General features: G+C 45.2%; 1 protein-coding gene across 1 annotated transcript; it reads right to left on the bottom strand.

The window, feature by feature from the left end:
• Nucleotides 1-43,958: 43,958 nt before the first annotated feature.
• Nucleotides 43,959-125,888, bottom strand: PNPLA2 (patatin like phospholipase domain containing 2). The gene is made up of 9 exons (XM_069223111.1): nucleotides 125,062-125,888; nucleotides 75,915-76,147; nucleotides 75,206-75,271; nucleotides 60,338-60,547; nucleotides 58,640-58,700; nucleotides 55,852-56,031; nucleotides 54,865-54,997; nucleotides 52,427-52,549; nucleotides 43,959-49,062 (listed from the first exon to the last, which is right to left on the bottom strand). The coding sequence occupies exons 1-9, from the start codon at nucleotides 125,246-125,248 to the stop codon at nucleotides 48,762-48,764; spliced, it is 1,494 nt and encodes a 497-aa protein (XP_069079212.1). The 5' UTR covers nucleotides 125,249-125,888; the 3' UTR covers nucleotides 43,959-48,761.
• Nucleotides 125,889-144,179: the final 18,291 nt, after the last annotated feature.

The raw sequence follows: 144,179 nt of genomic DNA, 5'->3' as shown, positions 1-144,179 counted from the left end.
TGCTGTCCCACTGCGTTGACCCTGTCCACTATTCTTCGCCATAGCTCCATCTTCCTTGCAATTGAGGTGTGCTGCACCTGTGCTCCGAATAGCTGTGGCTCTACCCGGACGATTTCCTCCACCATGACCCTGAGCTCCTCCTCCCAGAACCTGGGGTGTCTTTGCCGTGCCATGGGGTGGTGTAGGTGATGTGTGGGGTGATAAGTGTGCTGATATGTAGCGGTGTGTTGTGTGAGGTGCGTGGAAGTTCTGTGGGTGATGGTGTTGTGTGCCTGTGGATGCTGTTGTTTTTGCTGGTGGTGTCTCTCACTGGCCTTCTTTCGGAATTTGTGGTCTTGGGGGTTTGTGGGTGATGTGGGTGTGTGTTTTATATTGTAATGGGTGTGTGGGAGTGGTTTGTGTATGTGTATCAGGTGTGTGTATTTCGAATTATCCAATGTGGTAGTGTTTTGTAAGAGTGTGTGTATTTTGAGTGCGGCGGTGTGTACCGCCAATGGAATACCGCGGTTGAAAGACCACCGCGTGGATTTGTGTGTTGTGATAGTGTGGGCGTATTTCTGTTGGCGTGACGGTGTCAGTTTTGTTTTCGCTAGTTTATCACTGACCAACTGACCGTTGGTGTGGCGGACTTTTGTGGGTGTCTGAATTTTGGCGGATTACGAAATGTGGGTCATAATAGCTGTGGCGGAATTCCGCGGCCGCGGCGGTGTGTTGGCGGTCTTCTGCACGGCGGTAAACGGCTTTTACTGCCAATGTTGTAATGACCGCCATAATGTGCTACTGGTGAACATTGAGCAACTAATATGCGCAGTGGTGAAACACAAAGTCATTGGTCAAACACAATTAATAGCATCACATTCCACCCTATGACCAATGAATTTTTGTTTCATACCTCTTATTTCAAACAAAAACAAAAACATCAACTCAAAAAACATTATAAGCAAATCAGATTTGAATGATAAAAGCAATCACTATAAAATGGAAGTGGATTAACATATTGAACCTTTCACATCAGATACATCTACACAGAAAAGACTGAAACTTATATACTCTGATTGGGATAATAACTGATTGAACAGTGTCTCTAAAATAGCAATTTGATGTAGCATGAGTTCTACTCATGTAAAGGTGCACGGTCCACCTGAAAGGTTTGCTGGCGAAAGTCAGAATTCCACACGAAAAAACACAGACAGTTAACTGATAAGGTTGCTTAGTTTCAGTGGAAGAATGTAATCAAACAAGTTGAACTTGAACTGAAGGCACCAGTTGTGCAAAATGGATCCATGGTGCTTGTACCTTACTCAATCAGGTTCAGGTTGGGGGTTCGGTCCCTTCCCGACCCCACATGCACACACCCGAAGGGAGACCACACAGCACACCCATGGTCAGTGGAGAAACATGGTAGGATCTGCAAAAGAAAAAAGTATGACTTTTCTTGCAAATAACATTTGTCATCTGAAATGTGCCCTTCCTCTTCCTTTCCCTGTTTTATAATCAGCAGGACGTTTTGGGGGCCCTTTGTTATGATTTCTGCAGGTTCTGGAGGGTCATCTGGGGCTTCAACCCAAACCTTAGCACTGAGGTTTTTATCTGCTGCACCACAGCTTCCCTTTCCTTGCACTGTCAGAAGGGCTGGGGCAGACTCCTTCTTTACCAAACCTACATTCACTGCATTTTTGACAATTTGGGCCATTCTGTCTCCAATTTGTATGAATGAATCAGATTATTTTCTAGTTATCAGCATAATTTTGATTTCTCCTTGGTAATCTGCAGCAATCACTCCCCCTAAAACCTGATCAATTTGCCATATCTGTACTGGTAACTTTCCTCTCCCCAACTGATCTTTGACTGTTTGTGGGACAGATTGCTCTTGTGCGTGCTGTGCAGTTTTTATCAAACCCAGGGGAATGTGAATCTCTCTAATCTCTGCCCACCTGTAAGTGGCTTTTTCTCCCAGCTGTCCACATTTCTGGTGTACCCACTTAGCCATCCCCACTAAGTCAGAATCCTGGGTGGACACTTCAGACTCTGAATTTTTCTCTTTAACATCTGCAAGGGAATTGAACCAGTTATGTACAAGCCATGTGGAAAACCAAACGGCTAAACCATTGACCCAAGGGTAGGTCGCTCCCCCTGCCGCTGCAGCTCCTCCAAGTTCCCGAGTTCCTGTGTTCCTGAGACCCACCTAACTGTAAGTACCCCCCTCCTCCCAGCCCCTCGCCCTGCCCCGCGCCACTCACCTTCTCTCCTGCTCCTGCTTCTTTTCCTCCTCTCTGTCTCTTCCTCCTCGCTCCCCCTCTGCAATCTTCTTCTGTGTTCTTCTGTTCTTCTCTTCTGTTCTTCTGTTCTTCCCTTCTGTTCTTCTCTGTTCTTCTCTGTTCTTCTCCTCTTCCGATCTTCTGTTCTTCTGTTCTTCTGTTCTTCTGTTCTTCTGTCTTCTGTTCTTCTGGTCTTCTGTCTTCTGCTCTTCCGTCTTCTGTTCTTCTGTCTTCTGTTCTTCTGTCTTCTGTTCTCCTGTCTTCGGCTCTTCTACCTCCTCCGTCTTCTTCCCCCGAGCCTGCCCTCCTGCTCCTTCCTCATCCCCCTCCCTCACTCGCCTCCCCCTCTCTCACCCCTAGCTAACCCGTTCGCTATCTACCTCCCTCACTCCTCCTATCTTCCTATCTCTCTAGCTCCCTATCTCACTATCTAACTCCCCCACTCTCCACCTCCTCCTACCTACCTATCTGTCTATCTATCTATTTCCCTATCTATCGACTTCTCTATCTATTTTCTCTATCTGTTTCTCTATCTCTCCCCCCCTCCCGCCACCCCCTCTACTACCTATCTCCCTATCCTCTCACTCTACCTCTCTCCCTCACCCACCTCTACAACCCCCCCTCCCCTATCTTCACAACCCTACTCCTATCTCTCTCCCTAATCTCCAAACCTCCTAACACTCACCCTCCTCCACCCTAAACCCCCTCCCCCAGCTCCTCTCACTCTACCTGTCCCCCCCCTCCCTCGCGCTTTCCCGCCGCGACCTCCTGCACGCCCCCGCCCCCCAGCTCCCATTCGCCCCCAGCTGACCCCTCCCCCCCCCTCCTACCTCTTATGGCGGCCGCTGCGCGACAGTGGTAGCGACCCTTGACCCAAGGGTAGGTCGCTCCCCCTGCCGCTGCAGCTCCTCCAAGTTCCCGAGTTCCTGTGTTCCTGAGACCCACCTAACTGTAAGTACCCCCCTCCTCCCAGCCCCTCGCCCTGCCCCGCGCCACTCACCTTCTCTCCTGCTCCTGCTTCTTTTCCTCCTCTCTGTCTCTTCCTCCTCGCTCCCCCTCTGCAATCTTCTTCTGTGTTCTTCTGTTCTTCTCTTCTGTTCTTCTGTTCTTCCCTTCTGTTCTTCTGTGTTCTTCCGGTCTTCTGTGTTCTTCTTCTCTGTTCTTCTCGGTGCTTCTGTGTTGTTCTTCTCTGTTCTTCTCTGTTCTTCTCTGTTCTTCTCCTCTTCCGATCTTCTGTTCTTCTGTTCTTCTGTTCTTCTGTTCTTCTGTCTTCTGTTCTTCTGGTCTTCTGTCTTCTGCTCTTCCGTCTTCTGTTCTTCTGTCTTCTGTTCTTCTGTCTTCTGTTCTCCTGTCTTCGGCTCTTCTACCTCCTCCGTCTTCTTCCCCCGAGCCTGCCCTCCTGCTCCTTCCTCATCCCCCTCCCTCACTCGCCTCCCCCTCTCTCACCCCTAGCTAACCCGTTCGCTATCTACCTCCCTCACTCCTCCTATCTTCCTATCTCTCTAGCTCCCTATCTCACTATCTAACTCCCCCACTCTCCACCTCCTCCTACCTACCTATCTGTCTATCTATCTATTTCCCTATCTATCGACTTCTCTATCTATTTTCTCTATCTATTTCTCTATCTCTCCCCCCCTCCCGCCACCCCCCTCTACTACCTATCTCTCTATCCTCTCACTCTACCTCTCTCCCTCACCCACCTCTACAACCCCCCCTCCCCTATCTTCACAACCCTACTCCTATCTCTCTCCCTAATCTCCAAACCTCCTAACACTCACCCTCTTCCACCCTAAACCCCCTCCCCCAGCTCCTCTCACTCTACCTGTCCCCCCCCTCCCTCGCGCTTTCCCGCCGCGACCTCCTGCACGCCCCCGCCCCCCAGCTCCCATTCGCCCCCAGCTGACCCCTCCCCCCCCCTCCTACCTCTTATGGCGGCCGCTGCGCGACTGCGCAGCGGGTGCGCGCAGCGGGCACGCCGCTGGCGCGCCAGAGGCGCGCCAGAGGCAAGCCCGTCTGCGCCCGTCTGCGCCTGGCCCGCGCCCAGCGCCACGACCCCTGGTCCCCAGCTCCCCCAAGCCCCGCTGATCCGCTACGACCCCACCACCCTCCACGCCCTCAACCCAGGGCGCTCCAAAACCTGCTTCCTAGCTCACCCCAAACGCACCCATGGACCCTTCGCCTGCAACTCCTGCAAACGCATCTTCCACCACGCAACTACCACGACCACAAGCCCACGCGCCATCAACCACCTCAAGTGCATCCTGATCAACGCTCGTTCCGTCCACAAGCACGCCGTTGAACTTTGGGACCTCCTGGACTCCACAGCCCCGGACGTCGCCTTCATCACGGAGACATGGATGAACGCCTCCTCTGCTCCAGACATCGCTACCGCCATCCCCGAAGGCTACAAGATCTCCAGAAAAGACCGCACCAACCAAGTAGGAGGAGGTGTCGCCATCATCTTCAAAGACTCCATCAGCGTCACCACCTCCACCGAAGACTCCCCCCTCGCCGCTGAACACCTGCATTTTCAGATTCGCACCGACCCAAGGACCACCCTCAGAGGATCCCTCGTCTACCGTCCTCCCGGACCTCGCGCCTCTTTCAGCGACGCCATCGCCGACTTCATCTCCCCGCACGCCCTCGCCTCACCGGACTACATCCTCCTAGGCGACCTCAACTTCCATCTGGAACAAAACAACGACCCCAACACCACCACCCTGCTCGACAACCTCGCCAACCTCGGCCTCAAACAACTGGTGAACACCGCCACCCACATCGCCGGACACACGCTCGACCCTATCTTCTCCGCCAGCAAACACATCTTCTTCAGCCACACCTCTGCCCTACACTGGACCGACCACAGCTGCGTCCACTTCACATTCCGACGCGAGACCTCCCACCTCCGCACTCAACCCACCCCTCGTCGACAGTGGAACAAGATCCCTGAAGAGCAACTCTTCTCCGCTCTCGCCGCCAACCAACCCACCCTCACCACCGACCCCAACGACGCAGCTCTCAACCTCACAAACTGGATCTCCAACTGCGCTGACAACCTTGCTCCCCTCAAACGCACGCATCGACAGACCAACACCAAAAAACCTCTCTGGTTCTCTGACACCCTCAAAGAATCAAAGAAAACTTGTCGTGCCCTTGAGAAGGCCTGGCGCAAGGACCACACCGCGGACAACATGACCGCCCTCAAGAACGCTACACGCGAACACCACCACCTGATCCGCACTGCCAAAAGGAACTTTTTCACCGACAGACTAGACAAAAACAGCCACAACAGCAGAGAACTCTTCAGCATCGTCAAAGAGTTCTCCAACCCCAGCGCCAGCGCCACCGCCGTCACGCCCTCACAGGATTTGTGCGAATCCCTCGCCACTTTCTTCCATCGCAAGATCAGCGACCTCCACGACAGCTTCGGACACCAGACCCAACCATACACCACTGAACCCGCTTCCCCGGACATCACCCTCAACAACTGGACCCACATCAACACGGAAGAAACCAAATCCATCATGAACTCTATCCACTCCGGCGCACCTTCGGACCCCTGCCCGCACTTCATCTTTAACAAAGCCGACGACATCATCGCCCCGCACCTCCAGACCGTCATCAACTCTTCTTTTTCTTCTGCTACCTTCCCCGAATGCTGGAAGCACGCTGAAGTCAACGCCCTACTAAAGAAACCTACGGCTGACCCAAGCGACCTGAAAAACTTCCGCCCCATCTCTCTTCTACCTTTCCCAGCCAAGGTAATAGAAAAGACCGTCAACAAACAGCTGACCACCTTCCTGGAAGACAACAACCTGCTCGACCCTTCACATACCGGATTCCGAACCAACCACAGCACGGAAACCGCCCTCATCTCAGTCACAGACGACATCAGAACCCTGATGGACAACGGTGAAACAGTCGCCCTCATTCTCCTCGACCTCTCGGCTGCCTTTGACACCGTCTGTCACCGCACCCTAATCACCCGACTACGCTCCACCGGGATCCAAGGCCAGGCCCTGGACTGGATCGCCTCCTTCCTCGCTAACCGCTCCCAAAGAGTTTACCTCCCTCCGTTTCGCTCAGAACCCACCAAGATCATCTGCGGCGTACCTCAAGGCTCATCGCTCAGCCCGACACTCTTCAATGTCTACATGAGCCCCCTCGCCGACATCGTACGCAAGCACGACATCATCATCACCTCCTACGCCGACGACACCCAACTTGTACTCTCCCTCACCAAGGACCCCGCCAGCGCCAAGACCAACCTACAAGAGGGTATGAAGGACGTCGCAGATTGGATGAGGCTCAGCCGCCTAAAGCTGAACTCTGAAAAAACGGAAGTCCTCATCCTCGGCAACACCCCGTCCGCCTGGGACGACTCCTGGTGGCCCACGGCCCTCGGCACCGCACCGACCCCCGCAGACCACGCCCGCAACCTCGGCTTCATCTTGGACCCTCTTCTCACCATGACCAAGCAAGTCAACGCCGTGTCCTCCGCCTGCTTCCTCACTCTCCGCATGCTCCGCAAGATCTTCCGCTGGATCCCCGCCGACACCAGAAAAACCGTGACCCACGCCCTTGTCACGAGTCGCCTGGACTACGGCAACACCCTCTACGCCGGGACCACCGCCAAACTCCAAAACCGCCTGCAACGCATCCAAAACGCCTCGGCCCGCCTCATCCTCGACGTACCCCGCAACAGCCACATCTCCGCACACCTGAGACACCTGCATTGGCTCCCAGTCAGCAAAAGGATCACCTTCCGTCTTCTCACCCACGCACACAAAGCCCTCCACAACAAGGGACCGGAATACCTCAACAGACGCCTCAGCTTCTACGTCCCCGCCCGCCCCCTCCGCTCCGCTGGCCTCGCACTTGCTGCCGTCCCTCGCACCCGCCGCTCCACGGCGGGTGGGAGATCTTTCTCCTTCCTGGCGGCCAAGACCTGGAACTCCCTCCCCACCAGCCTCAGGACCACCCAGGACCACTCCGCTTTCCGGAGACTCCTAAAGACTTGGCTGTTCGAGCAGCGATAACCCCCCCTTTCCCCCCTAGCGCCTTGAGACCCGCACGGGTGAGTAGCGCGCTTTATAAATGTTAATGATTTGATTTGATTTGATTTGATTGGCAGTGAACCAAGAATCAGTGTAAAAGTGACACATCTCAAGCAGCTCTTGTTTTAAAGTCTGACACACATTGTACAATGCTGTTCCTTCTCCTGTGCTAGAAAACTACTTTTCAGTCAATGAATCATTAGTCAAACAAACATGCTTTTTATCCTCAGGGGACACAAATTCAAATGGTGCACTCAATTTCACTGGTGACTCTTTTACCTGTGGTACTCCCTGCACCCTCTCCACATCCTGAAAAGGGGCTTGTGACACCTGTTCATGTAGGGCTGCAGTGACTCTAGCCCTGTCTTGCATGTACCAGATCCAGTGTATGATACTAGCTTCCTGTGCCTGTCCTAAACTGTGAGATTTAGGTGAATTCATCACCTACTGCATGCTTGACATTTCAGTTTCCATACTCCAAAGTTCCAGGGTCACTCTTTTCTTCCCCTGTTCCTGATTTACATGTAAATCAGTGTTTCCCTCTTGCACTGCGCAGAAACCTAAAGTCTGAATTATTTCATTTGCCATATTAAAAGCACGCAGCTGCTTATATTTTTTTCTAGTTACTTCATACCAAAGTGTTAAGATTTCACTCAGATGAGGGCTATACTGTTTCCAAAAATCAAACAAGCTAATGAAACTCGGTGTAGTGCAAACAGTAAGAAACTCTTACTTGTGTCAGTAACTGCACATTTTGCGAGGGTACCTCTGCCATGTAATTAATTTTTCTTTGCAGAATCGGTCTGTAAATAACATTCTGAGCTCTGTTCTCAGTGTTATCAGTTAAGGAATGCGGGGTGTTTTGTTCCATGCCCGGCTCACACGGAGGCTCAGACTGGCCCACAGCTGTCTTAAACCCCTCATTACTGGAATGGGAAAAGCCAGATTCTTTTAAAACAGCAGTTTTATAGATTTCAGCATTATCTTGCATTAATGTGTTCTGGCTAATTTGCTCACGTAAATTCTTATTTTCATGTTCTAACTGCCTACATCTCTCCTGCATTTTTCTGTAAGCAGATAAAAGTATCCGAACCCTTCTGTCAAGAACAAAAGCAACATAATTTCTTTCAAAAGGCACATTTTCTAAATATGCTTTATCACAGCAAGAAAACATGTTTCTCACAGCACCATCAGGCAGTTTAACTTCACATGCCTTTTCAAACATGGTCTGCCGTGCTTCTGTAATTCTCTAAACAACAAAAAACAATTACACTTTTAAATCGTGCACTTAGAAATCACCAATTTCCGACTCTGAAAACTGACGACTAAGCCAAAATGTTCTGCTTTCCCTCTTATCTCATAACCGAGCTTACAGAACCTCTCTGGAATGCACTTCTGAGTTTAAAGAAGACATTTATTGTTATTAATTCCCCCCCACACGAGGTTCCTGAGAGGCGAAATTAGTAGATTGGAAGCACATGTTCAAAAGTAGCTGCAGCAATGAAAGCAAAATATATCAAAGTACTTCTCAGTTGCAATGTACACAGCAAATATAGGTGATTATATTATAGCATAACTTCAAAGCACAGCATAAAAGTCAAAATTCATCACCGTAGGGCCTATAGCTCAGCTTAATCTTTCTGGGGTCTGCAAGTTGATGACTCCGGTCAACTGCGAGGAAGAGATTCTCTACCCAAACGGGAGACAGGCAACTGACGTCTAGTTCCTGTCTGAAGTCAAAGCAGATTCAATCTACCTCTCTGTAGCCCTGAGTCATCCTTAAAAGCAAACTCAGTGTGAGAGCCGAAGAACCTAGGAGAGAGGCCAATTCTCCTGAGCTCACTCGCTCTCAGACTGCATTGCGAGGTAAACACAAAATCTACGTGCTCTTATCAGCTAAGGTCAGGTGTGAAGAAAACAGCTTGGTCCATCTTGTGGAAAAACACAGCTTGGAAAAAACACAGCTCATCTGCCATGTCTCAAATGCAATGTCTAACCCCACGTTAAAGCCAATAAGCAGCTAACCTAAAATCAAATGTCATGTCAAAGCCAATAGGCAGCTAAACTGAATACAGAATGTAATGTCTAATGCCATGTCAAAGCCAATAGGCAGCTGAACTGAATACAAAATGTAATGGCTAATGCCATGTCAAAGCCAATAGGCGGCTGAGCTGAATACAAAATGTAATTGCTAATGCCATGTCAAAGCCAATAGGCGGCTAAACTGAATACAGAATGCAATGGCTAACTCCATGTTAAAGCCAATAGGCAGCTAAACTGAACAAAACATATAGGGGGTCATTCTGACCCCCGCCGGCGGCGGTAGCCGCCGGCCTGGCTGGGACCGCCAGAAGACCGTCCCGCGGTCAGAAGACCGCGGCGGTCATTCTGGGTTTCCCACCGGGCTGGCGGGCGACCGCCAAAAGGCCGCCCGCCAGCCCAGTGGGAAACACCCTTCCATGAGGATGCCGGCTCCGAATGGAGCCGGCGGAGTGGAAGGTGTGCGACGGGTGCAGTGGCACCCGTTGCGAATTTCAGTGTCTGCAAAGCAGACACTGAAATTCAAAGTGGGGCCCTCTTACGGGGGCCCCTGCAGTGCCCATGCCATTGGCATGGGCACTGCAGGGGCCTCCAGGGGCCCCACGACACCCCTCACCGCCATCCTGTTCCTGGTGGTCGGAACCGCCAGGAAAAGGATGGCGGTGAGGGGGTCGGAATCCCCCATGGCGGCGCAGCAAGCTGCGCCGCCATGGGGGATTCCCAGGGCAGCGGAAAACCGCTGCGGTCAGAATGCCCTGCGGGGCACCGCCAGCCTGTTGCCGTTGCTCCCGCCGACCCCGGCGAATGTGCTACTGGTGAACATTGAGCAACTAATATGCGCAGTGGTAAAACACAAAGTCATTGGTCAAACACAATTAATAGCATCACACAGGGCAACAGCAAAAATAGAGGGGAAGCAAGGGTTGTACAACATGTCACAGACATGAAGTATAATACATCACTTACATCCCCACAGGTACCCCAGCCAATCTCAGCGGCGAGAAGGTGCCACGACTAACCAGTCCCCCAACAGAAGATGCCCCCAGGGATGAAAGTAACTCTGGACTTCAGGATCTGGATGAAGTATATGGGCCCATCAGGGACCACTGGTCAGTTGGCCACCCCACAGAGCCTCCCCCATCAGTATCCAACCCCACAGCACTCACCCAACGTCCCCGCACCTCTGTCCCCAAGACACACCTCACACCCAAGACAATCGGGGACCTGGGGTCAGTTGCAGTGGGCACACCGTTCAGGGGACAAAGGCACAGGGGAACAGGGACACTGGGAGGACCACTGTGCGCCAGGGGGAGGACAGGCCCAGGGAACCGACTCTCCAGGAGGCACTCACCAATGTCATGGGGGCTTCCTACAATCCCAGGACAAGATGGGCCAGATCCTAACCAACATGAAGGAGAACGGGCGGCTGCAGGAGGTACACAATCAGGAGATCAGGGAGGATTTACAGGCCTTCAACACCACCAGGGTCTCCATATCAGGGGTGCTGGCAGATATGGCCAACATCATGAGGGAATGGCCCCTACCACTAGCCAGTTTACTGAGCAGCCCACCACTTCCGCGGCAGCTAGTGGGAAGGACGCCCTGCCACCGGACCCACAGGCCACCAGCACCCCTCCTCCTGCAGAAGGTGAACCACCCCACAAATGTTTCCTGTGACCCAGACAGAAGCCAGAGACACTTGCCAAGACTAAGACCACCGCCAGGAAATGAGACCTTCCTGAATGTCCCCCTTGTGTCCATCTTGTCACGTTGTCCACTTTGAACTGCCTTTGCTCCCCTTCCTATGGCCCCTTGGACACTGGGCCTGTGCTACAAACAGACTGGAACAATACACTGGCCTTTCCTATACCATCACCCCGTTCCATTGTACTTTTCCGTCAATTATTTGCACTACAATAAACACCCTTGAACACAACCTAAGTGAAAGTGTTTTATGTGATGAAAATGTGCATGTATGGAAACAGTTGCATCTTGTGCAAATGATCTTAACACTGGGATAGCATACATTTTAAGACCTGTATGTCTGTAGACATCACATCAGCACACTGTTGTCATATCACCAACATCTGCAAAATGAGAAGCCATAGGTGACAGTATGTAGAGATGCAAAGGGAGTTAATGCCATCCTGCTACAGCCACACAGAACACATCAATAATCGGAGGAATGGTCAGTTCCACTATCTCACCTGTGTGTCATTGGAATTATTGACGTATAACTGATGTTCTGTTGTCCACATCCTCTGCCTCCTCATCCTAACTGTCCTCAGTGTCCACTGCTGCCACAGGGGCATTTCCAGTCTCCTCCTCCTGCAGATAAGGCACATGTTGTCTGAGGGCCGGGTTGTACAACTTGCAGCATGCCACTACTATCTGCAGACCTTCTCGGATGAGTAGCACAGGGATCCACCGGTTAGATGGAGGCATCTGAACCTGCCCTTCAGGAGGCCAAAGGTCCTCTCAATAATTCTCCTAGTTCACCCAGGTGCATCATTATAATGATTCTCAGCCCCTGTCCTAGCCACGATAGGTTTGGGTAGCCAGAGTCATCTGCAAATTTTGAGGGACAAACATTAGCCTTACACAATGGTATGGGGTCAATACCAGAAGGAATACACTGACATACATTTGGAGGGGACTAAGCCTCATCAATTAGTCACACCCAGTGCCTCTGCAGTTGTGCTATCACATGTGGAATGCTGCTATTCCTCAGGACGAAGGTGTCATGCACCGACCCAGGATACTTGGCAGTGATGTGGGAGATGTACTGGTCCGCCAGGCACACACTTTTTCACATTCAGTGAGTGGAAACTCTTCTGATTCCTGAACACGTGTTCATTCTGGCAGGGGGGGGACAAACGCAACATGTGTACCATTAATTTCCCCAATAATGTTGGGTATATATCCCATTGCATAGAAGCCTGCCTTCACAGTGGCCATATCATCCAGTTGGGGGAAGGAGATGTACCTGCACATGTGTTTCCCCAGGGCAGACAAAACCCTTACCAGCACGATTGAGAACATTGGCTGTGACATTCCTGCTGCCAAGCCCACTGTCACTTGGAATGAACCAGATGCCAGGAAGTGAAGCACTGATAGAGCCTGCACTAGAGGGGGGATCGGATAACAGATATCAGATCAGGCTCCAATTGAGCACATAGCTCAGTGATCGTAGCCCTGTGGGTATTATATGCCTCTCCTCCAGTGTAGCCAAGTCCAGAAGGGGTCTTTACACAGGGGCTTGTCCTGTCTTCCGATTCCTCTGCAGTGGTAGGTATCTAAGGGACACAACAGTGAGTAGGCTGTCACAATTTAAACAATGGAACCACCACCTCAAGGTACGTAGAGCAGGTACGTGATGGGACATTGGGAATGGCAATGGATGTGCAAAAAATGGAAATGACGCAGTTCTCGATTTTCTGAATATTGTCCACCATCATTAAATGTCGTCCACCTGTCCTGTATGTAGGGACAGATCGAAGTGAGGTAAATCCGCCAGTGTAGTGCGTCATGGTGGAAGGATGGGCGCTTGAGGGCGTCACAGCAGCCACAAGGGGGTGAGTACAGTGTGCATTGCAACTATGATTGGTAGGTGGCATGGGAACCTGGTGGTGGATGTCAGTTAGTGGGTGCCCCTTAATGCCAACTCAGAGAACGCAGCGTGATTCAGCTCAAGGGTAATGGGTGTATTGCTAAATCTGGTAACATAGCTAGGTTGCATACCATGTCAGACAGGGCGTAGGGGGTCCCAGGAAGGGTGCAGTTGGCAGAGTTTAGCTCTCATCTTGCTGTGGTACCTAGCTAATGCAATGCCAGTGCGATGCATGGAACACAATCCTGGGACACAATCCTGATCCCTGTGTGTGACCGTAATGTGTATGCCATATGTGGTGTTGGTGCTGTAGTTGACCCAGTGCTCCCTTTATCTCTACCCCCCACCTTTTTTCTTCTGTTATCCTGTCCATGTATGCATTAGCATCATCTGGTGGAGGAGCAGGGGCACCGGCAACAGAGGGCGCTGCATCCCACAGGACCCAGGAGGCAGAATCCACCTGCAGCGAGGGGACCAGTGGGACAGAGGGCGAGGGGAGCACCACAGCGGAGACAGGAGGTAACAACATTGACTCTGATACCTCCTCCGATGGAAGCTCCCTGGTGGTGGCGGATACCTCTGGGACCACCCCAGCTACAGGTACAACCACCACCCCCGTATCAGCCCTGCCCTCCCAGTAGCCCCCCACCGAGTTGCCCATGCCCGCTCACCCAGGACGGTGGACATCTCCTTCGCCCCAGGCACCTCAGACCCTTCCCCAGTGAGCCCTGATGCCCTGAGTGAGGTGGCTACTGTCCTCCTGAGAACCATCTCTGTAGGGCAGTCAACCATTGTGAATGCCATCTAGGGGCTGGCATCCCAGATGCAGCAATGCAATGTATTCCTGGAGGGCATTCACGGTGGATTGGCGGCCCAACAGGGATCTTTCCAGGCTCTGGCCTCCTCTCTAATGGCAGCCATTGTCCCTGTTCCTATCATCCCCCCTCCAACTACCACTTCCCAGTTCCAATATCCTCAACCCCAAACCATCCCATACCCACATACAGACAAGCATGCACACAAACCATCACACAAGAGTGGCACAGACAAACACAGGCAGCACACTTCAGGCCACAAGCACTCACACAAACAACAGACAATTGTGCCCATGACAACATCCACTGCATCCACTGTCTCCCCCTCTTCCTCCCTTCCAGTCACATCCTCACTCACACCTGCATGCACTGCATCAACGGCCACCACCACCATCACCACAGCAAGCAGCACACACACCTCACTTGCAGACACCTCCACAACATCCATCCACGCGTCCCGTGTCCTTTCCCACCCTGTCCGCCCCCTACCTCCTAAGAGACACAAACGCATGCACACAGACACCCAACAGCCATCCACCTCACATCAGCACACTGCCCATGCACCTGAACCCAAGTACAGCAGACGTACACCTTGACAACCACTCCCTCAACCTCCACTCCCATCCCTTCTCCCTCATCGCACCCCACCATCCCTAAGAAGCTTTTTTCTTGCCCAACTTGACCTCTTCCCTTAAGAGTAGGGTCACAATGCCCCAGCCCAGCACCTCAGCCAAACAGTCCACGGGGACAGTGGAGGCACCTCCTAGTCGCGGAGGCAAGAGAAGGGAGCATCCCACTCCACCAGCCAGGAAAGGGAAGTATCCCACTCCACCACCCAGGAAAGGGAAGTATCCCACTCCACCACCCAGGAAAGGGAAGGATCCCACTCCACCAACCAGGAAAGGGAAGGATCCCACGCCACCACCCAGGAAAGTGAAGGATCCCACTCCACTAGCCAGGAAAGTGAAGGATCCTACTCCACCAACCAGGAAAGGGAAGGATCCCACGCCACCACCCAGGAAAGTGAAGGATCCCACTCCACCACTCCACAAACTAAGAGGGGCAGGAGGCCCCCCTAACAGCAGTGGTCAAGGTGCCCTCACCTCAGGCTGGGACACAGCAGCCCTCAGCTCAAGCTAGGATACAGCAGCCCTCACCACAGGCTGGGACACAGCAGCCCTCACCTCAGGCTGGGACACAGCAGCCCTCACCTCAGGCTGGGACACAGCAGCCCTCACCTCCAGCAGAGGGCAATTAGGCCACCCCCAGGGACTGTTGCACAAGGAGCCCCCTCCAGAATCAGAGGGAAAGTCCCCCACCTCATAGACTGTGACCTTGCACTCCCCAGCTAATTGTTATGGGCATGGAGCCCCCTCCAGAACCAGTGGGCAAGTCCCCCAACTCAGAGACTGTGACCTTGCACTCCCCATCCCCAGCTAATTGTTATGGGCATGGAGCCCCCTCCAGAACCAGTGGGCAAATCCCCCAATTCAGCTGAGGTGCTTCCCTCCCACCTTCCCCCTGAGGTGCCTCGCCATTCCCACCATGATACCCCGCACAGCGTAGTGCAGATTACGTCAGGGAAAGAGTTGGGGCTTGGACTGTGCCCCATGGCCATGTGAGCCTTTTGTACTTTGGACTGCTCATTGGCCCTTCCTGCACAGTGAGTCATGTGTATTTTGTCACAAGGACAATATGGTGGCTGTTTTTCATCCAATTGCACTTTCTGTTCTGAAATGCTGTAGTCCTTGCATTATTATGACGGGTGTCCTCTGACATTGTTTTTCCTCTGCAGCTGGTTGTGTGTATGGTGTGTGTGTGAATGGTGTGTGTTGTGTGTGTGTGTGTGTGTCACTCTCCTTTTCCTCCCTCCCTCCCTTGTGTGCTAGGCGGCTGTACTCATCGTCCTTGTCTTCGTCAGCGTTGGTGTTCCAGGTGGAGCATGACATAGAAGAGCATCGGGAAAACTTGCAGTTCTGGTTCCATGGTGGCCTTGTTCTTCTCTGTGTCTCCGAGGGTGGGTCTTTGGGCTTCTGTGTTCTGTTTCTGCCAGGCTTTTGATGGCGTTAGTACAGTCTCGGAAATCCTGGCGAGTACAGTGTCATAATATGGTGGGTGGTACCTTGTCTTCTGCCTGGCTGTTGATGGCTACCGCTGTGGTCAGCGATACTTACACCCTGGTGGTTGGCGTGGTACTTTGGCTGTCTATGGGAGTTATCACCGCCATGGTCATAATTTGGCGGTAATTGCCGTCAGCCTGTTGGCGGTGTTACCACCACTTTATCACTCACCGCCAATGTCATAATAACCACCTATATATTTAAGTGTTTATTTCAACAATCTCATCTTGTTGCTTAGTATATGAGTAATAATCACACAGAGTATAATCAACACAGAACTAATGCATGTCACTAATAGCGAGAATAATATAAACACTTCTAATATATTTGCACTGTTCCTGGCAGCCTAACACTCTAAAGACTACTTCTGCATGCTACACAGTGGAAACACGGAGTTGTTATTTCACCTCTACAGTTTCTTGAAATTCAATGCACTGCATAGCTGTTCACAGCAGAAAAGCTGTGGTTATCAGACTTCGGCCGGGAAACAGTGTTCCCTTTATGGAAAAGCACACATCAGCTTGGTTCATGTCTTCTTCTCTCAGTATTAGCTCTCAGCATAGGATTAGATGTTGCAGCAGTATGGCAGTCTGGCAGGACCTCTTGCAATAACCTGGGGTGAAGACCTATCTGGTTCGGTTATCACTTCATGTTTTTTTTTATAGGGCTGACTTTTAACTAAATTAGGGGACTTTCCACTTAGTCCAATACATGACTGGTACGAACCAGTATGATGAAAATATGCAATTTAGACTCAGGGGTGTGTATATTAACTAAATATCTACTTGTCCATGGGACAGGCTGTCATAAATCTACTTGGCCTGTAAAATATCCACTTGTCCCTTTGGTGCCAATTAGGGCGGCGACAAATTAAGGCAGCAATTTAATTACAGAAGACCTCTGATAATAGCCTCTCTTTTTATGGCAGGCCTCATACTATTGTACGGTTTGAATACTAGCAATTTCTTTCTTTTGCCACCTTTACAAATATCACATAGTGGGGCTGGAGGTAGAGGTGAGTAATAGGTTCCAGGGATGTAATGCCCTCTTCAGTCTGTGCAAACCTACTAACTTGCATGTTTTAGGAGTTTTCATCAGCTCTTCTCTCATCTTATCCCATACTGAAAAACGTTGAAAATGTACTCCTGACAAGGGCAGAATTAAAACTTCTTTTAGGTTTGGGGAAATAAGTGGTTGGAGGAAAATGAACTTGTAAACGCTCAACAGCTATTCACATGAGCAAATCCATGCATGCATATTTGCTTGTGCTAAGATGTAGTTCACAAATATTTTGTAGGAGTATGATTTCCTGGCCTATTTCTGTAAATTCTTGACGTTAACCAAGACCTTTTGTTTTTATTAAAATCTATCTATCTATGTATTGGCTGGCTTCACTGTGAGTGACAGCATTCTGCTCTTTCACAAGGAGCATATCTACACACAAAGTAGGTTTGTTCAGTGCCAGGGACTACTGAGCTGAGCAATGTGTCCTTTTTCAGACAAAAACTATTTTTCTTTTTACCCGTGTTTGTTATAATGGTGCAGGCCCAGCACCTCGCACAGTATTAAAGTTTTACAAAAACCATGTCAAAACAAGACACATTGACAAAACCAAAAGGCTGACCACCAATTTCAGCCGTACTGGCTTTGCCAATGCTTGTTTATTTTCATGTTTTTCATAATCTTGTTAAAAATCGTTAGACTGATTTTCCATTATGACTATTTTAGCATGCATCAACACATTTTACAAAACGTTGCTTCAAAGAAATGCTGCCTAAAATTTCACAGTAGTTTAGCATAATATTTTTTTCCTACTTGCATTTTTTGTGAACATTTGATTGTGAAAGCATAGAATACTTTCTTTCAAGCTTCCTCAAATATTTGCATGTGATCAGAGAGCATTTCTAGAGAATTTTACGTAGCTTCATAGTGTTAAACTTTGCAAACATGTGTACACATTTTTATAATGGAACCATTCTCAGTAGTGCAGTCCAAGCTTACAACATTTCTTTGAAGCGCTCACCCTACTAATAAAGGTCTTGCATTAATGAACCATAAATACAAGTTTGAACACTATTAACTTATTGTTGCAAATACTACCTTAACTACATGCAATGCCCTTCCCTGACCCCTAATGTAGTATTGTTAATTGGCAGCCAAAGGGTATGAGCTGGACGGGGTTGGGCCTACATGTCCTAAGGACAAAATAAACATGAAAACTTGTTGTCCTTGACCCCAAACAATATGTCTTGGGCGTTGGGCTATAGGAATTCCACGCCCTGGCAGACTAGATGTCTATTTTGCACATTCACTTTTAGACCTTTTAATGTAGATATCAGGGAACTCGTAGCAGACTTATGTCACCTTTGGTGTTAGCTAAACCATTGTTTGGATGATTTGACACTTTCACAAAATCTGCAAACGATAAGGATGTGGCATATTGGCCAAAGGCAGACAGGCTCGCTCACTTAATGTGCTCAAAATGGAGTCTGGCTTTGGGATCTCTTTGGCATTCCTGACTTGCACATCTGAAAATGACGTAATTGATCAAAATGTACATGTATAACAAGATTTTACGGATTCTATTTTACAGAAACAGTTAAATCCATGCTCTCAAAATGTAGATATAATACTTCATATCTAAAGCGAACTAATGAAATCAGCGTAAAATGAATCTATCTAAAACTATATAAAATAGCATAACGTGATGTAAAAAGCTTTGCAGAAGTAATTCTTTTAAGCCTTGCCTGTTTAAAGCAGCAAGATAGAACAGTATATAGCATAAAAGACATCATCATATCATGACATCTATTATGAAGATATGTGTTTTGATAATTAAGTAGACTAGGCTTTATATTAAATATGCCAAATTGGGAAAAATAATGTGGTTTGGAAAAAACGGAAATGAAAAAGGAAAATAGTTCATTAATAACCTCTTCTGTATGACACATTCTTGGTAGTTAATATGTGATTCTCTGCATGTTTCTTGTCAAATCAGGGGACAACTGTTCCTAGTCATCACCTAAGGTTTTTAAGATAGCTGGATCACAGGCAGCATACAAGTGACCTATGAGATGGGTGATAATGCAGGCATGCTTCTAGCTGCTCGCAAGCTGGATGGACCAGAACTAGAACAGATTTTCTGGTTTCAAATCACTCGGAGATGGTGAGAGTGCTTCAATGGCTCAAATAACATCAGTGGTGTAAGCTAATCTTTGGGAAGCTCTTTAAAGGGTGATCCTGCGCAGCATGGGGGATACATTGCTCTGAATTGCTTCTGTGGGCCTGCAGTGGCTGCAGAAGCACTTCTATGTCTAGGAGAGCCAGAAGGGCCTGCTCCAGGTGTGAATCCAGCTTGATTTTAATTATGCAGTTAATACGCCAAAAGACAGGTTTTACTTGTAAAGCATCCATTTTGTGAAAAGATAGAATCAAGCTTTCACCGAGTTCAGTGAGCCACTTATGTCCCAGATAATGTGCAACGGTCTCTCAGCACTCCTGCTCAGTTGGATATGTGTACTCCATGTTTTTGAGTTCCTTGGTGGATCAAGAGGAAGATAACAATACAACAGCCGATAAGTAGAAGGATGGTGGGGAATCCACCAAAAGACCTGAGAACATGGAGTGGAAAAATGATGAATCAGTCCGAAAACAGCTTTAAGTCCAGTCACCAGACTTGATGTTCTTGAAAAAGTGTACAATACTAGTTGTACTAGACGCATTAAAATGTATGTGTATGATATCAGCAAAATTAGTTGGGTATTGTGCTTGTAACAGCTTCTGCATTTCCAAAGCAGTTCTGGATGTCTTTAAATTGTGCCTTTCTGCTGCAGAAGTCAAAGAGACCTCTTTTTGTAGTAAAATTGTGACAGGTTTGTTTACTTTGTCAAAACTAATGTCTTTCATATCAATTCTAGGCCAAAGCACACCTTTGATTATGTTTTGAAGTGGTGGGCACATGGTTCTTCCACAACACTGCACTGTTTTAGAAATCGTAATCACATAAATGTGGATGGGCTCCAACCCACATCAGCTGATGGGTTGGTTAACATTAAATAGGAACCATTATTTAAAAGTGTGTGGAGCACGAGGATGGACGAAATAGTACTTACTGGTAAGACACAATTCAGTCCAGACATCAAAGCCTTCACATTCCATGCAAAGAAATTGAATTGCACAGTAGTGCATGACATAGAGGATTTCTGCACCTGGAAACACTGATAATAAACACAGGGTCATCTTCATTTAAACATGTACGAGAAAGAAAATTTCCCCAAATGAAAAAGATGTGTGTTGAGTTTCTTCTACCATCCCAGTGATGTCTATTTCTGGCAATCATGAAAATGAAAAGTTTTAATAACTCTGTGCATCAACCATGTAACAGGTGGATTTTCACTAACAGAAAATGGGGTTCCCTTCATTTTCCTCAAAGCTTAACAGAGTGTAGGCGTATTCCTTTTTATCCATTGTTTTTTGTCAGGGTTAGATTGTAACGCTCAAAAATTAACCGTTTCACTTAGAGGTTGCCAGGGCACATAAACAGATCTTCAAGTTTATAAAGCCCAGTGTAATTGTATTATACCCATGGCCACTGAAATTATGATTGGGCAGCTGCTGCATTTTTGGCATAATTATAGATGTGCCTGTAGCTCAAATGGTTCAAAAGTTACTAAAATGCAGTGGCACGCGGTTGTGTACTGGAAGGCCTTTTGAAAAGACTGAATTGTCACTTTTCTGTTCTTATTGCTATAACTGAGTGTTAAACTGGTACAATGAGGCGTAACCAATGTCTAGAGAGTCATAAGTGTAAAACTGACAAACACATGAAGTAATATTATCACAAAGGGTTCTGCATTATGCTCCATAATTTGGCTTTTCTTGCTGAATAATTCACTCAAGCCTTCTGTGTAATTTGGCTCTTTCCTGCCACATAGTTCCAGTGGCCCTGATTATAGCTCTTAAGTGAGCCTGACCATGTTGTCAAAGGCCTAAGCCTCCTTCAAGGAGATCTAATACTGAAGACGTGATGTTATTTAAGGAGTATATCCTTTGGTGAAGTGTCTGCATGTCATTCTCTATAATTTTAAAGACAGCTTGCATGTTTCTCTTTCTGAGTATTTGTTCCATTCATCATAAAAGGCATATATTCCCATCACTATAAATAGTTTCTTTCTAGCAGGGCGTAGTCCCAGGGGGGAATCAGAAAAATGTATATTTCCTTTATTAGGGACGCATGTCCTTCACAGACGTAAGACTGTAATGTGCTAACCAGCATTAACACAGCTTACCTACACTACATATAGTGATGACTACAGGTATGCATCTGTTATATCATTGATAAGGGTGAGTAGCCTTTGGATCAGGGGTGTTGGAAAGGAAACAATGCATGCATGTACTGGAAGCATAAGGCCTGGCCTGATGCCTAAACCTTCAGGAGGGAATTTTGAGGAATTTAAGTTCCATTTTGAATCATAACATGTATTTCAGAATAGGAAATTATTATTTGTAGTTGCCAATTTGTGACTAGTGTTTCTTTAAGGACTTTCATGGTTCCAAATCCCACACAGGTAGCCTGCTGGATAGTTTCATTCTGAAAATGTATTTCTTTAATGCATGCACAAAAAAGCAATTCTTCACATTGAACATGCCAATATTTGGCTCCCAAAATTCTGTTCTTATCAATGTTTTTTCCCAATACTCATATCCCTGCATGGCCGAATTCTCACTGAATTCCTTTTATTAGATTATCTTATTAGTTGTAATTGAGTTCTTCTGAAGTTGTTGTGGACATTGTGAAAAATAGAAGGCTGAGGGATGTGGCCTGTCCTCACTCTAGAATAGGGAAATGCCGTTAAAGATTTGGATGACCATTAAGGAGAGGAGCTTCACAGCGTATGTGTCTCCGGGATGACTAGTGAGATGCATGTAATAGTCTGCCTAATGATGATAACAATGCATTTTTTTTTAATTCAATGCATTCAAATAGGGATTTTAATTGTTAAAAGTGGCATATACCTGTAAGTCAAACATCATACGTTTTACAGTCTCAGTGCCCCAGTCATCTGAAATAGATCCAGGAATAATCACAACATTCATTGAAACTTTCAACACATATGGCAGTTGCAATGTCTCAAACTGTGTCCTTGGGCACTGGATAGGCTGTGATGTTTGCAGTGCAGCAATCTCACAGAGCTCTGTGAGATGAGAGATGGGTTGAAGTTCTCAAACCACGGGTTGTAAAACAGTTCTTTCAGTAATGTCCATTCAGTAGAAGTAGATCAACATTCTGCATTATCAGCCACATGTTGAAATGAAACACTCCTGTATTGATCCAAACATAGGACTACAGTGGTCTCCGATACCTGTCATGAAATCAATGCGAAGCAAAAAGAAATCAATGGCATAGCATGACAGGGGAGTGTGATGAAAAGTCCTCGGTGTGGGATTCAGATTCATTTTCATAAAACACTGATCCTTGAAAATGTATCATCTTGGTCAAAGTTGATTCATGTGATTGTTCGTAGTAAACTAGGCTGTTGTTTGAAGCATTTGCAACTGTAGTAATTGCAGCTTCAGATAAATCCATGGAATCTGCTATGCAAGGTAAAACTGGAGACACAGTAGGCGAACATTTCCTTGTATGGGTACTCAATCTAGTGACGTTACTGTGCTCTTCTAGGGATATTCCATTCAGTTTAGGGGGAGGCTGGGAGGTTCTACTCTGAATCCTTTTGAATCTGCTTTGTAGATTGGCCACATAATGCTTCTTAACATGGTCACTGGACACCTCTTTTTTCTTTGAACCAAACAAAGACAGTGGGATTATAGTTTGTTAATCTTTTACCACCAACAACTGGAATGAGTGGTCCGTATAATGGCCCAAAAGTTTGCTTATTGTGGATTTTTTCTCAAACTACATCCCCTACTTGTGGGACCCACCTGTCAGCAGCTGTTGAAACCGTCAATTTGCCAGTGGCTACTTCAGAATGTTTCAAATTATACAGCATACCTCTGACCTCTCGGATGCTCTGAAAGACATTTAAGCACTGGTCCTATTCAAATTCATTTTCTTTAGCCACCTTTCCAGGTATAGGCACTCCGAAATGTACTTTGTGTAGAGTGCTTCCTCCCAATACTCATCTAGGCAAGTTATTTAACACTGTCTGAACTTCATACAGGTGATGGTACCAACTAAGATGTGCACTGAGTACTTTAGCAGCCAGGACTTGTTTAATCATGCCAATAGTGTGCTTGATTAACCAGTTACTCTCCGCTTGAAGCTGATTGTTGAATTACAGCTATACTTCCAGAAATGACATAGCATCCCTGGAAGCCTTGAAGGTGAATACAGGACATTGTCTGAATGAAAGGAATTTACTGCTCCCATGGCTATCAGACACTGTAAGTCCTTTAAGACTGCTCGAGCACCTGCATTTCTCATGTTTATGTAATTTAGAAGGTCAATCCAGGGATTGCAGCACTAGTTGTGCCCCCAGGGTGTGACACAGGAAAAACCGTCTCCCCATCTGCCATTGCTGAATGGAAGAGCAGATTTGAACTGCTAGCCAACTTTACCATTTAAGGCACTTGCAAAGCCAAGTTCCTCCTGCAATATGAGTAAGTCACCCCTGTGGCAGGCCTACCGAGCCGTAAGGCAGGGTGCAGCCTATATCACAGGCAGAACATGTATGTTACATATTCTGACAGTAAAAGCGTGAAACTGTCATTTTAATGGTGGAAAGACTTAGCTGCCTCATAGGTGAGTACGGAGTAACATGCTGACTACTCAGCTGTGCTAACTCCTGAACGTTTGCACAAGACACCTGTCCCCAAGACAGCTTTTTTCACTCCTGGGGAGACGCGCCAGTGACTTCCAGGAACGGGAGACAATAGAAGCTTGCACCGGAGAGAGGTGTTACCTCCCTCCCGTAGAAGCCATACATGTGTTGGCCCAAAAAGCGAGCTTCTAAGGAGGAATCACCTTTGAAGGGCCAATGGGTAGCACTTGTGAGAGGAGCTACTCCAGTAACTAGGTAGAAAGGCTAGCACTAGGAACAGGGAAGGGGAAATCAGTTGCCAAACCATTTTTTCATGGTGTATAGCCCTCTTTGCAGCCACACCTCTGGGTTGTGCTAGGGAGTCCTGGATGCCGAGAGAGGGGTTCTGCCATGTTGGAAGTGGGCAGATTAGTGCATCTTGGGATCGCTAGATGTCACAATTCACAGAAAGTGGTCATAAGGAGGAGGGGAACTAGGGAACCCATTCATTACAGACTACATCCTACCGAGAGGGCATTTTCAGAGCATAAATATTGCACTCCTGGCACCCAGAATGCAGATCTCCACTGGACTAGAAGAAGAACCAGAGAAGGACTGCCCTGCTGCACTATTAAACTGGCAAAAGAGGCTGCACCGGCGTAAACTGCACCTGCTGAACCTGGTGGCTAGCAAAGGAGAAATGACAGTGCCTGCTGTGTCCTGCTCATTGAAAAGTCAGGGGTTATTTGGATAACCTCCTGTTCACAGCATAGACCCACAAGAGCTGAAAAAGCCTGCTGGGGCAAGTTTGTAGCCCTGAATCCTCAACCTGCCATCAACCGCCGCCAGGCAGCACCACAGACCTGGACTCGATACTCAAAGTTGCCCCTGAGTCCACTTGACCCAGGAGAGTCATCAGAGTGTAGCTTGGTCACCCTGAAGACGAGGTATCCCTCAGGGAAGGATTTAGCTGTCACCATGATACCAGGTAACAGGTAGCCTAGTGGCAACTGGACTTCTACGAAGACCGAAAGAACTTCGAGAAACATCTACCATGTGGCCAGGACTGTTTCACCCTCTCTATGGACTGAGAAGTAGCCGCAGGAAGACCCCCGTTGACCGCATTGCATCAACAGCATCCCTGAGCATCTTCAGCATCCTGTATGCCTTGCATTAGGACCACTTCCATAGGAACCTATAGCAAAGGATAAAAATGCCTGGAACTATCTGGAAACTGCTTCACCAGCTGAGGTAAAAGTTTCTGGTATGACTCAGTGGGTAAGGTTTTTGTAGTTGTAGTGACATTCTGTTCATATAGGAGGAAAGCTTGTGTCTAAAGAATACTGAAACTTTACGTCCACTGCACTTAATGAAGAGACCAACTGCACATATCTCAGGAGTGGAGCTAGAGTATTTGAAATGCTTGCCTTGGTGGCTGCTTCTAGCACTGGTACGAGAGAACCCAGAATTATTTGTTTTCCGTGCACCAACAGGCGCTCTTCCAAAACAGCTGTCTGCACAGCTGAAAGGATTTTCTCTATGGAAGCAAGACATGCTTCGACAGGACAATAGAAGCATCTTTTGTATGCTACTCTATGGAAATAGTCTGTTCCTTATTGTCGTTACATATGTGTAACCTAAATAGCTAGTCCCTTGCCCTCATTGGATAATTCTATTCCAAGGGAAGTTACCATTAAGTAGGAAATTTTAGACTTTTTAAAGTTAGTTTTGGAACCATATGATGTTACTATTCTTACTATCTGGACCACCTTAGTTAGCTGTACATCTAAATCGTCACCTGTGAGTTAGATGTTATCAATGTATGATAGCGCCTCAGGATCTGGTTGCAAGATCTCCATTATACATGAATAAGCCATGGGCAGTCATTTGAATGAGTTTTGCACTCCATTGAAACTGAAGGCAGTTAGATATCCGCTTTCAGGTGTTATATTCTGACTGAAGATCTCATTGGAGAAAAACAGAGTTTTTTTATATTTATTTCTGTACAAGGTTTGTCATTAAAACTATGTTATGTGCATTTTGAACTGCGTATGTTTGTGTGTACGTGTGTTTAGTTTTCTTTTATCTAAAACTATTCTATATGATTCATCTAGTTTTGAGATGGGAAGGAGAGGAGTGTTCATTGGTGAAAGACAGACCGTTATAATGAGCTGGTATAGCAATTGATTTGGTAGTGCTTTTATATTATGCATTACTTCTGGCTTCAAATAATATTGAGCCTTGTGTTTTAGCTCACTGCGTAAGGGAATGACATGTTGAATAGAATATTTAACCCACCCTGCTTGGTTTCTCTGTAAAACTGGAGCTTGTTTTACAGCCACCTCATTTGTGTAAATTTCCCTGATGTCTTCTGGTACTATGAAGAAAAAAGCTCCTTTCCTCAGGGTGATTCCCTAATGGAGACTGGGTCCAGTTGCCCATTAACTTTATACCTCAGTCTAGAGCCGGTGGAGTCCCGTGCTCATTTTGTACCTGTTTTAATACTTCAGGGAGAACTGCTAGCGAGGGTGTGCTATCAGTGTAAGTGGAAATGCATGCAAATATAGTTCCCCAGGTGTTGCACTCCTCTTCAGGTGGTACCATTCCAAGAGGCAGGCACATAGTCAGTACTCTATGCTGGCCTTGGGGTGTTATGTGAGGGTAAACCACTTCCAACTGGTTGGTCTCGGATGCAATCCAGAGCACAGTTTTGTCACACTTTGTGGGCATCTTTCCCATCACATATTTTATGGTCTATAGACCGAATGCTTGCGGCAACCTGCCCTGTACTACTGGTCCTGCTAGAACTGATCTAGCGTTTGTTGTTTGTAGCACATATTGAATGTGTTTCTTATATATGGAGACTATGGGGGTCATTACAACCTCAGCGGCCTTTTTACAAGACCGACGAGGGACCGCCGTGCCGAAGACCGCCAGTGGTGGCGGTTTTCCGCTCTGCGTATTATGACTGTTGGCAGTTCTACGTCGTTTTTCTGACGGAGAGCCGCCAACAGCCATAGTGACGGGCGGCGGGGAAGTGGAGGTTGCTCCTCCTCCACGCCAACAGAACACATCCTGTGATTCGGCGCGGCGGTGTTCTGTTGGCGGTGTGGTGTCGGCGGAGCTGCCCCCATGGCTCCCGTCCCCTCCCGGAGGATCGACGGAACAGGTAAGTCAATCGTCCCTTAGGGGAGGGGGTGGGGGGTTGTTGTGGGGGGGTGTTGTGGGGGTGCATGGGGGTGTATGTAGAGGGGGTGTGTGAGTGCGTGTATGCTTGCAGGGGTGTTGTGTGATTGGGAATGAGTGCGTGTATGTCTGTAGGTATGTCTGTATGGATGTGCGCGTGTATGTTTGAATGTGGGTGTGCGTGTCTGACTGTGTGTGTGGATGTTGGCATGTATGTCGGTGTGTGTGTGTATGTGTGTTGGTGGTGCCTGCGTGCGTGTCGGGTGTGTATGTGTAAGGTAATGTCGGGGGTTGGGGTGGGGAGGGGGGTCCTGCCACCTTTGGGGGGTGGCAGGAGTGGTGGGGGGTGTAGGGGAGGGAGTCGGGGTGAGGGTGGGGGGTGGGAGAGACCCCTATCAGCACCAGGGAAGGAATTCCCTGGCACTGATAGTGCTTACCGCCATGGATTTCATGGCGGTTCCTACCGCTGGAAATCCACGGCAGTAAGCCGGGTCAAAATACCGGCGGCGGTATTGTCACGGCCGCCGGGCTGGAGACCCAGGTCTCCAGCCCAGCGGGCGAAACGGAGAAGCGGCGGATGACCATGGCGGTAACCGCCATGGTCATAATCCCCCCAAAAAAAACGCCAGCCTGTTTGCGGTCTTACCGCCGCTTTAACACCGTCCGCCAGGGTTGTAATGACCCCCTATGTAATTTAAGATCCCTACGACATTAGTGAGCGGTAGGATCTTAGAACATGGAAGACTGTGTATCCAGTTAGTACTAGCCATGTAGCCCCTAAATTACTCAGGGTACCTAATCTAACATGTGTGTGTGTGTGTTTTTAGATTTCTTTTATTTAAAACTATTCTATATGATCCGTCTGTTTTTGAGATGGGAATATGAAGAGTGTTCATTGGTAAAACACAGGCCGCTATAATAAGCTGATATAGCAATTGATTTAGTAGTGCTTTTATACTGTGCATTACTGCTAGCTTCAAGTGGTATTCAGCCTTGTGTTTTGGCTGGTGTATGTGGGAGGTTGGGGTAACGCACCAGCAAGCCAATTTTGGTGTTCTTGGTAAGTTAAAGCGATACCTGTATGCCCTAAAGTGTGCAGGCGGTGATCCTGGTTGATAAGCCTGAAACTGCTTTGAGGCACAGTCTATAGCCTCGAACTCCAACCATGAGCAAAATATTTTTAAGGTATATGCTGCTTGTGCAGCTATTGCAAATGTAACTGCCTCCCACTCCTCCACATTGGGAACATGTCTATTCTTGAGATGTTGCACAATTGCCTACTGGAATCGCCATTTTAATTGAATGGATTAAAAACATACGAAATTCAAACACAGAAAACCACAGATGGGAAATAACCTTTTAAGAGTCAAACTTGAAAAACCCACAGTAATAGGTGCTTCATTATTTGATGTAGGTGGAAACCATGATTGCTATGTTTGTCTCCCTGTATTTGTAATAATGGTTCTCTTGTGTGTCCATATTCATAGACAACTCAAAGATCCAACAAATCTGAATGGTCCACGTTGGATGCGAAGTTGTGTAAATTAAGTCTTTGGCTAGTTCCATAAGGTTTAGCTTTCCCGCCCGTGGGTGTCTAAACTTTCTTTAATGCACCAACGCTTGAGCATGAAAATCCAGGTTCCTGTATCCCCACACAACCACACAACATATTTGCCAATGTTGTGTCCATTCTTTCTATGTTACTAACAGTCCCCTAAACGAATCAGGGACACAGTACTAATTCAAACCCAATTTCATTCTTTTGAAAATCACAGAAAAGTATTGCACTAAGAAAAAGACTCTATATATTTAAAAGTGTTTATTTCATCAGTCGCATCATGTTGCTTAGCACATGAGTAATAACCACACAGAATATAATTAGAAAAGCACTAATGCTGGTCACTAACAGCAAGAATAATGTTTTATATATATATATATCAAACTCCACCAGATCCAAGAAAGAGGCGCGCTCTACGTCGGTGCCGGCATCAGGGAAGGACCTAATTCCCATGAATCTTGATACCAGTTTAACATTGAAGTTAAAGATGCCGCACTCACAGGATTCCAGTAATCTTCTTTCATTTAGTACACGAAAACTCCACCAACTAACACCACCGCGTTTCGACCTTCCCGGTCTTGATCACGGTATATATGTTGTATTTGTATAGCGCTTACTACCCCTGATGAGGCGTCGAGGTGCTTTACGGTGAGTAGCACGCTACTCAGACCCTAGTTAGTGGTCAGGCAATTGGTTTTTGGGGTTAGTTTGAATGCTGCGTGGGGGCTTGTTTCGTTTGGGCTACATGAGGCACAATTACTAGCTGGAATTAATATTGTTATGGTTTCAAAAGAGCTTTAAGGCAGATAGGCATGCGATTTTTAGAGTAACTTGTATACAGATGAGGGAGACAGAAGGTAGATAGAAAAAAGCAGAGGTCGATTTAAAAAAAATAGTGATTAGAAGGTCAGTTTTTCATGCAGGAGTTTAAGGATTACAACAGGTTGAGAATTTTTGCGTGCAATTTGTGGATGTAAACCTGTTGAAGAAACAGTTTCATTTAAAGATACTTCTCACAATAAAAAACAGAAAGCACATTGTGACAAATAAGAGCATCTTTTTATATACCCACTACACCATATGAAATACTATAAAGTATTGGAGTTCATGCAAATTATATGCAACATAAACAATTTATTATAAAAAATGTTTGTAAACATCCATCAAGTTGAAAATATAACATGGCCATTAATATAGACACATTGCAGTCACCATTACACTATTCAATGCCAGATTTGTCACTCATTCAATGCTTGGTTTGGAAGGCATCTGAACCAGAACAGATACCATGTCCAGCTGAATGGATGTGTCTGTGGTCACCATCTCCTTCTAGGATCCGCTTTGCCATCGAAGTAGATGTTTGGCAGTTAGAAGCATTTCAACTATGTGCAACACTATGTGAGCATGGAGTAGCTAACTCACCTCTAGAGTTTCTTGGGATTTGACGGACTCCATAACAGTTCACAGCAGAGAAGCTGCGATTATCAGACCTCAGCCCTGAGAGAGTGTTCCCTGAAACGGAAAACATACTTAAACTGGGCTCAGCTCCTTAGTATTGGCTTGGTATTGGCAATCAGCACAGGAATAGCTGCTGCAGCAATACGGCAATCTGGCAGGACCTCTTGTGATTACCTGGGGTGAAGAACTCCGATTTTGTGGTCACTTCACAGGGTTTTTATAGGTCTGACCACTGACTTGCCATACATTAGGAGAATTTCCACTTAGTACAAGACATAACCGATATGAACCAGTATGGCACAAATTCAGCAATTCAGAATACGCTAATTTTGCACATTCACTGTTAGACCTTGACATGTAGCTATCAGGGAACCTGAGGCAGACTTTTGTTTTCTTATGTGTTAGCAAAATCATTCTTTGGATGGTTTGACACTGTCACAAATTCTTCAAAAGATAATTACATGTGGCATATGGGCCAAAGGCAGATAGGCTAACTTAATGTGCTCAAAACTGAGTCTGGTTTGGGGAAATTTGTGACATCCTTTCCTTCCTTCCATTCATCCATAGAGTTTATCCAAGAAGAGCCTAAGGGGGTCATTATGACCCTGGCGGTCTGCGACATTGTGGCGGTAGTACCGCCAACAGGCTGGCTGTACTTACTGCCACATTATGACATTGGTGGGTTGGCTGAAGCCATCCCGCTAATGTATTACTCCGACCGCCATGGCGGTAGCAGCTGCCAGGGCTGGAGATGACCATCTCCGGCCCGGCGACTGCCATTGTGCCGCCTGCGGGATTATGACCCCGCCTACCGCCAGGGTTTTCGTGGCATTCGTAACACCACGAAAACCATGGCGGTAGGCCCTATCAGTGGCAGGGAATTCCTTCCCTGTCACTGATAGGGGTCCCCCCCATCTCTCCAACCCCCCAACCTCCTGCTCTACATCCACGCCCCCCCTTCACACACATGCATACCCACACTCATTCACACATACATACATGCATGCATACATCCAATCACACACACATACGCACACCCTTCCAAACATACACGCATTACGATTTCAAACATACACACACTCACACATCCATACATGCACACACACAACACACACCCGCATTAACGCACACACCTCCATGCACACACCCCCCACACACACACAACACCTCCCACCCTCCTTCCCTGTCAGAGACCCGACTTACCTGGATCCAGGGGGTCTTCTGGCAGGAGACGGGACGGGGCGCTGCTACCGCCAACAGCGTCCACCAGCAGAACACCACCAGGCCATATTATTTCTCATAATACGGCTGGCAGCGGTCTACTGGCATGGCACTGCTCGTGATAGCAGCGCCACCTTACCACCATCCGCCAGGCTGGCCACAGCCGATTTCCGCCCATCTTGTGGCAGAAATCTGGCTGTGGTCATAATTTGGTGGACGGCTGGTAGCCGCGGCGATGGTCTTTTGGTGGCCGTCGCCACGGTGGTAGGCGGCTTTTTACCACCAATCTTATAATGAGGGCCTAAGTCCCAGCTCCTCAAATTATATTTGAAAACCATGTTACAAATGAGTAGAAAAGTGGAAATCAAACCCAAGACAGAGTCAAATCACATAGGTGTGTGAATGTCTGAATATGAGGGCCATATTCAATGAATGAAGCAACTAGGCATTCAAGCTTGGGCATTATTTAAATGTTGCCCACCTCTTATATACGCACTAGGCCAAACTATCTGTATTATCACATCTAGCAAATCCCTGGATCATTAGTGAGACAGAAAGTAACATTAACTGCATATTAGTCCTAGAGACAAACAGAGACTGACAGCATTCATGTGGACAGGTTAAAGCTACAGTAAGACCACAGTAGTGATATCTTTCCAGGTGACTGACTGGTATTTCATAAAGTGTGCAAATAATGGTATGGGTGGTTCTGTTCCTTGCAGAAGAGGAGGGGACCAGATTTTACCCTCCCCTTGGCCTTTTTTGGCCAGTAGCTCTGCTTCAGGATGAGCCCAACTCTGAATATGGAAGGAGCTAATATGTTACGTAAACGCATTTGTAAAGCACACAGTCTATTAGCATGGCCTCACAGCACTAAAGCTGGGTACTTTCCAACTTTTGTATTGAGAATTCCATTGCAGACCTAAGTAGGACTGTTCTTGTGAAACTATGTCTTCAATGGTGTTTGGGTTTTATTCCTGTATCCTGTAAGCATGTCTTAATATTCGAGATGCTAGTCAGTTTTGGTGGTCGATTGCTGTGGCCAGACGACTTTCCCAAAAAAATAAGGTGCTGCCTCAGTTGCTTGTTGTACGTATTGAACAGAATGAAAGTATGAGAGTGAGGCAATTAGAGATAGTTGATTCTCTTAGAGAGAACCGATATAGCCATCAAATAGAGAATCTGAACTGCTGTGTGGCATTAGGAAATACTTAGGCAGTGAACTAGTGTAGATTTATGTGTAGTGTTTCCAGAGGGTAAGCACTACCGTGAACTTGATGATAGACAACTACGTTGCATATCTGTTCTGTGTTTAATGTGTATATGCTCTTCTTTCTGATGTGTTCTGTAATATTACAGGTGCAGACAGAGTTAACTGAAGAAGTGAAGTATGAACGTGATGGCTGAGATCATACAAAGAATATGCAAAACATAGCATGAGTCCTGTCAAGCTCTGATGGGGATGCGCATCCATGCAACATCCCTGGCAAACTTTTACACTGGTCTTTAACTGTAGACAATTCCAGCATTCATGGCTGGAATGGTAATTGGTTGACTGCCATGTTGAATCCTGAAGGTAATATCTCACTTTACACATAGAAGTAGTAAATTACTATAGACTATACAGTGCGGATCATGGAGCTTCTGAAGGTTGGCAGCTGAAATGTAGATGCTCCCAAATGATTGGTCATAGCTTAACCACCACAGATTAAACACAGGCAATAGCATTGTAAGGAAATGCCTCTTTTTGCATTTTAATCCCCACATTTTTGGACTGATGCTGCTGGTTTTTCAACTCTGAGAATGCACTGAGGCCTGCTAACCAAACCTTAGTGACAATGTTTCTGACCCTATACAAATTGCATGTCATGTAAGACAAAGTGTCCCCTCAGGGCTGCAGCACTGTTTGTGCTACAGTGTGTGTGACAAAGCACGAAATGGCTGCCAGCTTGCCACAACAGCTTAGAAGGACAGTGTTTACACTGCCTGCTTGACTTTTCTATTCAAACCAATGGCAAAGCCACCCCTTCCCTTAACAATATATGCAGGTCTCCCCTAAGGAAGGCCTATAGAGCCCTACGGCAGGGAGTTGTGTATTGTTAAGCAGAACATATATCTTCCATATGTCTTTACAGCAACACACCGTTTTGCTGTTGATAAGTTAGTAGCCCCAGCCACTAACACAGGGTTACTGGTTGGCACCCCAGCCAGGCTAACTTCTGAATGTGACTACGTAACTGGGTCTTGTAAGGTTTCAAATTAACCATGGCATTAAACCCAACCTGATGCCCAGATCAAATTTAATATCACAATTAAAGTTTAGCAACTTTTAGATAGTTGGAACTTTGTACTCCAGCAAATCCAGCAGCCTCACAAAAGCCCTCGTACACAGACAGCTTCTTGCCCTCCTGGGGAGCTGTGCAAACGACTTCCAGGCTCAGGCGCAAAGGCAGTTGCTGCAGACCAGGGTGGTCACTTAGGATGTTAGCTCAAAAGGCAAGCTTCATAAGGGAAGCTGCCTTTGTGAAAGAAGTAGTGATAACCACCTGAGCTGGATGCCTTTAATTCCTGCAGACAAAGTGGAGACAGGGCCAGAAAAGGAAAAATTGCCCCAAAACCGATTTTTTTGTGAACATGTAGCCCTCTGGTAGCTATAAATCTAGAGTGAGATACCAAACTCCTGGCAACCAAAGAAGGGCTGTGCGATCTTGAAAAGGGCAAGAATCTTGCATTCTGGGATAGCCAGATGCCACACTTCACAGAAAACTCTTCATTAGGTAGGAGGAGATCCAATAAGCCATTAGCTAGTGATTGCCTGGTCCCCTCAGGGATCTTTCCTGGAATAAATATGCTTCCCTGGCACCCTGCCCCTTAGATCACGTTAAATTTGGTGAGAGGACCGAAGAAGGACTGCTATGATGCCCTTGGATTTGCAGAGAGAGAGGCTGCACCATTGGAAGGACTGCACCTGCTGCACTTTGGACTAGTGAAGTGTAGCTCCAGGCTCAAGGAAAAAGCTGATGCCTGGCCACTGATCAAAACAATGATTTCAAGGATCAGTCAGCTGATCTACTGGAACCGGCCCCAGAGACACAAGAGCTAAAAAGCCTCAACGACAAGTTGGTAACCACTTCAGAAGTTTTGCCACTATCAGTCGCCAGGCAACCAAAAGGACAAATCTGAGATAGCCAAAAGTTGCACCAGAGTCTTCCCGACCTGAGAGTGCTATCCAAGACCAAATTTGTTGCACCCAAGGGACACTAGCCCCCACCTAAGGATTTTGCCCCAACTGTGGTGCAAGGAGACCAGTAGCCCGCATCGGCTGGACTGCTACTGTAATGTAGAGGACTTCCAGAGACCCTGATCTCTGTGGCCAAAGTCGCCTCACTTCACCCATGGACTGAGGAGCAACCACAAACACTCCCCACCCACATCACAACCGGAGAGTCCTTTGAGCATCTTTTGCCTCTATCCTCAGCATCAGGAACACTCCATTGACGTCTATGGCGGTTGTCCTGTAAAGCTTGAAACTTGCCTTAAAAAGACACTGGTGGCCAGGTAACTGTCCAAAGTGTCCACTCTGGCCTCTTAGACCTCTGTGCAGGCCAGACTAGTCGAACTAACCATTTCAAACTTTTTGTCAACCAAAACTTGCTTGCATATTTACATTTAAAAGTGATAATACCTTTTAACATCTGTATCTCCAAAACCCTTCAGTGGATTTTGGGCATCAACGTTTCTAAAAAAAATCATAAAATCATAATCTATTTTTATAAATTGGTGTTCAGTTTCTTTCGTGTTGTGTGACTTTCTGATTTCGTTGTTTGGTGCTGTTAAATGCTTTACACTAAGTTTCTTTGCCAAGCCATACTGCTAGCAGCCACAGCTACCTAAGGTTGAGCGTAAGTTTTTTTTTTGTTTAAACATTTATTTTTGATTCTCGAAAACAACAACTTGCAGCAGTCAATGAGATGTCATACACAGTACAGTTGATCTTCTGGGGTTTAAAGTCCATCATCTGTATAGTCATACATATTTATATTTCTCAATAACCTCCATTATACAGCACCATATAATATGTTCCTATTGCAGCCCTCCCCACCCCTTCTAATTCCTTCTGTGAGCCCTGGCGGGGTTTGCCTCCCCATCCTTATTGATAACTGATTCATCATTGCTCTCTGATAGTTCATCCAAGGTTGGGGCCAGGAGGGGACAGAGATGTTCCTACAATTTCTCATCCTGTCCGCACCTCCTCATGTGGACCTCTTCCGCCAACGCCCACTCCTAGACAGCCCTGTGCCAGAGGTCTATCAATGGGGCCCCCTGTCCCACCCACATGATACCCACGCAGCACCGGGCCAGCACCAAGGCCAACAGAAGAAACTTATAAGCCACCCTGCTGTTTTGGGGTTTCTTGAAATGGGCTAGTAAGCACTGCAATGGGGTGCAGATCACAGGTATGCATGTTGTTCTATTTATTTCCATCACTACCTGTGTTCAGAATGTCTGAACTGCCTGACAGTACCATGCTAAATGCATTAAGTCCGCTCCATCAATGCTACATTGCAGGAATGTTTCGTGCCTAGTATGTGTTAAGCGTTGAAGATTCCTGGGTGTTAGATATGTTCTGTGGAGAAAGTTATAATGCACTAATTTGAAGCGGGCATTGCTTGACACTGCATGCGGTAGGCCGCAAATGTTAGCCCAGTCCCTGTCACATAGTGGCTCCGGTAAATCTGCGTCCCATGCAGTACGTGCTCAGTGGCCCTGACATGTCTTTTCTTATAGCTCTATACAGTTGCGTTATAAGGTGTCACCCCAATCCACAGTTCAGAAGGATGTCCAGTATGTGTGGTTTGTGGTGCATCCGTTTAAGAGGGCCAGTTTACTTTTGCCACTTCTGCAATCCCAGCATAATGGAGGAAATTCCTGGGCCTAATGCAAAGGCCTCACACACTTGTTCATACGTAATTAAGTAGTCGCCCGGATATAAGTCTCCCATCAGGCCACAACTGCCCTCCCTCCATGCTTGAAAGGACATGTTGTTCATCATGTGAAGAACTTGCTTCAGTATCCATTTGGGCAGTTCCCTATGAAATGGGGCCCTCTTTAGTGCCGCCTCAACAAAGTCCTGCCATATTTTGGCCGTGTGTCGAACTACATAAGGCCTATCCCTGCATCCTCCATAAGGATTGCCAGAAGTTGTTCCATGTCCACGGAACCAGCAAGGAGTTGCCCCTCCCAGGTGTCCCCATCCACAAACCCAGTGGCTGCATGTTATAGGTGGAGGCCCCATAATACCGAATGAGATTTGGTACCACCAGGCCTCCATCTGCATATTGTCTGCTCGTTATAGTTAATGCTACTCTTCTACGGAGGCTCGCCCAGAGTAAAGAGATAAGCAGTGAGTTTAGTCATTTAAAAATCTGCTTAGGTATAGGACAAAGCATATTTTGTAATATATATAGAGACACCTGGGTTAAATCGCCATTTTAGATATGGCCAGCCCACCCATCAATGAGAGTGTCATTGTGTTCCAGAAGGCAATTGAGTGTTCCAGGGCATCCATCACCTGCTCGACGTTGAGTAAGAGTTGTTGCTTGTCAGTTTGGGGCACCTGGAACCCTCAGTAACAAGAGCCGTTTCCCATGAGTAGTCCCAAAGGTGGGAGCCGGTGCCATGGAGTACCGGCCAGGTCAGCTATTGGAACTAATAAGGATTTATTCCTGCTAACCGCTCTAAAAGTCGCAAGAGTATGGGCATTGCTACAAGCGGGGAGGTAATGTAGAATAACGCATCATCTGCGTACAGGGAGACAATGTGATTAGTGGTACCTACCCGGACGCCCGAATCCCCAAGTCAATGGCATGCCCACACCGCCAGCGGCTCTATGGCGAGGGCAAAAATGACGGGGAAAGAGGCCAGCCCTGTCTCGTCCTATGTCCCAAAGGCCAGGCCTCCAAACATGTACGACCCATGTGCACCCTAGCAACTGGATTTGTGTATAATAGCTTTACCCAGCCCCGATAATACAGGCCTATACCCAAGGACTCTAGTAGCTGTAGCAAGTAGCCCCAGTCCACTGTATCAAAGGCTTTTTTCTAAATCTGTTGATATCAATGCCATTTCTACAGTTCAGGACTCAACTCGGAGAAGGATGTGTTAAGCGTCGCAGGTTCCTATCTGTATGTCGGCCCAGAATTAATTTGCACTGGTCTTCATGCACCAACTGGGACATATGGGGTGCCAGTCGATTAGCAAGCAATTTGCAAAGTATTTAAAATCTGCATTAATCATGGTAAGTGGCCTATAGGCAGTTAGATCTAATACATCTCCCCCTGGTTTCAGAAACATACAGATTTCCCCTTCCTGCATTGTATGGGGTAGCACCCCTTTTTCATACACTTCCTGAAATACCTCAAGGAAATTCCGCATTATTGTAGCCAAAAAGGCTTGCCACATTTCAGGGAGGAACCCGCAGCTGCCTGGCACTTTAGCCTGTGAGAGCTGTTCCAGAGCCGTTCTCAGTTCCTCCAAGGCAACAGGGTGTCTAACTCATCCACGGCTGGCCATGGTAGCCTGGAAAGACCTATGCCCCTCAGAAATGGAATGTATGTAGTTGGCGCTATGGCATGGTCCGCTGCGTAGACACTGTATAGGTGCTGAGGAAACACCCCCAGGACTCCAGCCCTGGTAGTGACCCTAGCGCCATAACTAAATATCAAATCTGTGAGCATAGGGGGTGGGTGCTGCCTACTTGATATCTAGGCGAGCAATCGTCCCGATTTGTCACCCTCCCAGTGTAATCACTTCTATATTTTTTGAGCATGTATTTATCCACCCTGTCCCATATATCTTCTACTCGTCTATGTAGTTGAGGTTCCCCAGGGTGTACCTCCACAACCGGTGAGTTCCCAGCCTGCAAGGACACCAACAAGGCCATCTCCCGATCCAGCTCCTGCCCCAACTGCCTCCGTAAACCGCACACGAGGCCCATACAGGAGCCCCTCAACACCGCCTTCAGTGCATCCCACCCTGTGGCCCTACTATTTGTGGTACCCAAATTGTGAGCTATATAGTCTGTCACTGCTGCTGAGAGAGTATCCCTGCCCTCCTTATTATCCAACTATGTCATGTGACATTCTCCAGGATCTGCCCTCTCTGACTGGCACCCCCTATGGCAACACGCAACTCACTGGTGAGTGATCTAACAAGAAGCGTGCCCATAGCATTACCCTCATATCTTCCACCCGTGGTTGGCCTGCGATAAGGATTCTATCTAGTCTACTGTGTGTATGATGGAGTAGCAGGTGTATGTCTGTTGTGTTGGGTGCAGGTGTCACCAAATGTCCAGGAGAACCACGTTTTGCATCAACTCTCATAGCCCTGCTGTCATCAGAGGCTTAGTGCCCGCTCTAGGAGGCATTCTATCCATCTCTGATTCTAGGATACAATTAAAATCTCCCAGCCACAAGAGCGACATGTCAGTGTGCTGCACTAAAATCCTGGATGCCATGGAAGAAAGAGTCGCATTTGTTTGGGGCATGTGTATTTAGTATTGTGCGGTCACACCCATCGAACGTCACTTGTTTGAGGACAAATCGCCATCGGGATCTGCTTCCATATATGTGAGAGTGAAGGGGATTGACGGATCAATCCAAATAAGCACCCCCCTGGCATATGTAGAGGACTCATTGTATAATCGTCCCCTCCATTTGTTTCCCAGGCATGCGGCCCCCTCATCGTTCAAGTGTGTTATGGACACTCAATGCCTCTTAAGAAAGGTAAGGACTCTGTGCCGCTTAATGTACACCCCCAATCCTCTGAAATTCCAGGTCAGAATTTTCAGTTCAGGCTCCACCATAGTGCACTCCGTAAGGACTGACTGGGCCCCTCTCCCCCTTCAATAACCCCTCCCAACCGCTGCAGTACTTACAACATAAACAATAACAACTTAACAAATCCCCTTCCCCCCACCCACAGACAAGGATAATTCAACTAAGCGACCATCCATGCCCACCTCTAACGGTGCCAGAAATCACAAAGCTACCCAATCCAACAGGGATTGGTATCTCACATAATAACACAGCATCCCGGTCGACAGCCCTCCCATAGGTTGTTCACAGTTGCCTTCCAACTCTCCGGATCTTGATCCGGATCTGGCATGTCAGCCCACCATTGATAGCCTAGCATGTACTTCATCATACCTTAGTTAGTTGCAGCTGCCTCCTTCATCATTCTCTACACCCCACCTCCCACCTCAGAGTCCATTTGTGTGTCCGGGACAACATCTGATGCAGGACTAAGTACTCCCATGTCCATCCCATCTCCTTTCGTTGTGATCCCGCAGTTCCCCAGGATTTCTTGGGGTTGCGTCCAGCCTGTGATGGAATTGCCTCTCCCCCACCTCCAGCCACTCCCACACCTTACTCTGGGTATCAAAGAAGTGGGCCTTCCCCTGAGCAACCACTTTCAGTTTTGCGGGGTACAGGAGCATGTACCAAAGCCAGAGCGCTCTCTGTTTTTGTTTGACTGCAACAAATGATTTGCGTTGATCCTAGGGTTCGGCTTAAGGTTAAGTAAACAAGCCTGATTGGACCCAAGGCAATATTTGCGAGTGCACTGCATGATGAGGCCCGGCAGCCATACCATACAGAACACCCAAATCCTCTCAAGCATGATATCACTTCAACAGTCAATCACACTTCAGATGTAGTGAGCGCATTCCGACGAAAAACAATTGCTCACATGTAGTCTTTGAGCTTGGAAAAATAGTTTATTTGGCCCGACAAACAGTGAAAACAGCTTACCAACTGGAAAAATAATAAGGTATCCCGGACAGGGTGTTATTATGCATTTGTGCCCTCTGGCTTCGCCCCTGTCCCCGTCACTCTGGGAACCTTTCTGCAAAGTGGGTGTTGTGGGGGTGACAACGTTGTAACAGAAAACTATTCATAGTGGCACAATGTCCTACAAAGCTATAACAAAGGTCTGCATAGAGCATGCCAAACGAACTCCTTGATTTGATTGGCTCCAGCTTTCCCCTTTACAGTATTTTACAATAGGGCGGCTGACTTCCAATAGGACTTCTCACAAGATTAGGTAAAGGAGGCTCAGGCAGGGTGGGCCCAACTCAACGAGGTTTCCTGAACATCTACATGTATCACAGTTGAGAAACCTTACTACTTGCAGCCAGTGAGCGCTGCTGGGCCTTGGGTCTTACAATGCCAGAGCCCAGCGCAGTTGTGCAGCCGCCATCGGCAGACTGTCCTTGCTCCTTTAGTTTAATTAGCACTTGTGCCAATAAAGAACTGCACGTTTAATACATGCGTGCGAGCACAACAATAAACGTAGTACACATCTGAATATACACACTGTATGCAATGAAAATTCTGGAGTCAAATAGTGATACTTGGAAACACTCCCTTATGTAGATCCAATGCGAGTGGATAGGGAAGATAGAAAGTTGGAGAGGCCTTTACGGATCTAGACTAGACCGGTGTCTCTGAATAGGCGGTGTGGCCAGGATAGCAAAATGTATACCTTTGCCCTGGCTCTGCCAACTTTAAAAGTCAGTGGCCTGAATTAAAACATCAGGGCTTCCCGAAAGACCACTTCATCTCTAGAATAGAATTCAAAAGTAGCGCAGACACCTGGGCCCATATTTATACTTTTCTAGCCCCGCATGTGCGTCATTTTTTACGCAAATGCGGCGCTATAAAAGTATAAATATGGGCCACGTCTTTCTTTTTTTTTTTATAATAGTGTTGTACCAATAGTAGGCAGTAGGTGGCAGGCTTTCCCAAGGAACAACGTAAAAACCATGCTTAGGCGGTATAGTACTGCAGAGCAATGAGAATCCCAAACAGCAAATGAGTGGGGAGGCTGTGGGGGCGGCCGATACTTAAGGGAAGATGTGCTGTATGGAGTGTAATGAGAGCGGTTACCGGCGACATTCGCCACTGGATAGGGATTGACCAGGTGTTGCATAGGAAAATAGAGAATTAAAGAAATGCACTGCAAAAAAACAGAACGTCTAATGCCAAAATAACTACCTCATAAAATATCATCTTACACACACATTTCAGCTAGTTATAAACAGGAGCGTGTGCGATTCAGGGAGGGGAGTGTGTGAATCTCTTTTCCCAACTAAAGAAGTATTGGGCTGCATGGTGGATTGGTGAGATGACCAAGATTCAGGATGGACTGTTTCAATGAGGAACATATTTTAATTTGCATTAGTTTGGCTTCTGTCTAGAGTGGCACAGTGAGGGGAAAACAATGGGATGATATGCTACCCCCAGCAACTGTCACGGGTTAGGCTATTTACAAGTATTCATACTATCACCTTTTGTGCCTGGACACCCGAGGCTGGAGCAGCTTTCCACGACCACTACTATCAATGTTTGGAATTCCAAAAAGCATTTACACTCATTCAAGGAGTACTTCTATGAGTGCAGATTTACTGTCTTTTGGGTAAACCAGTCACTATTCACAAAGGTAATTTACACGTTTGAGAAGCTTACTACTTTTTGGCTATTCATAAAATGCTTGAGTACATTTACTCCAAAAGTGTAACTTATATGTCTTCTCCAAATTGACAGGCCTGGGGGCTGTTTACAAACTGCATTTTGTAGAATGTTTTGCAGCACTACAATTGTACTACTAACCTCCTACAAAGTGCAATTCACCAACTGCAATTCTAAAATACTACTACAAAAAAAAGAGTGGTACTTTAGAAGGCATTTTGTGAATCACATTTGTATAATTTGTACTGCTATTGTAATACTAAAACATTTACTACAGTATGCAATTTGTGAACAGCCTCCAGGCCATTCATGTAAACCCTAAAACAGTCATGTGAACCTTAAACGCGGCTTAGATTCTTACTATAGATAGAGCAACACTACAGTCTATTAAATCAAACAAAGGAGGTGCTTGATTGGTGGACATCCTGAACTCAAGTATCTACAGGTGCTCTCTTATGTGATAATTATGTAAAAGGACGATCAGAAATAAAATGTTTGCCTAGGATCATACAATTTGGACATGCAGGGGAGCCAGTACTGAATTCAGGTTATCTGGTTTCACATTCTGACATTCAGCCACCAGGGGCCGTATTACACAAAGTGCCTTGGGGTGCAACAGGAGTATGCTTCCACTTTGTATGCCTCCAGGGCACTTTGGTATTACAGAAGGGGTCGCAGACACTTGTGCGGTCCCTACCGTAAGATTGATGGCGCCGGTGCACATGTATTGCCAAGTGAGGAAATCTCTTTGCCCTCGCCATATTATGGATGTGGGTGCAACGGCAAAGAAGTATCAAGAGGCACACTAATAGTGCACCACAAAAAGGTGGCACACTGTCAAAGTGCCCTCTGAGGGCAGCCCTCTGGTGGGGACAAAAGGAGTTTCCCCCCCCCCCCCCAACATCCCCCTGCAAGGGGGTGCACTCACTCATTGCACCCACCTGCAGGGCGATCTCTGTCCCCTCTCTAAGAGCAGGTGGGTGCTCTCACACAGTGAAACACGGAGTGATTGATTAAAGCAACCGATCTGTATACCACTGAAGGTGCTGCTCCAGGACAGCCCCAAGTTCGCACCTGCCCTGGAGGCAGGGCATTCAATGTAATTAGGCGCACTGTTCATGCTTGCACCCAGTGCGCCTGTTTCAAGGTGCGCAGTGGTACAAACAGGGTGCACCTGATACATAATTCAGGCCCAGATGTCTACCTCTGTCTCCGTCTCTCTTTTCTGTTTTCAGCAGAGGTCACTGTTTTGTGTTTTATTCTTGACCCACAATGATAAACCAACAGAAACATAGCAGACCTGTCTCGGGCCCTGTGACCCCACTAACAGGACAGGAATGCATTTATTTGGGGTTTGCCCTACCCAAACACCCCACCTGAAGCTGCACCCCTGGATATATAAATGTGTATTTCCAGGGCTCAGCTGTAGAATTGTGCGTTGTGTATATATAGTTTGGGCTACTTTAGTACTTTTACTCCAGTCTTGACATATGTGGGGTGTGTTTGGTACAGGGGTTTAGGACCAAGTGGGAATGTTCGCAGTGAGATGTTTAGGCGTGTTAGATATTTTTATAGCAGTCGCTTCTGAATCTGTTGTTGGAATTATGTTTTTTCAGTCTGTGTTTTTATGTGATATCCTGGCGAGGCTGCTAATACTTGGAAAGTTGCCACACCTATGCCAGCTTCCCTTTCAAACCATCTGGAAAAAATCTGGAATCCGCACTACTTATATGGACACCTCCCACCCGCACACATACCAAAATAGGCAAGTTGCAGGCTGGGAAAATTTAATGGGTTAAGTCAAATTTCTTAACATACCAAAGGAGCCTATTTAAAGGTCACTTTTTGGTCACAAAACGAGGAAAAATAACCAATTATTATTATGCTTTACTTACATACTTTATACATGAAAGTGGAATTATCAGTTCCATTGTAAAAAAAAAAAAAAGTTAAAATGACCTTACCAAAAGCACTTCAGAGATTATAACTTTGTAAGAAACACATGGAGATGTGAAGCTTTTCGGCACATAAAGGGGTCTCACCCCACGATGTGCACGGGGGTTGACACCTAGGTGGCAAGAAAGCAGCTGGCACCTCATTCCTTGCTCTGTAGGGTTTTGAAAGTACTAAAATGAAGCGCACCCTCAAGCACACACACGAAGGGATATATTTTGCTTAGCTTGAACCGAGACATCTACATTCAACCTACATCCTATCAAAAGTGTAAAGAGAGTTTGGGGGGGGTAGTCCTAACTCCTAAGCAGTTTGCACAACACACTCGGAAGCTTCTTTCCAGTGATCCACAAAATATATATTTTTACGTCCCACTACATATAAAACTAAAAGATACACTGTGTCACATAATTGTTTATTGGTAATGTTAATGGCTTCTCAAGTCATTTACATTGCGGCTGTTACGCTGTATCCTGGTAGGGTGATCATGACATTCAATTTTGTTTCCCTCATTTATTTTATTATAGGTATTTATTCTACTTTTTCACTGCAGTTCCAGTAAACAGCCATAAACCTGCCCCACCACTGCACAGATACAGCATTTATAACATACGCACCCACACACCACAAGGACTGACTCAAACATGGCCACGCTTTTTTTGAAACCCAAAGCTCTGTTGTCAATTCTGCTGTAAAACTTTGTCACAGGCGCTCCTGGTTCGAGTGTGCACAGTAATTATTAAAACATAACTACTCTCCTGCAAGAAAACTAGGGGATTTATAGCGTTTACAGAACTCTCCCATAATGCAATAGGAACAGAGGGAAGACACAGTGCAAATGACAAGCCATAATCAGGTCTCCTGAAATTCATGCAGCTTCCTGTGCAGTATTTTACAGTCGATTACGACTTTGAAAATAAAACGAAATTAATAGTCTGATTATATTTTCCTTAAAAATAAGCCATTCGATTTGGTGTCCTATCCTTTTTAACTCAAATGGTAATTCCGTTGGAACACACATGGTCACATATTACAAATTACTATGTTATGTAGATGTATATTTTGATGGCTGTGTTTCAGCCGAATAAAGTTTTCTGAACTGAACGTGTAATATACTGTTTTCGTAAAATAGACCAGTAAGTGTAAAATCTGTATTATTTACCTTTCTGAAACCAATTGGAAAAGAAGGTATGACCTGTGAACTGGTTGATACGATGAGGATATGTGAAGATCTGAACAGTATCTGTGGCTGTTCCTCAGGTAGTTTGTCCCTGGTGTAGAGTGGCCCAGTGGTCCTCACTTGCCATCCTACTGTTGCCAAACACACAGGCCTGGACACCTGTTCTGCCAAGAAGCCAGACTGCAGTTTCCTTCAGTTGCCTTTCCGATTACACAGTCCGCATTCAGAAGCTGCTAGTGGCATCTGCCCGTTTCAATCAGAGCCGGACTGAGGCACCAAAGCAGCCCTGGCATAAGTGTTCAAACCAGCCCGCTCGTTTGGTCTCCTTGTGCAACCTCTCTCTTTCCACCCACCCATCCGTTCTCTGTCTCCCCTTCTCTCTCTTTGATCACTTTCTCTCTACCTTCCTCCTCCATCCCTCTCTCTCATGAAGCCCTTCGTGCCTGCTGCAGTTAACCCCAGGGAGCTCGGGAAAGTGACAGAGGCACCAGGGCCAGCTCTAGGTTTACAAAGCCAGCCTCCAGGGGCTCTGGCCTACTGGGGAAACGCCCAGTAGAATAAAAGGCCTATCCAGGTTTAGTTTCAATGTGACCCTTCTCTGTCTGAATTCACATACTGTAAGCACTCTATCTGATTGGACACACACAGCCAACGTGTGACAAGGTCAGTTAACCAATCAACTGCAAAGCTAACCAGTCCACTGCATGTCTTTAAGGACTTATCCAGGATTATGAGACAATGCAATAAAAAAAGACTATCTACGCCATAATGCACTTAGATCAACACTATAGGCCATTCATGGGGAAACCTCTTCGTCAAATATTGTACCCATGCTCCCTCATGATAGTTCTGCCCATGGTCTCAGTCTGGAATCTTGGCCCAATTTTCACACCTTTCATTTTATTAATCTCAACTATTTTAATATTGGACTTTGGGTTCAATGGCTAGCAGTCTAAATATGAAAAGCAGGGCAAACTGACCAGGTGATAATCGCAGGTGGTAGAAACGCAGTGGGAAAAGTCGAAGCAAACCATAACGTGGAACCTTCAAATTACGCCTACCAAAATGGTTTCCTGAAGTAACGCTTTCACAATGCCAGGCCAGACCGCCTTGGCAGATATTTGCCCTATCCCATATGTCTCTCCAGCCATGATGGCGCCACGATGGAGACAACTCCTACCTTGTCACTGAAAAAGGCTATGTAATTCCAAGTGGCAGTGACATTGCACGCAGCTACACCTAAGAAGGGGGCTCGTCTGCTGAACCTCAAAGCTGAAAAAGAGGAGCCCAGGAAGAAGACGAGAGTAAGGCAGAAGATAAGAATCCTTACAGCTTGACTCAGGTTAACTCTACAAGGATTTATCATCGATATTACCGAGTAACACGGCAATCAGGGCATGTTCCATGGAACTGGAGTATACTATGTAGGAATCTTAAATGTTCACTGTGCCTGCAGGCCTCACATAAATGTCAGTGGTTAATAAACAGCCAGATCCCTAGTGCTTGCACTAGAAGCATCTAAGATGTTTTAAAACAGAGACGTTTCGTTTCACAGTGGCATGGCCATTGCCAATAAAAAATTAGAGGCACTGCTGAACTGACAAAGGTTTTCCATTAAAAACAATCGGAACTGAAAATGTTTGCAGTGTTTTACTTTTTGTTATTTGCGGTGCAGCTGCCATTTACAGGAAACCTTTGGCAGATTTCCCTGGGCGCTGTGACACGCAAAGGCAGAAAGTTGAGTAGAATGTTCCCACCCTCAATGTGGGGACTATTTCTGTCAACAACAGTCAAATGTTGCAGAAGACGCCAGCAAGTTTACTGCATGAATCAACCCAATGAATTGGCTAATTCAGGCAGCAAACATGCTGACATCTGATGACAGGCAAAAGATGAAAGCCTGTGATGAAACCTACGCTGTTGAACAACAAACACAGTTTCCAATTTTCTTCCCCAAAATGTCTCCTTTATGGTGCAAGTCGTGTACGTGTACAAAAAGTGTGCTTTAAAAGAATGACTCCCCTTGTTCGGTTCTACAGAGCACAGCTACCTAACAGTGGTGCCTGCCAGGGGTGAATCTAACTGGGTAGTTGGTTTAATGTTTTTTTTCAATTAAAGATAGTTCAGCACTACAGGGACTCTGAACCTATTAAAAGAATAATGTTACATTTTACATTCAATCAAATGATTTTTAGATGTAACTCCCAATCACCAATTCTCTATAAGGCTCTGAGTGGTGGAGTCCGTTTGTTTCAATGAAATCGTTGCATAGCAATATTAATGTGTCCATCTCCCCTGCATCTATGGCCTTTGGTTACACGACTGGCAATTCAGGGAGGAAACAAGTTCTACCGTGCAAGGTCAAACCTTAGTCAGACTGGTTAATATTAATAATGAGGAACTGTTTTATAAAGGCCCCCGCTCAGTGTAATTCACGAGTCGAAAACATGTATTTAACTTTTTTAATCCATCTCAAATACTGAAACCATGGACATGGTGGGAAGTGTCTGGGTGGTAGGTGTCCATGATAGGCCGTCTCACTGTGATGTCTGATATATTATTCAGCCAATTGAAAACAAAAACAGAGTTACAATTGCACTCACTGCAAGTGGCACTTTCAGTTCTGTATAATAATGTGTAAAAATCTCATCCATTCTTCATGAAAAACTGAAAATGGAAAATTAACTCTAATTTTGTGCGCTCTGGTGTTCACATGATAGGTGGAGGATTTTATAAAACTATTAGAACATTACGCAGAATGTTATAATTAGTAAAACAAAGGCCTCACGGAGCCCGAGGGGGTTGAAATCCCCTCCGGCTCTGTAAGGCTTTTGTTCACAGCTTAACAAACACTGGAATGTTGGAGCTCCCAGCTTATACCAGCCATTAGAAGCCCAGAGCTACGCCATTGTCTCCTATGGAGCGCTCAACATTCCAATGTGCTAATACATCGTGAAGATAAAACAAAGACAGAAACTGCATTTGCCAGTCAGCACCCACAGGTGGTAATTCACAGGTGAGCTTCCTTATAAGAAGGAGAAAACATTTCCACACACAATAATTGGGGAGGGTGTGCTAGGTTTCCAGAAAAAGCTGAAAAGCGAGACAATTTTAGGAAATTTGTCAAAATAGGATCGCCTCTATTCTCAAACTGCTTCTATTAATGTGAACAATGTAGAAAAAACGCATTTGAGGACAAGCCCATCTTGAATTCATTTTTTTTAGCCAATGATTTTGTATTGGGATAATAGCTTCCTGATCCTTTAAGGCTCCGGGTCATAGCTGTGGGAGGTGATGGGGAGAGTGGTTTAGCTTTACTATACATTTAAAACACCTCCCTGATTTTATATAAATACACACACATAAATATTTAAACTATATTGGCTGCGATACATTTGCCATGGTAGTCGGATAAAGTTTTTTAAGGTTCTTAGTTTAATATGTTTTAACACATTCCTCCCTAGAAGTGCACCAGGTGGCGCAATATTAAGAGCATCATTTTCACAGCTGAATGATGTTATGTCTTGAAGGGCTCTATGCCCTCTCTCACTCAGGAGTGACAACTTATTTGCTACAACACTGTACACGCTTGGATATTTTGCTGTATACATACAGTCTAACATACATATATTTAGATATATACAATCTAGAACACGGAAGTGAAAAGAAGTGCCTTTCCTATGGGAATTCTGCCATAATCTTAATCATGGAGTCGGGAGCGACTCAAGTACAAAGATATGCATGTGTGTGTGTGTGTGTGTGTGTGTGTGTGTGTGTGTGTGTGTAGAAGTACTAACCACCTGCAAAGTGCTTCCTGATAAAATAATGTAGCAAACACAGGATTAAGTACTTCAAATTCTAGAAGTCCTTACAAAAGACTTCTCTGTCCAGTCCACTGAAGATCAGCGGTACTAACAGACCAAACCAGTGGGGGTCTGTGAGCAGACGATGGCAGAGAAACAAGCTACTGAGATGTCTTTGGGTCTGTAGCATAGAGGTGGACTGCTCTCCTGGAAACCTCAGCATGGCTCGAGTCCTTCCAGCTGACTGCCTCCTGCCTCCTGCCTCATGGGTAAGCACTCCACGTCCTTCACCTGCCTCATCTGAAGGCCCTGCTGGTCCTGCTGGTGAAAGAGGGAGGCCTGCATGTCCAGGTTGATGCTGAAGAGTCCAGGCATGAGCTGCCTCTGGTAGTCCTCCCACTTGATCATCACGTCCATCAGGGAGGTGTTGCTCCTCATCCAACTGGGCAGCGCCTCGCTGTAGTTCATGGGCACTGGCAGGCTCTGCGTTCTCCTCAGCTCCAGGTGGTAATAAAGCCTGGCAAACAGAAAGGGTAGATGTAAACACCTGGACCGAATCAAGACATTCGAGTTCAGGTGAGGACTGGCCTAAAGGAAATCAGGGCCAGCCTGTTTCTTTGCTCAACTGACAGTGGTAAGAGTCACTTACCAGAGCAGCCTAGCAGCAGTTCAGAGGTACTGCTCTGATAAGAATACACCAGTGATTCCTACAGGCCAATCATCATTTTTACAATTAACCATCTGATTAATGCACGGACACCCTAGCTTGTGGTGCTAACCTACGAGCAGGTACATGAGTTCATTCAGCCATGATCACAGCATATTCATGGCTGAATTAACTCTGAAGGAACCAGGACTAGAAGAGAGGAACCTCTGATCCTAAACTGAAACCTAACCACTTCTCTCTGCCCTTTCAGTTCACCTTAGAATCTAGAACAGCCTATGACATCACTGGTCTAGCGCATGAGGCTTTCCCATAATGCTTCATTCCAGAAAATATCCAGCTACCTAAGAGACAGGATAGTCCGGCACATAACGCCATTAAAATTCCACCTCGCTGATGACGCAGCTAATGAAAATGTGGCAATGTGTGCCGAGTGCTGGGTTTTGTGCCTTTGTGCGTACCTGCCCACCAGGAACAGGAAGTCATTTAAATCATTTCACACACTGTACTCACACGCCACATGAGCAAAACACCAGTCCCCAATGTGAATGTGTATGATTCAGTACATGTGGGAAAGTGGTAAAAGCTTAAAGAACAGAACAGCAGGGTAGGAGAAGCAGAAGGAACGTGAACGAAGATTCATAGAGGAGAAAATTCAGGTAAAGATATTACAATAAGGAACTGGTGCGGAGAATATGAAGTTAGGAGTGACATTTGGTCCCAAAATGAAGCCGCCATGTCCAAGGATTGGCCGAAAGCCCAAAGTGATAGATGTCCTTTTACATGGTAAGGCAGATGTTATTAGGTGACTAGTATTGACTACAAGGGTAGGTGGCAAGTCAGGTGACTTTGTAAAGCATAAGAACTGAGAACAAAGGACAACATCAGCCTGGTCTTCTCACCTCTGCCCCCACTTTCCTCTGCACTTGAATTTGGCATCTACCAGCCGTGCTGGTATTTGCAGATTGAGTAAGAGAGGGAGCTTAGGAAGAGGAGGAACATCTCAATGTCTGCTGAGGAAATATAAGTGGTCGTCCCTAAAAATGAGTGCTGGTGGGCCCCACCTGCAACAACTGGCTCAAATTATGCATGGAGTGTACTATTCCACAAGAGACCAAGAGGCATACTGCGGACCACAGGTTCTCCCAGCTCCATCAATTGAACGTAAAGAGGATACTGCTGTCTCCACATTGGGCAGACATTAGGAATAAACACATAAGATCATGTAAACTGTGTAAGTTCCATACAGCACCTGGTGGCAGATAGGAGTTTAAATGTCAAACTTGTTTTTTGGTACAAAAAGACTGAGGAAATCCGCTTCTATTAAGAAAAAGATGACAATGTATGAACAGAGTCAGGTTAGTGGAATCTGACTGGTCCAGAGAAGATGTACACTGACAGAAGGTAGAGGAGACACTAGGGTATGTCACTTCAGATACAAATGCGAGAGATCGTAAGAAAAAAAAGACAACCTCATCAAAACAATGGTAAATGGAGAGTGAATAAAAATGTAAGCAGGTAGAGACTTCAACCTTACCTAGTTTACCAGCAAACAATCCTAAAAAAACATCCATCCTACTATCTCAACAACAACCACATGATCTCATCTACATATTCTTCTGCTGCAAACCAAAAGGCAGAAATCACGTTTTGTAAAACTTTAATCAATTTAATTTCCACAATATCAGTGAAACAATCAGATTTCTGTAAGATACGTGTTTTACAACCATTTCTAGTATTTATCAGTTATTCACTAGGCATCTTACTCAAAATATTGCAAATGTTTTGAACCCAAACTGTTGCTGGCCTGATGAGCCAGGACACTCAGTGTTTTGTCATAACTGATCCAGCTCGATCAAGAAACAAAACACATTCTATTACTTGGAAATATCAACCTATAGGCCACCTCCCTGTAAAACCTCACTGCTTGATGCTGCATTAAAACTGAAAGACTTGGAAACCCACTGACTGGTGAAAGACTCCAAACATTATCATCTTCCCCAATCTTGAACAACAAACAGCACCCTCCAGCTGCAGAACACCTGCGCCAGAAAAGTAGAAAAGGCTTTGACTACTTTGTCCTTACCACCAACACTACAAAATATCAGAAGATCAAGGCAGCACCACTCTAGACTCAATAAAAAAAAACCAACACAATCCTTCACGTCACGTTCTTTGCATCTCCTTTCTGAAAAACAACCAGCAGTACCAAAAACAAAAGCTGGTCTAACTACTCCTTCAGATTCTCTCAAACAAAAAAAAAAACAGAACGAAAGCAGCCTGCATTTGGTCACCAATGACATCTAACCTTGCACTATACACCACCACAACAAGAAAACCATCTTCACAAACCATTTTGCCTGCAAAATCCTCTAAGTTACAAATGGTCTACATGAACTAAAGTAAAGCACTGCCTCGAAGGCCTGCTTCTCAGGGTACAATGGTGACTTACTTAGAACATAAGCACAGACCCTGTCACCCACCAACAGGCCCTGCACAAGAGAGCCAAATTCGGCAATCATCAAGAACAACTAAAAGGATCTTATGGCATCACCAATGCAAACAACATCCTTGCAAATATTAAAGTTTCACACCTGTAGGCTCCTTTTGACAATCCATGTTCTCCATTACATCAAGGCTTCAAAGTGGGGCATACCATTGAAAAAGCCCTTCTAATATCTGATGATGCCCCCGAAAGAACCTAAAAATGGCAAGACAACACATCCCACTGTTATGCCTCATCCAGGTAGTAGGACTCCAAGTCATCCTTCAACTACATTCTCTCATGTCATCTTCAACAATGTAATCTGTGTTCCTTTGTGTCAAACGTGTGTCAAGTTCTGTGTGGGAAGTCTTCAAAATCACCCATTTCAACAGAGTAATGGAGTTCTTCATCTTCTCTTATACCACAACCACCAGTTTCTGTTCATATTGTGGGGAAATGGAAAAGAGCATCGAGCACTATTGAATTAAAGCTCTCATTAAGCACCACAACCTCAAAGATTAAAGAAGAGAAGTGGAGTGCCTCTTAGAGAAAACAGAATTCCTGACTCGCAGAAGCTAGGAAAAGTCATAGCCTGTCTGATGTCAACCAGGCTTATTATTTAATGGACTGAGCACAGCCCTACTGGCATTTCAGCAGCACCGGCCCTTCTGTAAACCTCCCACTGACCCCAAAGGAGTGTCCGCTGCTGAAGAAAAAAGGGCGAAGTCTTACCTAGCAGAGATCTGGCTACCCAGCTTCTTCTTGGCTTTCATCAGGACACAGTGGCAGATGTTCCTTGTTTGTTCCTTCATCCACCTGATGTCTTCAGGGACATCCGGCAGCCACTCCAAGAGCCTGTTGTGCAGAATAGGGGTGGGAAGAGAAAAATCGAGATTGTAAGGGATCAGTGCAAATGTATATATATATATATATATATATATATATATATATATATATATATTTACACACACACACATTTATTAATTAATATATATATAATTAATATATATATATATACACAAAGAAAATATAAATATACATACATACACATATCTATTGATATAAAATATATATATATATAAACACACACACACTCACACAGCGAGAGAGAGACAGTGAGTGAAAGTCGGTGAGGGGGAAAGGGGCCGATGAGAACAACAATGGCATTGGATATCATGAAGTTAAGGGAAGAAGGAATAAAAGGAATACATAAAGTGCACACTGAAAATGTAACAGACTGCTGGAACTTTATAATATGTACTATTATTTAAAAACTCTTCCACACTCATTGTATTAACGTAGGCTGAACGAAAGCAAGTCATCGAATGACAATTAAACTGACAAACTCCAGGGTGAACCCTACAGGGGTCACTCAGCCCAATAAGCTATCTGACTGTCAATGGTTCGGCCAGTTTGCGACACTCTGACAGAAGCCGAATTTTCTTGGTTAACCCATGGGTTTTCTTGAAGCTGGCTTCTGGAAGACTCATTGCATAAAGGCCTCGGCTGCTGACTCTCAACAGCTTCTCAAGAGTTTAGCCACGCAGCACTCAGTGACAACTAAACCAGCCAATAATCAAGGGCGGCTGGCGGCATTTGGGGCATAAATACCTGTCCTGAATGTCACGCCCAGCTCTCCCAATAGAAGAGGTCAAACAATTTTCTTTACAGCAGAGACATTAACCCACTGAACTACATGCATCCACAGGTAACATTTTCACATCTGCTCACCAGGTCCTCCTGTGATGCCCATACCACATTGCTGTAACCCTGGTTGTGGAACTTCTCCTCCGAAGCCAGAGAGCCACATCTTTTTCTGCCAACCCACGCGCTGCACGTCATTTAGATTGGTTGACTTTGCTTCCTGTTGGCCCAGCATAACCCAGCCAATCCCAATGCTGTCCTTTAAAATATAGAATGTATGAGAGCAGCTTTGGGATTGGCTTGAAGCAGGGCAACCCAGTACTCCATCAGAGACCAGAGATCTGCTGTCTTTGTTCCCAAGGCTCCTTATACAGCGAAGGTTCGGAGGCCTTTAAAGTGTACATGTCAGATTGGGCTCGCCCGAGCTGTTGTCCAGCCTGACATGCGCACTTTAACTTATGGGAACCGTTTTCTCTATAGGCATTACGAGAAGAAGACCACCCCTCCTGCACTACGCAACTCTAAAGTAGCGGCATGGGCCACATAACCTTTTATAAATATTTTCACTTTACTGAGGAGAACTAAAAATTGAAGAAAACAATGAAGCAGTCACTAGTCATTTTGTGGCAGCTCCCAGGTGGAGGGGCAACGCTAATTTGCCACTATGGATGTGCTGCCGCTGCTAACAATCATCATGCTCAGCTAGAAGTCCCCCATATCACTCAGCATCCTCCCTACTCAGATAGTAAAGTCTCTGAATGGCTGAAAATATCCTAATTGTTAATATAAGGCCTTTTCCCAGACAAACCAAATGCGGTTCAGGCTGCATGCATTCCCCACTAGGTGGATACTGGTTAATTGGTTGGAGATGGAAAGTTGATCTATTAAAGCCTTTCTAACTCCGTAAGCAGAATGGCCAAGCAATCGAGACCAAAAGGTTTGAAGTCTGAATCAGAATAGAATTAATTACTCAGTACTTATAAATGTTTAATAATGGTTAGTACTTCAAATATATATCACTTTAATAAACCTCTTAAAATTACAGTATAGGAAGAATGTTTATAGTCCCATGCCTTTACCTATACCTTTACACAGTAGAGCTCACAATCCCGGACAACAAGCTCTAAATTCAGGGTTCAGTGGCCTGCAGAGCACTAAACCTCTGCGCACCCCTGCGGGTTCAGGGGGGACACCAAGTGTGGCTTGAGTAAACTTTCCCAGCAACAATGTCCCTACAAAGAGGGTACATAACCTTCTCACGTGTAAACATCTCCCATCTTCACACACAGTCACTTGAATCATCGCTCACTGAGTTCCCACACATGCGGTATGAGCGGAAAAGATTAACTGTTACACTGAGCTTAGGGGAGGGCAAGTAGATCTTGGCCTTAGGTCACAACCACACAACACCGAAAACAAATGACATTCAGTGACACCACGCAGTACGATGTACATCGGTTTGCAGAGTCTCTAGTTAGCTGTACAGCAGGTGTCCAGTGTTCGGGCTGTGGAAGGGGCCCACTCACCTGACGGTGAAGGAGACGGCCGACTCCAGCGGCAGCGTGTAGGGCAGCATCATGGCAGAGGCCAGTCGCACTGGCAGAAGGTTGCAGACGGACCCCAGAATGCTTCTCCGCTCCACACAGGCTTCGGCCAGGGCTGGACGGGTGGAGGAGAAAGAGGGAGTGGAAATATGGTATGACTTACAATTCTAAAAGGAAACTCAATCAGGCCTCATTGATCACACCTCGCTAACATCTATATATGTTGGAAAGAGGCAGAGAGAGAGAGAGAGTAGACAGACCTAGAAAGAAACAGGATGACATATACAAGAATGTGGAGTAAGAGGTTTGAAAGTTTAAAAACAGAGAGAAGGTATGATTTAAAAAAAGGAAAGAGAGCAGTGGATCGTTGAGGGGATCAAACAGTACAAAGGATAACGAGTGGAAGACAGAACGAAGTTAGCATATATGATTGGTATCACAGAGTTACAAGCCTGCCCGTCTGCCTCAGAGAGTTCAAGTATTCTACCCTTGGCCAGTGAGGGACCGGCCTTCAAAGAAGCTGGGTGCTTCCCCTAAGCCTAGCGATCCCAAAAGTTTAATATAGCCACGGAAGAGTTAATTTAATCTAAGGCTTGAATGTAACAAATCCAGGATCATCTAATATCATCTAATATTCGAATAAACTGCCCCAAATCTACAGGACACGCTAGTACAAACCCGAGAGATGTGTATAAATGCAAGACTAGAGGGTATTGACTTTAGCAAGGTTGAAAGTGAGGCATCGCCTTATCCCTAGCATCGCCTAGTTCCCAGATGGCTTTTCTGCAGCCAGTCCCATCCCACGCCTGCAAGTGGCAGGCCAAACTGCTGGGCGCCAGATTCGCACCCGTGATTTCAAGTTAAAAGGAACCCTCTTCCCAGCATCGAACTATATTCCGCGTATCTTGTATTTACGCTCGCGGGTACCAACTCTCACTACAGGAATCGTGCGCAGGAAGGATACCATACCTTGGTTCAGCCTCTGAGGGAGGTGCTCGAAGATGTGCTGTTCAGCAGCCTCCAGGGCTGCGTTATCCGCATCCGCATCTTCGGCGACCTCGCCCTCTTCTTCCGGGTTGTCTGCTCCGTGCGGTTCTCCTGGGGCTGGGAGAGCAACACCACTTGTGGGCCTCGGTGGGTGAAGGAGTCCTGGAGTAGAAAGAGGGAAAGGTGGGTAAGAAGATGTTACCATCATGCAACAGAAACGGGGGTTGTTCAAGCAACATTCAGTTTTCTAATTCACGCCTTCTCTAAGCAGCATCACTGTGCTCGGGTCGAATCGGAATGCACCCCATAACACCTCTGGGTGAATGTTGGTCAAAAATGAGGGTGACCAGAGTTTGAAAATAAAAAAACCTAGACAGATCAGACATAAAAGTAGGACTAAAGCATTTAGTTTCACTTTTATCATATGAAAGGAGTGCATACATTTTACTTCTGACTCGCAGGTTGACCTGACCTTTGTCCCAAAAAACGGGACATATATATTTAAAATAAAGGAAAGGTTTACAGGTTGACCTGACCCGTTCCCTAAAATCCGGTACATTTCTTTAAAATGAACAAAAGAGTCGGGACACGGGGACAGTCCTCTAAAAACCGGGACTGCCGGGGAAATCCGGGACGTCTGGTCACCCTATCAAAAATGTAGTTCAGAAACACCGTGTACACTAAGTATCAAGTCACCCCCTTCCATGAACTCCAGTAATATAGCCAGTCTTACGCATTACCGTACTTTGAAGCGCGTCATGACTTTCAAGCACTCCATCTCTGCCCCCAAAAGATTATCGCTCGCTCTGGTGAAAAGTGACTGACAGGGATGAAATCTGGGTGCTTGAATATCTTCCTCCTCTGACTCCTGGTGGGCCACATAGTCCAAAATCTAGGAACAGTCCGATAACATACCCCACAAAACACAGCGCGGCCTCAGAGACCGACTTCAGAGGGATTAACTGCAAAAGCTTAAAGGCAGTCCAGATCAGCAGCTAGCTCCCACGGGAAAATTAAAGAGGTAACTCCTCTAATGAAACAATGGGTTTAAGTTCTACTGGCGGTGCTACAGAGTGGCCACAGGGTGGCGATACAGACCACCAAAGAGCTAGCATCCATACTGACAAGTGTTAAGCCGTGTTGATCCATATTTTTTTCCTCCTGGCTTTATCGCAGTATATATTACAATTACTTGAAGTTGGCTACGCTTAAGCTTCATTCACAAGTCCCCAAAGTCATTATTTAATATTTCTGCGTCATGTCCATCCTGGAATGACAGCCACTTGACACTACTTATAAAATAACTACCCCCTTTTTAAAATAAATTACGAATTATTTCCAAGCGTCTGACGTTACAGTTATCTTATCCATTTTTAGAAACACGATCTTAATTTATTGCAATAATCTAAGTACAGAAACACGTTCGCTTAACATTTAGAATTTTCTTCCGTTTTTATTTTATTTAATTCAAACGGTGTTAGGATTTGAATTCATTTGTTAGGGTTAGTTGTAAACATTAGAATTCGGCTAATTACTAAAGCAAATGATAGAGTTAGGGATATTTCACAGTAGTTTTAGGATTTGTCTCGGAATACTGGAAAGGCCTGGGCTGATGTGTGAACAGAGCAGTCTCAGTTTAAGTGATGGAGTTGAAGTGATGGTCATTTCAATGTCTTGGATAGGAGGTCGAGGTGCTGGGGTGTCAGTCATGATACGGTTCATTAATGGTGATCCAAGTAATGGCACATCTGGCATCAATACCACCGACCAAAACCATTTTTATTATGTTTTACCAGAGCTCCCAAATACTCCATTCCTCCCCTCCCTCCCCCCGCACAGAGGCACTGTTAGCAAAAAAATTCTAGAGCAGTGGTCTCCAAGCTTTTTAATGCCACGCCCTGCCCCAGTTGAAAAATAAAAATCATTGGGCCCCCCTCAGAATTTTCCCCAATTATTTTATAAAGATGGCAATGTTTAAATATGTTTAGACGTATTTAAACATTGCAGTTAAGTAATGTTACCTTTTTATTAGTGCAGTAACATGTCTCTGCTTAAAACAAAACACTGTTATCTGTGTAATGCTTCTTTAGGCCAGAGCCCCAGTTTGAAGACCCCTGTTCTAGAGAGAGAGTCTACGGAGTCTGTGAACACAACCAGAGCACGCAGGAGTTAGATGCAGGCAAGCGCTTTAGTAAAGGGATTTCTGCCTCTACCTCCTCGGTAATCTTCTGTACAAAGGAGTTAATCCTGGCCAAGCCCCACCCTACTGCAACACTAGCTACTACACACAGAGAAGTAGGGCCGTTCCTTCTGTGAGCTGTAGATGATGTTGGGTTCACTCATCTCCCATTTCACACGGTGCCACCATGTGGCACACGATATTGGGTCCCTAGTCCCCTCAGTCACCCATTGAGGAGCCGATACCACACAGTGGAAGGGAAAACAAACTGGAAACCACTTTTTGAGGTGGAGGGTGTGGTGGCAGGGCGGGGCCAAACGCGCCTCTCAGGTACTTCTCTGTATGAAGCTACGTCGCCTCCAAGGCCACCCCTTATAAAATGACTTTCTTTTCTTTTTTAGTCGTCAGATCTGGGTTCGCACGCTGCCATGTGGGGCACTTGCAAAACAGGCCACGGTCGCTACTCAGATCTTTGAAAGCTATTGTGCCTAGAGCAGACTGCAGGAAGTGTTAGTGCAGTGCCAGAGGTCAGGACCCCCTGGACCAGCGGATGGACCAGGCAAGCATGGCAGGAATGGCTCTGTCACATACCATTTCTCTTCAGGAAGTGCAGGGCATCCCGATAACCTTGTCGGCACATATCCTTCAGCACCTGTTGGAGGAAACGATACAAAGCGAGATCACTAATGAGATCAGTAAGCTGTGAAAGAACACAAAGGAGGACAGAAATGCAATCAGTGCTTCTAAGAAAGGCTTTCTGCTGGCGTGATTACAGCCTCCACCTATCACTTCAATGCCAAATCAAGAGACTCACCCTATACCGTGAGAATGCTCCGACATATCCGACCCGAGTTAGGGATCACACACTGCATGTGCACGAGATGTACCCTCTGGGCTACACAAACGGGTTCCACGGCAACCTCACTAGAAAACTAACCGTCCACCAACAAAGAATTCAGAATTTGTCAGGCACAGCCCTTAACTTAAACAGAATGGACAACAGTATCCCCACTCCCAAAGGCTTAATCTGGTTACCAGAGCAAATGAGAATATATTTCTAAACACTATGCATAGCACACTAGACGATTCATGGGATGGAACCAAAATTCTCACAATCCAAACTTCAGTTGTAAACCAAAGTGGAAACCTTAGATAAAGAAAGGCCCCACGACTATTACCTTTGCCTTTCAAAACATCCACATTGATGGAAGTTCCTTCTCTGTACGAACATGCGAACTTTGAAATATACTCCATAAAAAGATAAGGACCGTCAACAACTATTGAAAATTAACAGAAATAAAAATGGGACTCTTTCCGAAATCTGCACTCAGCTGAGTTCGAGGCCAGAACCCTGACTGGTGTGTAGGTTTACCTTGCAATACTAGCCTCACATTCTTATCACCTCAAGTAGCATGAATAAGACACATTTACATGCTGCTGTGCCAAGGCTGGAGCACACTCTCCAGGCCTCGTGCATAACACCAAAATGCAAAATGGAGAATTCTTACTTCAAACCACCACCCTTCGTCCATCCATGCACTGCCTCAAAATCACGTTGGAGTCCCTCTAGAGCTCATTAACAAGTCACCCTAGGTCCAAATTCCCAGACACACTGCTGCAGACCGCTACCAACAGTATATAAGAGATCTATTTACAAGTTCAGTGATCTCAGTTACAAGGACAACGTACAGCATGGTAGAGGTAGAAAATAATTCTATGGAAATGAGGAGCTTTCTTAAACTGCCTCACTGTGCACTCTCCTCCACACATCCTGGCTTTCTCTGCAAACAATGAAAAAGCACTTTTAACACACCTGAGGCCACCACTGTACAGTGGTCCTGTTTCAACAATTTAAAAACATAAACACGTTATTTATAAGATGTTCAACCTAGAAGTGATAGCCTAAACCTCAAAGGCTGCTGGTGCATCAAGGTGAATGACTGAGTTGAAGGTGGCAGGCATCGTTCTTATAGATGCTGGCACCTTGACAGGCCCTCTTCTTCTAAAGTAAGTACTGGCAGCCTGGCAGACCCCCTTCCTATAAGGCTCCTACTCGTATCTCAGAGTGATCCCCTAAAACTGAGCAAGCAAGGACTACAATCTGGGGCGACGGGCACGTTTATGAGCTACAGGTACATCCCATGATTGTGATCCTGAAAACACTGCAGGATGGACTTGAGTAGGACCAGGACAGGTTGATGAGTCAGCAGTACACCTTATTACTGTAACGTCAAACACAATGTTTTTGAAGTTCTGTTGAGAGACTAAGGCCCTGCCATGATTCGTTACCTGCGGCTCTGGTGGGAAGAGGGCTTTAGAGAGCCGGTACAAGTTGCTGAGGTTGAACTGGATACTAGTGTTGGTGACACGCAGTTCATGGAGGTTGGTGCAGCTGTCCCGTGGGCAGATGTCGCTTTCCCCTGAGAATGGAGATACTGTGATGGTGTTCTTCAACTCATACTGAGGCAAGTTGTCTGAAATTCCTCCATCGACGTACCTCTGGAAGGAGAATGGACAAAGACTGAAAGCAGCGCAACAGATTCTTTGCAAAGCACTGGATCTTTCTCCCTTAGCCTTCTGCCCACAAAGGGGGCTGGAGACATAAACCAATAGCACACAAATGCAATCATTCTATTGCATCCCAAATAGAAACATGCAGACACCCTATATTATATATAAAATGGGGTCTGCAGTTGAGATACACACAATACGTCAATGGTCCCAGAGGCAGGAGATGGCATTCATATACTTTGAGACCACAGGGCAAAGGATCTATGAGCACTATTACCTCCAAGGAGTCCCTAAGAATCCAGAAACTGCAGTTCATATTTTATATATGAAAACAATAATTGCAATTTCCAAGCCAAAATATTTTCACTTTAGAGTTTATGCATTACAGAACAGTAAATGCCCACTTCCTGAAAGTCAACAGGTGGTGAAGATGGATGGGTGGTGGATGAAGCTGGTTGTTGTGCTGTTTCAGCAGCTGTTTTATTGTGGGTTTGTGTTGTTCTTTTTCAATGTTGTATTGCTATGATATTTTTTGTGTTATATTGTGCTATGTTGTGTTGCAGTAATGTTGGTATTTTGTTGTGTTCGTGTGGGATTTTTTTTATATTGTTAGTTTGTTATGTTCCTCTGCTTTATGTAATAGTCTTACATTTTATGTGCGGTCACGTTGTTCAGTAGTGTTGTTGTGGCATTGTATTGTGCTGAATTTATGTTGCTGTCTATGTCAGTGCGTTTACATTGTGTCATTGCATCATGGTGTTGTTCGATTATGTTGCGTTTGTGATGTAGTCTTGTTATTCTGTTACTGTACGATTATGTTGTTTAGTAATATGTTGTGGTGTTATGTTTGTATTATTGTGATGTCATTCTGATAATGTTTCTATGTTTTATTGTTGGCACTGTATTTTTGTGTATTGTATTGAGGTTTTAAGTTGTGTTGTTTGTGGAGAGGTACTACTGTTGTGAAGTTGTGTTGCACTAATATGCTATTTTGTGTTGTATTGTTAAGATGGTTTGGTGTTGACACTGTTTTTATGTGCACAAGTGTTTGATGTAATTACTTCCGTATTTCAAAGAGTTCTGTATCTTAGTGGGAACATAGTGCAGAACTAATCGCTGACATGTGACCAGGTCCGAACCGATCAAGTACCAGGAAAATTCAATATTGTATAGTAATTACACAGAAGCAATTGCCACTGTGTAGATATAGCTAGCACCAGGTTTCCATACAAAATTGTTTTTTTGCTTCGCAAATAACTTTGATGTGATCTGACAAATCTTAATGAAACTTTTTAAAAAGTGTTTCATCCCCTTCAGCTCCTTTCTGGAAAGTGTTGAGGTGATCCATAAAGCACGGGGGTTTGGATGCTGAGGAAAAAGAGGGGGGTGGGCAAAAGGCCTTTTTCCTCATGCAATTTCCCAACAGGAATTTTGAACAGCACTATAACCACATTTGTCAGAAAGCTAGATCTTTACCCAGAAAGTGTGCTTTTTGTGATTTGGTGTTATTTTGTTCAGTAGCTTTTGCAAAATTAAGGTTACAAATGTATAGATATTGAAGGCTGCAGTACTTTTGCCGTTTTACCACAGAGTACCATAACACAGCACGGTCAAAACACGTGGTCTTATTGAAAAGAAGAGAAATGTTGGACCCCCCATTTTAGGACTAACCGACTCTGTCCACCTGTCCTAAATATACACAAAAAAAAGCATATGGGGCAGGGTAGGAGTACCCTGACCCCTTTCATGTGGGTGGGTCGCAGAGGGCACACCGCTCCCACCCTCCCCAGTCAAATGAAGATATTTTTTTTACAGCCACAAGGTACTGGGGTAGTACTGTGAACTTCAGCATGATCACCATGTATTTTTACAGTGGTACTGTGGCGTCTCAAACTAATGATGTGGGGTCAGTGTCTGTGGTGCCATCTGTTGACCCCATACACCACAGAACCACACCTACACATTCAACACCCCCATAAACACAACCACACAAGTGAGTGCGGGCGGTGCACACCTGCCCCCAAACCCACTCAAAACCTGTTCTGGCTTTACTCCCAAGAGTCTGAAAAGAATGCTTCACAGATTAGCTCCTAAAGTTTGACATCTTTTCAATACTACAACTGGTAAAAATATTACTAAATCAGTCAGGCACACATTTTGGTCTTCTGTGCTCTGTGGCCACTAGAGTGCTAGGAACTAGCTCTATAATCTCATCCTCAGCGTGGCCAGATCCAATGGTTCTGAGACTAGAACATCTTGTCTTTAGCCCTGAAGGGGTTAAGTAGCTCTGTTTACCCGCACTTATTCTCAAACAAGTTTAAAGGCATTTCAGTTCCCGCAGAAAAATATTTTTTTATGAAATACCATTTTATTCTAGGTCTGTTCCGGGCCGAAGAGGGAAAGTGCGGCGCAATGAAGTAAGCAGTTAATAAAACGCAGAACTCCCAGAAGAGGCTGTAACATTGATTTTTCTTTACTCCCACCCCCGACCAATAGAAACACAAGTTACCACATTCGCAGGCCCGTGCTACAATGACCATCACTTTAAAGTAAGATGCAGGGTGAACGTAGCCACAGGGGACTGCAGTGGACCAGTGGACCGCTTTTGGTGTTTTTATATGCGGACGACATCCTGCTATTTCTCCGTCATCCAGACACAAACCTGGCGCTAGTACTAGCAGAGGTGACCCGCTTTGTCAAATTCTCTGGGCGGCGTGTGAGTTGGAGCAAATCGGAGCTGTTCTCGTTGACTGACATTACTCGCCCACCAGAGACCGAATTCCTCCTTGACAGAGAGTCAGGGAGCAGGTGATACAGCTCAGTTATGGGCTTGTGGTGGAGAGCTTCACTGCACAGGTGGCCAGATGGGTGAAGTTGCCAATCTCTATGGCAGGCCAGATATCGCTCATAAAAATGGTGGTTCTCCCCCAGTTTCTGTATCTATTTCTAAATATTCTGATCCAGCTCACTAACTCTTTCTTTGCCACTCTTCATAGCATGGTCATCTGACTAGTGTGGGCAGATAAACATCCTCACATACGATGGGAGATCCTTACTCTCCTGTATGAGCAGGGCGGGTTCAGGGTCCCACATCTTCAGCTTTACTATTTGGTGGCGCAATGTCAGTACACGCTTTATTGGTATCATCCTGATGCCCATCTCCCTTACTTCATTCCAGAGCGAGACCTGGCGGATCCTGTTCCACCAAGTGCCCTTTTGCCTGGGGGTGTCCTGCTCCACCGCAGTGACATTCAGACTATTTCCACAACAAGCTGGGCATGGAGCAGACTGGCGTGTCTGCTTCAATGCGGCACTCTGTACTCACCGGCATTGCCCCTGATTAACAATCCATTTATACCCATCACACAGGAGGCGCTTGCACAGAGTGCACTACGTCCTCTTCAGCTTCACACTTTCGGGGATGTTTTCCCGAATGACCATATATTCTCATGCACTACAGATACTCGTTTTGCAGACGCTACACACCTACAACACTTTGTGCTATGCCAGCTGCAATGCGCTATGCGAGCACGCTATGCTACATATCCACTGGTTCCTGCAGAGTTTTCACCACTTACCCTTGTTTTTACGGCAGCCTCTGGAGTATGATTGGTGTCCGGACGCTACTCAGTCTGCATTGGGGCTCTACCTGTTCAAGATGTGACACTGAGGAAATCCTGGGAGAGAGATTTGGGTTGCCCATTATCTCAAAAGGTCTGGGAGGCATGCTGTGCGCAGACTAGGTTTGTCTCACCTAAAAAACGCCACAAATTAATACACTTCAAATTTCTCAGAAGGGTATATGTCACCCCTAAAGATATAGCTCGAATTGACGCGAGCCACTCCGCTGCTTGCCCCAAGTGCCACGCTTTGATTGCTGATTTTTCACACATGTCCTGGACCTGCCCTAACATTGGTCCTTTTTGGCGCGAGGTGTATGACAGAGTGTCATCCATGGTGCGCCGGTCTTTACGACCGGACCCACTTTCAGCTCTTCTTGGCTATACTGGCGACTTTCCCAGATCCTTAAGGCGCCTCACAGCGATATTGCTTCTACTAGCGAAACAGGAGGTTACAATCCGATGGGGGTCCAAATATGCACTTACATTCACTCTTGGTTGTCCCGCCTCACATGCTGCAACACAAATAGTGAACTATATGCCTCACTGCAGCCCGTGAGCTCTAGGCCTATAGACGTTTGGCAGCCGCTAAGGGATTACTTATCTGCGTTGGCCATCACACCTCCTGCATCGCAGCTAACTACTGATACCAGCTCATGTTGAATTCAAGTTCTACACGTCAATCGGTCTATTACAGTACTGACTATATCTTCTTTTATCCTTTTTTGCAGCCCTTGCTACTCAATAGCCTTTAGGACATACAAGATGATGTTATATTAGATATATATATATGAAATGTAAAAAACGTATGCGACCACCTGATATATATATATATATATAAAACATATGCGTCCACCCGATCATTTGTATGCTCTATAGTATATATGTTTGAACTGCATTGCTATATGTTAGTTCTTTGAATTGACATAAAATGAAAAATAAAGTTTTTAAAAAAGTAAGATGCAGGGTAAAGTCTTATATCAAGTTTTACTAATTCAAACCTTTTTTGTTACATTGTGCCAATATGTCATCTTCCAGCTGCTGCAGTGCTCAAGTCCAGCTGATGGTTGGCATCAGAGAAGTGGTCTACTGCTTGTCATATTTTGTTGATGACTCGTTTTGCGAAAATACCATGTTATGGATATTCCGTTATCTGCCTAGCAGTTTTCACAAAGTAGAAAGTTGCTATATTTGATGACAACATGTAGGAGAATTTCCACACTCGATTCCAAGCAATTGGCTTACTTGAAATATTTTTGGGCTCCATCTGTTATGTATGGTTGCATAAGGTTTTGCCATCTGCAGCCGGAAGCAGATGGCCTATGCTAAAGTCATGTTGTTTCCTTGAAAGGCCAATAGCCAGTAACCTACCTACATCAAGTCCACATAACCAGTCTGAGGCGCTGTCCCTGCGCAGCACACTTTCAGAACCTGTCAAGTGACAGCCATCTGGCCCAGCTCTAAATGTGCAGGCCTGCCAGCAAACCTCTGAATTTCCCATCATGTCACCTAGTGGGACAGCCGTTTTATGTATGAACATACTGTACCTACCTAGTCGTGAACAAGCCTTACTTCACTGCCAAGTCATGATCTGTATCAGCTGTACATAGCCTGAAAAGATTTTTATCAAGGATACAAAATGTTTCGGAGGCCAGCCGACAGCATGGGTCATCCATGTTCCACTGAAGTTTTAATTTGCAATTCCCAGATATCTTTGAAGAAATGCAAAACCTCATGGATTCCAGCCCCTGTATGAGGCATCGCCTAACCTGCGTCCTGCCCAAGGGCTGAAAAGAAAAATGTAGTCCCACACTACGGTGAGGCAAGCATGGACTTGGGAACATCCTTCTAGCAAATTTCAGCAAAGGAGCATTTTGTACAGCAGCGCTGCCAAGGTAATGCCAGATCTGCTCTTAAAATAATGTTTCCACTCTCAGCTTAATTTTACGGTGTCCCATCGTCCCCCAACTGGATTAATGACTGCCCCAAGTGATGTTTCTTGGGGGCTCTCAGCCCTTGTTCCTGGAAAGGAGGTGGGAGATTGATTGGACACCCACCCTCAGGTGCCTAGTTCTGGTCCACACTTCACTCCATTTCACACACTGTGGCCATGAGGAGTGTTATGAATAGTTCATGCCAACAAACTGGCATACTCCAGAGATTTTATCACAAACAATGTTGATGGCTAACAGGTCAATTTCATTTCAAGGGCCCCTGCTTCTCACCTATACCCCTGCTTCTCACCTAAGCTAATAGCCAACACACATCAAGATCATAAACATTCCAAGTGACAGACAAGATTTGCTTTCAAACCTTAATGTGTTAGTCATTTATGTTTTGAAAAATATCTGTTCATGCTCTACAACCAATCTTTTAATATACGTGAATAGGTTTAATGTTTTTGAAGAGCAAGGTTCACAGTACTGGAGTCCCACCATCCCACAAAGTCTCCTCCACCTCACAACCCATTGCGTTCACTGCGGTCTGCAGCTCACTAACAGCAATGGTCTGCCTCTGGCCTGCCAGATGGAATCTACATATGGTAGGTTTGTGGCACAAATCCTTCATTTATTACATTTTAATACCCTTTGCATTTTTGCTTTGAATGAAAAGCTGGTGCGCCAATATCCTCGGCTGTCTGACCTCAGTAGGAAAGCATCCACAGAAGAAATACCAACATTTTAAAATCGCCCTTCCTGCCACAAAATACGTACTTTGCTTCTCCAGTAAATACTGTGTGGAGTATGATCTGAAATCATGCTAACAGCGGTACCCATCAATTACCACCTTTTTATGAGGAATTAAAATGGTATTCCAAGCTCTGCTTTCAAGCTACAGCTCACATCCTTCGTGCCTCTGCACCACCCCTGGTCAGCTGCATTTACATCCCAATTATCTATCTTTAACATATCTTCTTTCGGTCCTCTTTCCCATCCTATACAGGTAGAGGACCTTGTATAGGTCAACAATGGATTTCTGGTGCAGCATTTGCATGCATCACCTCAGTGGGTTCCCTATACTTTGGTGAATGCTTTAAATGCAGCACTTGAAACTGAATGCCATGCTTCAGATAACCCTCCAGAACTGAATGCAATGCTAAAGAGCAAGAGATGAAAACTGTACTTCAAAGGAAGTGTCTGGAAGTGGCTACAATATTCCTACCTAGAATACCGCTCCAGATGAGGCTCGCCAATAATCAGCAACTGTATAAGACTTTGTTATTTTTCTCTTTTCTGCTGGTTGTACCACATAGATCTCATAAGTGCTATGTTACACTCTTAAATCACTAGTCTGTAGCTAATCGCCAACCTCCAGTATATAACAACAGCCTTGTGAGCAATTGTCATATTTAGATTGAAATGCGCCACACAGTGAAAAAAGAGATGGTGCTGAGTATTTTCATCAGGATTAGAATAATTAAAGGATTTATAAAAAGAGACGCATAAAATAGTGCCTAAAATTGGACCACAAAAACCTGCAGGTCAAGGTCTCTATACATATCTGTATCTACAACACAACATGAACCAGGGCCAGTCCATGGTACGTCCAGCAAATGTATGCTCCGCAACAAGCCTCACTTGCTTCAGCTTTGGAAAAAGTATGACCCACTCTGCACCTAGCCTGATGATGTGGGACCTCCTCCTAAAATATCTAAGGAAGTAGGAAACCTTGGAATTACCATGGACTCCAAGTTAACAATGAATGCCCAAGTGGACAAATTAGCAAGCTCAAGCTTCATCGCCATGAAAACTCTGCGACGCATCTTCTCCCACCTCGGATTTCCAGACAGACTCCAGGTTACTATCTCTCTTGTACTGTCTAAAATGGATTACGCCAATGGCCTCTACCGTGGATCATCTCTATCTACTATGAAAAGACTACAACGGATTCAGAACTCTGATGCCAGACTACTCCTACATATAAAGCCGCAAGCCCACATCTCCCCTGCTTTGAGGGCCTACATTGGTTACCGGTTGCCAGAAGACCCACCATGAGGTTGCTCTGTATCACCCACAAAGCAATACATGGAACGGGGTACTTACCAAAGGAACCTCCGCGCAAGATTGGCACCTCACCTCAAAACCCCACCATACAAGAAAAAGGCAATAGGTGGCACATCTTTCTCTGTTCAAGCGGTAAAACTATGAAATTCTTTATCCCCAAATAGAAGATCCACGGATATCTATCGTATCATCAGAAGACTTCTCCAGAGTCGGCTCTTTCCTGCATAACTACCATACTCTAACGGCAATGCACTGCATATGGCTATGTAAAAATGTATAATTTGATTATATGTATATATCTATATATGTGTATTTCTTTGCACAAATATGTATAACTATGGGTTTTTTCTTACAATATATGCATTCTCTTTAGACCTGTTAACAAATGTATATATTACATATGGTTATATATGTGTGTGTGTGTGTATGTATATATATATATATATATATATATATATATATATATATATATATATATATATATATATATATATATATAATATTTAACTAACCCTTAACATGTTCAAAGGTCATTGAATAGTTTCTATATACGTTATTTGCTTAGATGCTTATTTTTATCTATCACAATAGGTAAATATTATCTTAACTATCTACAAGCATTTCACTATTAAAATATTGAAAAAAGATTAAAATGTTATAAAAGTACACAAATTACTTAACTTCAAATACTGCAACGCTTGAAAGTTCGTGACACAACTTTAAATCTCAATGTTAGCTTCCTTACATATGTTCCTTTTCTATGTAATCAAGTATCTATATATTTATTACTTTAGTCCTATTGAACAAGAGAAAAAAGGTAAAAAACAAACACTCTGTCCAATCCATTACTCGGTCTCACCCTATACCTCTGTCAATCTATCCTCTTTTCCCACTCTTTGACTTATCACAAACCTCATTCTACTAATATGATCTCCAAAATAACCTTTCCTAAACTGTTACCTCCTCTACCCCTCCTGGCTCACCCCAAACCTCAGTTTACGACTATGAACTCCCAAACAGCCATACTAAATTCTTCCTCATGTATCTCTCCTTTGATTCCTCCCAAACCCCATTTTACTACTATAATCTCCCTAACCCCTTTCTACAGACTCTTACCGCCTCCATCTCTCATTTACTCATTCCCAAACCTCATCTTACTACTATGATCTCCCAATTAACACTTTCTGGATTCTTCCCTCTTCTGTCTCTCCATTATTCTGTTCAGTCCTACTAATAGACTTGCATGTCCTCACCTCATATTTACTCATACCTCCCCATACCAATACAATATATTTCCCTATACTAATATACCACTAATCCTTTACGGTTCCGGAGCAGAGGGCTACTCACCAAAAAGAGCTTTGTCACCTTATCAGAGGTATTAAGCACTATTTAAATACAATTACAATAATTACTTGAAGGTCTCTTCTCCCTGTGAACAGGGTGGGAAGCCAAGTCTATTTTGCAGCACAGTGTTCTTAATGGGAGGGGACAGCCCATTACCATTAAATCCCCAAGGCGGTGCAGAACAAAAGGAGAACATTTTAAAGACAGCTTCATCTTCCAGTGTCTACAAGAAACTGGAAGTGCTAGCATTCCACAAAAAAAAGCTTTAGCATGTATGCAGCAGTCTGACAACAAGTATACCAGCTTCCGTCCTTAAAACTTCTGCTGGTACTCCAGTCACGGCTCGCGACAACAAGAAGGGGCGGGGCGGCACGTGCAAGGGAGGAGGATGTAAATAAAAATCAAATAAAAACACTTACCTCCTCCCCCGAACGCCGCTCCTCTGTCCCTCGTTGCTGCTGCAGACACAGGCTCCCAGCCTGCCCTACTGCCAATCCGGACACTGTTCAAAGCAGCCTCAGGATTGGCTGGCCAGTCCCAGGCAGACTGGGAGCCTGTGCAGGCTCTCTCAAGCCCGGCAACTATGCCAGAGAGCCTACTGCGCTTGTGTGTTTGGCCAGCAGCCCAAACATACATGCGCAGTGAAGTGAAGTGCTGAGCACTCCCCTTTGCTGCTCTTTACTCCAGTGGCCCCGCCCCTTTACAAGAAAAGGATAATAAACAAAGTTTATCAATCTTTTCTTTTAAAGGTTTTGCAGCTGCTGCTGCGCTTGGGGGGCGGGGGCTGACGCTCTTCCACCCTAATGGAGGAGCCACCCCTGTGGTTCTCCAATGAGTCATGTTTATTTTCCCAAAAATGCCCAGCAGTGGCCTGATAAAAGGCATGCAGGCTACAAAAACACTCAGTAAAACAAGAAGCCTGGCTCCGTGTTCTGGAAGCAGCTGGAAGCATACCGTCAGCGTGATCTCCCCTGTCAGCACCCTTCTCTGCACCGTCTACATATTATTAACCAGGCGGTTCTGAAAATAACCCGCGCCCGGTGGCCTTTCACCTATTTTAGCTCACACGAGGCTGCCATCCAGAGAGCGTGGACGGCACGTGAGCCTCTTACCGGGTAAACTTTACAGTCTGACTGCGGCCTTTCCGTGCACTGCCCTTTCCATGCCACGCGCACAACATTCCTGCCTCGAGGCTTCTCTCGGCCCCGGTAAAAACAGCTCAAGGACTGCACTCTAGTCAGAAATGCTACCCATTGGGAGAACCAGCGAGAACTCTCCGTACAAATTAAGAAAGGTTTCTATTTGGCTGGATCTTTATAGCACCTACGCTTACAATGACAACTACGTTTGGTTAATGTAATTATTTTATCATAAAGATCATGAAACAATTCGGTGAGGCAACAGGAACAAAGAAACATTTTTGATACTCAAATGCAAGTACAGCTCATGTGCAGGCCGTGTTTTGAAGATGTGCACCAACTTGTTGCAGACTGAAATGCTGACTGCCTAGGCTTTTGCGTGAAAATTCACAATGTGCAGGAAAATAAGAAAAGGTGCCCGGTGTGTCCTAAACTGTATCTGGTTCACCGATGACCATTTCAACATAGCTTAAGAGATCGCCGATTACATTTCCAGACGTTTTCAAAAATGTTCTTCAAAAGGGCACCAAGGAAGAAATGGCAACAGTGTTTTGAAGGCAAGATGAGATAACAGACGCCTCTCAAGAGCGGAGCCGACTAGACTCGGTTGTTGGAATCAGGAGTGGGCTAGCATGCAGCAGGGGAAGAAAAGACCACAGAAAGTGTGAGTGATTCTGTTCATCTCTAATGTCACTCATCGCCATCTGAATGGGAGGTAGGGTTGGAGATTACCCGTGCCACGCCTCATTCGCCAAGCCCCACCTCCTTCCCAATCGCTAACCCCATTTTACCACTCTCATCTCTAGATACCATCTAGCTTAGTTTTAGAATGTGTTTATCCAGCATCAGGCACCAGAAAAATGGACTGGACTGGACTAGAGGTGACAGATTTCCACACTGTTCCGTTACAGTGTAAGGTTGGCAGGGCTGGCGCTGCCAGTCGCACCTCAGGAAATAGGGCGGACTGTCTGAGGCTTTTGGACTTTTTATGTTATGTGTGTTTGTAAAGCCTGACCTGAAAGGGTATCCTGGTGCTATACAGGTGTAAGAGCCTTGCCTCGAAGGTTCACGTCTTGCGGACTTGAAGAGAGGTGGAGGCTCTGAGGTGTTAGAGGAAATTCTTCCACGTTTTAGGAGCAATGTATAAGAAGACTTGTCCTCTGACTTTGTTTCTGTGCATGCGTGGGATGTCTGCAAGTAGGAGTCCAGCTGAGCGAAGGAGTCTACAATGAAAGGAGAAGCTACTGTTTAGGTTGGCTGGGCCTGGGTGAGGAGTCTGAATGGAACACACTTGCGTATTGGGAGCCTGTGGAGGTTCTGAAGTGAGATGTAATGTGCATGAAAGGTTGAGGATGAGTCTTGTTCCCGCGGTCTGGATAGTTTGTATTCTTCTGGTTAGTTCCGACATACAGGCGAGGCTGCTGGTGACGAGGGCATGGGTAACAGTTTTTATGGTGTTGCTTGAGAGCCATTTGAAGATCTTCCTCAGCGTCCCCAGGGTGTGTAAGTAGGATGCTGTGACAGTGATATCCTGTGCCAGCAATGTCCAGCTTGTAGTCAATGATTGTATAAGGATGCCAGTGAGAAAATCTAACTTTTTTTGCATAGGCCAGGACACCTGTTTAATTTGTATGCAACCCCCCTTGCTGCACTGACCGTCATTTAGGTTTTCATTGGTACTTTACGACGATGACACCCAGATTGTGGTCTCCCTTACCAACAAAAACCAAACCACTGGGGAGAGATTTGGGAGTTGTATGTCTGCAGTTAGTAACTGGATGGGCGGTTACTGCTTAAAACTGAATTTATCTAAGACAGAGGTACTCCTATTAAAGAACAATCCGTTGTTTTAGTCCCCAGACTGGTGGCCACCTGATCTGGGCTCTCTTCCTATCCCAGATAAGAAGGCAAAGAACCTGGGTGTCATCGTTGATGACAAGCTTATGTTTAAAAATCAAGTTAACGCCATCATTTCTTCCTCATTCTGGATGTTAAAAATCTTAAAAGGAAACTTTGCAGCTCATTCCTTCTGATCTCCAGAAAACTGCAGTTTCAGCATTAGTACTGGCTAGGTTAGATTTCTGCAATGGGCTGTATCAGAATTTTCAAACCGATTTGTTAAACAAACTACAAACTCTGCAGAATTTGGCAGCCAGGTTCCTATTTCGGGTCCCTAAATTCCAACCTGCAAATTTGGCCCTGAAGGCGCTGCAGTGGCATCCAGTATAATCTTCAGAGCTCTCTGTATTGCTTTCAAAGGTTTGCAAAGGAACTGGTCCAGTATATCTGCTACAATGTTTTACCTGGTATCAACCAACAAGAACTTTACGATCCAGCTTCTACAACAATGTATTGGGGCCATCCTGCAAGCCCGCTTCTGTGGGGTGTTCAGAGGCTTTGTCAGATGCACTGCCCTGCAACGGAACAGCCTGCGTTTCAAGATCAAATCGGTCACTTCCCTACTCAGCTTCAGAAAGATGCTTAAAACATTGTTTTTCATTTCCTAGCTGTCTCACGGTACAGACTTATCCCCGTCTGATCACTTTTACCCTCTTTGCTCACACAGTGCCAAGACGCCCTCGGGGGCATTCATGTGCTCTGAAAATATCATCATCATCATCATCATCATCACCTCTTCTCTGAATGTGTCCTATGGACAATCAATACAACAGAAGCTGCTTGACACTCGGAGCAAAAGTGATGCTACCCCTGAAAAGAAACTGTGGAACCGAAAATTGTATTAGGAGACTTGGCAAAACTGCTGTCCAGCCCAAGACATTAAAATCGGTCTGTCAGATCAATCCAGGGCATAGAAATCATTTTCTGATCTCTACCAACTATCAATAGTCCTCTACGCTTGGTTTCCATCAAAGCATCTCTGGAAAGTTAAGAGGTCTATCAGATTTACGAGGGCGACCCACCCCCTCTTTGCAGCCTTAAAATGTTATAAATAGGGCCACCTACCTTAAAATACGCATTTCTTGTGAAAAACGGAAACGTCCATTCCTGCAGCTGATTTTTTGGGGGTAAAGTGGTGTGGTTGATTTCTGTCAGATCAGCAAGAGGATTCACTGAACACAATTGGCTGATTCCAAGGATATCCAGGAGGAAAATAAACTGACACACACAACAGGAGACGTTTGTGCAACATGTTGCCTAATAAATACTAGTCTGAAACAAGTTTATGTTCCCAAGAAGGTGACAATAGTGAAAAAATGAGACTGTCTGATGGCACCACAGCTGTGGCATTTTTTGCTCTAACATGGTCTTTCTTACTTTCACATTACTGGCTTCTTGCACGTCAGTGGGCTCTCTCATCACCGTGTCATCGGCCTACACTTATTAAAAAAGCCTCACACATTCCTGAAACATCTACCTTAAACATTCCAAAGCCACCTGTCTCACCAAAGTCCCGATACATTCTAACAAAGTTTCACTAATTCCTATATCACTGCCCATATGCGGTTCAATGGGGTCTCATTCACCAATAATGGCATCGTCTTTTTTCTTTTTAAAAAGGCTATATTTGTCCCTATTACTATCTTCAAAGGCTTCAATGAGGGCACACTCATGCTCCACCATAGAGCCCTAGAAGCAGTCTTTTACTCATTCCCAAAATACAGCTGTGCTACATGATTCTCGTACACTCATTGGGGCCTCACTAATCCAGTTATCGGACCTGACTTGCTTCAATGGATTCTTATTGAGGCCCACGCCACTGTCCGTAGGTCAGCTGAAACCTGTATTCTTCCCCCGTGTACTGAACACTTCAGTCCTGTGCCACTTATCCCCTTCGTCACTAGCCTCACATTTCCTTGTAATCTCACTGACATTTCACCAATCACCTCCCCCACTTCTGACTCTTTCAGCCACAAATTATGCAACAAAGCGTGATAATTACTGCCACGATATATCATTACTCAATAGGAACATTACCTGGGATCTATTATGTGGAGCTCTAGGGAAATGTTTTCAAAATCTTACATGCAAATGAATTCATGACAGAATTAGGGACTTTGACTTTTATCCACTGCCTGTAATTCTCAAGTTTAAATCAACTTGGCCTTTGGACTTGGGCAACGAGCTTGCCTTGTCCACGTTGGCCTGCCTGGCATAGCTGCCCATCCTTCCTGTACGTCCAATGCAGAAGAACTTTAGCTCGTGCCAGTTGCACTAAGCCACGGAATGCATGGTGTCATCAGGTTTCCTGTCCAAACTCCATGTCCCTGGTGGAGGGATCTGGCGCCAGGCATGAATAATGGCAAGTAGCACTGTGGGGGCTGAGGGGGGGGGAGTTGGCAGCTTCCATTGCTCACATCAGGAAGTCAACCTATGCCAAGCTGACAGCATCCGTCAGCTCAGATCAGCTCATGGGGTGCACTGAGCATGCACAGCAACATTCTGGGAAAACAGTTCCATCTCAGAGGCGAAAACTCCCTGGGGCCACTTTCTTGACATGCTGCTGCCCTAGAAATAACTCACACATGACCAAACATAGCATACCACACATTGGTAGCTCAACAAACAAGCACTTACCACTCCCTGCAGAGTTGGCGGAATCAGCCCGCAGTACACGGGGATGAACGTGCTGCAGACGCAGGCCTGGAAGCAAAAAAAAAAAAAAAAAACAGCTATTTTTATCACCAAACACGAACTCCAGACTACAAAGAGCAGTTCCCTCGTGTAACAAAAAAATTAATTGCCCCTCACCAAGCCGCCATGTTCAATTCTAAAGATACAGATTCTGGGATGTGTAGACAATGCTTTGAAGCACAAGAAAGCAATTTTTATTCTAACCTAATCCCAAATGTGCCACTTCTTCAAACTCTAAAAGTGACTTCAGATCTGGTCATTGCTAGAACTTTGAACAGACCTCTCTCCTTCATGGTGACTATACAACCTCACTGTAGTATATTTAATGACCCACACCAGGGCACACGTGTCACAGAGGCTGCCCTGCAGCATTACCACATGTTTTCAGTGTCTTCCACAAACATAGTAACACTTAAAATGTGTTAAGCGTTGAAACATGACTCACTGTGATGTGATATGGAAACAGACAGTGTGATCCCCTTCCTTAACTTCCCTCACTCCACCACTCACCCCCACCAGTTCCTTAATTTAGCACTGCAATGCCCTCTGCACCCCATCCTCAATCCTACATGTTCAATCAACCACTCAACCACTGTGCCAAAAACCTTACTATAAATGCACCAGCCCCGGCTGTCGACAGCTGTCCACCCACCTGTATCAGCTCCTCCTTGGTATTGAATTCTGAGAGCAGCACGTTCTCACCATCAGACACGCGGGTCAGTGAGATACCCAAGCGCCCTGTGGCCTGTATGTGGCAGTCATCGGGCAGAGTCTTGTACATGCATTTGCGGATGATCTTGACTAGGTTGAAGGAGGGATGCAGGGGGCCGAGGAACCGCTTGCGGGCTTCCTTGGAAACATCTATGATGTTGGCACCAGCTTCGCCTGTAACAAAAAGAAAATGACACTTGTGTTAGGGGATTGAGTTTGTCCTGCCAAATGCCATGGGGATTTAAAAAAAAAAAAAAAATGCAGATCCCTTCACACCACTGAGCTGAAATTATCATCATTTGTAAATCACTGAATCTGCTGTAATATTATTCTTCCAATCACATAAAGTGCCTTGTCCAGTGGTTCCAACCCTTTTGGCCTCTGTGGACCCCCACTTTATCATTACTGGAACCTGGGGACCCCCAAAGAATTATTATTGGAATCCGGGGACCCACCCAGAGAGTCATTATTGAAAGCTGGGGACCTAATCTGTTAATATTATTTAATTTCCTAAGCAGTCTCTGAACCCCTGAGGAGGCTTCACGGGACCCCCAGGGGTCCCAAGACCACAGGTTGGGAACCACTGGCCTAGTCCAATGAAACCCTAACCTATGTGCTCCTTCTATAATCTATGCAGATAGTAGACCAGAAGGTTGTGCAGATTGCACCCCACATCTGGGTTGGTGGCTCAAAGCTGGCCCAGCTAAAGAGTGTGTAAATGTCATTAATATTTTCTGTGGCGGCAGCTTAGAGAACTCCATCAAGTTGGTGCTGTGAAGCGCTCCCCATTAAAATGCTTTACAATTTAACTCTTGCTGGGAGACTCAGAAGTAGGAAAGCTAGGGATGGGCATGGTGACTAACGTTTGTCAACCTAGAGCCAGGAGGAAGATTACAGTTCAGTGCCTGGCTTTGGGATACACTGGCTATTTTGAATTCCAGCATCTTGATCTAATAATATTATAAGGGTTGTACTAGTGACCACATCAAACAGTATTAAATTACTGGCCACTATATGCAAGATAACGGAAGTGATCACCTCAGTGCATCAGGCACAGTTGTCAGCAGAAATGAAAAACAATCACTGGTAATGCCAATAAGTCTAGCTGTAAAGAAGTATTGTACGGTAATGTGAAGCATTACAATTTAATAGCTTGGGAAAGGATATGTATTTCTGTGGTAGCAAAAATCTGTAGGATAATATTGGTGTAGATTAAAAGGTCAGGTGACAACTGCACTTTCAAGCCAGACCTAAACATCAATGTAAGTCAATGAGTGCCCTCCTCCCACGTGTGCTGCTGCTAGAGAAAACATAATAAATTATCCATTTAATAGCATTACAATGCCATGTGTATGCCCCTGAAAGTTCAAGCTCAGTCACCTGAATAAAAACGCTCACAGCTGTGTGGTGGGTAAGCACTTTTTTTTATGGAAGCACACAGCTTCAGCCCAATCAAAACATGTACTCCTGGCTCCTAACATGTTGGCAGTACCAAAGTCCCTCTCTAGTGATGCTCACATAACTGTCTGGCAACAGCTGTGCTGTTAAGCCAGAGCATAAAATGACAATAATGGGAGTAATCAGTCTCAACCCAACGCTGTATGATTTATCACTCAAATATCTGCTATAAATGCATTTAAAAAATGCAGCCATTTTTCCCAATAATCAGCTTATGATTTCTGAACATACACATTTTTGTCTTGTATATAAATTTTTTCATTTTGGTATACATACATTAATTCAACCAATTACGAGTTTCTGATTTACTGGGGTAGGCTGTACACAGAAGAACTACCTACAGACATCTGGAGAGTTACTGGTAGATCACAAGCTACTCAGTGGAGAAGCCTAGAGGAACGTATGAGGCCAGTGTCATTTGAGAGTGTCTATGGAGAAAGCTAGGATATATATACGCCTTCTAGCGGTCGATGTATTAGGGCAGAGAGCAGGGGTGTGTTCTACTTCAAACAGCCTATTATCACACATTGTGTCATAGTTGCTTCTTGCTGTAACCCTGAGAAAGTAATAAAACATGTACGGGCATATCCCACGTACAGCTCTAGTTGCTCTCGGAGGCCCAAAGCACAGTCCAGTCTTTAACATGTGGAGGTGCAAAACTAGTCCATGGACAACCTCAAATTTAGCCACCGTCTCCACTCTCAGCACAGTACATACACAGCTCCCTGCTTCTATATTCGTAGTTTATGTTGAGACAGGATTTCCTTAATGACCCAAGTGTAAAGTGAGATCAGTAATAGACCCTACCATTTGAGGTCCTGTTTATTTCTACAGAGAGTCCTTTGCGAACGAAAATATTTAAAATTAGGATATAAGGTTCTTTATATACATTTTACTCGAGTTGGCCAATAAGACCACAGCCACGTGAGGATGCAGAGGTATAAGGACTTGCTGCTTTAAGTTTTGATTTAGATCCTGCCCACATCTGCAGCGGTCACAACTCGCCTGCATCAATTTGCTCCACATTCCATGTTAAGGGGGTTGCTCTTAGCAGTCCAGTTCCCATGAAAGGGATGTTTAATTCATTCACCAGAACATATTACGACGGGAAGAAATTACTCCTTTATTCGAAATCTCTGCAGCGGAGAACGCTACTGAATGGTCGTGGAATGTGAACTGCCCACTCATCCTCCTACGTATGATCTGCATTGGTGGGCGGTATTTGGAGCGCCGGCCAGCCCCTCATCTGTGCTTGTCCAATGATATTTGAGGAGAATCCTGCACCCCTGAAAATGTGGCATCTCATGGCCCTTCTACTGCCTCCACTTTGAGAGCTGTGGAATATCCAGGCCCATTCACAACCTGCGCTCAGATCCATCCCATCAAAACTGTCACTATCTGCACTCCAAACAACGTGGTACATGTGAACACCCACAGGGAGATACATGCACAGTCTGGGCTGAGGCCCATCCAAACACATGGGCTATCTGCACTCACCTGACGGTGCAGACTAAAACTTCCCCACTTATGCCTGCAAAGTAAGAGCTGAGGCCCAATCTAACACATTGATTACCAGTACTTCGAACCATGAGGCACATGCGAACTCGCCCGGAGAGAGAACTTCACTGTCAGAGCTGAAGCCCATCCAAACACATGAACTGCCTGCACTCACCTGATCTAGTACATGTGGACTTCTTCACAGAGATACCTGCAGAGTAAGACCTGAGGCCCAGCCAAATGCATGAACTACGTGCGCTCACCTGATGGAGCAGATGAGGACTTCCCCACAGAGATACCTACAGTCAGAGCTCAGGCCCATCCTAACACACTAAATATCTGCACTCCTAACAACGGAGTGCATTCAAACTTGCCTGTAGACATATCTGCACTGTCGTCGCGTGGACGTGCTTACTAAAATTACAAGTGGCAGTGTTCACTGCGTGTGAAGAAAATATTCCACATCCAAATGCAGGAATGAGATTCCCAGGGCAGCTGCAACAAGCGTTTTTGGATGAGCTCCAAGTCTGTGTAAAGGGCAACGCCGCCTTGTACTTCTTTCCTTAACCCTATACTGCGCACAGTGCAGCTCTGATATTGGTGCATAAAATAAGCATAAACCTCCGCCCCTGCCCCCTTTCCCCCCCCCCCCTATCACCCAAAAATACAGCATACACCGCGTGCGAAGAAAACCTGCACTTTTTTACAGGCTGGGCTCATACTGAGATGCAGCCTAAGACGTCTGCCGTTCATGAACGAGATAGGAGGATATCCAGAGATATACGCTATCCGTCAGCATATCAGTCGGGTTCCTCCTTCCCAGCAACTTCAGTCTTTCAAGGAGCCAAACTTCTCCATAGTTTACCCAAGAACAATCCAAAATCACCCTCCGACAGGTACTTCACTTCTATAAATCAACCTCCCAAACATCACACTTCAAGCTGCTTGGCAGGTCAACAGGTCAAGATGCCCTCTGAGCTATGGCAGTGCTAAAATTATGACTTGGATCTGTGCACAAAAGCGTGTGAAGAGATACAGGAGGTCTTAGACTGCTGGGCATATAAAGCATTTATTTTGGATGAGCTCCAAGCCTGTACAGAGGGCAAGAGCCTGCTCCTGGGACATTCCCAGTTCAATTCACAACAACGCATTGTGGGGCTAGGATTCTAAAGAGAAATCACTCTTTAGCCAAGAGAGTGAAATTGGTGATGACGCTCCAGTGTGGTTACTGCTCAGACAGGAGAATTCCTCTATGGGATTTGCTTTCCGTAAACACAATGCAGGCCTATGACTTGGCATGATCATTTTTATCATGATAATGCCATTCTATTTTTAGGTCAAGAGCGAAAGTACTTTGACCTGTTGAAAGATTTGTTGGCTTTTAACAATGCCCATGTCACACCCATCACTTTCACTCGTTTGCAGACTTGCCTTTGAAAAATCACTTGATGTCATTGGTAACTACTTTACATTTGTCACGCCTTGAGACTGTTTTTGTCATGCCTTGCAGACTGCCCGTTACATGGATTATTGCACCATTGCCGATATATTTCAGTGTGGGCGAACTATTTCTTTTGGCTCTCTCCTTCATGCTGCATGGCAGCCATGGCGCTCACAGTTCGAACAGGCACCACAGCAAGAACTTGATCGGCAGTACTGGAGTGCTGGTCACATTGTTCACAGTTACCTAATCAGAGTCATTTCTTGTGGCTCTCCCCTTAAAACACTTGAAATTGGTGAATGCTCTACGTACAACATGAACCCTCAAAATGAAAGTGTCTCTCCCGGCACAGCCAGGGAGACAATAATACAATATTCACAGCACTCGGGAAAACCCAATCCATAATGCTTTGCAGGGCATTTCTTTTATAAAACATGTTTTGCTCATAACTCAGCCTATGGTAGTCCTAGGACAATGGGACCGCCACCAAAAGGTTCAATGCAATGTGCTCTTTGGGTCCAGACACTAGGTTAATGGGGATCCCAAAATAATAACCCCTCCCACCATTCAGTGTCTGTTTCAGCTCTCTCATGGCTGGAACTTTTGTTTTACAACTGGGCACTGCTTGTGTATTAGGGGCCTTGTTTGTAATATCAGAGTTACAGGCCTGCTAACCCTGAATATATGTAATGCACTATGCCCTCTAGGGGCTAAATATATGGTTACACTGTATTATTTTTTTCCATTTTCTTTCTGTGTGGTTATTCCCTCTAGGGGTTAACTATGTACTTACAGGGCCATGTTTCTTACGAATGCTATTGTCATTGTGGTGTCCTCTAGGGGCTTTTCTAAGCATTACGGTCATAACAACATATTACATTTGTGGCACAGAAACCTGTCCCCTACTGCTTTGCAGGGCATTACTTTTACAAAACACTTTTGCTCAAAACTCAGTTTGTAGTGGTACTGGGGCAATGGGACCAATGTCAAAAACACTGACCACAATGCACTCTGTCCACATCAACTCTGGGTCCCCACACTATGATAGTGGGGGCTCCAAAATAATACCCCCTAACGCCCTTCATTATCTTTCTAAGCTTCCTTATGGCTGGAATTTTAGCTTTACAGCTGAGAAAAGTTTTGTTTTAAAGGCCTTGTTTGTAACATCATTGCAATAGGCCTGCTAGCCTTAAAAATGTGTAATGCACTATGCCCTTTAGGGGCTAAATATATGGTTACACTTCATTACTTTCGTCTATTCTTTTTTCATGTGGTTATGTTCTAAAAATGCCCTCTATGGGCTAAGTACATGTTTACACTGCATTAATTTCTCCTGTTTTCTCATGGGTTATCCCCCATAGGGGCTAGCAATATGGTTACATGACCAAGTTTCTTACAAATGACATTTTTGTTATGGTGCCGTCTAGGGGCCATTTTGAGCATTACAATCTAATGCCAAAAGTTTATTTCTGATAAAGGTGTATATGATAATTGTATATGTTTTAATAATCTCTCCTTATTACAATTATGACCATAATTCAGGCCACATTAACATCCTCATTCCACTATGACTGAACACTCTTGATATGTTTGGGTGACCCTTCTAGTTTATTTCTCCTCTGTGGCTGTCTTGTGTCTTTTTGGGGGGAATTGTGTTAGCCAGCCAGGAACTTTGATGATGGGGTGGTGAAAGTGCCATTTTATTGGAATTAGCATGGCAGATTTAAATTAAGATGCTAAATGGCAACCTTTTCATTTCTTGCTGCAGAAAGAGGAAGAAGGTAAATAGGAAGTGTAGGAAAGTACCATCTTGCCTGGCATGTTACCCCCATTTTTCACTGTATATATGTTGTTTTAGTTGTATGTGTCACTGGGACCCTGGTAACCCAAGGCCCCAGTGCTCATAAGTGTGCCTGAATGTGTTACCTGTGTAGTGACTAACTGTCTCACTGAGGCTCTGCTAATCAGAACCTCAGTGGTTATGCTCTCTCATTTCTTTCCAAATTGTCACTAACAGGCTAGTGACCATTTTACCAATTTACATTGGCTTACTGGAACACCCTTATAATTCCCTAGTATATGGTACTGAGGTACCCAGGGTATTGGGGTTCCAGGAGATCCCTATGGGCTGCAGCATCTCTTTTGCCACCCATAGGGAGCTCTGACAATTCTTACACAGGCCTGCCACTGCAGCCTGAGTGAAATAACGTCCACGTTATTTCACAGCCATTTTACACTGCACTTAAGTAACTTATAAGTCACCTATATGTCTAACCTTTACCTGGTAAAGGTTAGGTGCAAAGTTACTTAGTGTGAGGGCACCCTGGCACTAGCCAAGGTGCCTCCACATTGTTCAGAGCCAATTCCCTGAACTTTGTGAGTGCGGGGACACCATTACACGCGTGCACTACATATAGGTCACTACCTATATGTAGCTTCACAATGGTAACTCCGAATATGGCCATGTAACATGTCTATGATCATGGAATTGCCCCCTCTATGCCATCCTGGCATAGTTGGCACAATCCCATGATCCCAGTGGTCTGTAGCACAGACCCTGGTACTGCCAAACTACCCTTCCTGGGGTTTCACTGCAGCTGCTGCTGCTGCCAACCCCTCAGACAGGCATCTGCCCTCCTGGGGTCCAGCCAGGCCTGGCCCAGGATGGCAGAACAAAGAACTTCCTCTGAGAGAGGGTGTGACACCCTCTCCCTTTGGAAAATGGTGTGAAGGCAGGGGAGGAGTAGCCTCCCCCAGCCTCTGGAAATGCTTTCTTGGGCACAGATGTGCCCAATTCTGCATAAGCCAGTCTACACCGGTTCAGGGGACCCCTTAGCCCTGCTCTGGCGCGAAACTGGACAAAGGAAAGGGGAGTGACCACTCCCCTGACCTGCACCTCCCCTGGGAGGTGTCCAGAGCTCCTCCAGTGTGCTCCAGACCTCTGCCATCTTGGAAACAGAGGTGCTGCTGGCACACTGGACTGCTCTGAGTGGCCAGTGCCACCAGGTGACGTCAGAGACTCCTTGTGATAGGCTCCTTCAGGTGCTGCTAGCCTATCCTCTCTCCTAGGTAGCCAAACCCTCTTTTCTGGCTATTTAGGGTCTCTGTCTCTGGGGGAAACTTTAGATAACGAATGCAAGAGCTCATCCGAGTTCCTCTGCATCTCTCTCTTCACCTTCTGATAAGGAATCGACTGCTGACCGCGCTGGAAGCCTGCAAAACTGCAACAAAGTAGCTAAGACGACTACTGCAACTCTGTAACGCTGATCCTACAGCCTTCTCGACTGTTTTCCTGTTTGTGCATGCTGTGGGGGTAGTCTGCCTCCTCTCTGCACCAGAAGCTCAGAAGAAATCTCCCGTGGGTCGACGGAATCTTCCCCCTGCAACCGCAGGCACCAAAAAGCTGCATTACCGGTCCCTTGGGTCTCCTCTCAGCACGACGAGCGAGGTCCCTCGAACCCAGCGACTCTGTCCAAGTGACCCCCACAGTCCAGTGACTCTTCAGTCCAAGTTTGGTGGAGGTAAGTCCTTGCCTCACCTTGCTGGGCTGCATTGCTGGGAACCGCGACTTTTGCAGCTACTCCGGCCCCTGTGCACTTCCGGCGGAAATCCTTCGTGCACAGCCAAGCCTGGGTCCACGGCACTCTAACCTGCATTGCACGACTTTCTAAGTTGGTCTCCGGCGACGTGGGACTCCTTTGTGCGACTTCGGGTGAGCACCGTTTCACGCATCCTCGTAGTGCCTGTTTCTGGCACTTCTCCGGGTGCTACCTGCTGGTGAGAGGGCTCCTTGTCTTGCTCGATGTCCCCTCTCTCTCCTGGTCCAATTTGCGACCTCCTAGTCCCTCCAGGGCCACAGCAGCGTCCAAAAACGCTAACCGCACGATTTGCAGCTAGCAAGGCTTGTTGGCGTTCTTTCGGCGGGAAAACACTTCTGCACGACTCTCCACGGCGAGAGGGATCCGTCCACCAAAGGGGAAGTCTCTAGCCCTTTTCGTTCCTGCAGAAACCTCAGCTTCTTCTGTCCAGTCGAAGCTTCCTTGCATCCACAGCTGGCATTTCCTGGGCACATGCCCATCTCCGACTTGCTTGTGACTTTTGGACTTGGTCCCCTTGTTCCACAGGTACCCTAGATTGGAAATCCACAGTTGTTGCATTGTTGGTTTGTGTCTTCCCTGCATTATTCCTCTAACACGACTTCTTTGTCCTTAGGGGAACTTTAGTGCACTTTGCACTCACTTTTCAGGGTCTTGGGAGGGTTATTTTTCTAACTCTCACTATTTTCTAATAGTCCCAGCGACCCTCTACAAGGTCACATAGGTTTGGGGTCCATTCGTGGTTCGCATTCCACTTTTGGAGTATATGGTTTGTGTTGCCCCTATCCCTATGTTTCCCCATTGCATCCTATTGTAACTATACATTGTTTGCACTGTTTTCTAAGACTATACTGCATATTTTTGGTATTGTGTGTATATATATCTTGTGTATATTTCCTATCCTCTCACTGAGGGTAAACTCTAAGATACTTTGGCATATTGTCATAAAAATAAAGAACCTTTATTTTTGGTATAACTGTGTATTGTGTTTTCTTATGATATTGTGCATATGACACTAGGTGGTACTGTAGTAGCTTCACACATCTCCTAGTTCAGCCTAAGCTGCTCTGCTAAGCTACCATTATCTATCAGCCTAAGCTGCTAGACACCCTATACACTAATAAGGGGTAACTGGGCCTGGTGCAAGGTGCAAGTACCCCTTGGTACTCACTACAAGCCAGTCCAGCCTCCTACAGGAAGTACTTCAGTTATATGTAGGGCCACTGGAATTATATGGCAGGAAAAAAAATACATTATGAGGCAGGGTTGACCAATTTATGTGGCAAGAAAGGTTCAGTTATGAATTTACAATGCCGATAGCTCTAACTCAAGCAAATTCCAGACCTATTGCATTGTAAATGCTTGTTAGTTCATGCTACCGTAGCCCTCATTTTCAGCAATATGACAAGGGCAACATTAATGGCAAAATCTCAAACAGATATATTCTAGTCCCAGTGCAGGGCAAATCCTACATCAGCTCTCTAGTAGCATTCTTTAGTTGATTCTTCTACCACTCCTGCAACAACAATGCAAGTGTCACTCAAAGTATCCTTAAAATAAACCCCACAGAGTGCACACTTAAGCATCTTTCTGCTGACAACAGAGTGAAGGATGCGTCAAAAGAACCTCAAACTAAAAACCTAGCAAAACAGAAATACGAATTGACTTAAAGCAGTATTGATCAGGTGACGCTCTGGGGCCTTATCGAATACCTAGTTTATTACTAAAAGCCTATCTAGACTATGAGGCTACTTGGACAACATTGTTGTACAAATAGTTGAAATAATTATCTTCCATCACAGAACGCTGGCATGGTTCAATCTTATGTCCCCTCTTCAAAAAAAAGGCAATCACTGGGATTCAACATGTTATGGGCTATTAACACTACTGGATGTAGAAGGCAAAGCATAGACAAGAATCCTTCTTGAAGAACTGGAAGCACGGGTTGAGGAAAACTGAATCATTCAATTTTTCCAAACTGGATTTAGAAAAGCAGACAACATTGTGACTGTAACAGACTTGGTACAGCAGGCAAATCACACAAAATGGTGGTCCTCTTTTGCTTGCTTTATTGATTAAACTGTAGCGTTCAACAAAGTAGACAAACATTTTATGGAAACTGCTATTAGCATGAGCGTGGAATTCCTGTAGCCCGATGCCCAGGACATGTTGTTTGGGGTCAAGGACAACAAGTTTTCATGTTTATTTGGTCCTTTTGACAAGTAGGCCCAACCCCTACAGCACAAACCATTGGCTGCCAGTTTACAGTACCACATAATGGATCAATGAATGGCACTGTTTGCAGTTAAGGTAAAAGTTGAGCCCATATGATAATGCTGTTTGAACTTTTCTGGCTCATTAATGCAAGGCCTTTATTATAAGGGTGAGCACTCTAAGAAAACGCTATAAGCTCAGACTTCACTACTGGCAGTGGTTCTAGTATAAAAATGTGTACACACATTTGCAAAGTTTAACAATATAAGGCTACGTATAATGCCCCCAGCATGCTCTCTGCTTTCATGCAAATATTTGCAGAAGTTTCAAATCAGAGTTAGTGATCTATGCTTTCAAAATAGAAAATTCAATGTGAAATGGGAACAAGGAAAATATCAAACGAGGAGCAAACAGGAACAAAGCCACTGGTTATACAATCCTTATCAAGACATAAAACACACAATACCACTCAAAATGTCTGACATAGAAACTAGTATAAGAACACTGGAATGTTGGGAGCTCCATAGGAGACAATGAAGTGCTCTGGGCTTTCACAGGCTGGTAAAAGCCCGGAGTGTCAAAAATCCAATGTACTTTGTTCACAGCAACAGTGTGACCAAAGGCCTCACGGAGTCCGAGGGGAGTTTGTTTTATTTATTAGAACATTCTGCACTCTAGTGACAGATAGCCTTATAGCCCTACATAGCTGGGTTATACTGGCAATTAAAGTCCCGCTCCCTTGTTCAAGGCCCTCACCTTTGGATAAGGTCTTTAACACTGGAACAGGCCTTTAATGGCTGGTATACATAGCCTGCTATGGGGGGCTTTAAGACTATAGTAACATATGCCCAGAATGACATTGCAAGGGTGATAAAAGCAAAATAAGACGATTATATAGTCATAGAGTAGGAGGAGTATTAGGACCACTTAAGTAAAACCATTGGTGGCTGAGCAAAGGTCTAGTTCGACTCGACATTCAGTGCATTAAAGTGAAAGGCAGTCACCCTTCCCCATCCGGGCATCCCCCATCTATAGCAGCATCCTCCACAGGCGGGTTAGACTCCCTGTTGTGAAGAAAGGAGGTGAAAGGCTCCCATATATCCTTGGGGCGGGATTGCAACAGCAGTAGTTCCCAAAAGTTCATTGTTCCTGGCAATATGCCACATCACACAGCTATGCCTTAGTGGAGGGAGCGCGTTTCCTACCCCAGTGTATGGCCACCCTGCGCTTAGCCATCCGGAGTAACATGGCAGTAAAGCAACAGCAAGTGCTGGGTGTGTCTTTTACATATCCCAACAGGCCTACCAAAAGGGTGGGAGGGTACAGTGTTCGCATGGATTGCTGTGAAGACAGCCTTCCAAAAAGATGCCACCCTTGTGAATTGCCAGACACGGTGGATAAAGGGAGCAGTGGTGAAGTTGCAGCACAAACAGCAGGGGTCCGGGACCAATCCCATTTTGAAGAGCTGGGTGGGGGTGCGATAAAGGTGGCGTAAGAATTTGAAGTGGTTGAAATGAAGTCTATAGTTAGGGAAGAATTACTAATTGTCCACAGCAGAAGGACCACTGTGCATCCAAAAGGACCGGAGCGATGTCCTCCTCCCATGTCACCCACGCCCTCTGGGATGTAACTGATGAGAAACATTCTGTAGTATTGCAAAGGGGAGTTGTTTGTTTGGGTGGTGATGGGGAAGTGAGATGTTCCAGTGCTGGGAGGGGCGGTGGCAGGGATGAAACCGGGTCATGTAAAGCGCAGCAGATAGCATGTAGTTGATAAAATAGTAGTGTGTCTAAAAAAAGTAGGGGGTGAAGACACCATAGCCTCGAGCAGTGGGAAGGAATAGTCATCAAGATAAAAGTCCGAGAACAGTCTGATGTTGTGCTTGCGTGCAATGGTGCACTTGTCAAAGAGCGGTGGTATCACAGGATTATTGAAGTGGAATGGAGGGACCATATGGAAATGATAATCCTGCTCTCTTCCTGAAACCCTCCCATGCCCAGCACACACATTCAATTGTATTAATTTCTGTCCTAGAAGCTTTGTACGGTAAGTGTAGGCTGTTGATAGAGGTCATGGAGCTGTGTGGTCTGTCTCAAACTCTGTATAAGGCTAGAATGGAGTCAGATAAAGCCAGTAAATGGAGAAACTGAGTTTGAGCACAAAGGGCGTGTAGCGTCATGTGCGGCGCTCCTAGTCCACTCTGCGCAAGTGGTAAGGTTAGGAGTTCCCATGAAGTCCACAGTTGTTCACCCGCCCACACTAAAGCCACCATGTTAGATTTCAAACACTTGAATTGAGACGTGAGTGGGACGGGGATATTAAAATAGAGGAAGAGGAACTTAGGGAGAATAATCATCTTTGCATCGCCAAACAGCCAGCATGGGAACAAGGTAAACATATATAACTTTGACGATGTTCATGCGTGGTCATTTTCATGTCTGTTCCTGCAGCCTTGGCCAGGACTGGGATCCCACGCGTAGAAGCATGTGATCTATTCTGTAACACTGCAAGAGCTTGGCACGCAAAGAGTTAAGGGAGCATAGGAAATGGGGAAGCAGCTCAAGGGCTTTTTTGCATCACTTTGTTACTGAGCATAAAAAGGAAATGGCGCTGCGCCCTGGGTTCCGCTTCTTGCTATTCACGCATGAACGAAGATAGGCCTAGAAGAAATTAAGGGGAAAAAAAATGTAGCGGTGCAGTTGTTTACAAACACTAAGGGAAGGGCAGTTCAAGCGACTGCATAAATGGAGCATCAGCACTGAAGAAATAGAAGGTGTCTATAAAAGGGCAGTCTCGTGTTCGTGAGACTGCACACAAGAGCAGCAGTTCTGGGGACCTGATGTTAACAAAAATAATAAATATATAACATTTCTGGAAATATTTTAGCATACAGGATTAGGATCAGGCACCTGGACCCCCACGGCAGGTCTCCTTCATGTGGCAGAATGTAAAGTCTAGAAAGAGATATTCAGCCTGACTATAAGTTATACAGCTGCACCGCTGGAGCAGACCCTGGTGCAGTGCCAGTCCAGGAGTGTAAGTCACTACGGAGATACCCTGCAGAAAGGTCTTAGCCTCAAGGCACATGGTAGAGAGCATGGAAGGAATATTCCAGGAAGGGAAACAAATGGCATTCTGCTAATAGACAGCTGGAGAGTTGGGTACGATTGACGGGAGAGTGTTGCAGGTGTCTGGGGGTACATCCATACTTATAGTAAAAACCACCATGAACTAGTTAAAAAAATCTGTAAAGGTCAAAAGCAAAATACATTGTAGACAAATTTATCAGGAAACGGTCCCCAGTAGGGAATAATTAAACCTCTGTAAAGAAGGTTGACATGTTTCAGCAATGCCCCAAATAAGGTGCTATGGGACTTCTTCAGGATCCACTCTCTCTATTTTAATTGTGTGTTTTTTTCTATTTTCATTACATCACATAACTTGGTTCAGAACAACATAAGGAGGGGAAGCTGAGAAGGCTGCTTCCCTTCTGACACCAAGAGTGGGGGCATCACCACTGACCAATCAGGGTCCAAACATTACTGAAAACCATAGTACAACGTATGGAGACACAGGTCCTGAACGCATGCCTCTTTTGTACTCAAATAAAAAATACCTACTTAGGTGATTTATATAGGGAGGGTGGGTCCTGGAGAAAGCCCAGGGCACCTGATCTAGGCAACTGGATAGGGCTGAAACCTGCTGACGTATCTAAGAAGAGTTGAATTATTCCATTAACACGTCTTTAATTCTACCCACTGGGGACCTTACTGATCATGCCACTTCTGAGCGAGTGATGACTTTAATCCTTAAAAATATGATGTTCATTCAGTAGGTTCATAGGAGGTCAAACCAGTGTTAATCATCCAGACACCACAGTCTGTGATTCACATGTTCCTGAGGAGGATCTGCCGGGATCTCTGCCCTGTAACCACCAGGCACAGATATTTAATGGCAACCATGATTCCTTATGTCCAACCATTGTTAAGAAATATTGGAAATCGCAGTGAAATACTGCGAGTTTGAAGGGGAAACTATGCAAGTTACATAGACGTAGGATATCAGCTAACCTCCCAAACTACCAGTAGGCCAATTATCAGGATCTTTTTGAGACTTTGCTCCCATAATGAAACTCCTTTACGAACATACTTTCTCCCCACAACCCCTCTCAGACCTCTTCTCTGAAGATAAAATATAGAAGACTTTTTTCCAAAAGAGATTCGCTGCTCTTTGTACCACGGATTCCAGTTCTTTCACATCACGTACTCCCCCCATCATGTTTTAGGTCTTCTTTTGGAACTTAATTTTTATCCATATTGTTCTTGCATAAAATGTCTGATAGCACTGAAACTGCTAACATGAAATCCAATGTGCTACATACTCTTGGGGGCGGAGGAGGGTCAGGAAAACCAGTATAATTGACATAGCAAATACAACTTCTCGTTTATTTCACAAGTCGTCTATGTATGTGATGTTGTGTAAAAATGGTAACTATTGTGGCATTATTATGTACTGCAGACTTGGCCTTCACATTTCCGAAGTCGACTGAAGTGTGTAACGGTATTTACAGAGATACGATACCGCAAGAGTTTGGCAAACAGTCAATAACTGAAGTAATTGTTTTAAGGAAGAAACCAGCGGGCAGACTGCCATCCTCCCGGTGCACCTTCGATGGATCCTCCACGCGCCTCTCTCGCGTGCACTTGCACTTCTGCCCTCGCCTGTGCAAGCACTGATTGCCTTGCTGTTTTCTTCAGCTGTGGGCGCACGAGCGCAGAGATATCGGACACGCTGTACAAACAATTCCTGGAACCCAAGTTTCTTGAGAAGCCTGGCGCCATGCCAGGGCGCAGTGTGCCCTGAATACGTAATATTCCTGTAAGGGGCCTCTGGGCAGCTGCACTCCAACTGTACTGGGGCCAGAATACGTCCATTTAAAGAGGAGGGGGCACGCTGCAAGGCCTTTGTGTTTTTCTCTTTCTTGCTCAAGGTCTGATGAAGTGCAGGTCCCCAAGTGTCCAAGATCCTGGTGCCCACCACCTTACCCCTTTTCCCAAAACCACTGGCTCAAATTAAGTACTGCTCAGGCCCAACATCGAAAACGAACAAATAGATGGAACATATAAAACAATGAACAATTATGATGTTACCAATGCAACTTGTTCTTTGCGGTTTTCCAAGGATTGGGTGTGTTTTGGAATTTTGCAAAAGGATATGCTATATTTTCATTCCATACGCCATGCTATCAAGCATTGCATTCGCTTGTATTTGTTTATATTGAATAGCAGACCGGGGTCACAGGCAATACCAGGTTGCATGCAGCTGGTCATAAGGAATTCCTGTTACCATCAGACCCCAAGGCAGACACAATCAAACACATTGGCCTTTTCAGAAAATGCCTGCATATCAAGCATTTTGTGAAGGCTATCAGTCTGACAGGGCCACTAATAATAACATCAAATGCTAGCTTATTGCGGTAAGAAAGCTAAACTCCATTTCTAAATCATAAAAAGTAATTTCCTTTTAGGCTCGGCCAATCACAAATCTGACAATTTTGGATAATACGCCCGAGGCCCCAATTCTTGTTTCTCCAAAAGGAGACGGCATGTGTGAACCTCGGTATTTATAATGGCAAAGCTAAAATAGGGGAAATAAACGAAAAAGATAAATTGCAAGTTGCAAAAAAATTCTACACCAACCCACCAGATACTGTGAGATATGGATCGTTTCTCGCCATCAGCCCATGGAAAGCTGAACAGTAAACGGTATCCATTCAAGAGGAATATGGAAAAGCTGTAATGATATCGGCTGTCAGACATACTCTTCAAAGCTAATTCTCTTTTCGACCCTAAGTGACGGGTATTACTAAGAAAGCAGCTCCACTATTACCGACCTCCCAATGATAAAAGGGTGAATAAATAATCTGAGATTCCAAGCTTTGATTCCCACCCTGCAGCACAGGCTCTCCACTCAGGGACCTAGCTACCATTTAGTACACCAGGCGCAGTGCACCGGGGCCCACAGCTCTAAAGGGCCTATTGAACCCTGATAATTACAGCATTTTACTGCCACAACAGAAGTCAAAAGGGTCATTTCCTTGCTTGCACCAGGGCCCACGGAATCCTTGCTACGCTACTGTCTCCACTTCCCGAGCTACACATGGAAACCACAATTCTCCCCAGTTGCTCCCCCACGAAGGTATTTTTGTACAGAATAGCACCAGGTCGTCCTAGCCTCGCTTCTACATCACACTGCGCGGCATTCCCAACGTCTTTGGTTTTCAGGTACAATAGGGGGGACCGCAGCACTGTCCTACACAGAGCCCTACATGCTCTGCAAACTGCTGCATCAGCCTTTGTTGGAGAAGGGAGAGCTAACGCAAGCACTACAGCCCCACAGTGCAAGAGACGCACCCAGTCGAAATCTCAGCAACCCTGCAGAAATGCACACACAGACTCCGAGACAAGGCGCGCGTGGTCAGGTGTTCACCAATTCCAGGACACAGAGGGGTGGGTGGCGCGCGCCCCTGCATTGCATTCAGCAAAGGCTATACATTTATGAACGTTTTGGGAGTCTCTGCCCCCTGTGCTCTCCAACGCCCATCCCACCACACACATACATACATTCTGTGGGGGGCGGAGGGCATCATTTGTGATACTCCAATAGAGAATGATAGTTTATGCACAGGGAGAAGGAACAGACAAACCACGGGAGCGTGAACACCCTGACAATGAGACAGACGCATATTGACACGGCTCGGAGGAGCGCCTGATAGTTGGCAATAAATACCCGAAGCTGCTAGAGGTAGCACTCTCACCAGCTCACACAAACAAGAGGAAAGAGAGTACACACAGACACTTGGACAAGGAATGCACCGACAGGAATCCACAAACAATAGGCTAGGGAAACATGTCATTGGACCCTAGTATCTCGTGCCTCGTGGCCCCGGGGATACTTTCTGTTACTGGCAACTGGCGAGCACCTGCAGTTCCCAGAGGCAGCCCAGCAGCCCTCGAGCCAGTGAAGATTTCAGCAAGGTGACTGAATCCACGATCCTTGCCCAGGCCCGCCACCGCAGCGCCCAAGACCGAACTGTGAAAAGGGTGCTCGTTATAGGTAGCAAGCAGAGGCCAGCATTTTTCCTCGTTAAAATATAAGCTTTAAACGGCAAACGTAAGGAAAAAACAGGTAAAGTATATTGTATACCCGCCTAAACTATTGCTAAACAATTTTCAAATAACAAAAAAACCAAAGTGTCTTGTTAAACGCAACTATATATCATTAATGCAAAGTCTTTACAATCCCGTTGCCTTTCTCTAACTACAAAACATGCGAGTTATGACCAGTATTTTGCTTTGGGAAAAGGGTCAACCCTAGGGGAAAATACACGGGGACAGGGTCACTTATTCCCACGAAAGGACATACAGATGCACACTGCAAGTGAAATATATGCCTTACCGATCACACCGAGGAACTTTGTTAAGACAGGTGAAAGGCCTAGCCCCCGAATGTAGTCCAGCCACAGGGGAACAACACAAGCAGGAAGGTATCCATACAAAGACGGATCAGACTATAAGTAATTGGTGCACGCAGTGTTACACAGAAACAATCCTTATAAGTGTAGGCTAGGCGTTGCCTAAGACGTTTATTAAAATTGTATGGAGAATGTACTCGTAAGCCACTGGTCCACTGTGTCATTCACTTTTTATCACTAACCACTACAGCATACTGCAAAGGACAATGGGTCAGCCAACTTAAGGCTTTCATTGTGAGTGACCCAGTCTCACCTTTCACAGGGAGAACATCCACACACAAAGATGTAACTCCCTTCAGTGTCAAGGATTCATGTGGCAACGTGTTCTTTTTTAGAGCAAAAAAACAATCATTTTAATATTGGGGAGGGGTCAACAGCTTCGCCAAAATAATATTATACAAAAAACATGACAAGACAAAACAAGCAATACAAAAGGATGATGGACCAAGTGCTGATACTTTTCAAACACTCCCCCCCCCCCCAGTCACAGATCTGTGGGTCCCCTGCTCACTGTGCCACTGGATTCAAGCTAGCCTAGCTAACGAGGGGTGATACCCTGAAAAAGGTCCCAGGATGCTCTTTTCCGGTCCAGGGAGAACCTGGCCTGGCAGCTCAGGCTGGACTGTCCCTAAGGAGAACAGGGTCAAGACTGATTTGCATGGGGCTGGGTCCAAACTGGGGTGTATGAGAATTTTAGAATAGTGAGGGGCTTGTTATGACAAATATTCAGTCAATGTTCTTGTATTTCTGTTTCCCATTCACTGAGGGGGTGTGGAATTCTGATTGCCCAATGGCCAGGACATATTGTTCAGGGTCAAGGGCAACAAGTTTTCATGTTTATTTTGTCCATGGGACAAGTAGGCCCATCCCCCTGCAGCACAAACCCTTTGGCTGCCACTTTACAGTACCACATTATGGATCAGGGAAGGGCACTGTTTGCAGTTAAGGTAACATTTGTGTCCATATGTTAATGCTGTTTGAACTTGTATTTATGGTTCATTAAAGCAAGTTTTTATTGCTATGGTGAGCACTATAAAGAAATGTTGTAAGCTCTGACTGCACTGCTGTCAGTGGTTCCACTTTAAAAATGTGTACACACACACTTGCAGAGTTTACCAATTTGAGGTACAATGCTCCCAGTATGTTCTCGTTTGATACAAACAAGTTGCAGAAACTTGAAAGAAAGATAGGTGATTGTATGCCTTCAGAATAAAAAGTTTACAAAAAATGCAAGTACGGAAAAAACATTTTGCTATACTACTTTGAAATTTAGGTACAGTTTCTTTAAAGCATCATTCAGTAAAATGTGTTGATGCATACTAGTATTTGCCAAAAAAAATCATAATGGAAAAATCAGTGGAACCAGTTCCAACAACAGTATTGGAAACATGAAGATAACAAGCATTGGCAAACCCAATTAGTCTGACAGTGATGGTCAGCGTTTTGGTTTTGCCAATGCATGTCTTGTTTTGACATGGTTTTTATAAAATGTTATTGTTGTGGAAACTGCTGGACCTTCCCCATCATAACACTGTCAAAAAGCAAAAATATTTTTCGACTTAAAAAAAGAACACCTTGTCACTGAAAATCACAAAAATGCACATATAGTATATATCCTTGCATTAATGCAGATTTACAACTTTCATTAATTCACAGTGACTTACAGCAGTAGGCCAGGAAATTGTACTCCTAGAAAATATTTGTGAACTGTATTTTAGCACGAGCAAGTATGGATGTGTAGATTTGCTCATGTGAAAATCTGCTGTGTGTTTACAAGTTCACTTTCCCTTCAACCACTTTTTCCCAACCGTGCAGGAAGTTTTACTTCTGTCCTTGTCAGGAGTAAACTTCTAACCTTTCTCCATATGGGAAAAGATTAGAGAAGAGCTGGTGTAAACACCTAATACATGCAAGCTAGTAGGTTTGCACAGACTCAAAGGGCATTCCAACCCAGAACTATTGCTTACGCCCATCTCCAGCCTCAGGATATAGATCTGCTGAATGGTGCCAAAATAAGGAAACAAGGAAATTGCTAGTATTCAAGCCCTCTGCATTATGAGCCCTGGTATAATCAGGGTGTCCAACTTCAGATCTCTTATATAATAAGATCACTGCGTTATTTGACACCAAGCTACATGCATGAAAGGGACAAGTGGATTATTTACAGGACAAGTAGATTGATAAAGAAGCCTGTCCCATGGACAAGTAAATATTTTATAGAATGCCACACCCCTGTTCACTGTGTATTAAAATTGTGAATAATCTTTTTTGGAAGAAAAAAAAGTAGAACGTTCTAGTGTTAGTCATAGTAGCAAGAAATGTCCTCTAGTGTTTAGCGTAGGTGAGTGTAGTTTAGTATTAACATAGGCTTGTGTCCCGTAGCAATCGGTTTAGTGCGCAGGTCTGCAGCTTGGATTGTAAAATCTCGTTTCGTATGTCTACTCCCGCTGCCGGCCTTGTCCATCACTCTACGGGCCTACTTCCCGCGTCAATCCCGTGGTTTGGAAAGTGCACCCTCTGTCGCCCTTCCTCTGCCCCTTCCAGGGCCTGGCATCTTCTGGGTGTTCCAGCGGCCCACACGCGATTGTCCTCAGATAAAGCCACCAGGCTGCCCATGTCTGGCTCCCGGGAATGTCTGTGCTGGATTTCTGTACACGCTGTACTGTAAATAACCCCCGTTGTTTACGAAGTACACAATCGCTATGAGCGGGGGTACAGCCTCGTGACGAACCTCGCCATCCCTCCACCTCCCTCGTTCTTTGGAACCTACCAGCGGCTTATCCTGGAAAGAACGCGACCTTCAGCTGCAGAAGGTCGATGCTGCTGTTCAAGCTGCTGCACTGCGCGCTCCCCTCACACACAAACCAGGTACGGCACAGGCGACCTCACGTACTGTACACTTCATAACTGCAGTACGGCACCAAGCGCAGCAGCGCACGGTCCCCTCACACACGGCAGCGCACAGGAAGTCTGTCCCATGTACTACTACACGCAAAACAGGTACAGTATAGCGCCTGGTGCAGCAGTGCAAGATTCCCTGGCGTGCTGGTGCCACGACACTGAAGTTATAACAAGGGGCAGCGCCAAACTATAACTAAACCAGCATTTCATTTGGTAAGCGTCAGAGTTTGACATGAAAATAACAAACTGTGTACCCAACGGCAACTCGCAAATAGCACAACCTCTCCACCCATCACGTAATCCGTCAGGAAGCCAGTGGTGGGCGTTTTCAGCCCCTTTCCTATTCCCTATCTGAGCTTCCAGGTGAGGCCTTGGTACAGATAGTCATGAAGTTGATGTATGGGAGGATAGAAGTAATATCTGCCAGCCCTGGTTTTCAGTTCGCATAAATCTGCATTGTGGTCCCAGTCGAACTGCATTTCTTATGGTAACTTAAAGCTAGAAGTACCAGAATACAAAGTCATGCAACTTAGAAATCCAGGCTGGTGGAACGTACCTGTCTGACATGGGGGCACCTTATATTGTCTGAAAAAAACTGCACGCTTAGCAGTCTGTTGAAGCATTGGGTTGGTAAATCCAGGGAGAGATTGAGGCTTCTGAATTTGCTTCTCAAGTACCCCCAAGGGCTGAGGGTGCCTTATGGCCTTTTATCCAACAGTAATACGAAGTAGGGGGGTTAGTGGGAGGTTTTCACTTTTATTTTCATTCCATTCAATCGTGGGTCTGCAATTCTCAGAAATCTTGTTGATTTTGTCTGAAGGAACAAGAGTCACTTAAAAGTCCACATAAATTGGGTGCGGCCACTTGACATATATTTGAGAGATTTCAGTGACCTGGCAGAGGTATGTGCATTGCTCGCATACTACATATTTAATTAAAAAAGTAAGAGTTTAAAACACCACTCTGCCTCCTACTGAGGGAATCGATACGCCCTCGGTTAAGAATAAGCACGGTAGAATATACATTCCCTTCATTTCTGAGGCGGGCCCCTGAAGAGGCATGCCCCGGCTGAATGCGCATGCGGGCGTTCCATGTACAGGGGCCTTATGCTTGTTTGCTCAACTCTCCTCCTCGCTGTGTGTGCACTGCACACCTTGGGCCTGGGGGAGGGGAGAGGAGGGGAAGAGAAGAGAGGTGACTTGAGTTCGTTGACCGAAAGTACCCTCGGGTGGAAGTCTGCGTGGCACAAGTTCGTAAAAGCTGTCACTGGAGTAGAGACCTCACGCCTGGACGGCAAACCGGCCTCGCCATCGCATGTATTAATTGACAGGCTACCTAAACAATGAAATGCTAAACGATAATCATTCGCTATAAACGCTGTTGCCACGGCCAGAGGGGCTATTTTGTTACTCTGGCCTTTTCTCCTGTGGCTGCAGGCTAAGGGGGTTGGTTTCACAGCAAACGGCCTCCTGCGATCTAACCATGGCCCCATTATGTTGGGAGCCTCCTGCAGTTTGGGGCAAATTTGATATTTCCCCCCTAATCCCCCCTCCTCCCCCCCTTCCCCGGGCTGTGTTTTTTTTCTTTTTCCCCCCATCTTGCCCTGGTGGCCGCATGTCACGTTCGACACTCACTCTACTTTTGTTTTTAGTTACAGAACTAGGTCTTTTGAGATGTTTAATTTACATTTTTTGCCTCCTCACTGGTAAGGGTTTGGAGATTCCGACAGGCAAATGCTGCTGGCTAAAAAGCTAGCACTGGGCGAAAGGCGACACGCACAACATGGAACCACATGGCAGCGAAATAGGTTGACCATCGTTTTGCCAGAAAGTGAACGGTTTTTTGCTGCCGCTCTCCAAAACATTCTCCAGTCCAATGCATTGGAATGGGAAGTGCATGTAGAACCGCACCGCCTCCATGCCAGGTGACTGTCCTTACAGCCTAGAGCAGTGACAATGAATGTCATGCATGCCCTTCTTTGTGCTTAGCTGGCTATTGTGCTCTGGGTGCAGTGGTGCCAGGTGTGTGACAGGCCCACGGTACCCCAGTTAAGCTGTCTAACACTACGCAGCCGTGGGGTGGCTGGAGTTCAGTTTACCTGTCTGTTTAGGTTAGGGCCATGGCACTCTCGCTACAACACTGCCCTCTCACCTAACGGCGTTGCCTACAAGTCCAGTCGAAGATATCACCACACTGCCTATCCCTGCAGTCCTTTCTCACAGGACTTCACATTACAGTCTGGGTAGTGTGTATTTGTAAAGCGCAAGTTCACCCAGAAGGGTATTTGGCGCTGAATAACAGCTTTTTATTGATACCCAACTCAATGGTACACATTTTATCGACCTCGGAAAGATGAAAGGCTAAGTGGACCTGCCATGAGGTCGAACACATGCCCTTACAATGGACGCATTAGTCCACTAAGCCACCAGGACCGGACCTCATAGGCAGGGCTGGATTAACCAGTCCCACTTGGCCACCCAACTCGGGGCCAGGACCTCTTCTGGAGTTTTCCACCTCAGGCTGAATAATCACTCCTGGCCAAAAGGTAAACTTTGTACAGAAAATGAAAAGGAAAGCGGGGGCAACTTTCTAAAGAACGTTAAACCTTTAATACATTTCTGCCAGTTTGTATTTGCATTTTATTTTTTTCTGTTTTGAAAACACATACACAAATTGTGACTTATTGTCTCACAGAAATGACAACACTGATCTCTATTTTGGCTTCCATACACCTTGCACAAACGGCGGCGCAGTCGAGTCTTTGAAAGGGTAAAAGAAGGGCGGTTCCCAGTGTTATGTGCACTAAGGACGGCAGATTGTGGGGGTGTAACTTGTAAAGATGTCAATTAGTCAAATGTCATATTTGACGGATTCAGCAAGCCCCGTTTTATGTCGACAGTAAAGACTTCATGAAGCGGCAACAAGTCATGAGGGGAACCTGTGACTTTGATAAACTCAGCAGGGAAGGGGTCAAGACAAGGGGCTCGTGCTCAGCTAATTACTCCAGGTATGTGGGCTGTGATGTGTAGGTATACCATTTATCCACGGCTACAAAACAGTAGGAATCTCAAGGAGACTAGATGTCCTGTGTCACAGCCTTCAAGGAATCTGGTAACAAAAAAACGAGTTAGGGCTATTAGCGTTGTAAACTCCTAACCAGACTTTTCTTGCCTCATTAAATGAAAAAAACGAGTCCAGAAACCATACGGAAAACATGGAGCCTTGTATGTTTCTAGTAGTTGGTCGGTGCGCTCGAGGAGGGTGAAAGACCGGAAAAGGTATGACCTATGTATGCCTTACACTAATGAAAGCAAGCGGATTTGAAAAGGCAAGCCCAAGAACCAGTGGAAGAGACTGCCGTAACATGGGCGTGGTTAGAAACCCAGAGAGAGATTACATCATGGGCGGAAAGACGGGTGGGGGAGATGTCAACTGATAATCTTTTAAAGAACTGAGTTGTTTTCAAGAGGGGACTAGGGCATTAACACCCTAAGCCTCTCACGACTTTCCCATTTCTATGAACTCATCGTTTTGAGAAAACAAAACGGAGCCTTGCTGCCCGTTTCGAATAAAGTTCAGGGCTCCCACTCTGCAGCATTCCCGAGGCTCTAGCGAAGTTCAGAGCCACGGGGCACCTGCCGGGTTGTTACTCGGTAGCCATGGCTATCTTATCTGGAAGAACATAAAAACTCAGGCTTCCGTGACTGCTGCAATCTCAACAATCAAAGATGGGAATAAACAACCAGATTAGAGGCAGGCCCAGGGTAACCATTGTAACCTAGGGTAAAGACCAGGCCAAACAAGGCCTCAGAGGACAAAGAGATGAGAGGCTGCAGGTAGGGCAGGCACTGTTTATCAGGCGGTTTCCTTGTGCACACTCTGGTACCTGCAGGTTTGATTGTCGTAGGGTGAACACGAACGACCAAAGGTAGAAATTACTAGTTTCTATTTTTACCTGGTACTGGAAGAGAGCAGACCACTGTACAATAAATAGGGTCTGGAAAAGAGCAATAAGTATGTACTCCAGTCTCCATCCCTATGCATGAGTTTGTAATCATATGCAAAATGTCGGCGATCTCACAAAACAGCTCGGAATTTGCTGTACCTAGACCGGGGTGTTCTGAACCTCTGTTCCAGGTTGCATGGAAATCACATTGTTCGGTCTGGTAAAAAATCAATTCTAAGGTTAAAAATACCATAGGACCTATTCTGCGGCGCTGCTATTAAGGAAATAAAGTGTGATGGGTAGACACAAACATTAATATCTAATATTACATACAGAGAATTTAGGGGTATTGTTTGATGCATCAGACAAGCCAATACTAACTCTTTAACAAGTATGCATACACATTGAGCCTTGAAACATACCTTACTGGGGTACATGACCCAAAGGTTGATCGATTTAACATCAATACTTTGGAAAGGCTTTTGATGTTAATCAAGTAGTGAAGGCTTGTTTGGCGCAGCTACTCAGGATTCATAGTAAGTAGGACGGGTCCCAGGATATGAGGAGTAAAAGGCCTCAGCCCCACGGCTGGGCGCAGTATTTCCTGCTTCTTCTGTGGCCTTCTGAAAAGGGTTCGACTATGCTCTAACATGGCGGCACTGTCACCTCTTTGAGCAGTACAGTTTCTCTAGAGGCATCCTAGATTTTAGAATGCATGCATGAATGCTCTGGAGCCTACATTATAAGTAATGTATATAGGGCGATAAGAGTAACTGCTTCATTTTTATATTAAAGACATTTAGAGGGTGCGCGTTCTGCCATCAATGTGGTCTTGAAGCACTAACAAAGTGCAGGCATATTCCAACCTAGCACATAGATATATATCCTCACTAAAAACTTGATTATCAGTAATAGATGGGTCCAGCAGTACAAGTCTTCTCGGGGATGAAAGGTGTTAATACAGGGGTGGTGAACACTGGTTTAAAACTCAAAATATGCACAGCAGCAATAAATCATTGTCAAGCCAAATACTTGTTTTTTTTTCTTTCTTTTAAAAAGAAGATTTTTATGTTACAACTACTAACACAAAGGGAAATACCACCTTCACAAACAACTTCTATTGTCCCCTGAGGTCAGGGCTCTAGTGCTTATTTAGGCGGTTCCCGGATTCCCACTCCCTCCTTGCTCTAACAACACCACTATCAGCGACATTCAGATGAAGCTTGTCTCAGGAGTCCAGCTCAGACTCTGTATTCAAAGTAAAATGTGATCCAGTGCTAAAGCTCTATTTGGGAACCGAGTTCCACTGGAGCAGACTGGCCAAAAATCATTCTTACTCGCACCTGCAGGATCGAGTCTCTGAGCACGCCTCCTCGGCTGTCTTGAGCTCCTTACATGCGGTTGTGCGGTCGCATCAACCAGAGATTCTTAGTGGCACCTCCTGGCTGGGTGCGTTCTTTGGTCCTTACCAGTGCTTAATTTGTAAATAAAAAGGTGCCAGTGCCCGAATCTCTCATCTTAAACACGCGGCTGCTGCAATTAAATGTGCCAACATGGAATACTAAGGCAGCGTAATCCTAAAGCCATCTCGGGACTTTTCAATCCCTATAAAGCCACTCCCTGCCCCTTCAGCTCACTCTTGCAGCTTTCTGTTCTCTCCCTTTGAGACGCTTTTTCATTTTTCACTTCCTCCGTCTTTCCCATATGTGACTTTTGCTCGCAGCAAATGCTTGAGGCAGAAGAGCAAGCCCCGGCCCTCAAAAATAAGTGTTGGTGCTCAGCACCGGAAACACCAAGCACAAATTAAGCACTGGTCCTTACCACGATGAATGGAGTGGGTGGAAGTAGTGCAAAGGTCCAGAAGGAGTTCCTCATTCCTGGTGCTGGTCCTTAGCGGTTCCCATGGAGGCCTCTCCTCCTGTGACAATCCTGACCAGGTCAAACCTATTGCTTGGTCCCGGCGGACCCCGCTGGAATACGGGGTAATTGTATCTACACTGCACAAAGGTTCTGACACAATCAGCACAGTAGATTTCCTCACAGCAGCCTCTCCTGGCATACAGGGTCACCGGGTCACCACCACACAAGGGCCTCAGCCCTCTCAGCTTGGCAGTCTCTTCATGGCAGCCCCTCCTAGCACATGGGCGTCACCAGCTTTCCACTACACACAGGCAACGACCCACCCCATACGGCAATCTCTTCACAGTGGCCCCTCCTGGCATACAGGGTCTCTACTTGGACAGGGTGCAAACTACTGTCAACTAGAGACCCCATTTCTAACACCAGTGAACAAGCAGTCCCAAGTGCAGTTACCTTGCAGGCACTAGGGCCATGATCTGGATGGTGCAGCAGGTGCAGTGGCACAGGGCCTAAAAGCTCCAGGAAACCCATCGAGCACCGATTATAGCTATATGTTACCACTAAACAAGCAGTCATAAGTGCAGTTACCTTGCAGGCCCTAGGGGGCCACGACCTGAATGGTGCAGCAGGTGCAGTGGCTCAGGAGCCAAAAGCTCTAAGAAACCCACGAGCACCGATTATAGCTATATGTTAATACTAAAAAAGCAATGACAAGTGCAGTTACTTTGCAGGCACTAGGGGCCACAATTTGACTGTTGCAGCAGCTGCAGTGGCACAGGGGCCAAAAGCTCTACGAAATCCACTGAACATTGATTATTGCTATATGTTACCAGTAAACAAGCAGTCACAAGCGCAGGTACCTTGCAGGCACTGAGGGGGGGGGGAGGCACGAGTTGAATGGTGCAGGAGGTGCAGTGGTGCAGTGGCCAAAAGCTAGAGGAAACCCACTTAACATCAATTATTGCTATATTTTACTACTAAAAAAGCAGTCAGGAGCGCTTTTTTAATTCTTTAGTAACCATTATACCAAAAGTAACACATAGCCTAAAGCATCACTGTAATAAAAGCTTTAATCTATTGGACATTTCTGTCTAATCACAACTTATGTAACATTCGGCGCATTTTCACAGTTTTTTTAAAGTCCTAAAATGCTTCTGAATCTGGACACAGTAACACCATGGTATTCTCCATTCTTTAACACCAGCATTTCAGTCGTAAACACAATATAAATACTGATGACTTACCATATGGCATTCCATACCAAGAATTGGCTAAGCCAATAGGTCTCAAATATGCGAGATCAATTGGCTTTGTCAATGTTTTTTTAGCCACATTACACACCAGTGTTGGCTTCCATGCAGCATAACTGAATCTAAAAAAAAAAAAAGTGGCATAACGCGGATAACACTTGCTGTCTTACAGTTTTTTTAAATTACTTTCAGCCATTTGCAACATAGCTAAAAACATTAGCAAAGTCAATAAATCTCACACAGGAAAGAACTATTGGCTTTGCCAATGATTGTTTTGGTGAAAACCTACTTTAGTTTGGAGTACCGGACAGAGTCTAAAAGGCAACCCGGTTCAGTAGCACACTGGTATGTATCTGCACTAGATTCCACATCATTACCATTATCTGGAAAGATCCAGCAGACTTGAAGCCCCAACGGCATCAGACACTATAAACATAAAAAACAATATGCAAATTTTAGTTAATTAAGTGAGGACGCCAATGCACTGATTATTTAACCACAGTGTGAGTCAGAAGGGCCAGGCTGCATTCCTGGCACACAATGTGATGTCTTCCGCAGGCGTCTTCTGCCAGGGCGCATGAGTGTCACCAGGAAAGAAGCACTAATCTGTACCCACCCTTCCCAGTTAGGATCTGTGAGCCCAGAAGACAGTCTCCTATGAGTTCTCAAGTACCTGTCAGCACCATAGTCCTTCCTATGTAAGGGTGACCTAGATACCACCTTCCCATTCAGAAGCTGGACTTTTGTCTCTTACTTCGGTTTCTCCAGCTTCCTCAAGCTCTCCTTTCTTATCTAGACTCCACCTTTCCTCTCCTCCTCAGGTCTCTAAATCTTCCCATCTTTCTTCTACTTTGCTCTTCTACTTTCATCCAGTTTAACTGGATACTTTAACTCTTCTGTACTCCCTGTCCATCCCTCCTTTTCTCAACTCCTTTCGCGATGCCCTTCTGTGGCTATTTCCCAAGTTTTTATACCGAAGCAGATATTAGCAAAATATTATTTTAAGAACAAACAATGCAAACATTCACTTTTTGATTGAAGTTATCAAACATTCATTCAGTATTTTAGCTGCTTTTGTAATACGTTCAGTGCTGTCTGGGCTGCATCCAAACACTAGGAGGATGAAGAGGTTATTGTAAAACAAGGAATCTTTGGTTGATCATTTACAGGTTGGCGAAGCAGTAGTTACCCAAGGGAGCAGTATACAAACCAGGTTACAATGATTAATTTCAAGATTTTCCCAGAAATCTCCCTAGCCTGATTCAAGATGAACTTGGTTAAGAGGGAACTTAAATACGGGTTAACCTCACCTATTCATGATTCTGCCTTCAAAGCGTTTTGCATGGAGGAGCTGTTTTGGTGGCTAATATCAGGTGCCTGATAAGAGTACTTCACTTTGGTTGGACCACTTGCCATGCAAGGCCTTGCGGACAAAACAAAGGGTACTGCGTTCCACCCTCTGCGTCACCAGGATTAGGGAATTGGCAGCACCATATTTCTGTAGCATTTATAATCTGATTAGTTCCTTGGTGGGAACACCACTGCAAATCCAATTAAGGTGGTCACCTGGATGACTAGGATAGTGATAACATTAACATTGAGTAATCACTAGATGACTGTTAGACCTGGCATCCTTGGCGTGTTTTTCCTCTAATGTTTTGACTTCAGCACTCCTGTTTTGCTGACTTCATTTTTGTTGGTTTTAGGACTCTGCACGCTTTACCGCTGCTAACTAGTGCTAAAGTGCTTGGGATCTCTTCTTAAAATATGATAGAATTGGCTTACACCCAATTGGCCTATTTAATTTACTTGCAAGTCCCTTGGAAATTGGCACTACGTGTGTCCAGGGCCTATAAATTAAATGCTACTAGTGGGCCTACAGCAGCACAGCTTGTGCCACCCATCTATGTAGCCCTTTAAACATGTCTGAGGCTTGCCCCTGCAGCCTTTGTGTGTGCAGTTTTAAAACTGCCATTTCGGCCTGGCAAAATAAACCTTTTACCAGGCCCAAGCCCAAACCTTCCTTTTAATGTATACAAGTCAACCCTGGGGTAGGCCCTGAACAGCCCAGAGAGTAGTGTGCTATCAGTGTATTCAAAAAGTAGGACATGTACTTTTAAGATTTACATGTCATGGTAGAGAAAAACTTCTAAATTCATTTTTCACGGCTGCAAGACTTACCTCTCCCATAGGTTAATATTTGAGTTACGTTATAACATTTAATAAGCTGTAACTTCCAATTGGGAGCACATAGTCATATTGAGCTTGGTGCCTAAAGAATTGTAATTAAAGCCCCTCTTTAAAGGTAAAGTTGATTTTTTTTTATCACAGTTCTGAAAATGCCACTTTTAGAAAGCTGGCATTTGTTTTGTCCTAACCATTTGGTGTCTGCAGTCTGGTCCTGAGTCATATGGCCTTTGTGTAATGCTCCTAGACAGTGGGACATCTGCCCAAGTATGAACTTTCCGGGGTACACAAACAACCCATTGTAATGCTATGACTGTGTCTTAGATAACTAGATCATTTATGGTGCAGCTGTACCGATGGAGGACAGTCATTAACGCTCATGGACTTTCAGTTCTGGCTTGACAGTGCATTCATAAGCCAGACCTATTGGCACTGCTAATGCTTGTTTAAATTCATATGCCAGAGAAATATATTAACCCAGAATCACAAAGCATTTGGTGGCATACAGAACTAGATTTACCCAAGACTCATAACCTCTTGAAAAGAGTACTAAACATACAGCAATGCACCATTCTTCACCTGGGAACCTCACAAATCAGAGCTATTTATAAAAATACATCAACCCCATTTGTTGAAAACACATCCCTTTCCTCAGCTTATCTGCCTGCTTTTTCATTTGTCATATAGTTTTTCATCTTTTTTTTTTTTTTACAGTGTGTAAATTAGGAGGGTAAAGGAGACCAGGGCATTAATCGCTTGAGTGTTATGTTTATCCCCTAAATTCACTTCTCAATAGCAGGGTGTGAATAGTGGGCAGAACCTACACTAACACTTGTGACTTATGCCACCAGAGCCATCAATAGCTCACCGAACACAGTTGTTAACACTAATGCACTATTTCCCTGGGGAGACTGTCTTCACTGTGTGCACAATACGAAAAGCAAGATATGCTGCTTGTCTCTGTCTCCCCTCATGTTGCACAGGGTGCCGACCCTGCTTGCTCAAGGCAGCAATATACAAAACAGTCTGGAACCATGACTCTACCCCCATTTGAGCAACCCCTCTCACCACCCCAACATTACTTATCTTATAAAATACTCTAAGGGCCCCGTGTTGACATGCTAGAACAAACAAATCCAGCACAAAAAAACCACAAGCGAATTCAACCTTATCCGCCCTGTTAAAACTGATTTTCAACACAGCCTCAGCAATTTCTATGATTTGAACCTCGAGACAATATGCAAAAAAACAAAAACAAGTGTACACCAAAAGCTCAGATACAGAAATATTTTGATTCACAAACATAAAAACAGTTTTCAAGCTTTCAATTTTGCTTCTTTTTTTGTATATACTCTATTCATTTTAATAGTATTTAAATTTGTAAAACAGTCACAGACCCCCTCACTAGGCCTCGCTGAACCCCAGGGGGCCTTGAACAGCAGGTTAAGAACCACTCATTTAAATAGTTCCATAAAAGTGGATGTCCCCTTGAAAAAGCGGAATAGCATCCAGAATAAAAAGAAACAATATATTTGAAAACGTGTAGTGTAAGCAGGGAAGAGACAGATACCACAAGTGGCAAATTGACATTTTTGCTGCAAACAAGAGGCTACTACACTGTTCAGGGCTTTTTCACCCATTTCCTCCCATGTCATTTATTCGGACTGTAGTTTGCAAATCATTACTGTGAATTCGGATAGTTTCCTGGAGTCCCCGATAGTAACTCAGAAGATTGTATGGACAAGGTGTCCAGAGGAGGACCCTGTCTGATTATAGAGTATAGGGTCAAAATGTCAACCTTAATTATGAGCAGAATGTCCACTTATGAGTAAAATGGCATTAGAGATCACAGAGCTAATACTATACCTACATTTTATTCAATTTGTAAATTTTATTACAAGCCCGGAGGTTCATATTATGCAGTATTTTCTTGCTTTATTTTTACAGCAGCCAAGCAAAAACTACATTTCCCAGACAAAAAAAACATAGATGAGAAATATAAGATGATATCACAAAAGAACAACCAATAGGACGTAGAGTATCACAGTAGTTATGTTGACTGCGAACAACAAGCCCTCTTTTCATGCTCCTCACAGTCAAGATAAGTACCTATTATTTCCCTTTTCACACATTTAATGCTTGAATATATATCTGTGCTTATTTTGATTTACCTTTATTGGGTTTGAAAGTTGTTTCTATTCAGATATCTTTCAATCGCATTGCGTTGCGTGCTCAGCTGTTTCCTTGGTTCACGGCGAGCCTCATAACGGTTGTCATTCTGCTGTTGAGGGATGCGCCGTAATCTATCTTCCTCCGTAGTCCTCTTCTCAAGGTTTTCTCCTTGCTCTGGTTGGAGTTTCTTCCAACGGGGAGCCCTTCAAGTTTGAACCCATCCAAGGCGTGGCTTCCCTGATTCCCTGCCCTTCCAGTCGGTCGGAGTTTTATCTAGATTTCCGCATCCTCCTCTTTTTGACTGCTCCCATTCAAACGCTAAAGGAATTTAACCCTTAAATTGCTGTTTTAAATCGTTTCTTGCAATTCAGACAGCTTTATATTGGGAAATACTATATTACTTCTTTTTCTTTTTAATATAAATTATTTTTCGTACTATCCACAATGTCGGAGGAAGAAGAGTCACAAATGTTTAAGGATAATTTAAAGTCTTTTAACAAAGACTCAGTCCTGCAAGCTGTCTCCGTTTATATGTTGGACATTTCAAAACATGTAGAAAACTATTTTGAAAATGATTTCTTCCAACAAATTGCCTTCCACTAAAGGCAAGAAATATGTGGGTCCTCTAAAGGTGTTTCTATTAAGATTGCTCCTCCCACCTGAGAGGTTTCAAAATCAGGCCCCCTACTTCTACCATTCATAGAATACTGTTAAGAAACACTGATGATGATGATGATGACGACGATGGGTGTATTGGATCACACAGATGATTTGGACAGATCTGGGGATCCCTTTGTATATGGGTCTCCAGAAAAAAGGCAGAACATTTCTCCTCTTGACGGTGGCTGTTGCTTACCCAATGTCTCAAGACTTGGTAGACCATTTAGGTGAACTCATGTTTGACCCCTCATTTATGATTCATCTCAAACCAACAGATCATGTGGCCAACTATGTTTCTTTTTATTTACGTAGTGCCACAGATAAGACTACTAGAAATACATTGAAATCTGAATGTCCAGTCCCTTTTTGCCTGAAAACATCACAACTACCTCGGTTATTGACCTGAATATGCTGATGTTTTTCACCAATTAGGTATAGACCCTAAAAAAGGAGTGGACAGTGGATGGTCAAATTGCCAGAACAGAATGTTGGTACTGGTGGGTCCTCTCCCCTGAATTTTGGATCTGGCAGAAGAGGCCAGAATGGAGGGCACCTTGATCGATCCAGTTACACTTTCCAATTGGGCCCAGCGAGTATTTTGTATTTTGGGCAACGCTAACGCGCACATTTCTCGAAGGAAGAAAAAGCCTCCTACTTAAAATTGACCCTAAACTTGGTTCTCTAGCTTCCAAAGAAGGTTCCTTGGCCAAAGGATTATTGTTCAGTGACTCCTTTATTAAGGAATTAGACAAATATGTGTCTACCTTTGCCACCATGGACAAAGCTCAACTTTCCCTAAAGAAGATTTTTTTATTCACTAGTTTTATCCAGGCCAGCATAGGTCGGAGTCGCTTTGCTAGCTGCTTCTCCATCAGTGGTCAGTACCCCAATAGAGGCTCCTTCAACCAGCAGAACCAAATTGACACTTATTCAGGATACAAGCCTTAGTCATATCTCCACCAGGCCACAGGATACCAGTCCAGAGGATCTAGAAATAAAGGAGAGCAATATCCCAGTAAGTGTTTTAAATTCTGGACTTCCTCCAATAGGAAGCAGATTGGCCTTTATTTGTAAATAAATTCATGGGTTTCTCTCACCACAGATCCCTGGGTAATTCATTCAATTCAAGGATACTTCAGGGTTTTACCAAACTCCAATCCAATCCAATTTCAACTCCCTCATCCCAGTCTTTTTTCCCCAGATCAACAAAAACTCATCCACGAGATCCAGTCTCTTCTCACCAAACAATCCATAGACAGTCCATTTTGACACTTCAGGTTCTCAGCACCATTTTTCTAGTTCAGAAAATGAACAAAAAGTGTTGCCTCGTCTTGAACCTCAAAAGTTCCAACTACTTTGTGGTTTGACTCCATTTAAAAATGGAGACTATTTTACATCAGAGAAATAGATTACTTCAAAATGATTGGTTGGTCATACTAGACCTTCAGGATGACTATCTTTGTGTGCCAATGTATCCTTCCCACATAAAATCTCTTCAATTTCAATGGGGGAATTATTTCTATTGTATAAAGTTCTTCTCTTCAGTCTATCTTCGGCTCCTTGGTGTTTCACAAAGATTCCGTGACCGGTTGCGGCCTTCCTCAGAGCTCAAGGAATGCGTCTGATTCTTTATCTAGATGACTTCCTCAGTATGGCCCAAGACAAGAACCTTCTTCTTTGTCATTTACATTTCTGTAAAAACGTTCTCCTTCCTTGGGTTCCTCATTGATGTCCATAAATCAACCCTAGTTCCGGGTCAGCAACTGGAATTTCTGGGATTCTTAATAGACACTACTCACTCTATCCTCCAACTTCCTCAACACGAAGTCACTCTAGTAAAAAAGGAAATGCATCATTCATTATCCCTTACTCACTTCTCCCTCAGGCCTTTAGCCCGTCTAGTAGGTCTTCTGGCTTCTTCAGTCCAAGTGATCTTTCCAGGCCCAATTCACTATCGGGCTATTCAACGATTACAAATACGATATCTTCACAAAGGTCTTGCCTTCTCAGACCCAGTTTCTCTAGACTCAGAATCAGGGAAGAGCTCCTTTGGTGGCTGACTTACTTAGATGCCTGGAACGATAGAATACAGTTTCTTTGCCGCCCCAGATTTTGTCTTAGAATCCGATGCAAGTCGGACTGGTTGGGGTGCAAGATGTGGTCAGTTCTCTACTGGAGACGTATGGTCTCAAAAGGAGTCCTTCTTGTACATAAACAGTTTAGAGATGCTTGCAGGTTCCTTTGCCATCCGATCCTTTACAAAAAAAAGTAAGCTGCACCATTCTTCTAAGAATGGACAATCTGACTGCAGTCAGATATTTCTAGTAACTCAGAGGCACCAGATCCAAAATCCTAGAAATTCTTGCCAAATATCTTTGGGAGTATTGCTTACAGAATTGAATGTGATAGCAGACTGGTATTCCAGACATCTTCAAGATTCAAGCAATTGGCAACTGCACCCTTCAGTGTTCAAATGTCTTCCTTCTATCTCCGGCAACATGTCAATAGATATCTTTGCCTCTCGTCTCAATTCTCATCTTCCTTTCTTTTTCAGTTGTAGACCAGACCCACAAGCTCTAGCTACAGACACTTTCCTTCCACATTGGCCACAGACTCTTGTTTATGCTTGTCCTCCATTTCTTCTCATCCCTTGAGTCACCACCCAAGCACGCAGAGAGCAATCCTCTCCAATTCTCAAAACTCCCTTTTGGAAAGCACAACCTAGTTATCCAACTCTTTTCGAGATGGCAATGGATCTTCCCATTTGGCTCCATCATTTTCCCCAATTTACTGCTCAAACCTCTGGGTTATCAACATATTATGATTCTTAAGAGTTGCTTTTTTCTGATTGCCTGGGAGATTTCGGGGCTTCCTAGAGAAACCCAGGAATTTTGGAAGAATCTATCAACTTCGTCTAACACACGCGGTCCCCTGGCATACAAGTCAGCCTGGGTCACCTGGTGCAGCTGGTGTATGGACTGGAATTCAGATCTCTTTTCAGCAGATGTAACATTGGTAGTGAATTCCCCCGCTTCGTTAGCTTCTCAAGGTAAAGCCTATCATACAATCAACACTTACAGATTGGCTATTTCAGCTGAACATTACAGAGTGAATGGCAGACCTATTGGAGAACACCTTTTGATTTGTCAACTTTTAAAGAGAGTAAGATTTGTTAAACCTCCAGTTCTTAAATACCATATATATCGTGGGATGTTAATTTGGTGTTAAAGTTATTCATTGCATGCCAGACAATGTTTCACTCTTGCTTAAACAACTTTCTGCTGAGTTGACTATGCTTTTATGTTTGATTTCATTAAACCATATTTCAGATGTTAAAGCATTAGATGTTTCTTCTTTCCATTTCTCTCCTCTTGGTTTTCCTTTCCAGGTTCGCAGATGTAGATAAAACTAATTTAGCTTCCATTCATTATTCGTTTTTCCTTTTCAACCTAAGTGTGTATTGGAAATTGTTTAAAATGTTCTGTTACTCGCACTGCAGATTTAAGATCCTCCTCTTCTAATCAGTTACTCATTTCTTTCCAGAAACCCCATAAATCTGTTACCTCTCCTACCTTAGCCCGTTGGGTTAAATGGATCATGTCTTTAGCAGGAATTAACATTGATTCTTTCATGGCCCAGTCAGTCAGAGGAGCAATGGCCTCACTGGCTTATTGGGCTGGGGATTCCTTATATGATATTCTCAAATCTGCAGATTTGTCTAATGTGAATGCTTTTAGAACATTTTATTGCAAACCAATTTTGCATGTTTCTGACTCGGTTATTGCTATGCTTTGACCGCGCATAATATGAGCCTCCGGTCTTGTAATAAAATTGAGATTTTCCTAGCCTTGTTGTCAGAAAGGCTAGATTTTTATTAAAGACACAAAGGCTAGTATTATCCCACCACTATTTTATAACCCCTCTATCCCCCCCTTCCGCTTTTCTTTTCTGCAGTACCAACACTCTCCTCCAGAGTTTGATCCTCCTAATCCATCTAAACTGCTTTCTTCCACACAAGATTCCATTTACCATGGACCTTTCCAGCTGGATCTCTTCAGAAATTCTTGCCTTCTTAACGACTGTTCCACAGACTTGTTCACCATGTTGATTACATTTTATTCTGTTCTGTTGTTCATTTATACACCTCTTTAATTCTCGCTTCAAGAAAAGAGGACTTGTTGTTCACAGTCAACATAATTATTGTGATACTCTATATCCTATTGGCTGTTCCGTTGTGATATCATCTTGAAGTTCTAACATTTAGTTTTTGCCTGGAAAACGTTGATCTTGCTTGGCTGCTGTAAAAATAATGCAAGGAAAGACTGCATAGTAATTGCCTCCGTCTCTCTTTAATAAAATCTAGCCTTTCTGACACCAATGCTAGGAAAATCTTATTTGTAAATAACGTATAACACCAACACTAGAAGTGTATCATTCTGCACCTTGTTGCCCAGCATTTTATTTGTACATCAATTCATTGCAATTTACGTACCCCCTGGTCAGTTCAAGTCCTCTAAAATAAACCCCCTTCTGCACACCCACTACTAGTCTGTCCTTTTCTAATCTCGAGAATCCATTCACATGAAGTCCTTCAGTTTATTGGCTTTTGCTTGCACACAGACAGAATGATAAGGCAGGCTGTTTAACTACTTGAAATGTTTGTTTCCATAGTGAAGACTTTGTTCCATACAAAAACACTTTCGTTGTACGTGCCCTACTGTAATGTACAATGGCATGCATTATTTATGTCACATGTTGTCAAAGGAGAAAAGATTATGGTTAGATTAGCAACATTCAATACACTGATTCACATCAATTTGACAATCATATTAATCCATGTTTGTGAAGAGTAATCCTGGCCAGGCCAAGAGCTAATCCGGAGTAAAATGAGAAACTCATTATCGTCTGGGGGAAAGGAGACCTATGATAGCACTGGCAGAGCTAATTTAAAGAGAAGGGAGGCCTAACTTGCAGATGAGAGAGCTATGTACTAGAGGTGATGGAGAAAGAGGAAGCAAAGACTTCCTGGTGTCTTGTTCAACCACAGGAAAGGAGGTAGTTAGCAAGCAGAAAGCTCTTAATGCAAGAATATACAGGTCAAAAGTAAAGTAAAATGAATTTCATTACATGCAGAACACAATTTAACGTGCTCGAAAGACGATTTATCACAGCAGTTCTACAATGGAGGCTTGCCTGGCCTACCCCCAGACTTGTCGGGCAAGTGGTGCACCCGGGGAGCATGTTAGGGGTGCCCGTTGGTCAGTTGCAGGTAGTGGGTGGGCAAGCTGAAAAATTAAGCAGCTAGGAGGAGTGAGGATCGGCCTCTTTGGCTGATTGCCAGGGACAGGTCATTAAGATTAGTGTCCTGAGGTAGGCATAGGTCAGGGAGAGGTAGGGAAAGAAGATATAAAAAGTGTGTACGTTTGCTAACATGCCTGGAGTCAGTCGAGTTGTTGAAGCTTTAAAGATGCCTCAGGGTGACGGAAGGGAAAATCTTTCAAAAGGGGATTTTACAGCAGGCTTGAGTTGCTAAGCTGCTTGACGTTTAACATTTTATTTAAAGCAAGATATGTGACTGGTAAAGAGAATAACACTGCGGATGCATTATCTCATTCACAGTGGCAGAGGTTCTGTGGTCCATCACCTGGAGCAGAATTAGAGAAGATCAGAATGCCGCTGGAGCATTGGCAGCTTGGGAGGTAAGACTACTTGATCTTACTGAGAAATCTGTAGCTACTGCTACCAAAAAGACTTACAGACTGGAGTGGCAAGAATTTTTCAATCTGCAGCCTGCAGGAGAGGGTAGGACGCACTTGGATTTCCCTGGAGACGCAAAGCCGCAGTCAGTTTCATAATGCGCCAGATCAATATGGTTTTTTCTGCTGTCACAAATTCGGGCAAGATGGCCGGTATATCTTTTTATGGTGTTTTGGGGGATGCGATCCAGTGGAAACTGAAGTAAGTACATTTTGGCAGGGTGGGACAGAGAAAGTAGTGATCTCTGTGACCGAAGCAGACCCATTTTATGTAAGTTGTTGGCAGACATAGTTAGGTTGCCTTGTATTTTGCTGCTCATCACAGGAGGTGACATAGTTTGCATTAAGCATTATATGGTTAATCGGGCGGAAAAAAGGAACAAACCACAGACGCTCGTTGTAAGGGATAAAAGGACGCTTTAATAGAACAGGTCTGGTATAAAACAATAACCTTGGCTTTTGCCTCACAAAACTACAAACCTCACTATACAATATTTCTCTCCTAACCCCTCCCCCACCCTCTAAACTTTCCACTCCTCAAATCGCCCCTTGAACAATCCCTTCCCCATCTGTCCTGCTGCCCACCTTCTGCAGTTACCTTGCCTTTCCTCCCTTGTGCCCCTCGCTAAAACCTCCCTGCCCTCAAATCTTTGGCATCATCCCCTTCCCCCCCAAAGCCTTTTTGTGTAAATCCCCCGCCCCACCAGACCCGCCTACCAGCGGCATGAACTAAACTAACCAAAATACTCAAATAACAATAAATAACACTACACATCATGAAAACCTGTCCTATTATAGCCTAATTAAGCCACACCAAACAAAACTTTCTTACCCAAAGAAATAAAAACCACCCTTTCCTACAAAAGAGATTTAAACTCAAACAAATTCAAAACTACTAATTAAAGGGAGGGCGGATGGGCCCAAAAAACAGTACCACCTCCTGGGTGTGTACAACGGCCAAAAGAGGCCGCCCACATCCAGCCCACCCCTTATATACCCACCCCAAAGGACCCATCCCATCCTGTCAAATCACCCGATGGTGCCCCGATCTCCCCATGGCCCACTCCACCCGCCCGATAAGCCCGGGGGGAGACCGGGTTAAACCTCGGCTCCCCCCAAGCCCCCATAGAGAGTTCAGGACGTGCTCATGTCAAACATGTCTAATAAGGATTGTTGCCCAGTTTATAGGTGGTTGTTTTTTTTAATGTATTTTGGGTGGCTTATCACAGGAAGTTTTGCTACACGAGGATGGGTCCAGGTTCTGCGCTTATCAAGCATTATGGGTTGTGCGGTATATTTTGGAAGATTTGGGATTCCATTCAGCAGATTATGGGACACATTCATTTCTGACAAGGGCAGCAACGGAGGCCACACATCTGGGTCTGTCTGGTGAGTTAGTTATAAGGCTGGATAGGAAGAGGTCAAACACCTACCGCCGTTATGTGCATTTTTTTAAACTTTTGCTAGATTGTTGTTATTGCTTAGAGTAATTTTGGTTTCTTCACTATAGGCTGTGTCGCTAGGCTGCAGTAACACTTCCGCAGTTTGGATCATGGGAAATTCCTTTGTCCGGTGGGCGGCAAAGCAAGTAGAAAAATTATTTTTGGCACACGGCTGAGGCTTGATGGTGCAAGGATTGTAGTTTCTTGGTGGGGAAAGAGCAGCATGCTGTGTGGTGAGATGTTGTTTTTTTTTACAAAAAGGATGAAAGGTTGGGAATGTCATGACCTATTGGTTCTACATCTACGAGAGAATGATTTAATTCCCTTATCTGGAACGGGTTTAATAAAGGTTATGAAAATGGATCTGCGACAAATAACAGAATGTTGGTCAGGGACGCAAATTACTTGGACTGTGTTGGTTGAGTGGAGAGTTTAGAAGGATGTGCTAAAGCCAGCTGCTGTTGAGAAACAGAGACGGAAAGCTAACAGGAAAATGAGAGATTTTTGCAGTATGATGTTGGTTTCAGTATTAAAGCATGAAGAGATTCTTCAGGAGGATCAGTTCTTAGTTTTGGCAGGATGGGGTTCACTTGTCAGTTTTTTGGCAATTAATATTATTTCTTGGAGCTTTGGTTGATCATTGTGGAGTTGGTGGGAAAAAGACTGTGGGGCTGAGGGGTTTTATAGTTTTCAACAAGTTATGAGGAGGATCCAGTTTTTTGTGGGTGGGACAGGAAAACACCTGTGGGTTTTCCTGGGTGGCATGGCACCAGAGGAATTGTTGGATGGGGGCTCACAAGAAGGGGGGGGACACAATCGGGGAGGTTGGGGATATGGTCGAGGAAGGAAGGGATGGATTGGCAGAAGGTTGCAGGGGAGTGTGTTGGTAATGTCAGTGGGACAGGAGTTGTAGGACAGGTTGTGGTGTGGAGGGAGAAATTATTGAAGGGAGCAAAAAGAGATTTTAGAAAGGTAAGCTGGTTTGGAAATGTATATGGTATTAGTGAGGTAGGGTTAGTTTTGTAACACAGTCTTGCCTAGGCAGGTTATTTTTCGATAAGTTCCAAACATGTTCTATTAAAGTGGCCTTTTACCTGAAACTGAGTAACATGCCTTCTTTGCACGCCATCTTGACCGAAGTTTACTTCATAAAGGTTTCTGGGATAGGGAGGGGGTGGAAGTGCATCCAATAGGACAAGCAGAATGGTTGTGATTATATAAGAATGCTTAGAATTTCTGGACAGGCCGAGGAGGGGTGCCCACCTCAGAGTAATGTCCTTCCACTGTACCAGTGACAGGGAATCACTCTACAGGCATATGAAAGACATGCAGACAAGCCTGAAGGGGAAGTTCAGTGGGTGAACTTAATGCATAGATATTAAGTTCAACGAGGAGGAGAGGTTATGGTCGACTCACAATACCCAAATCCTAAAATAAACAGACATTTCATTTTGATCTCAAACTTGCCGAATAAAAGGCACTGCAAGGCTGCCTCAATATCTAGTGTTTTATTTTCTAGTGGAAGCCATTTATAAATAAATGTAACACATACAGACAGGCCCATGGAAGGTGTTTGGCTCATGCAAGGAGTGATCCATGCACCTTAACTGCAGAGTATAGAGAAATGGGGGGCGGCGGAGAATGGGTTAGGGTGGCCATTACATTACTAGACACACCTCGATCACTAAAGGCTTGATTGAATAGCTTGATTTTATATTTTATTCTGAAGAACAATTTAATTAGCTGTTCTCTGAATGACCAGTGGAGCTCTTATTTGGGCCTGTGACATGTACTTAAGGGCCCTGCCCAAGTGCTTGATGTTCTGTTGCTGAACTTATTGCAGTGATAAGACAGAGATTCCTAGCTGGCACGTAATGTACAAAGCTCGGGCAGCTTCTGCAGGTATGCTGGGCTTTGTGCGCGCTGCCAAGCATTTCCAATGCAATCCTGACTGTACCGGAAGTGAGAGGTGCTTCCAAGAGTTGCTTTATGCATTCATACCTTCACTCACACCAAAAGAAATATGTGTGCCTGATGTGACCTGTGCTGCGGCCAGATGTGTTTTTTTTTTTAACCTCAAAGAAATGCTTTAATCAAAAATAAAAAATTAAAAATTAAAACCAAAAACAAAAAAACAAAAAAAACAGATGATGGACTAAGAACTGAACAATGTCAAACATTCATCCCCAGTCACAGATCTGGGCCTAAATGCATTGTGTTTTTGCTCGCACGCCATTCCAGTCTGGATACCAGCCATATGCAAATCATTCTTGACCCAGCTCCCCCTAGGGACAGCCCAGCCCGTACTACCAGGCCAGGTCCTCCCAGACCGGAAACCACCATCCTGGGACCGGTTTTAATGTATCACCCTTTATCATCCAGGCTATCTTAAATCGGGTGGCATGGTGAGCACGGGACCCACTCTGGGCATACCCTTTGCACTTGAAACAAATACAAAAAGAACAGATGATGGATGGATGGAATGCTGAAAAATGTCAAATATTCAGCCTCAGTCACAGATCTGGGCCTAAATCTATTGCTTTTTTGCTCGCCACCCAACTGTGGTGGCATAGTGTGCAAGAAAAAAAAACAAAGGATTGGGATGCGGCCCGAGCAATTGCCAGTGGCTGAGAATAATTCAAGCATCCTATCCATCACCTTGTTGTCTTTACATTTATCGAAAATGTTACACCTACAAAACTTAGTAGCTTTGGAGGAAATCTTTTATGTAAAGTAATTAATTCAAAATGTAATACAGTGTTCCTCACCAGTCCTCTGGCCCTTGATAAATTACTATTTTAATGTATGGGACAAGCGCTTGTCGCAGCTAGTATACATTTGCTCTTCATTTTCTCCGATGGTTTCATTAAATAGCTTTTCCCCCCTTATTTTAGCTTGTGTTTTTTAATGTAAAAGAATTGCCATTTCCTGTATGACAAAAAGATGAATTTAAATGATTTGCTGCGCAATCGCTTACATTGACTGTTTTCGCCAATTACAGAATATTCAGTCACTCATACAGATACTACAGTGGGAGCACAAATTTCCTCATACACACTGGTGGATCCGCGTGCACACCCTCACACAAGACCCAGGTACAGAACAGGCAGAACAGAGGAAAAGGAGGCAGGGAAACATGGAAAATGGTAAAAAAAAAAAAAAAAAAAAAAGGTAGAAAGCATGGATGAAAAAAAAAGAAACTGCAAGAGTAAGAAAATAGAGTGTAATGTGGCCAATGAAAGAGGCATGAGGTGGAAAGGCGTATTTCAAGTAGCCACCCCACACTCTGCACAGGCAGCAGCAATGCAGGTTTCCTCCCGCAAGGCACAGCACGGGCACAGTTAGGTAATCTTCTTAAGCGTACACAGCAGCTGCACAACAAAGAGCACACAGCTTGCTTCTCTGGCTCTGCACAAAAACTAGGCTGCGAGGGCAAAAATGGGAAGCAACTCCCCACACACATTGAGACACAAATGAGACAGGAAGGCAGAGGAAACCAGTTGGTCACGCCACCCCTAGTCTGGATTTACCCGAAACCCGCTCTCTGCCTGCCTCGTGAAAGTGTTCAGCTTTGCAGGGTAATGGGAGAATGGCAACTGTGGTACGTTAGAGATGCTTAGAAAGACAGTGTTTTATTTCTAAGTAAAACGCCTCACATTTTTGTCGTAACACACTTTCCACAGTTTTATACGTGTGTTACTATATTTTTGCAAACAATATAATCCGGATATCAATAAATATGTTTTATAATTTTAAGGAATAATAATAATTTTTTTTTAAAACTAGATTTTATTATACTTTTTGACAAGACGGTTGCTGTCTCACTTAACTGAATGTTTTAAAAAATCTCTATTTTAAGAAGTACAGTTAATTATGTACTAGAGCAGCCAATCGCAGAAGGGCAACACCAGTCTGCACTGAAGAGGATCAGTACACCATGTTTGCACTCATTCTTCTCTGAATGTAGTGGCAATATTTAAAGCATTTTGTATTCACATTCCCCCAGTCTTCCTCATCTAACACCACAGTAGTTGTTTGTAGTGGTGCATATGCACCACAAATGTCATGACGCATCCATAGCTCACGAGTTTGTTTACTGATACCTGCGCTGGCAAGTATGGAGATTGCACCGGGTCCCAGTTCTGGCAGATACCTCTGGGCCTGGTGTGGGATCCGGCTGACACAGGGAAATATTTTTGAGTTTGTCCTGTGTCATTTTCCAACACCAGGATATTATACTAGGGGGCTTTCTTATTTTCACTTCCAGTTGGGCCCCAAATACAAAAATGCCTAATTTAAAAGGTTATGAGCCCTTCTTTTGTTCAAGTATCATCTTGGCTGGCAGTTAGGTAGAGTCTAACACCTGGATGCCCATGATACTAAACAAAGGCACACGGCTTATCACTTCACAAGTACTGTAGAAACTATGATTCAGCGGCTTACTTTGTTCAACCCTCTATGTAAAAGGTGTGCATGCACCCTCAGAATGAAAGGCGAACCCCTGTGTGATCTGGGTTCTTCATATTTTCGACTAATTCTTCCCATGCATGGGCCTTCTCCAGCTTCCCAACATGCCTCACGCAACAACAGGGTCCCCCTCACAGCTCGCTCACTTCTCCAATTCCTTGCGCCACGCCAAGTGGCACAGGCTCGTCGGGTCTTTCCAGTGATGGATGAGTTCACGTTTGGCCAATATCAATGCTAAGTCCTGGATTATGCTGGTCACTCTCGTTTTAGAAGTGTGTACAAACCAGTCAAGTAGACAAAAAAACGGGTGTAGTGGGGACATCTATGATGATCAGTTCCGCTAGGGTCCGTGTAACCCCCTGTCAGTATGTGCTTGAGTGAGGGCAAGCCTGAGTCATATGGGAGAAGTTAGCATCCACTTCCCCGCACCTGGAGCAGGAGGCATCAGCCACCCCGAAGTATTTGTTAATTTTATCCAGGGCAACGTAGACCCTGTGTAATATGTAGAAGCCTATCAGTTTAAAGCTTGCATACCTGGAGATCTTGGGGATTTAAGTATAGCCTCTAAAGCCTTTTCTGTGATGCGAATTCCCAAAACCTCCTTCCAGTGTGACCCCAGGGTATCTAGTGGGTACAATGTCTGTTTGTAGTGATCTACATAGGCATGCGATAGTCTTATAAGTGCCGGCTGATAGCGCTACATATTGACAGCAGAACTGTGCCTGTAGTTCAGCGCCTCCCAATTTTTAATGGCGGTGGAGGGCCGCCATTGCCAATCCATGAAGCAGAAAATGACCCTGGGAAAGGTTGAAGTCTGCTTGAAAGTCATCAAAAGGATAAAGGACTGCTCCACCCTGTTGACCCCAGCAATCATCCACTCGCGGAGGCCGCCCCAGTCACCCCATATGGTAGCAATGTCATCATGTTAAGTGGAAAGTCCAGGGAGTAAGGAATCGGAGTATGTGTTTTTCGCAAACTGCGGGCCCAACGCTTCAGAATGACCAGAAACTCACTCGGTCCAGTCCCTGGAGCTTAGAATGAAAGATTTACCTGTGTGTATGAGTGACCACACAAATAATGATATAAATGGAACTCACAAATTTATTTTTATTTAATTATTTTAAAAAGTGTTACTCATCCCAGTGAAGGGTGTCAGAATAATTTACATCACCCACAGAGACACAATAAATCATATAAGTTTGTAAACACATATATAGGGAATGTTACATAAGATAATGAGGGTTATAGGGTGTAGGACTCCTATCTTTCTCTTAATTGTTGACCTATGTTAAGAGTGAATGGTCAGGAGAAACACAAGGTCAGGATATAAAATGTAACTCAGTGATTGGGTGTGTCAGTACTAACAAGACTTTAAATCCCATATGACCCCTCCCTCACAAGCTTAGAATAACAACGATTGAGAAAAAAACAAAAAGGATCTAAACCAGTGTTTCCAAAACCCTTTAGAACCACAACACACTTTATTACGACAAACTTTTGTGACCCATCTAGCTTAATGGGCATGAGGCAGGCAATTTTTTTATGTGACTAAAGCATAGTGTGGTAACGATCTCTCATTTACTGACAGCAAATTTTCCACTGAAATGGTGACAATTTGCACTGACAGTTTTATAGATAAAACTATATTGCACTCAAATGATAATATGTGGGAATTGGGCTTCACTGAATGTTTACCCTTTGTGCATCATCAATTAAAGTGGCTTGATTTGTTGTATTCCTACTAAAGTCTTTGTTTCCATCACACAGAATTACAAAAAAATGTGCTTCATTTTGCTCTCCTAACTGCTGAATGTGTATAGTTTATTTATAGGTAATTACATTTTGTTGTATGTTAGTAACAAAAGAAAATCCTCGAGTTTTCCTATCACACAGTGTACCCCAGCAGGATTGTCACATAACTCACTTTACTTTCTCTGTCTGAAAAGTGAGAGTGGTTCCTAAACACCAGTACCGTTGTTGAAAATATAAACAGCGGACAACACAGCCCGACATCTGACCTCCTTGTTTAAAGCACAGCAACTATGGCATATAAATACCTAATTTAAAGACATCTTTATATCTTGCCTGGACTTTGGTGGCCCACCACAAATCAGCTCTAGACCCACAAGTGGGCTGCGACCCATACTTTGGGAAACACTGATCTAAACCCTTGACTAAGTTTTCAGGATGCTCCTTGATGCAGGTAAACAGATTACTGTTCTACATTAGAATGATTGTCATTTATGGACTGCAAGTAACAATATACTCTCAGTGGTAAAAGCAGTGGGCCACTTAACATATTTATAGTTTATGTAGATAGGTATCTGCATGTTACATGATGTGCTTTGCAGCCAAAACAGTGGCCGGACAAAACACGGAACTCTCCCGGAACTGCATTACGCACATAAATTATTTTACAGCTATTATAATCCCCTCGAAATCACTGTCTGCCAGGCCTAAAAAATACCTGCAACAGCAGTTTGGTAAAAACACAACGCAAGTGAAGGACTCACACAGTGGGTCACAATGAGCGTCTGCAGAGAGAGTGACTGACAGCAGACTGAACGTAAAGTGACAGTACCCGACACGTCGTACAACGTTGGCACTAATCCTTACAGGCTTCCATAATATAGGGCCCACCTATTTAACAAGCGATTGGTCCTAAGCCTTCATGAACGACCCCAACAAGGGAGAATCCAGAACGACTACAGTGCTTACTTCCGCGAAGGACGAGCGAGTGTGGAAAGCAGACCCTTGCCAGAGTAGAACAAGTCCCACTTTGGACGGCATGCTGCATGGGAGGTACACCGGGCTATCTGGCAAGTCTCGATGCTCATCATTAAAGACGAACCACAACGTCTATGCCACAAATCCATTAATTTATATCAGCTAGAAGCAAGTGGCATCTTCCTAGGACTACACCTGTCAAGTCAGCAAACGGTTTGGTACGTGCAGATGGAACTGTACTGGTTACACCCTCCACCCCCTCCCCGTGTCCCCTAGACCAAAAGACCTGGCACTCGGATAGCACCATGGCAGACTAGCAGGACAAAGATACCGCTTTCTCCTGCTCCCCTACTGTGTTAGCACGAGTTTTGTGACGCTAGCAAGATCTCAAAATCATCACCAGTCACAAAACGGTGTCACCTTTCACACTGCTCTATTACAAGCCACCTGTCAGTATCGCATGTTTCATTATATTGTCACACTCTTGCACATCAGCAGCCGACTGTGAAGGCTCAGCTCCCAGCAGTCTGGGGTAGGAGGGGAGCACGATCCCAGCTATATTGTCATTCAACCCCTTGCCATTATGTCTCTCTGAAAGAGCCACGACTCTGCTCTGAAAGGTACCCTAATGTTGGCTACAAAGTACTGGGGCTAAGAACCAGGGCGAACTGAAGTGCCATAGATGCCAAGGAACTACCTGGCATCTTTGCATACACCTATGCGACAACCCGCCACGCACCTACAACGCAGGTCATCCAGCCCTACACCTCCAAATACCCCAACACACCAGCACCCCTCCTCATCCCTTCCTGGGCACCCCATAAACATACTAAGAACAGATAGCTGGCTGATGTTCTGCGGCGCTCGCTACTGCTGAATCCCAAGGTTGGCTACTCTTGATTCCACGCCATGCCCCCTTTCACCACCTTTCACACTTCGTGTCTCCTTAACTCGTGCGGGTTCTTTTTTCATACCAGCTTCCCCCCTTTGTCACAGTTTTTCTATTCTCTAACTCATTATTTCTCATTTTGCTTCTTTCATTCTATTACAATAAGTCAAAGTCTGGTGACAATAAGTCAGTCTGGTGACCAAAAAAAACAAGTCCCTGTCCCACATCCTTCAAACACCAGCAGCACAAATGAGGCTCAACCGTGCATTTCAAGATCACTGGGGTGACTGGAAACAAATGAACAGTTCTGGACCTCGTGCTGTTATGTATAACAGGTTCAGCGACTCTGTCTTTTTAGTCAATATCACCCAGAAGCTGAGAACGGATTGACCATACTTTGTTGTATTGAGGGGCCACGCAGAATGAAATCCCCTGTAAGGTAAAAAGCCATTCACGACTGAAGGTGCCCCCACAGGACGCTGGCACTTGGCAGCTCTGATTGGGTCATTCGCGCACACACGACATAAAGGCTAATGTAGGGTTCGGGGAGCGCGTCTAGATCCTTACAGTATAATTAAATGAAGTAATAGTTACACTTGTTATTGGCAGTGCTTAAAAATGGCAGAAGCGCTTTAGGCAGCACTGTATGCAAAAGAGTCGTTATCATTGTGGAAGGTAGACTTTGTGGAATACACCGAGAGCCATTAAGTACCACTAGACTAGATAACAGACATGCATAAAAATGACAATAGTGTGGTATGAAGCACTGTGTGAACTGTCACCATTACAGAACTCAGGGCTCATAGAGTAGACAGAGAACCATTAAGTGCTATTAACCTGACAATAGCAGCAGTTGTCATTTACAACCCTTAGAACTGGCTGAAGTGCATTATGAAATTCTATATGACAGGTCTTTGTTACTTTATAGAAGGTAACGTTCGTGTGGTGCACGTATCATCAGACTGGACAATCGTCACACGTTATATGCTCCCCTAGAAAAGTGCGCCTAGAAACTGCTTTCATGCGCCATGTACCATAATACAAAGTCACGATAGAAAGTTAAAAGACATGACGAGAAAAGTATGGCTTACCCAGGCAGGCTCCGCTGACTAGGGCGGTGGCGGTCAGTGCCCCGGCTGATGCCCCGTAAATGTTCTTAGCATTGCCCACCAGGAAGGGGGCATGTTCCTTCAGACAGCTGGCTACCCCTATGTGGTAAATGCCCAGGAAGCCGCAGCCGGCGAAAGAAATGTTCCAGGAGGAGTCAAGCGGGAACATATCTCCCCACAATCACAAACAGGAGAAGAATCGCGGAGTGCGTGGTACACAGACACCCCTCGGTGACCCCGGACTTAGAGGACCCTGTCGGCGTGTCCGAAAACAATTAATTATCGGGAAAGCAGGAAGCTAATGTCAGCAGGATCAGGGAAGGGCTGGAGTGCGCTGAGCACGGGGTAGACCACCCTTCTAGACTCGGCACCTGCAGGCTTGACTATGAATAAGCGAGTGAAATCGACCAGCCTCTCAAATGAAAGAGATCAGGTGGTCCCGGGGAAAATGCTAAGCTCCTTTTAAGAAAATGGTGGGTTTCTCGGTTCTGGGTTTCCTTTTTGACTTCAAGTGTTGAGGCAGTCTCTCAGATGTCACTTGAGCACAGCTTCCCTGCTCCTCTCCGGCACACTCCGATCCTCCCGCCCCTGCTCGATACTTACGGATCAGGGAGTTTTATTGCTGGGAGAGATATTGAAATTCCTGCGGCACCCTGCCCTTTCCTTCCTCTTCCTCCCCCTCCGCACCCTCTGCCGGCCTGGGGGTGCGCTTCAGGGGCGCTCTCCTGTGCCCGATCGGTCGTTCCGTGCGGTGCAGGGGACCCCTCTATCCACGGCTCCCTCCGACCCTCTACCCCAATCCTTTCTCTGGGGCTGAAGGGGGAGACTGAGAGCTGATAAGCTCTTCCGCAGACCAATGACAGCGCTGCTTTGGACTACACCTCCAAACTGCGTCAGAGGGCGGAGCCGGCCAGGGCTGCAGGGAGTGCAGCTTGACAACATCCTGCCGGGGAGAGCTGCGGCAGGCTGTGTGTCCTGTGCACGAGGAGGGGGCAGCGCGTCCAGCCCAGCCTGCCCTGACTCCTGACCCAGTTCCCGACAATAGAATACTAGTAAATGCAGAACCTCGCCGGCCCCATTCTTCCTGTGTTGTGGTGCGGCAGTAATTAGAAATAGATAGCCAGCTACCACCGGGATGCAAAGCTATCACAGTATAGATCAGTCAGTGCAGCATTGCAGCTAGAAACCACTTGAACCCACACACATGCAAAATGCAGTTGACAGCGAAGCGAGGACATAAGTAACTGGGGCAGGAAAAGAGGAAGCTCCCCTCTGAGGGAAGAAAGCCTAATTTGTTAAGCAATGAAGAGAGCCAATATCATATTTAACAGGTCAGTCCGTCTGCTGCAGAGTTGTGTGCATCTGCAAGCGGGCGTCTTTGGATTATGTTTTTATTGTTAATAATTAGGACCTGTCTTGAGCACGATGTGCCAGTAAAATGGCTTTGCAGCGCCCTAATGATTTCCTCTACAGATGTGTCAGATTCCGTTTTTCATATTTCTGTGTAAAAAAGAAAAGTGCCCTATAGGTGGGTAACCCCAACATCTATTAATTGCAGTACTTCCTTACCCTTTGGAGTTTCTGACTTATAATGTAGTAGAAAATAAACAAAGATGCATTACGCTGATTTTATTGTCTTCGCCCATAAGAGGTCATGTATACTCCACTCAAGCACAGTATCCAATGCAGACTTTCCTACATAGTAAAGGAAAGTCCTGATTTTATTAAAGACACACAGGTCAATACCATGTTTTCTCAACTTGCTACTTTAATTTTAGCAGCCACAGATCTAAAAAAAAGACATTTCCAAGCAAACCCTGGGCCAGACAAACAAAGGTTGAGGAGAAGAGACACCACCAATCAATCGCAAGCTTAGTCCATACATAGCAGTCAACTCTTTTCTTGATGCGAAGACAAATTAAACTCTATGAATGAAACAGAAGAATATAATCAAACGAAGCCCAATAGATACAGTAGAGCAACTCCACAAACAACCAGTCAGGAAAATCCTTAATGAGCAGGCGCTTGAGTTTCATACAAGGCCTGTTAAAAAGAAACCTTGGAAAGAATCAGGAGTTGTAGCAATTAAAGCTGAAAGAATCAAAAACATCCATAGTACAGAACATTTCATGGGAGATAAAAAAAAAAATCTAAAAATATACAGACAGTGGGGAAGATAATAGCAATTGCTGTGTCTAATAAAATCAGAACTTTCTTTCACTGGCCTAACTAGGAAAATCTGTAATTTTTGCAAGACCAGAGGCTTATATTATGCTTGTTTAAAGCTCATGCACTACTATACCTTAGAACCAGTTGTGGCAGGCTATACCGACCATTAAAGGCCAGCTCCAGCATTAAAGGCCCAAGCCAATGACGAGGGCCTTTAACAAGGGAGCAGGACTTTAATTGCCGGTATAGCCCAGCTACAAAGGGCTATAAGACTATTAGAACGTTATGCCACTAGAGGGCAGAATGGTCTACTAAATAAAACAAAGTCCTCATAGAGCCCGAGGGGATTAAGATCCCCTCGGGCTCTGTGAGGCCTTTGTTCAAGCCGTTGCTGTGAACAAAGAACATTGGAATGTTGACTGAAGGAAGGTAGCCTCTTTCTAGCCTTGTTAACCCCACTTTTGGCCTGTTTGTGAGTATATGTCAGAGTGTTTTCACTGTCTCACTGGGATCCTGCTAGCCAGAGCCCAGTGCTCATAGTGAAAACCCTTTGTTGTCAGTGTGTTTGATATGTGTCACTGGGATCCTGCTAGCCAGGACCCCAGTGCTCATAAGTTTGTGGCCTATATGTGTTCCCTGTGTGGTGCCTAACTGTATCACTGAGGCTCTGCTAACCAGAACATCAGTGTTTATGCTCTCTCTGCTTTTAAAATTGTCACTGTAGGCTAGTGACTAATTTTACCAATTCTGATTGGCACACTGGAACACCCTTATAATTCCCGTGTATATGGTACCTAGGTACCCAGGGTATTGGGGCTCCAGGAGATCCCTATGGTCTGCAGCATTTCTTTTGCCACCCATAAGGAGCTCAGACAATTATTACACAGGACTGCCACTGCAGCCTGAGTGAAATAACCTCCATGTTATTTCACAGCCATTTTTCACTGCACATAAGTAACTTATAAGTAACCTATATGTCTAACCCTCACCCGGTGAAGGTTAGGTGCAAAGTTACTTAGTGTGTGGGCACCATGGCACTAGCCAAGGTGCCCCCACATTGTTCAGGGAAAATTCCCGGACTTTGTGAGTGCGGGGACGCCATTACACATGTGCACTACATATAGGTCACTACTTATATGTAGCGTCACCATGGTAACTCCGAACTTGGCCATGTAACATGTCTAGGATCATGGAATTGTCACCCCAATACCATCTTGGTATTGGGGTGACAATTCCATGCATCCCCGGGTCTCTAGCACAGAACCCGGGTACTGCCAAACTGCCTTTCCGGGGTCTCCACTGCAGCTACTGCTTCTGCCAACCCCTCAGACAGGTTTCGGCCCCCCTGGGGCCTGGGCAGCCTGGTCCCAGGAAGGCAGAACAAAGGATTTCCTCTGAGAGAGGGTGTTACACCCTCTCCCTTTGGAAATAGGTGTGAAGGGCTGGGGAGGAGTAGCCTCCCTGAGCCTCTAGAAATGCTTTGATGGGCACAGATGGTGCCCTCTCTGCATAAGCCAGTCTACACCGGTTCAGGGATCCCCAGCCCTGCTCTGGCGCGAAACTGCACAAAGGAAATGGGAGTGACCACTTCCCTGACCAGCACCTCCCAGGGGAGGTGCCCAGAGCTCCTCCAGTGTGTCCCAGACCTCTGCCATCTTGAATACAGAGGTGTTGGGGCACAATGGACAGCTCTGAGTGGCCAGTGCCAGCATGTGACGTCAGAGACCCCCTCTGATAGGTGCTTACCTTTCTCAGTAGCCAATCCTGCTTTTTGAGCTATTTAGGGTCTCTCCTCTGGGCTATTCCTCAGATAACGAATGCAATAGCTCACCAGAGTTCCTCTGCACTTCCCTCTTCGACTTCTGCCAAGGATCGATCGCTGACTGCTCCAGGACACCTTCAAAACCGCAACAAAGTAGCAAGATGACTACCAGCAACATTGTAGCGCCTCATCCTGCCAGCTTTCTCAACTGTTTCCTGGTGGTGCATGCTCTGAGGGCTGTCTGCCTTCACCCTTCACTGGAATTCAAGAAAAAATCTCCCATGGGTCAACTGAATCTTCCCCCTGCCAACGCAGGCACCAAACTTCTGCATCACCAGTCCTCTGGGTCCCCTCTCATCCTGACGAGCATGGTCCCTGGAACACAGGAGCTGGGTCCAAGTGTCTCCCACAGTCCAGTGGCCCTTCTGTCCAAATTTGGTGGAGGTAAATCCTTGCCTCCCCACGCCAGACAGTAATCCTGTGTACTGTGTGATCTGCAGCTGCTCCGGCTTCTGTGCACTTTTCCAAGGATTCCTCTATGCACAGACTAGCCTGGGTCCCCAGCACTCCGCCCTGCATTGCCCAACTTGCTGAGTTGGACTCCGACGTTGTGGGACCCTCCTTTGTGACTCTGAGTCGACCGCTGTCCTCAGATCTTCTATGTGCCCGTTCTGGTACTTCTGCGGGTGCTGCCTGCTTCTGCGGGGGCTCTCTGAGTTGCGGAGTGCCCCCTCTGACTCCTCCTCCAAGGGGCGACATCCTGGTCCTTCCTGGTCCCCAGCAGCACCCAAAATCCTCAAGTGCAACTCCTGCAGCTAGCAAGGCTTGTTTGCAGAATTTCTGCGTGGGAACACTTCTGCATCCTCCAGCATGCCGTGAGACATCTTCTGACCAAAGGAAAAGCTCCTGGCACCTTCCGTTGTTGCAAAATCTTTGGCTACTTCCACCCAGAGGCAGCCCTTTTGCACGTTCATCCGGGGTTTAGTGGGCTCCTGCCCCCCCGGACACATGCATGACTCTTGGACTTGGTCCCCTTCCTTTACAGGTCCTCAGGTCCAGGAATCCGTCTTCAGTGTTTTGCTGGTTGTTGTGGTTCTTGCAGAATCCCCTATCTCGACTATACTGTCTTTCTGGGGCAGTAGGGTAACTTTACTCCTACTTTTCAGGATCTTTGGGTGGGGTATCTTGGACACCCTTACTGTTTTCTCACAGTCCCAGCGACACTCTACAACCTACACTAGGCCTGGGGTCCATTAGTGGTTCGCATTCCACTTTTGGAGTATATAGTTTGTGTTGCCCCTAGGCCTATTTCTACCTATTGCATTCTATTGTGATTCTACATTGTTTGCACTACTTTTCTTACTGTTACTTACCTGTTTTTGGTTTGTGTACATATAACTTGTGTATATTACTTACCTCCTAAGTGAGGGTATCCTCTGAGATACTTTTGTCATATTGTCACAAAAACAAAGTACCTTTATTTTTAGTAACTCTGAGTATTGTGTTTCCTTATAATATTGTGCCATATGATATTAGTGGTATAGTAGTAGCTTTGCATGTCTCCTAGTTCAGCCTAAGCTGCTTTGCCATAGCTACCTCTATCAGCCTAAGCTGCAAGAAACACCTCTATTGTACTAATAAGGGATAACTGGACCTGGCACAAGCTGTGAGTACCACAAGGTACCCACTATAAGCCAGGCCAGCTTCCTACATTAACGCTCCAGGCTTTTACTGGCCAGTAATTGCCCAGAGCACTCCACCTGCTTCAAACTGGATTTTAGTGTTAGATGTGAGAGAACAATAGGATTATCACAGTGTACTCATACACACCCACAGTCCTCAGAGCCCAAGTGTTATGTGGCTGAAGACATTCACCATCTTGAAGATGCTCCAACACATTGCTTTTTGTGCCTATTTGCAGTAAGGAGAATAGGAACTACTGAAAAAGTGGATAGGGTTGGCCCTGGGAACTTTTACCCCATTGGTTAGGGCTTGCCCACTGAGTCACTCCTACCCACTAGCTAATGCCACAGCACCTAGAGATCGATGATTAGCATTGTACGCTTTACAAATGTTGTCAGTAGCAATACACGAAGGAGAACTGGGTGCCTGCAGCATTTCTTCTGGATGGTTACCAAATTACTCCATGTCATCAGACTCGCATGCTCTGACTGTAGGCTTTTATTTAACTACAAAATGCATTCTGGGAGTTGTAGTGCAGATTAACTTTAGTTTGAACCAATTAGACTGACGTTCTAGGTGTTGTAGGCTCTACTCTTTAATAATGTTATGAGAGGTTCATCCCAGTGCAATTTAGAAAGATGTTGAGAACTTTTAAATACAATGTTGTGTTAAAGCAGGAATTGTGACCACATGTGTTTGTTTTTCTTTTTTTATAGATAAAGTAGGCACTCAAATATCAACCAGAATTGGGATGACATAGGTAATTTATTTTCTTTGTAACCATTGCCAATCTTTGAAACACACTTTTTAATGAAAATTATTTAATAACCGTGATTTCAATGTTATTAAGTGTTGATCCATAACCAGGTTCATGCAGATATTTGCGTTGGACAGCGGGAGAATTGGACAGCCAAATCCTTTGTCCCAGAAACCCATTTCAACCCAGCTTAATTACTTTACTGCCAGCAGGTGCGTTGCAAAAAGAACATCTGAAAGTGATCAGCACTGTGCAGGCTGCTGTTGAAACACCTACTGAAGTATACATGCTTTCAATAGGAGACTTGCTGTCGATGAGTAAATTAAATATGCTGCATGTACTCTTTTTTTAAGGTAACATTTTTGTTGTGCAATGCTAGACTCATTACACACAAAATAGTTTTTTAAAAATTTTTTTTTAGAAAATATAGGTAGGACATTCTGTTTACTCAGTAAATCTCCAAAATGTATGTTTGTAATGTTCTAACCAAGGTAAGTTGCTGTTTTTACATGTTTGACAGAGTTCATGCTAAATTATTTCTTTGTGTGAACAGCAATACATGTGATTTCAGATTATTGAAACTGACATTTGCTGGTGTATGTTGTATGTGGGTACGAGTTTATGCACACTTGCTAGGAAGCAATGTAAGAGATCATACTTGAATATTTTTGCCTTGGGCAGAACAAACTATGGGGGTCATTCTGACCCCCGCGGGCGGCGGTCGCCGCCCGCCTGGAGGGAGCCGACATATGGCCGCTCTGCGGTCGAAAGACCGCGGAGGCCATTCTGGCTTTCCCGCTGGGCTGGCGGGCGACCGCCAGAAGGCCGCCCGCCAGCCCAGCGGGAAACCCCTCCCCACGAGGAAGCCGGCTCTGAATGGAGCCGGCGGAGTGGGTATGTGCGACGGGTGCAGTGGCACCCGTTGCGTATTTCAGTGTCTTCAAAGCAGACACTGAAATACAAAGTGGGGCCCCCAGGGGCCCCACAACACCCCATACCGCCATCCTGTTCCTGGCGGGCGAACCGCCAGGAACAGGATGGCGGTATGGGGTGTCAGAATCCCCATGGCGGCGCAGCAAGCTGCGCCGCCATGGAGGATTCTGCAGGACAGCGGAAAACCAGCGGGAGACCGCCGGTTTTCCTGTTCTGACCGCGGCTGAACCGCTGCGGTCAGAATGTCCTGAGGAGCACCGCCAGCCTGTTGGCGGTGCTCCCGCATCCCTCCCTATATGTCTGACCTCGTATTCTTTTATGATGTCAATAGGTTGTTGATATGCTTATATTGTCTATTATTTGCTCTGCTTCATATGTACATAAAGAGAGTGCACGGTAGTGATGGTGTGCTCAGACTGCACAATCCAGGAGTGGGTGAACTATGGGCGCAGGGCATGGCCAAGAGAATTGAGGCAGGAGGTGCATTAAGAAAATGTGCACAAAGGTGAGCAGCAGAACCACTAAAGTTGAAATACTGGAGGCTCGGGGTAAACAACATGACAAATACAGATGGGGCAAAGGTGGAGCTCTTCAAAGATGCTGCCATTGTCCCTTAGCAGTGTACCATAGCGGTGCACTATTTAAAGGTGCCACTGAATAGGCTGTGTGTTTGAGGAGTTGTGGCTCATTCACACCAAAATACAACCACAGAGAACTCCCAAGCCTCGATTTTGAGCTGAGCAGGGCAGAATTCCCCAGTGGAAGTCCGCTCTGCTCTATCATTACAGACCTGGTTTTACCACAGGGAAATTCCACCTGGTAAAATCGCCTTGGGAAAGGGCTGAATTGCATCGTGGACCTGTTCAGCATCCCTTACCCCACCCTTAGCCAAGGTACTGGGAAGCAGGCAATGCTTCCCAGTGCCAGACAATATCTTCCCCCTCAAGCCCCACCCTGCCCAGCTCCCTCCATTTCCTCCCCAACACAAGAGTGCCCACTCACAATTGTATGCATTAATCCCTGAGAAATGGGGATTCCATATGGATACTCCTCAATAAATCCAGGTCTATGCATTTATTCCCCATTTAGTGGAGTTTAACTCATAACTACATAGAACTGGCAGGGTATTACCACACAGTACCAGTTATTTTGGGTGGGGAGTTTGCAACCCACCAGTACAGCGCAACATGTAATCAATGCCTTAGTAGCTACAAAATTACATCTGCTGTTTGTTTGTTGTATTATTTTAAAAAAGCACATAAGAGTCCCAAGCAGCTTCAACTGGCTGAGGAAACCAAAACACACTGTATAGTATAAAACAGAGTATACATGAAACAAATAAGGAAACACATAAAATAATTTTAAACACCAGGCCCAAAAAGTACTAAAGGAGTTTATTGGCTTGTATTATCCATCTTCGCCTAGAAAATGCTTTTTATTAGTAGTATAACATGTATTTCCAGGTAAATCCACAAAGCATGCATACATTACAATTGACTCAACATTTCATCTTTACAAAACAATTTTAAAACAATAAACCTAAGAGCAGCTATGATTCTATTACATAAAATATAAAACATTGCAATTCTTTAACTGATCTACATCTTAACCACCAGGCAAAATATTTACATTTTGCCACAGTAAGCACAATCTGATCAGTGTTACCTTTTTTAAGACGTTATTTTTCATTTTCATATATCAACCAACAGGTAAAATAATAAGCAACAACAAAGCATGTATCCTTCTGGACTAAAAATTGATTAGAAGGAGTGAATAGTGTGTAGAAATAAAACAACCACTGGTGAGACAAATGTAGTTGTATGTGGGTAGGGGGAGGTGTTTCACAGGCAGAGACGTCTCACAGTGATAGTGGCTTCGGGTCAAATCAGATACCGCCCCTCGAAGCTTCAGACTCTAAGGTTAACAAATAGTCCCACAATGGTTATCAAATGTCCCTTGGCCCGGGGGCAGGGGTTGGAGCATAGCATAAACTTTACTGGGAGTATTGCAATAAATCATGTCTTTCAACCAGTCATCAACAATGGAGGGTCGGTTACTACACCAGCAGATAGCTAGCCGACGCTAGACTTCTAGAAGCGCAAGGGCATCGAGAACTGGGCAAGAGTGGTTTGACATACCCAAGTAAAATCAGGATCGGGTTCTACAATGACCTCCTTCATTGCAGAAATCCGAGCAAGGATTTTGAAGTCAGTAGGCCTGAATGAAAGGACAGGTCCATACAAGGTGTAGAAAGTCAGCATAGTCAGACAGACCCACACTTCAGGCCCTGATCTGAACATGTGGGGCCAATCTTGGCCAAATTGTGCGGTGTTGTGTATGCACGTTGAAGGAACTTGTAATGCAACAGTTTGTGTCGGTGGTTTGGGAAAATGAGTTTGGTTTGCACACAACAGTATCGCCATGTCTTATCTGGGAGAGGGTTCCCAATGTCTCCTTCCCATGCTGTTTCGGCACTTTCACCCACCCTCCCACCACTGGGTTTTGAGGCTAGACAAGCAGGATATAATCGGGATACCAAACATGACTCTTTGGTGGCTGTGATCACTAGAGTCAAGGGAGGGCAATCCTTAGGCTGAACTGGAAATCAGGGTAACCTGTCACAGAGGGTATTGTACGAGCATCATAAAACAAAATGATCCATATGTGAGGAGACCCCAGTTTCTGTAAGAGTTTTGTGTATCATAACGTGTCCATTCTGAAAGAGGTCACAGATTGTGTTATGGGTGAGTATTTGTAGAGTGAGTTGGACTAGTCGCTCCTGTGTGAGAGGAGGCAACCAGGGGTTACAAGCCAGTGGTATGGCCGGAAAATATAACAGCCCGTCACCCAGTTATCTACGTAGTTTAGCCCAGGCCCAGCTAGTTCTGGATAGAGTCTGTATGTAAGAGGGATGTCTCTGGATGCACAATAGTGGTATTGAGTGGAGTGGTGTGTGCCCTGCTGGTCTCTTTCAGGTTTCAGCTATGGTAATCGAGCGGCTATATGATACCAGTAGTATGAGAATTGGCACCCAGTAGCCAGAAAATATTACTGCACATCCGGGACTCCTAAGCCCCCTTTACTCATAAAGGACCATCAAGACATCCCATCGGATTCTGGGTCGTCTGCTGGCCCATATCAGTCGAATCAGGAGACTCCTCACATTGGCAAAAAAAACTGTTGGTGAGCAGGATAGGTATGTTCAAGAATAAATACAAAAAATGAGAGCGAACCACCACTTTTATAATGGCAATGCATCCGGCCATGGACAGGGGCAATTTATTTCATCTTTGAATTTGCGTTGAAAGTTTGTCCACTGCTGTCCCGTAGTTGAGGTGAACCACCATTTCTTTTTGTGTGTGGAAATACTCATATATTTGGTGGAATCATCACACAAGGTGAGCAGGTACTCGAGCACACACGGCACTGTGGCATCGATCAGGGGAAAACCTCCAATTTACTCATATTAATAGACAGCCTGGAGATACACCCAAAGCGGATAGTTTCATGGTTTATGGAAGTAAGATGAATGGTGGGGTCTCTAATAAATAGCATAATATCGTCCGCATAGATGGAAACAAGGAGTGGCCCATGTTGAAACTGCAGACCTCGGTGTAGGTGCCTTTCTTGTAGTTGTCGGACCAGGGGGTCTAGTACATTGATGAAAAGTCAGGGCGACAAGGGGCAGCCCTGTTGTTCCCTCTAGTAACCAAGAACAGATCTGTGAGAGAATCATTCACACACAACCGAGCCACTGAGGCAGTATAGAGCAACATGATATGATCTAAAAAAACTCTCAAAAGCCGTAGCTCAGCTAGCACCGCCAGTTAAAATAGCCATTCCAGAGAGTCAGACACCTTCTCGGTGTCAAGAAGAGCAACCGCTCCAGGGAGGTCTAGGGAAATGTGATTAAGCACAGAAAAAATAGTGCATAAGTTAAAAATGGTGGACCTATATGGAACAAAAATAGTGTGTATAAGCAATATAATGTATTCAATAAGAAGCCACAGCATGTGGCAATTACCTTGGCCAGTATCTTTTTGGCATGACTGAGCAGCGAGAGAGGTCTATACTAAGTGCAGACCTAAGCATGACTATTATCACTGCCTCTCTGAGAGTATGAAGGAGGGTCCCGGTCTCCAGAGATTCTGCGTATTCCATCCAACATGTGTGGGGCAAGGGCATGCTTATAAGACTTTTAGAAACAGCCTGTGAGACCATCCAGCCCAGGGACCTTGGAACCATCTAATGCATCAATCGCATGTCTGATTTCCTCACTGGTGACGGGTAAGGCCAGAAACTGTTGTTGCCTGCCAGATAAGCACACCATAGCAATTTTGGCCAGGTAGTCTGAAATCGCAGCAGTATCCTCTTCTGTCCTTGCAGTATATAGTCACTTGCAATAGCAAAAGAACTCCGGTGTTATGCTGCTATTATCGCCCACAGTCGTGCCACCAGTGGCGAGAAGTTCAGTGACTTAGATACTATGAGGATTGGGAACTAATAGCCGTGCCAGTGTGCTCCTGGCCTTTCGCCTTCTCCATATTGACACGCTTATGCATATTTCCCAAGATAAGCCACCTCAAGTTCCATTAGGTCTCTGAAGTCATCCATGAGGACTGATCTTCAGTGTAGACAGAGCCTGCGTCAAGCCTGCATAGAGTCATGGTCGATATCCGATAGTTCCTGTTCTATGCAGCCTAATTGGTTATAAATATCCTCAAGTATGTCCCCATGTTTAGCTATACAAATTCCAGGGATGTATGCCTTAAAGGCCCCCCGGAGGGTGGGGTGTGGTGACCGAGCTGGTGTTGAACGTAAAATATTTTGTGATGGAGTCACAATGCTTCGACTGGAACACTGTATTATGTAAGGTGTCGTCCAGAAATCTCCACTGTCTCACCAAGCGCCCAGCGTATGGGATCCGTAATACTAACCAAACTGTGGCATGGTCAGATAAAGTGCAAGGGAGATAAGTGATGTCAGCCATCCAAAGGGTGGTGTCACGAGACGTTACCCAGTAATCAATACGAGCCAAGACACCATGGGGCGAGGAATAGAATGTGTAATCATTAGTGGTAGTATTACGATACCTTCGCCTATCATCCATGCTAAAGGTATCTATAATATTGTGGAAGACGCATAGCGCTCAGGGTTTGCCACTTGTGTGGGAACCAGTGGAATCAAAGGTTGGATCATAAGCCATATTCAGATCACCGCCCAGGAGCACTAGTTCCACATTATTTTTTCCCCTAATTGCTGAGATTTTGTGACAGAAGTCGGGGAAGTCGTGGTTGGGGGCGTAAATATTATTGCCAGGAGTGTGGATTTGCGTGCCAGTTTGTTGGACATAATGACATATCTCCTGTCTCTATCGATAAAGCTATGACTATGGGTGAAAGGATATTTTTATGGATCAGGGTGCATACCTCTCAAGAGTAGTAACTATAGTGAGAGAAATATCGGCTATCCCCCCGTGTGGATGCGTCGTTGCAAGTGTCTCTGGGGGAGAGGTTTCTCTCCTGGAGGAAAGATATCTTCATACCATGTCTGGCAAGATAGGAGAGCATTTGTTTACCCTTTTATTCAAACTACAGATATTCCTTGTCAGGCAGATTAATTCTGCCTCTTTTACTCCCTTAGTCTGGGTACCCATCAGGGAGGAGTGTAGTGTAGGAACGTCTCAGTGGGTGATAAAAAGGAGTCATGGTCTAGTCCATCAGTGTATGAACATGCAAACAATAGCATAATACGCAGAAAACAACCCCCACACACCAGAAGTGAAAGACAACTGGCGAATCCCATACAAACAAATAAACAGCCCAAATGCAATTAACATGGTGTACACCTTGGACGGGTGGCAACACCACGGTGGCCAATGCCCTATTGATTCATGAGACCTAAATGGGAGAGAAAGGCAGGCGAAATTAGTACAGCAACAGATGGCTTCCAATACAGCTAATAAAACACAGCGTGTAGCAAGAGAGGACTAAGGCGGTGAGGCAGATGCAAAACGTGAAGACAGAAATGCTGCAATAGAGAACGTTCAGTCTGGAGGGTCATGAAGGTCACCAGCAGCTGTGGCAACAGGAGAGCGGTATGAGTGGTGTGACGAGAGGGACCATTCATCCTGCCTCCTCATTTGCAGAACTCAGAGGCAGATGCAGAGGTAATAAATGTCCAGATTTGTCCATTGACCTCCACACGAAGCCAAGCGGGGTATAACATGCTATACTTAAGCCCCTGCTTGCGCAGTGTGTTTTTGTCATCGGAGAATTTGCGTTATGCCTCCTGGACAGACTTTATGAATTCTGGGAACATCTGGAGGGTTGAGCCTTGATATTGTAGGAGGCCTCGCTCACTGGCCAGGTAAAGCGTTGTGTCCCTGTCTCTGTAACGTAGAAGACGAGCAATGACCAGAGAGGGTGGTGCTCCAGTAGGGGGGTGAGGGCCAAGTGATCTGTGGGTGCATTTGATGACAAATGTGTCATTGAAGGCCTGTCTACTGAAAAGTTCTGTAGGGAATTGTTCAAAAAACACATTGGGATGCCCCATATTTGTAGTCTCTGCTACCCCATGATCTGAAGATTGTTGGCGTCATGGTCCACTGAGGATTTAAGCAGTTTCTCCACCCTCTCCAAGCTTTTGACAACGGGTGTGGCATCATCTTACATCTAAGAGATTCAACGTTCCGCACCATCTAATCTGACATTGTGATAGTCTATCCGCTCACCCAGATGGTCCAATCTCCTTGTGAGGGTATCAAAGCAGGCATCAATAGATTTAAATCCAGCATGTAGTTCACTCATAGGGTGAATGGAGCCGGATTGCCGGCAGATATCCAGCCATGGCGGGCAAGTACCACCGGAGCTTCACTGCCGATTGGCCATCTTGGGTGCCGGCATGGCCACGCCCCTGCTCAGGATTATCTAATCTTAAAATTTGTATAGCATCTGCATGTTGCCTCGCGCCCAACAATCAACATATTGGGATTATACAGGTCGTCCCTAATTTGTGGTAAAATGTACAGAATAAAAAAAAAATGTGCTTCTGATTCAGGCCATACTTTACAGGATAGACAAAGACGTGAACTACCAGGAAGCACTCGCTATTTGCTGCAAAAATTATTAACTGGTAAGACCCCATGTCTAAATTCCACAAAATTGATCTTGCTTGGGGCAGTTCTATACAATTCATAAACTGCTCAAATTCCAGATTGCATTTAAAATGAAGGACTGTTCCTGTCAGGCTACCTGCTGAAGAGTCCAGTACCCAACTTTCATCCACATGCAGCCAATAGCTTGTTTTCAGTTGATCCGACATCCCCATTGTGATCAATTCTGGGATATCCCAGGTTAGATTTCGATCCAGCTTGTACAGCCAGCACTTGACGTAATGAAACCATTTTATTTTACAAACGTTATCTAACCCTTTTTACTCCTCAAACATTTGCTTATAAGACGGAAGCATGGAAGCGATTTGTTGCACCAGAGTCTTACCCAATAGGTTAATGTTTTGAGATTTGCAATATTAACTATACTCTTGAGGCCCAAGTCTAAGCACATAGGTATAAGTGGAGTTCTTTGGGGCATATTTAGAATTGATCTCATAAACCTATTTTCTACTTTTGCCAGACAGATGATATGATTTGCCCCTCAGATCTCAGCATCATAACGCGCAGCGCCTAGCCCTCTTCCACAGTTCATCTCTAATGCAGGTGATATTGGCTGAAAGTTGGAAGAGTTAAGTGTTTTCAGGACCACTGAACCTGTATGTTGTAATGTCATTTGACCTATAAGATTTGGGGAGGTCATGGCAGGGTATTCTCTAACTGGACCCCTAAATAGTCGAAATCTGTAACTTGCTGCACTAGAGTGCCCTCCCCCCCCCACCAACCCTTTCTCCTGAAAGACTTGTGTGGATGACAAATCATACATTTTGGTTTAGTAGCATTTATGTCTAAACCATGCTTTTCACAGGAGGAGGAAAATCTATTTATCAAATTCTGTAGGCCAACAGGGGACTTAGAGATTAATAGGGTGTAATTTGCAAGAAGTAGACCAGGAACATTTTGGCTAGCGAATTTAGGGGAGTCATTATTACAGTCTTAAAGTGTGTCATTCACCCCATTTATCTATAATATGAATAAAGTAGTGGTGAGGACACATCCCTGGTGAACACCCCTCTCGATATTTCTATGGGTCATTAGTTCTCCCTTCCTACTCTTTCTCACTTGAGCATAGTTATTGGTGTAGAGATGTATTATTAATTCAAGTAAATTTGACAGGATTTTCAAGTCGTTGAGTACAGCCCATCATTTTGTCCCAGGTTGGAGATCGAAAGCTTCCCTCAAATCGAGGAACACTACATACAAGTGACCCTTTCTCATGGTGACTATCCTCGAAAGATTTAAAAGAAAATAAAAAACCTGGTCAATGGTAGGAGCTCTAAATCCTGTCTGGATGTATGATAGCACATGAAATTCCTCCATCCAACCTTTTTTGTGTATAGTCTTTATTGGCATAATAATATAAAATACCAATTGAAATGAGCATAACAATTACATATTGTGACCTTCCATCCCTACCCCCCAACATCTCGCTCTCTACCATAGAAAATTACAATCATTTACGGAGCAAAAATGAAATTGCGTGAAAGTAATCAAAACAGTCTGTGTTCAGCCATCTGGATCTTCGACTCTTCTGCAGGTCACCCAAATTCTTGCTTACCCAATGTGTCACCATCTACCAATGATTTCATGATCGTAATATTTGCCCCTAACATATCAACATTGCCTCCCCTAACATGGACAGTTTATCTAGAGCCGTCTAGCATCCAGGGGCTCAAGTTAGTCCACGAGCATAGTGGCCCATGCCTTCAAATCCTCTGCCAATTTATTACCCCTTCTACATTTATGCATATGGCTCTCTTCTGCCACTGCCCATTCAGCCACATCCTTCCCCCCTCTCGCACTCCAGGAGGGGTCAGGGAAAGCCACCCTCTGTTTAGCGAGGACCAACCCCAGGAACTTCCTTATCAGGCCCTTCTTCCTATGGATGGGAAGTAAGCATAAAAGGCATTTAGAGTCCCTTGGGACCACCCAACCCCTAGCCATGTTTAACCAACCTACCACTGTCTGTCAAAAGGTATTAAGTGCCTGGCACCCCCATAAGTTATGTAGGAAGTCCGTCTGTTGACCAGCCAGCGGGGACAGGTAGAGGTTCTCCCTGCTAAATAATGTGTAGCATCGCTCGGGTAAAATATACTTGGTGAATGACATTATAATGTATCAGCTTAAACCTAGCATGAGTTGTTGTGGTCTGTACCGGCGCATGCACACTTTCCCACTCCTTTTCCGTGAATTGTTCTCCCAGTGCCTCCTGCCACCTACCTTGTACCTGAAGCATGCTCTGAGGAACATCATCGCAAAGTGCCCTATATATAAAGGAGATCAATCTGCGTCCTCCTGCTATATTTAGCTGTTCAACTAGTGTACTAGACTCCATACGGACATCTGGGAACGTGGGCCATATTCCACTAGCAGTGGCCACCATTTTGACGAATTGTAGAAATTGTCCTAGACCAAGATTGAAGGTTTCCACCACATCCTGGAGCTTGATAAATCTGTCATTTCGTTGCGGCTCACATAGCATATTACAATCCCCCACCCACCACTATCCATTGCCATTTTTGTGTGTTATTTGGTGAAAGGGCTGCAAGGAGTAAATGGGCAGGTCCGGCATATAAGGGGTGTGCCAGGGCACTGGACAAACCACCCAGTCCCACTCCTTACACACCTGTCAGATTACATAGAGGGCTGAGTTAGGGCCTCCCGCCCCAAACATCAAGAGTTCATGAAGGGACGTGTCACCATTGGTGCCGTGGAGCAAGCACTTTTCTCAGTTTTCTCCTTCGTCCAACTAATGCACTGCTTGTTGTAGCTACATGGCGAGGTAATAGAGCTCTAGGTTGGTCAATTCTAGCCCTCTCGGTTCCAGGGCCATTTTAAAGTTGCCATACTTACTCTTTTTCTCCCGGCTGACCAAAGTAGCTCAACAATGATTTTGTCCAGTTCTAGAATGTTATTCCTGGGATATCAAAGAATGCACCCTGAAAAATGTAAAGACATTGGGTTATACAATCATTTTGACCAGTGCAACCTTACCTATTGATGATAAGTGGGGTGTATTCCAAAATGTGACCAGAGGTCCAATACCTTCCAGAACACTCCCTTTATTTAGGGAATTCAAATGTTCCCATCTCCCTTGTAAGCCGCATGCCAAGATTTTGCACACTAGTAGTCTCCCAGGGAAGGTCAAGTTGTGGAAGCTGATGTCCCTGGGTCTCTGCTAGAACACCTACTGGAAACTGTTTCGATTTGGGGGATTTCTCTGAACTCCACGAGGGTCACTATCAGAATAGAGACAGAATACTCTGGCAGTTGCAAATAAACCAATGCGCCATATGCATACAAAGAGACCATATGTGTGGTCCCCCCTAGTATCACTCCCCAGCAGCACAGCACCGAGGGTAACTGGCTCACCAATGGATCCATAACGAACGCAAATAATAGCAGTGGCAATGGACACCCCTGTCTAGTCCCCCACTGAAGGAGAAATTGATGTGCACCATCCTGCCAATACGGACTGTCGCCATAAGGAGCAGCTGCACCTATTTGATAAATGTCACGCCAATTCTGACTTTGCGCAGGACTTGCCATAGATATTCCCACAATAGAGAGTTGAATGCCTGCTCAATATCAAGCAGGGCTAGTGTATAGGGTCATCCCACAGTTTGGGCATGTGCAGTACCAGGGACAACAGACTTAAGTCACACAAAGTATTTCTGCAGTGGATAAAGACGCATTGGTCTACACGTTCCAGTGCATGCATGTGTTCCAGTAGCCTGTTTGCCAGAAGTTTGCTGAGTATTTTGGCATCCACGTTGAGCATGGAGAGGGGATGTTCCTCCATCCACCCTTGTACTTAGGCCAGTACATCCCTGCTAAATATTTGTTTGGGATTATCAATAAGGATTATTCTTTTCCCCCCATTTTAAAATCTGTATGATTTCTGCACCTCTCTATGATTCAGGTATCTCAGCTTCTCTAACTATTCATTGGATATGTTATTCAACAAGTCCCCATACAACAGGCTCTGATCGATAAAGATCACTCAGTATCCTATCTAGTCCTGATGTCTGCCCCTTGTTCATGGTCTCCATAGGTGCTAAGGTCTCCTCCAAAGTGAAGGAGACTAGGGAAATACCCGGGACTTAGTCAAACCCATTAAAATATGGTCCATCCTATACTACGCACTCTGTCCTAACCCGAAGAGTACAAAGCTCTTTAAAGTACTGTGTCCAAACCCGAGGTTGTATATAAAAATCTTCATCCGTAATTATTTTGCAGGCACCATATGCAAGCATATACCAAAAAAAACTTTCTATCCTTCATTTTTGCAACAATAACCAGATCACACCAATTTACTTCCTCCCAGCTCCTCCTCACTATCCTCTGGGCCAGTTTGTACTTTTTTTCTGCCAGCATTTACCAGCAGTCTGTTTTGATTTGGCTTCTCTACATGATCTGTCGAACCACCGTGTTTGAGTTTGTAAGGTTGAAGCTTCACGCTTGTGTAAAAGTACTTTTTCAGAGATTCAAGTGAAATATTAATAATGATTGTTATGAGGATCTCTTCCAAGGAAGGGCGTCAACAACTAGGGAATACATACTTGCAACTGTATCCGGACTTGTCATACTAATGGGCCACTTGACACAGCTTTTGTTCTAAGAAT

The sequence above is a fragment of the Pleurodeles waltl genome, chromosome 3_1 (assembly GCF_031143425.1).
Source record: "Pleurodeles waltl isolate 20211129_DDA chromosome 3_1, aPleWal1.hap1.20221129, whole genome shotgun sequence".
NCBI lineage: Eukaryota > Metazoa > Chordata > Amphibia > Caudata > Salamandridae > Pleurodeles > Pleurodeles waltl.
This window is presented reverse-complemented; position numbering and strand designations above follow the sequence as displayed.

Excerpts from the sequence above, each read along its gene's own strand:
- PNPLA2 (XM_069223111.1), bottom strand. The coding sequence starts at position 125,248 with ATGTTCCCGCTTGACTCCTCCTGGAACATTTCTTTCGCCGGCTGCGGC. Across the intron at positions 75,272-75,914 it reads CCAAGGAGGAGCTGATACAG|GCCTGCGTCTGCAGCACGTT; the intron begins GTGGGTGGACAG and ends TTTTGCTTCCAG. Across the intron at positions 54,998-55,851 it reads CCCTCAGAGGCTGAACCAAG|CCCTGGCCGAAGCCTGTGTG; the intron begins GTATGGTATCCT and ends CCACCCGTCCAG.